This window comes from Dama dama, chromosome 19 (assembly GCF_033118175.1).
Source record: "Dama dama isolate Ldn47 chromosome 19, ASM3311817v1, whole genome shotgun sequence".
NCBI classification, from domain to species: Eukaryota; Metazoa; Chordata; class Mammalia; order Artiodactyla; family Cervidae; genus Dama; species Dama dama.
This window is the reverse complement of record NC_083699.1, coordinates 33,076,450-33,220,628: the sequence shown is the minus strand read 5'-3', so window position 1 is coordinate 33,220,628 and position 144,179 is coordinate 33,076,450. Positions and strand designations below refer to the sequence as shown.

General features: G+C 37.0%; 2 protein-coding genes across 4 annotated transcripts; one reads left to right on the top strand and one right to left on the bottom strand.

Annotated features, from left to right (window-relative positions):
- Positions 1-29,985: 29,985 nt before the first annotated feature.
- Positions 29,986-91,526, top strand: CCDC39 (coiled-coil domain containing 39). Its single transcript, XM_061166638.1, has 20 exons — positions 29,986-30,078; positions 39,408-39,527; positions 43,232-43,378; positions 44,693-44,851; positions 45,654-45,746; positions 45,844-45,972; positions 48,542-48,733; positions 58,745-58,848; positions 59,165-59,297; positions 61,749-61,943; positions 62,781-62,945; positions 65,619-65,756; positions 70,051-70,259; positions 74,323-74,446; positions 84,028-84,187; positions 84,634-84,740; positions 86,066-86,206; positions 86,347-86,526; positions 86,668-86,753; positions 90,633-91,526. Exons 1-20 carry the CDS (start codon positions 29,989-29,991, stop codon positions 90,784-90,786), a joined length of 2,826 nt encoding a protein of 941 aa, XP_061022621.1. The 5' UTR covers positions 29,986-29,988; the 3' UTR covers positions 90,787-91,526.
- A 1,485-nt stretch (positions 91,527-93,011) lies between these two features.
- On the bottom strand, positions 93,012-103,070 carry TTC14 (tetratricopeptide repeat domain 14). Of its 3 annotated transcripts, XM_061166639.1 has the most exons (12): positions 102,768-103,070; positions 102,189-102,313; positions 101,891-102,090; positions 100,885-100,969; positions 100,656-100,785; positions 100,158-100,313; positions 99,671-99,742; positions 99,143-99,262; positions 98,916-99,038; positions 96,607-96,724; positions 95,588-95,697; positions 93,012-94,548 (listed from the first exon to the last, which is right to left on the bottom strand). In XM_061166639.1, the coding sequence occupies exons 1-12, from the start codon at positions 102,926-102,928 to the stop codon at positions 93,633-93,635; spliced, it is 2,316 nt and encodes a 771-aa protein (XP_061022622.1). In that variant the 5' UTR covers positions 102,929-103,070; the 3' UTR covers positions 93,012-93,632. The 3 variants fall into 3 exon arrangements, 2 of the variants coding, with proteins under 2 accessions (XP_061022622.1, XP_061022623.1); XM_061166640.1 differs by lacking the exon at positions 100,158-100,313; XR_009696955.1 differs by lacking the exon at positions 93,012-94,548 and having other exon boundaries at positions 95,635-95,697; positions 96,134-96,724.
- Positions 103,071-144,179: the final 41,109 nt, after the last annotated feature.

Below are 144,179 nucleotides of genomic sequence, written 5' to 3'. Positions count from 1 at the left end.
AAAAAAGTCTAGGAAAAAGATGGTGGTGAACTGAACATAGTGGTGGTGATAGAAAGAAGTAGACTCTTCGAAGACTGTTAAGGGGAAAACATATACCATTCTTAAGGCTAGATGATGTGTGTAGACTGGAAAGAGAGATAACTCTATATGATTCACAAGTTTGGGGCACTAATAGGTTGCTTTACTTAGTTATATCTGATTTTGATTATTTTTTTAAATTTTCCTTTTGTATTGAAGTATAGTTAACAATACAGTGATAGTTTCAGGTGTGTGTGCAGCAACATGATTCAGTTATACATATACATGTACCTTCTTTTTCAAGTTTTTTTCCAATTTAGGTTATTATAGAATATTGGACAGAGTTACCTGTGCTATACAGTAGGTTCTTGCTGGTTATCTATTTTAAGTATATCAGTTTATATATGTTTTAACCACTTGACAGCAAAGAAAAAAAAAGTACCTTAACTTAAATGTGAAATGATATAGAATCACAGGGTTGCAGTGACCCCCTAAAAGCTGAGGTTAAAAGAAAAATGCTTTTCATCTCTTATTGTAACTATAGAAATGTTTGTATCTTAACAACGTTTTAACTATGAAGGAAGTATTTTAATTTAGCCAATGTGCATAATCTGCAAAAGTAGGTGAAGAAAATAATGTCATTTCTAACTCAGAGGTAGTTACTACTTTAAGGTACAAATGTTTCTGTCTGAAAGCTTATTATCTAATTTCAGGAAATAAAATTTGATATTTGCATTTCTTTTCACTCTTTTTATGTGTACATTTCACAAAATTGGCTTCAAATGCATGTTTAATTGTTTTTTTTTCTTTAGCATTTTGTTGCTTACATTTATCCTGTGTCATCATATAATCTTTAAAAATGTGATTGTACTGATAGGACAGTAATCTACTATACTAACATTTTTTGATCCATTTCTCTACTGAAGAACAGTAATTTATTTTTTTCTCCATAATAAACACTGTGACAACGAACATTTTTAAATGTAATATTAGCCTTTGACTGTTTATTTAGGATACATTCCTTGAAGTGGAATTGCTAAATCAGAATTTACATCTTGAAGTCTCTTAATAGATAATGCCAAATTGACCTTATACTTGATAACAATGTTTTGAGTGTTCCCTGTGTTCCTGGAACATCATGTTTGAGTGTTCCCAGAAAGCAGAAACATTTCAGGTAATGTCTTTAAATCAGGAGAACGTAACAGATATTTGAGTTGCGGGAAAATGTGCTTTGTTATTTTCTTGAAAAGCGGCAGTACAGATACCTACCATAAAAAAAGGGGGGGGGGGGCTTAGTGTCTCTTCATATCAACTGAATGCACTGCATTTACCATGGCCTCACAAAAGAGGGGACAATGAAAGTGATCTAGTATGAAGTGAGCTCATCATTTTGTTACATAGTCAGTGGAGAGTAAATTAAACAATGCAGGATCAAGATTTTGACTTATATACTTCCGTCAAGATATGTCAGACAGAGAAAGACAAATACTGCGTGATAACACTTATATGTGGAACATAAAAAAATAAAACAAAGTCATGAATATAACAAAAAATAAGCAGACTTACAGATATAGAGAACAAACTAGTGGTTACCAGTGGGGAGAAGGGAGAAGGGAGAATACAGTGCTGGTGGAGCTGGAGGTACCAACCACTGGGTGTAAGAGAGGCTCAAAGATGTATTATACAACATGGGGAATATAACAATATTTTGTAATAACTGTAAATGGAAAGTAACCTTTAAAAATTGTACATTTTTAAATTAAAAAATTAATTAAAAATAAAATACTTCTTAAATACACAAAAAGAAGAAAAAGAAAGTTCTTTGTCTTTTCTCTTCTTCCTAAAGAGAAGATGCTTCATCCAAAACCAGTCTCTAACTGGATTTGTTTTCCAGGATCTTGTGCAGTCAACTCTCTATTCTCTGTCCTTCAACAGTGCCCTTCCACTGCTGAATCATAATTTTCAGTGTTAATACATGAATTTCATCCACTCATACAAATGACTCTCATACAATATAAAACAAACATTTGGCAAAAAGTTTCCTCAGGTCATTAATCAATGAAAGAATGTTATTAAAATAATTATGCCTGGCAAAGGAGAATTTGAAAAACAGAGTAGTTGGGAATGCTGAAATAAACTTACTAATAGATAGAAAACTGGTTATATCTTTTAGGATATTAACCAAATGGTATGTTTGGGTTTATCTTTTCTATAGGGCAAAAATCAATTATATCTCTTTCAGACAAAATCCATTTGCAGCTATTGCCAAGAATAATTTGCAGTACTACCCAGGTTTCTTTTTTTTTTTTTTTAACAAGTTAACTTCCACCTCCACATAGTTGTAAAACACTTGGAGGGGCCCAGTAGGACATTCAATAATTGTTGTTGCCCACTTCTAAGTATCAGATGGGGCGTCTCTGGTGGCTCAGACAGTAAAGAATCTGCCTGCAATGCGGGAGACCTGGGTTTAATCCCTGGGTTGGGAAGATTCCCTGGAGGCGGGCATGGCAACTCACTCCTGTATTTTTGCCTGGAGAATCCCATGGACAGAGGAGCCTGGCGAGCTACAGTCCATGTGGTCACAAAGAGTTAGACATGACTGAGCTATTAAGCACACACACACACATGTATCAGATACTTTTTCTGACCCAATCATGTCCTCCCTTTTGGTTAAATACATGTAACATTTTTTCCTACTGTACAAGAATTGTCCTTCTTGTTTCACTTTCAAACTACCTCCAGGTTTCTTTCTTTCCCTTTATTAGTTAATTTATGGCAAAGGTTATCTAGACTTTCTGCCTTCTGATCTCCTCACCCCATTTATGCCTCAGCCACTGTAATCTCCTTTGAGACTCAACATTTCACTAGAATCACTAAGTGATGGAGGTCCTGTCTGTGGAATCTCATGCCTTATTTGCAGACCTTGTTCTCTCAGATCCCTCTAGAGCGTTTGGTACTGTTCATCACTCCTATTTCTTGCAATGCTCTTCCTGCTTCTTTCCATGTGACTGCTCTCTCCTGATTGTCCTCTTGTTTCTCTGACTCTGTATCTATTCCTGTGTGAATTAAGCACATATTTCCTGAGTGGCCATCAGGTACCACATGCTTTGTCAGAGAACAGAGAAATAAAGATGAATAAGACATGGGAGAAATTTGAAAAGTAGAAATAGATTCATACACAAAGCATGTCTACTCCTAGTCCTGTGTTTTCTGTGTGCCAGCTTCTGTACCAGAGTTTTATAGCTATCTCCTTTATTCTTAAAAAGAGATATTTTCATCCTCTTTTCATGTAGGAGAAAATCATGACTTAAAAAAAGATAGATAATTTGTTAAAGGCCACATAACTTGTGGATCATAGAGTGGAAATTCAATGCAGGTTTGTCTAAATCTGATCTCTGTGATGTTGTTCTTGATGCTATAGAATAAAAGAATTATAAGAACTGTGATAAGAATATTATTGTGCAAAGTTCCAGGGGCCTAGCACAAAGGTTGAAGCATTCAGTTCTATTGGAGGATGAAGAATGGAAGAGGTATCATGCTTGTGTAATGTCATTACAAATGTCTATCCATACACAGGGTAGACAAGGAGAAGAGCATTTTAGCGGGGCAGGAACAAAGGCCTACTCTTTAAATGCTGATGTTTTCAAATCTAGAAGATTCATTTTCTGCCATCTTTTTTTCCTCATTTTATGGGCTGTCTATGGGGCTTCCCTGGTGGTTCAGTGGTAAATAATCCACCTGCAATGCAAGAGACGCATGAAACTCGAGTTTGATCCCAGGGTCAGGAAGATCCCCTGGAGGAGGGCATGGCAATCCACTCCCGTGTTCTTGTCTGGAGAATCCCCTGATACAGGAGCCTGGCGGGCTATAGTCCATAGGGTTGCAAAGAGTTGGACATGATTAAAGTGACTGAGCTCACTTGCACAGGTTGTCTGTGAACAGTCCCATCCACTCCAGAGGTAAACACTGGTATAGATATATTAGTCTCAAACCTATGGTTTTTCCTTCTATGAAACAGGGAATCATAATATTTATTTTTGAGGTTATTGTAAAAACTTAATATTATAAGGTACATAAAGTACCCAGTACCATGCCTAGTACCTAATAGGTGTTCAGTAAATGACAGGCACTTTTTGAGGTAAATGCAATTAAAAGACAAATGAAAGAAGAATGATATTGACACAAGCAACTGGGAATTTCAACACTCTCACCCAGGGTTAACACAATGTCTGTATAGCTTTTTTTCTCCTTTCACACATTTTTTTCTTTTATGTTAGATTCTATTTTACACAGACTCTGCGTAATGACAGGATGTGTATGTGTGCTTAGTCACTCAGCTGTGTCAGACTCTTTGTGACCCCAGGGACTATAAGCCCACCAGGCTCCTCTGTCCATGGGATGGGAGCTCTTAGCCTGTACCTTTAGACTATTATTCTGAAAGGATCTATGAGTTAACCTCAGGAAAGAGCTCTGATTGGCTTTGCTTGAGTCACATGTTCATCCATGAACTGATTGTGTGTTCCAGGAAATACAGCATTAAAATTGACCCAACCTTTTAGTTCTGTGAGACACGGATTGACAGACAGTCTCACTAAAACCTCACAGAGTGGAGAGGAAGTTCTCACTAGGAAATGAAGGCTTTCAGACAAAACAACATGCCCACCATACCTTTCTACCCAATCTCCTTGTCTCTAGTATTCCTATCTAGCATATCCTCCATGACATAAGAAAAGCATTTTTCTGAAATACAGAGTGTAATATGTAACTCTCAAAACCTTAAAAACCTGTACCCTTAGGAACACCAACTTCTTTATAGGGCTTCAAATATGCACACTATTGACCTCAACCAACCTTCCATTCTTTCCCGTTAAGGTAAGGTAAGGTAAGTAAACTTACCTTCTAGTCAGTTCAGTTGCTCAGTCGTGTCGACTCTTTGTGATCCTGTGGACTGCAGCACTCCAGGCCTCCCTGTCCATCACCAACTCCCGGAGTTTACTCAAACTTGTGTCCATTGAGACTGTGATGTCATCCAATCATCTCATTCTCTGTCAGCCCCTTCTCCTCCTGCCTTCAATCTTTCCCAGCATCAGGGTCTTTTCAAATGAGTCAGTTCTTCCCATCAGGTGGCCAAAGTGTTGGAGTTTCAGCTTCAGCATCAGTCCTTCCAATGAATATTCAGGACTGATTTCCTTTAGGATGGACTGGTTGGATCTCCTTGCAGTCCAAGGGACTCTCAAGAGTCTTCTCCAACACCACAGTTCAAAAGCATCAATTTTTCAGCACTCAGCTTTCTTTATAGTCCAACTCTCACAGCCATACATGACTACTGGAAAAACCATAGCCTTGACTAGACAGACAGACCTTAGTTGGCAAAGTAATGTGTCTGCTTTTTAATATGCTGTCTAGGTTGCTCATAACTTTCCTTCCAAGGAGTAAGCGTCTTTTAATCTCATGGCTGCACTTCACCATCTGCAGTGATTCTAGAGCCCCCCAAAATAAAGTCTGCCACTGTTTCCACTGTTTCCTCATCTATTTGCCATGAAGTGATGGGACCAGATGCCATGATCTTAGTTTCTGAATGTTGAGATTTAAGCCAACTTTTTCACTCTCCTCTTTCACTTTCATCATGAGGCTCTTTAGCCTTACCTTGCTTCAGCCTAACTTTACCTTACTACCACCAATACCATCCAGTGTTATCCATCTTCTAGCCTTTGCTCAAACTCTGTGCTCAGAATGACTCTTCTTTCCATCTTAGCATGGGAGTAGCCAATTTGTTTTTCTGGACTGCAGTGGATTTCTTTTGGCCCACCCAGAACTCCTATTTCTGGGAAAACTTGCTTCTCTCGCTTTGCAATGATGTGTTTCCGAAAGCCTTGTCTGCCAGCTGAGGCCATGTATGATGAAGCCAAACATCATCATGCTTGTGGTCACAATGATTGACCCAAGTGTGAGCAAGTAATCCAAACTGGGCCAGTTGGAGTCCTTCCAAGATTGCTGGTACTCAAGAGATACCCTTGCCTTCTGAATCATTACTTTGGAGTGAGGTTTAGCCCAAAGCTGCTGGTGACCATGTTTCCTAAGACAAGGAGAAAGCTCACATGTAGTAGGAGGTTCTGAGGCCAACATGCAAAGAGAATCAGATAAGAGAGTTGGGGAGACTGAGAGAGTCGGGTGTTCCAGACCTTGATCTAACAGTGACAAATCATAATCTCCTTCTTTTCTTTTAGAATTGAGAGTCTATCACTTAAAATAAATAGTCCTCCAGGTCCAACCACATTAAATATTTCTTCCTCTATGAAGCCTTTCTAGACTGTAACCTTATAGATCTGCTTTATTATGCAATTGCCATCTGCTTTTTCTGAAGGTATAGCTAATTATTTTCCTATTCCATTAGGTTCAATCATTTAGTAATATTTGCCAAGAGTAACCATGTTTCCCACTGGACTAGACTAGGAGCTTGACTCATACCCCACTCAGCACAGAGCCTGGTACACAATAGAATTTTAAAAAATATTTATTACATTGAATTGCTAAGGTTGTTCAAAGAAGGGTTTTCTTCCTATTGTGCCTGATGACATGTATTTCTCTCTCTGTTCCAAGTTCTGTGCTGGTAATAGAATCACTAATGATCTACAATATTTCGCTGAAAATGTAATTTTTGAAAAATATGTGAACAAGTGAAGAACATAAGCTACATTTTAAGCAGAAAAAGGGTAGTTTTTCAAATAATGAACTCAAGCCACTTCTGTGTCTTACCTCTAAATAGCAGGTACAAATTGGTTTATTTGCATTTTCTTGGTTAATTACACATTTTGGAATGATCTTTCCATGTGGAAGTCATTGATAACAGGATCTAATTCCAGAGACCGAAGTGCCATTAGTTTCATTGAATTGAAGCATTTTCAGAGGTTGGAGTCAAAGCCTGGGAATTAGAAATCGTGGGTCTTAATTACATCTTGGTCACAGATTGGTTGTTTTCTTGGAAGCATACAACCTCAAAAAATTCAAGTGCCTGTAAAATGAAAATGAGAATCTTTGCTTCCTTCAACATCAGACTTTTATGTGGTTTAATGAAATATTACCTATACATCCCTTTGAATTCCTAGGATAGTATGCATTACTTTCCTAAGTCCTTGAATAGAGTAGCTATTTAGCATCATGGACAAATGGGTAAATTAAGGTCTTTGGTTCAGTGGAAAACAAAGTCTAGCTGTTTGAAAGGGAGGTACAGAAATATAAAAGGGAAGGAACCCAACTTTCCCTTTGGAACTGGGTGGTCCTATCTACCAACCACATGTTGAGCAAGGGTATTTACTTATCTTTAATCCTTAGAAAATTGTATGAAATAGAGAATACATTTTACCCATAATGAGACCAAACTTCAGATACCTTAAATAATTTTCTTCAAGGTCACCAAGCAACAATTGGATGATGGTCGTGTGCTGATCTTTGTAGAATTAATTATGCCTCAAAAAGGCTATGCTTTTGGTTCTGGCATACTAAGCCATTTACTCATAACACTAAATAAAAACTAGGTATGTGTTTTGGATATTTTTTCAAAAGTAGTGCTGTACATTTTATTATTGATTATCAGCAATAAGAGGAACTTTGAGCTGCAGGGCATTTTGCTCTATCAGAATGGCTCATAAATTTTAAGCCTTAGTCCTTGAGTTTGACTCTAGTTGGGACTATAGGAATGCTGTGGGCAGTCATTCTCACTCAAAGTTCAGATGAGGCATCAGATTCGCTTGTGAAGCTTGAAAAAACCAACTCTGGAGCCATTAGAAGCAGATTCTGGCTCTGAAGGGTGTATAAATGTGTGTGTATGTTTACATGCTCTTCTCTGAGATAGGGAGACAGTGATCCCAGAGCAAAGATTTCCCTGGGAGAAGACTAAAGCCAGTTCTGGGGAAGGGGTGAGAAACTCTAAGAAATCTAGGTTATCTTTAAGGTATCCTGGAGTCCCTAAACTCTCCCTCCAGTTGCAGACATTTCTAATATGACTTCAGAATTGACCTGTTCTTCATAAAACCTGTGTAGCAGTGACATCAGCTGGTCCTGACAGGTCATGATCTCTCATCGTGGAGCAAGTTTAAGTCAAAACAGCTCACAGAGGGGAGGAGACAGTGCTCTGGGTGAACACAGGGAGCAGTTGAAAGGGAGAGAATCCTTTGGCAACAAGACCAAAACCTTACCAATAAGGAGGCTGCAACCCCTTTCAACCACAAGATAAGACAGAATAATACCTTCCTGTTTCACTTGGCCAGTTTATAATGTGACACTTGAAGGGAAGCAAGCCTGTCAAGCTGGTGTGTGCATTATCTGATTTCCCCCACGCTGCCCCTGCCGTCCCCCTTTGTGTCAGGAGTGCATTACTTGTTGGAGCAGTGAGCCTCAACCAACCTGGAGAGTGGGGCTAGGAGGATTACAGGGAAGAGCAGCGAGGCTCAGCTAATGTGGGGAGTGGAGAGGGGTAGGGAGACATATAACAACACAAGCTCTGCTTTGACTCACAGACAGAATCCAGTTGAAAAGACAAATTTAGATTTTGGTGTAATGACTCTATTCACAAAAGACAGCAAGGATTTTCCCCAAGCTGTTTCTTCAGAATTCAGAGGAAACAGTGCTAGAAGGATGCAAATACTACTCTCTTAATTTATTTTATTAAAAAAGGTTTAGGGGTGTGTGTGTGTGTGTGTGTACATGTGTGCACTCATTCATTCTTCCCTGCACTGGCATAGAAACATGGAAGAAGTCTCTCTTGGACAAGGCCGTAGAGTGCTACAGGATGAAGCTATTTCATTCCTATTTTCTATAACACACAGAATCTAATCTGATGTTCCTTTCCCGTGGAAACTGGAAATAGTCAAACAATATAGCATGGGTGTCTGATGAGGATTAGCGTGCATAAGGGTCCACAGCTTAATCTGAGACTATACGCAAAAGCAAATAGTTTGTGGCATAGCCAAAACAAGTATAAATTGACAATAGTTTCTGAAAGTGTGGAAGTGTTCGTCGCTCAGTCGTGTCCAACTCTTTGCGCCCCCATGGACTGTAGCCCGCCAGACTCCTCAGGTCAGGGGATTCTCCAGGCAAGCATACTGGAGTGGGTTGCCATTCTGTTCTCGATCCTGACTAGTTAATACAATCATTACTAATCATTATATATGTAGTAATCAAATTCATTTTAAGAACTGATCTTAGAAAACCATAGGGATCATTTAAAATATTGAAGTGTTTAAGTAGATCAGATCATAAATGATGCCTTGGTTTTTCTCATCTCCTTACTAAAGAAAAATTTAAATCCCTCAGATGAATATACCTGAAGAAAGTGCATGGTAACTTTTACTAGAGAATCTCAAAAGTACTTTAAAAATGAACATTAAGCAATAATAAGCAGTTATAATAAAACAGCTATTCTATACTGAGTTACTACTCTGTACCTGACATAGTGGTATTTTACAAAGATTATCTCAATTAACACTCTCAAAAGCCTTAGGGTTTAATGCTCAATGCTATTGGTATCCTTATTTTATTGATAAGGGAAATGAATCCTATAGAGTTCAAGTTCACACAGCTAAAATATGTGGTGGAATTAGGAATGAAACTAGAGTCCTCCGAACTGGCTTTTAACCATCATTCTATCCCAGAACCACAAATAACTTAACATAACCCAGAGATGTAGCAAGAAGAGTTAAATGGTTTGTCATATTGGTGGATCTAGGATGAGGTTTTCCAAACTCATAAATTTGGGTTGTTCACTAGATCACATAACGTAATTAAAGCAAATAAAATAATCCTCCTTGCTTGCAGACTGATATTAATAAAAGACAGACTACCAAGATAGATTTCCAGTCAAAGTTTGTTCCAAGCATGGCTGTTCACATAAATTTGTGCAATATAAGCATCATACACTGCCAAAAAGACTTCAGAGAAACCTTATTACAATCTCTTTAGCTTCCTTTTAAACTAAGAATTGCTGTGTATATGGGCTTCCCTGATGGCTCAGACAGTAAAGAATCTGCCTGCAATGCAGGAGATCCAGGTCCAGTCCCTGGGTTGGGAAGATACCCTGGAGAAGGGAATGGCAACCCACTCCAATATTCTTGCTTGGAGAATTTCATGGACAGAGGAGCCTGATGGACTACAGTGCATGGGATTGAAAAGAATCAGACGTGACTGAGTGACTAACACGTTCACTTTCAAATATCTATATGAAATACAGATGCATAAAGAAGAAAAACATAGATATATTCAAGAAAAAATCCCCATATATAGCCTCATCACTGTTTAATTTTGTTGTTCTTGTATTCTAGTTTTTCATGTGTTCATATATGAATATAAATGTCTGTTTTCTAAATAAAAATTAGATATACTATAATAGTGTTTCATTTACTGTCTTTTCTTATCAATATATGATTCAGGAGCTAGCCACAACCCAGCTTCACATCTTATAAACTGTGAAAGTTTAGGAAAATTGTTTAGTTTACAAGTGTCTCAATTTGCTTTTTTGTAAAATAGAGATATTATAAAGTTTGTTTTTAATATGTGAAAAAGTGCTTAGGACAGTTAATGGCAGATAGTAAGTATTATATAGATTTTTGTTAAATAAAAAATAAATCCCAGAGAAAAGGATGCACATCTTTTAAAGGATTCTGATATTACCAAGTTACCTTTCAGAAAGATCCTACCAATTAAGGCAGCGTGTGAGTGGAGTACCCATTTTCCTGCTCCCATGGCAGACTAGGTAAAAGTATAGGAAGTGAAGTGAAGTGAAAGTCACTTAGTTGTGTCCAACTCTTTGCGAGTCCATGGATTATACAGTCCATGGACTTCTCCAGGCCACAGTGCTGGAGTTGGCAGCCTTTCCCTCCTCCAGGGGATCTTCCCAACCCAGAGATCGAACCCAGGTCTCCTGCATTGCAGGCAGATTCTTTACCAGCTGAGCCACAATGGAAGCCCAAGAATACTGGAGTTGGTAGCCTTTCCCTTCTTCAGGGGATCTTCCTGACCCAGGAATCAAACCAGGGTCTTCTGCATTGTAGGCGGATTCTTTACCAACTGAGCTATGAGAGGTCAGGCCAAATTCTGGCTCCATCGTCCAATAGTCATGTTATTTTGGAAAAGTGACTTGACCATGCTAAGCTTCACTTTGGTTTTGTATAAAATAGGAATGACAATGAAAATATCTACATTTAGGATTGCTGTGAAACCGAAATGAGATGATTCACAATAGAGCCTCTCATAGAGAAAGGATCAATAAATGTTAACTATTAGTCTATATTTGCAGTCCCTCCATTTTAAAGATAAGAAAAATTAGGGCCAGAAAGTATGTCATCTATGGCTGAAGAATTAATCCCATAAGCAAAAATAATACAGGAAATACAGTGAGGAGGATATTTATGGTTCTAGGTGATAAATTTTTTGTGCGACTTTTAGAATATCTTTTAGATTTTATGGTATCTTTTAGAATATACTTACATGATGCTTTCCTGTGGCTAGTGCTCAGCATATATTAATTAGTAACCTGGACAGTGGCATAGAAAGTATGCTCATTAAGCCTGCCAGTGTGAGGGAGGGAGAGCATGAGCTTCTCCTTGAAAGAAAGAAGCAAGAAAATACACTTCTACCAGGAAAAGTGATAGTAGACTGTTTAAAGAAGGAAAATCAGTTGCCCACGTACCTGGTGAGGAATGAATGATTATGATCAAACCAAGAAACAAAAGTTCTATCAACCAGTCTGTGCAAAACGATGTATGATGAATGCAATTCTACAGATTACCATAACCTAAAAGACTTGAATAGATAGACTGAGAACTGGGTGGTGTCTTACTCTTTTGGGCACCAGTGATCAGGTTTTTAGATAAGTAACAAGATAGGAGTGGGTTCCCTGAATAGGTATGGTCTTACAGAGTGTAGGATGTCATCAGAGGAGACCTATAATACAAATGGCTGAAAAGATGAAAGAACTTAGCGTTATTCACTTTGAGGAATTTGTCAGACTTTTTTTTTTTCCCAGTACAGGCAAGATTCTCTTAAAGAGGAAAGTGTGTACAGTTGTTTATTTCCACTGATATTAGAATAATAGGAAGTGGCTTTCAAACTGCAGCACGGAAGATTTAAGTTAGGATGATTGAAAAAAAACTTCTAAGTAATGTGAACTGTAAAACATTGCAAATGATTACTAATTAATACTATGCAACATTTGTAGAATTATTTAGACTCTTTTTGTATTAGTTTAAAATTATTTTAGTAGGTCTTAACTAAAGCCAGGAGAATAGGCTGGGTATACTCTCAAGGTTCCTTTCTATGATTTGATGATAAAAAAGACTTGATCCTGTAAAGATTGCTCTGGCTTCTTTTCTATTGCAGCTACCCAAGGAACAGCTGTTGCCTTGACAACAAGGGACATTCTTAGGTTCCTCATATGCTAATAGGAAAACGGCCAATTTTCTTGTTCATAAAAGAAAACTGTTGGTTAATGTGTGCATCTTTTTCCCTCTCTCCCCCACCTGTCTCTCTCCCATTCTCTCTCTCCTCCCGTTATTAGCCACACTTACATGAACCTCAGTGAGAGAGTTAAAAGAAGATGAGAAAAGAGGGTAGAATAGTTTGTATTTTCAGCATCCTCACTGAAACTTAAGAAACTCATTCACAAAAGACTTTGGAGTAAGGTAATGCTAGAGGATTTACATGAAATCATCATTCAATGTGTCGAGAGGAAAAACAATGATGGCATAAATTCCTTATAGTGTAGGTAGACACAGTGAATAGATTTCAAGAGGAAGGACTCAATATACCTTCACCGATGTCTCAACATGAGATGATAAAACTAGCACTTCCAACTATCCAGGCACTTGTACACAGACATCCACTTTTGATTAAACTGAGTGGATGGCATATAGACCTAGCTGTACCTGAGGTTTGCGTGAATAATACTACAAAAAACAGCAGGAGAACGGCAATTACTTCACATACAGCTCACTAAAGTAATGGGTAACAGTTATTTCCCCTAGGGCAAAAGCCATAGAACAATTCCTCCTTTCTCCTTTGCTACCTGAACTGTAGCCAAATGCAGGCTGGAAAACAGATTGATAGCTCATAAAAAGTGCTTTGAGTAAACTTACCCATATATTATGTGGAGAGCTATAGCTCACTGAATTAAAGCAGGCCACCACTCTGTGGGATTTCTTAAAACCTCAGCTATAATAAACCCAAGTTTCTTAGCCTAGTGGAGTGGTGCTTTGTCCATGTAGAAGCATGGAAGCCACAGCCCTGTTCCACCAGACTTGTTTTTATATTTTGTTCACATGGATGGCGTGTATGTATCATAGCACACATTTCTTTGTATATTTACCCTACCTTTTTCTATACAATAGTTGTATGGTGGATGTGCATTTTTGTTTGCAGTTTTACCACCCCCTGTTAACTCCCAAGGATTTTTTGGGGGTGGTATTGTTGTTAAACGTATTTTTCTTTTGGTCATGAATATAATTCAGGCTTGTTGTACAGAATATGAAAAAGTTCAGAAAAGAATGAAGAAGGATATGAAAAAATCTCTGTATTGTTTTGAAGAACAGTACTGGAAGCAAATAAAGTTGATACCAATTTTTTTTTTTTTTTATTAACTGCTAGGATAGCATAAAACGCAGGACATTGTTTCCTGCTTGTTTTCTTTCTCTATTTTTCTGCGTCTATCAATCATGGACCAAGAGAATAAGAACACTCTGATGATGTACACAAACATACAGGTACTAGTAGGTGATGCTATATAGATATAGATGATATAGAGATATATATATCAGAATGATGATGTAGAGTGGCATTGTCAAGCAAGTGGGAGAATATAGAGGGTTTGAAAGGCTAAACAAAACCACATTTAGACTTCTATAAGATAATCTTAAGGATATTTTGAAAACACTTCTATTTGTGGCACAATATTGTTGGCAGGTTTTGGAACTAGCTTTTCTTATCCTAAATCCACTCTGCCTCAATATTTCCCACAGTATTCTTATTCTTTGACCATCCTCTTGGTTGGTCCCACTTTTAAACAGTCAAGAAGTCTTATCTTCTGCCTTTTTTCTCTTTCCTTATTTTGCATCCTCATTACTGATCTCTTTTCCATTCATCTACTCCATTTAAAATTACTCAGTGTGTCCCTATTGTCTACATGAAAATTTTTTTGTGATGTTGTTTGTACCTTTCAGTTCTCCCTGCATCATCTCATATTTGGAGAAGGAAATGGCAAGCCACTCCAGTATTCTTGTCTGGAGAATTCCATGGACAGAGGAGCCTGGTGGGCTACAGTCCATGGGGTCGCAAAGAGTTGGAGACGACTGAGCGACTAACTCTCTAACTCATCTAATATTACTCTCCCAGGCAAATGCTACCCGCAAAAGTCACTCCCTTCCCCATTTAGCAGTATTGAACTGCTTGTAATTTCTTACTGCTCTCCACCTCCCAGACTCAAAGTTTTCCACATTATTACATTATTATTATTCTCTCTACCTGGAATACAGTTTCATCTCAGATTTTCATGAGGAACCTTTGTATCTCCATCTTTGAGGTTTCAGATAAGAAACCTTATTCTTTTTTCATAGAGTGTATATATTTTATTGTTTTCTCATTGGCTACATTATTTATTTTAATTTTTATTTTATATTGGAGTATAGTTGATTAGTAATGATTTGTTAGTTACAGGTGTGCTGCAAAGTGATTCAGTTATACCCATACAAGTTTCTTTTCTTTTTCAAATTCTTTTCCTATTTCGGTTAACACAGAATATTGAGCCAAGTTCCCTGTACCATATAGAAGGTCCTTGTTGTGTTTCTGCTTTAAGTATGATAGTGTGTACATGCTAATTCCAAACTCCCAGACTATTCCTCCCCCTCACTTCCCCCAGTAACCATAAATTCATGATCTAAGTCTGTGAACATTTCTGTTTGCAAATAAATTCATTTGCATCGCTTTTTTAGATTTCTCATATAAGCAAAATTATATATCTATCTTTCTCTGTCTGTCTTAGTTCATTTAGTATGATAATCTTTAGGTCCATCCATGCTGCTGCAAATGGACTTATTTCATTCTTTTTACAGACTAAGTAATAATCCATTGTATGTATGTATACCACATCTTCCTTCTTCATTCATTAGGCTGCTTCCATATTTTGGCTATTGTAAACAGTACAGCAATGAACATTGGGCTGCATCTTTTTGAACCATGGTTTTCTCTGGATATACACCCAGGAGTGGGATTGTTGGGTCATATGGTAGCTCTAGTGTTAGTTTTTTAAGGAACCTCTGTAATGTATTCCATTGTGACTGTACCAATTTACAATCCCACCAATGGTAAAGGAGTGTTCCCTTTCTTCCACACACTCTCCAGCTTTTATTGCTTTATAGACTTTTTGATGATGGTCATTCTGACTAGTGTGAAGTGATACCTCATTGTGGTTTTGATCTGCATTTCTCTAATAATTAGTGATGTTGAGCATCTTTTCATGTTCCTTTGATCCATCTGTCTGTCTTCTTTGGAGAAATGTCTATTTAGATCTTCCACACATTTTTTGATTGGGTTGTTTTTCTGATATTGAGCCACATGAGCTGTTTGTAAAATTTGGAGATTAATCCCTTGTTGCATTGTTTGCAAATATTTTCTCCCATTCTGTGGGTTGTTTTTTCATTTTGTTTATGGTTTCTTTTCTGTGCAAAAGCTTTGAATTTAATTAGGTCCCATTTGTTTGCTTTTGTTTTTATTTTCATTACTCTGGGAGACAGATTGAAAAAGATTTTTGTTGCAATTTATGTCAAAAAGTGTTCTGCCTATGTTTTCCTCTAAGAGTTTTATAGTATCTGCCCTTAAACTTAGGAGATAAGACCTCATTTTAAAAAATTATTTATTTTTAATTGAAGGATAATTGCTTTACAATATTGCATTGGTTTCTGTCATATATCAACATGAATCATCCTACCTTCTCTTTTAAGACCTTATTTAATAGTGTGGCAGCTGTGCCCCTGACATGCCCACAGACATGTTTCCTTGATGAGCTCTGACAGTTTTGCCAAACTGTGTGTACTTGGTATGCTTTAGCTTAGATAACAAAAGTTCTGGAAGGCAGCATCCTAGTCTAGTTTTGCTCAATGATACACGTCCCTATCACTTACTACAGACAGCATGTCACATAATAGGTGCTCGGTGACTATACAATGAATGAATGAATAAATGTCTACTTCTGGTGGTCCAGTGGTTAGGATTCCATGCTTGCACTGCAGGGGCCATGGGTTCAATCCCTAGTCAGGGAAGTAAGATCACACATGCCACATGATACTGCTAAAAAATTAAAAAGAAAAAAAGCCATTTCCCTTTTGGCTCATCTGATCTTTGGATTAATGTAACTCCCTCCAGGTAATCTGGTTACACAAAGGAAATTTAGTGGGGAGTAGATGGGGAAACAGTGGAAACAGTGACAGACTTTATATTTTTGGGCTACAAAATCACTGCAGATGGTGACTGCAGCCATGAAATTAAAAGATGCTTAATCCTTGGAAGAAAAGTTATGAGCAATCTAGACAGCATATTAAAAAGCAGACACATTACTTTGCCAACAAAGGTCCATCTAGTCAAAGCTATGGTTTTCCCAGTAGTCATGTATGGATGTGAGAGTTGGACTATAAAGAAAGCTGAGAGCTGAAAATGGATGTTTTTGAACTGTGGTGTTGAAGACTCTTGAGAGTCCCTTGGACAGCAAGGAAGGAGATCGAACCAGTCCATCCTAAAGAAAATCAGTCCTGAATATTCATTGGAAGTACTGATGTTGAAGCTGAAACTCCAATACTTTGGCCACCTGATGTGAAGAGCTGACTCCTTGGAGAAGACCCTGATGCTGGGAAAGATTGAAGGCAGGAGGAGAAGGGGATGACAGAAGATGAGATGGTTGGATGGCATCACCAACTCAGTGGACACGAATTTGAGTAAACTCCGGGAACTGGTGATGGACAAGGAGGCCTGGTGTGTTGCATCCACGGGATCACAAAGAATCAGACACGACTAAGCAACTGAACTGAATTGAACTGCACTCCCTCCAGGTAATCTAGTTACACAAAGGAGATTTAGTGGCAATTCTGTCCTGATCTGGTGGCTCCTAAGTTGATTTATCTCACCTTACCTTGCCTGTATTACAACTGACCAGTTAAATTGTATTTTTTTGCTTTTTCATCAAGATGTCATTGCTGGATTAAGATCATGGCTTTTCCATGTTGCACAACCTACCCAAGAATAATCTATGCAATTCTGCCTCTTTGTGTTTATTCAGAGACTGGTGAGTTAATGAAGATACAAATGAAGGAAAGTATAAATGATGAAATAGACATCTGAAAGGTTTTTACTGACTTCCCTGTATTTGTATTAGAATCTAGTCATTAAAGTGATATAATTTACTGAATAAAATCATTTTATTAAGCCTTTGGTCAGCAGATTATTAATACCTATATTATGTATAGAACTCATCTAAAATTAGTGATTACAGCTCTCATTTTTCTTTCAATAAAATCAAAAAGTGTAAAAGAATTTTCAAAGTATGTGAAAGGACTTTGTGAAATCACATCGCAGTTAACTCAATCAAAATTCTATACAATAAACTAATGCAATAATAAAACTGTTCTAATTTTTATATTAGTGGTTACATCTTCTTCTCCCTATTTTATGATACAGTGACACTTTCAAATCATTATAAGTCTGTGAACTAATAACATATTTCAAATCTACAAAGATAAAAAAGACAAAAAACTTGATGATTTCTGATTCAGATTATATAGTGTTTCATTATTGTGTTTCCAGTAAATGAGTAACATAAATTAACTGTTTGCAGGTTGCTGGGTGACATGGATTATTTTTGCTAATACATAACTAGAGTCCCTACTTTTCTATAGCTTTCAGCCGTCATGACTCGCAATGAAACATTAATTTGTATGACTCACTTAATCAGAGTAGACAAACTTTGTTTATAAAATTTCACATATTTAAATTTTTTAGTATACATTATCTTCTAAGTGATTAATTTATGTGTCCATTTATTCATGATGATCTTACATTTAAACTTTCATTGTTAATTATTATCATTGTTATGGTTGCTTCACAATAATAGTAACTAACAGTGTTTAGAAGAATAAGATGGACTATGATTTTTGCATCTGGATGTTTTTAAATGGAATGACACAGAGTTCTGTGTGACACCAAAGATTTTGTCATTTTAGAGTGAGAATGAGATGAGGGGAAAAATTGTTAAGAGATTGTTAGGTTGGTATTTGGGCCAAAATTATTTCTGGGGGTTTTCTCTTTAAGTACATCCTTAACGCTGCACCCAGAGATTTGGCTCAGATGTCAGGAATAATGAGCTTCATTATAATAGTAGACCTTGATGAGAGTTCTAGCTAAAAAAGAAAGAAAAGATTGAAAAAAAGAGACATTTGCGGTACTTTACTTAGACAGACATGTAGCACCATCTACTGGATTAGAATAAATGAATAACATCTGTAAAACAAGTGTTTTCACTAGGAAAAGTATGAAACTATGAATATTAAAGATTCCTATAGTATTGGTTTAGCCAGTTCTTTTGATTTTGAGGATTGTTTTACTGTTAGATGAGACTACTTTGCTATACAGGGCCTTCTCCTCCCCTTTGTCCTTGCATCTAGGAAATAGTCACAAAAAAATTGGTAGATATTATTTTAGGTTACCCATCTACAGCAATTGATTTTTTATGTACACACACACGCACACAGAGGCACATCAAAAAATGTAATTGTGTAATTTTTTTTACAAAGCATTGGTTGCCATTGGCAAAATAAATTTGTAAATGTAATTTACCAGAAAAGGGTATTAGAAAGTCTATAATCAGGGAGGTCTTTCCTCTACTGTTTCTCTGCAGTAGAAAATGTTTCCTTTAAAAATAGCTATGGCTCCCTGTTATGAGGAGAAATAAATCCTTAAAAATGATTCATTTGTAGATTCAGCAAGTATTAATCAAGGGATTACTATATTCAGTAATAATGATAAAAACATTGAAAAAAATGGAACAATAATTTTAGTAATATTGTATAATATTTGGCTGAGGTAAGTGTTCCTTTGTGAAAACTTACATCCATTTGTTTCATTAACTGAGCAGCCAGTCATCCAATAGAGCCTTGTAAAATGTACAAGTTTACAAAATGTTATAGATACTGGTTAAGATATTCAATACTAGAAACACATATCATATAGGGAGGGAAATTGTGGAAAAGGACAATTAAAAGACCCTTCTGATCTTCTTCCAATGAGACTGTTATCTCAATATTAAAGTCATTCTCTATTTCATAAAAAATTGCATTTCCTCAGGAGGGAGTGAGTACCTAAACAATACAGTAGCAGTGTAAAAGCACTGCATGTTGCTGAGGTGGATGTTGTAGCCAGAGGCAATCTTAGACTTTTCTTCTGATTCTGAGGTTATATAAATGTTCTGAATCTAGTCATGTGTAGCTGTATTAAGAACAAATTGCAAAAATGAAAATCTGAGAAAATGGAGATGTTTACCATGTTTCTGGATATGAAGACAATAAAAGTTTAATTTCTTCTTCAATTGTCATGTATATTAAAGGAATTTCAATGAAAATCCCTGGGGTTCTTCAACTTTTTTTTGAACTTGATAACTTGATTGCAAGGAAGTATTTGAAAATAAGAGTAGTTGTGATGGTGGTGATAGACGATGTGTTTGGCCCTACCATAGTAAGAAGTTATGCTACTCAAAACAGTTTGGTACTTTTGTACATATAGATAAATAAATCAATAAAATACCAGACATCCAGAAATATGTAAATTGTGTATGTGAGAATTTAGTATACAAAAAAGGACACATTTCAAACCACAGAACATAGACTATTTAACAAACAGTGTTGGGAAAACTCCTATTTGTTTTGGAAAAGAACTATGAATCTATTTTGTCTCACACACAAACGTAAATTTTATGTGCATTAAAATTTTAATGTTGAATATATGATTTTAAAAGTAATTACATAATTATAAAACTACTTGGGAACTTGGGGTTAGCAGATACAAACTATTTTATATAGAATGGATAAACAACAAGGTCTTATTGTATAGCACACGGAACTATATTCAATATTATATGGTAAACCATAATGGAAAAGAATATATATATAAAAAGAATGTATATGTACATATAACAGAATCACTTTGCTGTACAACAGAAATTAACACAACGTTGTAAATTAACTATATTTCAGTTAAAAAGTTCTTAGGAAGCTGAAAAAAGTACTAGAAAAATATATAAATAATTTATATATAAATACTTCAATGTATAATCAATGATACATTTTAATGACTAAATACTAACTTTCAATATTAATGTAAATTTAATATTAAATATAGTAAATTTTAATATGAGTTGTACTATAAAGAAAACTGAGTGCCGAAGAATTGATGCTTTTGAACTGCAGTGTTGGAGAAGACTCTTGAGAGTCCCTTTGACTGCAAGGAGATCCAACAAGTCAATCCTACAGAAAATCAGTCCTGATTATTCATTGGAAGGACTGATGCTGAAGCTGAAACTCCAATACTTTGGCCATCTGTTGCGAAGAACTGACTCCTTGGAAAAGACCCTGTTGCTGGGAAAAACTGAAGGCAGGAGGAGAAGGGGATGACAGAGGTACCAAACAGATGGCTGGATGACATCACTGACTCAATGGACATGAGTTTGAGTAAACTCTGGGAGTTGGTGGTGGACAAGGCGGCCTGGTGTGCTGCAGTCCATTGGACGCGAATGAGCGACTGAACTGAACTGACTGAAACATTTAATAAGTAAAATTACATATGATGTATCATATTTATATTTAAATAATGTATAAGAATAGATTATCTCTATAGTCCTCTGGGAAAGGATTTCCTTAGTAAGATGCAAAATAAATGTTATCAGGCAAAGGACTGACAGATTTAACTATGTAAAAACTTAAAACTCCTCTTTTCATTTATATATTTATTCTCTCAGCTGATTTTTATTGAGCATGTGCAGGTATTGTTCTAGTTTCTGAATATAGGGTTAACAAAATGCATACGGTTCCTACTGTCTTATATATTATAGTCTAGTGGCAATAACAGAAAACAAGCTAACAAGGAAATAAAAACATAAGTACTCATTGTAATGAATGTCAGATTGTAATTAGTAAATGTGAAGATTCTACTATAAGAGAGAGTAACTGGTAAGAGCTATATTCAGTTGAATGGACAAGGAAGACTTCTCTAAGAAGGTTATATATAAAGACTGTAGAGCCCTGAAGAATACTCTAAAACTAGACATTATGGAAGGAAAATGTTCCAGGTGGGAGGATCAGCATATATGAAGACTCAAAGGCTATGAGACTCCTTGGTGTTTCTGAAGCTCTGAGGAAATAACTTAAAAAAATTCAAGGTGGCTAAAACATGGTGAATATGGGGAAAGAGGCCAAGAGATGAAGTTGGAAAAAAAAAAAAAAAATCAACTGAGATAAGATCACATAGGCTTCTGCAGACCAGGTTAAGAAGTTTAGGTTTAATTGCAACTAAGCCAGGAATCCACCAAAGAGTTTTAACTTGGGAGAAATCTGATTTAATTTTTTAAAATGTCTTTAAAATGGTACAACTATTTTGGGAAAGGTACAGCATGTTTTATAAAACTAAACACGCACCTATCCTAAGGTTAGCAGTTGTACTCCTTGGTTTTTATCCAAGGGAAATAAAAACATATGTCCTTGAAAAGGCTTGTACTAAGAGAAGTTCGAAGTGTTAGTCGCTCAGTCGTGTCTGACTTTGCAATCTCATGGACAATAGCCTGCCAGGCTCTTCTGTCCAAGGAATTCTCCAGGCAAGAATACTGGAGTGGGTTGCCATTCCCTTCTCCAGGAGATCTTTCCAACCCAGGAATCAAACCTCGATCTCCTGCACTGCAGGGAGTTTCTTTACTCTCTGAGCCACCAAGGAACACATTAATAATTCTGAAAAAAATTTAAATGTACTTTGGAGTTGAACAAATAAGTAAATGTATGATACATAGTGGGAGCAAGGTTTCTCGCTATTAGAAGGGAAGTTTCAAATAAATAAGAAGGGAAGGCAAGAATGAACTTGTGGTACTGGATTGGAGTCAGAGACATCAGTATGTATCAGTGTTTAGCTTTTACAGACACAAAGACAATTACAGATATGCATGAATTCCTGGGTTAGTAAACATCAATATAAAATCTAATCTGGTCTGCTGAGAGGGCCCAGAAGCAATGACAATCCAGCAACAGCAAACAGGCCCAGAGCCTAGATCTCGATTTCTAAATACCATTGTCCAATAAAAAGAATCAGAGCTCTTTGGATAAATGCTAGTTCTTGGGTTGTGGAAGGGAAAATACAAGATAAACCTAGAGCATTTTGCAGGCCAGAAAGGAGATACTCAAAAAACAAAACGATGAAAGGATATCAAAGAGATAGGGGCCAATGGCCCCTGGAACAAATTGAGTAACAAAATAGCATAGTTTGAATTATAATCCAAAGTATAAAATGAGTCCATGGTAATATAAATAAATAATTGAATAAGTAAATGAAGAGATGATCTCACTTACAGAAGGATTTCAAACAATATATGTAGATGTTCTCTCTTTGGGAGATAGAGTGTAATCTCTCTTCTTGAAGGCAGACTGAGCTCAGTGAATTATTCAGAGTATGGGAGGGGAAATAGTAGCTTTAGAGTGGAGAAACCTGGAAAATGCTATTTTAACAAAAGGATGACAGTTAAAATAATCAGTAAGGCCATGATAAATAACATCATGTGCTCTCTGATATGAGGTAATGAGAAGTGTATTTCATCTCTGTGGTTTTCTCCCCCAAGCTCATAACTCCAGGCTAATCAGGAGAAAGCCAAGAGATAAACCATTAGGAGACATTCTGAGACATTCTATATAATATGCGACCAGTACTTCTCAATACTGTCTAGGTTATAAAAAGCAGATGAAAACTAAAAACTTGTTACAGACCAGGGGAAACTAAGGAGATATGACAATAAAATTCAGTGTGGCATGCTATATTATATCCTTGAATCAGAAAAAGAACATTAATGGAAAGACTAGAAAATCTGGAGTTTATTTTATAGTAATAGACTTCTCACTTCTTTTTGGCTTCTTACTTTTGTCAGACATACCATGGTAATGTGTGATGATAATGTTAGAGGAAACTGAGACTATGAGGGATATATAGGTATATTATCTTTGCAAGTTTTCTGTTAATCAAAGTTACTGTGAAGTAAAAAAAACATATTAAATGGAAAATCAGCAAGGACCTACTGTATAACACAGGGAACTCTGCTCAATATTATGGAAAAATCTAAATGGGAAAAGAATTTGAAAAATAATAGATATATGTATATGCATAACTGTATCACTTTGTACACCTGAAACCATCACAACATTGTTAATCAACTATACTCCAATATAAAATAAAATAGTTAAAAAATTAAAAAATAAAAATAAAATAAAAATTGTATTAAAAAAGAAGAATGTTTATAATAGAGCTCTTCATAGTTTCCACAAACTGAAAACAGTCCAGGTGTTCATCATTAGAACAGATAAACAGAGTGTGTTATAGTTATTATGAGGGAACACTATTCAGCCATAAAAAGAAATGAACCATTGATACTGCAATATGGATGAATATAAAAAACATGAAGCTAAGTGAAAAAAAGGCTAACATCAAAAAGTACATATTTTTATCCATCTGGGTGCAATCAGGAGAGCGAAAAATCACACAGTGATTTTATAGAGACGGCTCAATATAAAGAATTGTTAACTGTAACAGAGGATGGAATAACAAGAGGCTGGCTGTTAAGAAGTAAAAAAAACTGTAAAGAATGTAGAAACAGCAGATATAAGAGCAGTTACTATCCTTAAACCTGAGATAGTGAGCCCCCGGAGGAACCTTCTCACCCAGCCCTCCCAGCTAAATGAATGGCGAAGTCATTGTGCTGGTTGAACTTGTTGGAAATCTGTTCTCTTTGGGGCCAGGGAAATCTATTAAAGGGGTGATGTCTCACTGGGGGCACTCTGTTGCCAGTTTCTCCAGTTGGGGAGGGGGTGGATGCTAAGGAGAGCTGGTGCACAGCAAGAGCTGGGACTTGGGGAAGCCATAAGCACTGCAGGAACCTGATGCTGGAAAAACTGCTTGAGATGCAGGCGCTGGATGCTGAGGAAACGGTGTATGCTTGCAGGAACCTGCCAGGGGAGCACACTGACGCCAGGGGGAAGGAAAAGGCTTTTCTCCTCCTGCAGTGTCTCTCCTGTGCCCTTAATTGATAAAGCTTGATGGTGTGCCAACTGTCGAAGGAGAAAACTTTAAGGGCCAATATCTGTTTTCACAGCGCAGCAAAATGGGTGAATTTGAAGCTGAGAGGCAATCAATTGTCAATATAGTAAATATGGCATGATATAGTCTCAATGTTGTTCTAGTTATTTGAAGTTTTAAAAGAGAGGAAACTAATTTATGACAGAGAAAATACTAGAACAGTAAGTTACCTCTGGGAGGTTAGAGGAGGGTAAGAGCAGGGACAGAGTGGAAAAGCAAGAAGACACTTTTTGGAGGAGTGGTAACGTTCCACTTCTTGAGCATAGTCTAGGTTAACCTGGTATATGCATCTGTCAAAACTCAAGATTTGTGTATTTGTATGTAAATTTACCTGTAGAGGGAAGAATGTCAACAAAAGTCAACATATGCATAGTGAAGTATTTAGTAGAGAAGTGTATTGATTACTGCAATTTACTTTGAAATGCACTAATAAATAACATGGATTGATAAATGGATAGATACATATGTGATAACAAGAATAGCCAAACATTCATGGTAGGACCCAGGAAACATCTAGATCCGGGAGATAATGGTGCTTACTGTAAAATTATTTCAGATTTTCTGTATGTGGGAAGTACTTCAGAATTAGATGCTGGAAGTAAAAGATTACCTTAGCTGTTGAGGGAGAATGAATTTCAGAGGAACAAGAGTAGAAATGGGCAGATTGTTGAGGATGCAATTACAGTGGTGCAGTAAGAGATGATGATAGTCTAAATTGGAATGGTGGCAGTGGAGATGGGCAGAAGTCATAAAAGCCAAAAGAAGATGTTTTAATACGGAAGGAATAGCTGACCTGAATGCAGCCCAGAGAGAAAAAAAAAAAAAAAAAATTAATGATGAATATAGCCATTGGAATATGAAGGATACTGATGGCAACATGAGCAGTGTCTGAGGTGTGTACAGCAAAATACACTAAAAACAAATTTTTAAAAAACAAGCAGAAAAGATTAGGTGAAAAAATATTCTTCTTAGACACAGACACAAACATGCACAAAGAAACTACCTATATCATGAAAAATACTGCCATGATTCAATAAGAGAAGACAACCTAATGGGAAAAAATGGGCAAAAGATATGCTAAAGAAATTCTTTGTAGAAGAAATGTGATGTTCAGTCACACTCATAATTATTGAATTGTCAATAAACAACAAAATAATATATTTTTCTCCTTACATTGTAAAATATTTGATGCTTCATAACATCCAGAGTATGCAAGAATACTGGCATACTCTATGGGTATCCAAGACATTTTGAAAGAAATCTAATGTTATCTATAAAAATAAAATTGCTTATACCTGTTTTCCATTAATTTTACTTCTAAGAAAATGTCATGCAGACACACATAAGTGTGTAAGGTTATGTCTTATTCACCAAATAAAACACTAATTGAAATTGCATTCCAATTTTGGAGATACTAAAATATGAAAATAATTATACTCTATAATTGATGAGCTAGAGTATTTTAAAGACATTCATTATAGCATTGTTTCTAAAGTTAAAATTGATTGATAATACTGAATTTTAAGCTGCAATTAAAAGACCAAAGATGTAATGTACTGATGTGAAAGCATGGCCACTGTTGTTAAATGAAAAAATGAATTTGTAAAAGAATGTTTTTTTCTTTTATTTCTATGAGAAAAAATTTATATATATAGCTTTATTATATATATGTATATATATAGCTTCATTTATATATATATATATATATATATAGCTTCATTTTAAAAAATGCCAGTAGGATAAATGCCAAAATGTGGCAACCTTTTAAGAGTGAGATTGGCATACTTCATACTTATATGTATTTTTCTTTTTAAAACAAAGATCATGTTATTTTTGCAAAACCAAATATCTCTTAATAGTTTAGCCTGAACAACCTAATTTGAATGAAGTTATCTACTTGGGAATGAAATAGTAAAAGGGTAACATCTACCTTAGCATTTGGGAATTAAACTGATTATTTCATGGTCAGTGACAAGGCTTGTAAAACTTGGAGTTTTGTTTCTAAATCTAGATCCAAATGAATACAGTTAGAATCTGGAAACTGTAGAATTTATAAAAGTGGGAATTGGATGATAGAAATACTGTGGCAATGAAGGGGAGAAGCAGGGATATTGTTTAAAGGTGAAAAGGTAGAATTTGGAGGATGCATGGATATTTTGTCCAAAATTCAACATGGATACAATCATCATCCTGAAATTCAGGAAATAGAAGCCTTGAGTTATGGGGAATGGGACTATTGGCAGGGACTTGGCTGCCAAAGTCCTTATGTCCTCGGGCCTAGAGGAGAACCCAGCAAAGACAGCTGCAACCGTGCATTTGGCAGCTACAGCTGACCCTGAGGGGTGGATCAACAGACTGGCACAGGCCAGGGCAGCTGCCTCAGTATTCACATTTTAAAATAATTGTTAAAAAAAGACACTGCTATAACAATTTTCAAGTATAAATAACTATGCCATCTTAATATATGCTAGATACTAACATTTTCGTTAGCACGGATGATTAAGCTACTGTGAAGTGAAAGATGATCTCTATAAGGTTATTTAAGCTGTAAAAGTCCATTATTTCATATAGGTCAACATTCCCTCTACAAGCTGTTTTCTTATAAATTTAGCATTGTAGAAATAGAGGTTAAAATACCTTACTAACTCTAGTCTTTGAAGTCACCATTTCTAAGTCTGAGTGATTAAATACATGGAAAAATTGTGAGCACAAAGAGCCAAAGCTACAAAAGAGGATTTCAAAAGTATAGTGACAAACCAAGGGAAAAAAACATTTTTAAGACATTTGAGGAAATATGAATATGAAAAGATATTGATCATGAAGCTATTTTGATACTGTTAATTTTGTTAGATGTGATAATGATACTGTGTTTATGTTATAAAACATTAATAAGTTAAATGTAGGTGATGTATACTCAAGCAGTTAGGGATGAACTGTTAGATTTGTGTCTTACTTTAAAATGCTTCAGCAAAAGATATAGATGAAGCTAATATGGCAAAAAAAAAGTGTTAAGGTGATGAGTCAGTTCAGTTCAGTTCAGTTCAGTCGCTCAGTGGTGTCTGACTCTTTGCGACCCCAGGAACCGCAGCTTGCCAGGCCTCCCTGTCCATCACCAACTCCTGGAGTCCACCCAAACTCATGTCCATTGAGTCAGTGATGCCATCCAACCATCTTATCTTCTGTCATCCCCTTCTCCTCCTGCCCCCAATCTTTCCCAGCATCTGGGTCTTTTCAAATGAGTCAGCTCTTCGCATCAGGTGGCCAAAGTATTGGAGTTTCAGCTTCAGCATCAATCCTTCCAATGAACACCCAGGACTGATCTCCTTTAGAATGGACTGGTTGGATCTCCTTGCAGTCCAAGGGGCTCTCAAGAGTCTTCCCTAACACCAGAGTTCGAAAGCATCAATTCTTCGATACTCAGCTTTCTTTATAGTCCAACTCTCACATCCATACATGACCACTGGAAAAACTATAGCCTTGACTAGATGGACCTTTGTTGACAAAGTAATGTCTCTGCTTTTTAATATGCTATCTAGGTTGATCATAACTTTCCTTCCAAGGAATAGCGTCTTTTAATTTAATGTTTGCAATCACCATCTGCAGTGATTTTGGAGCCCAAAAAAATGAAGTCTGACACTGTTTCCCCATCTATTTGCCATGAAGTGATGGCACCGGATGCTATGATATTATTTTTCTGAATGTTGAGCTTTAAGCCAACTTTTTCACTCTCCTCTTTCACTTTCGTCAAAAGGCTCTTTAGTTCTTCTTCATTCTCTGCCATAAGGGTGGTGTCACCTGCATATCTGAGGTTATTGATATTTCTCCCAGCCATCTTGATTCCAGCTTGTGCTTTCTCCAGCCCAGTATTTCTCATGATGTACTCTGCATATAAGTTAAATAAGCAGGATGACAATATATAGCCTTGATGTACTCCTTTTCCTATTTGGAACCAGTCTGTTGTTCCATATCCAGATTTTAACTCTTGCTTCCCGACCTGCATACAGGTTTCTCAAGACGCAGGTCAGGCAGTCGGGTATTCCCACCTCTTTCAGAATTTTCCACAGTTTATTGTGATCCATACAGTCAAAGGCTTTGGCATAGTCAATAAAGCAGAAATAGATGTTTTTCTGGATCTCTCTTGCTTTTTCGATGATCCAGTGGATGTTGGCAATTTGATCTCTGGTTCCTGAGTATATGAGGACATATATTTAAACTTTGATAAAAGTTAAACTACGAACAGCTAAAATAAAACTCAGAAAAGGGGAAAAAAGCAACAGATAGTGAACTATTGGATAAGCAAAATTAATTGATCCTCAGGATGCCTGGTAGGAGTTTCCCTGGTGGCTCTTGGTAAAGAATCTGCCTGCAAGGCAGGAGACCTGGGTCCGATCCCTGAGTTGGGAAGGTCCCGTGGAGAAGGGACTGGCTACCTATTCCAGTATTCTGGCCTAGAGAATGCCATGGACAGAGGAGCCTGACAGGTTATAGTCCATGGGGTCGTAAAGAGTTGGACACAACTGAGCGACTTTCACTTTCACATGCAGTGGTAGAGTATTCCAGCCAAAAACACCCCTCATTGCAGAAAGCATAGTTTGAGACCTGTATCCTAGTTTAGGTTCTGTCTGGTTCTGTGCACTTTACCCCTTCACTTCAGGGAGCTTCAGTTTATTATCTAGGAACTGAAGGGATTAAATTAGTTCACTGTTTTGTCCTTTCCAGTTCTGAGAAGCTCTACAACACAGGGTATACACTCAAACACCTACCGGTGCCAAGTAGGTAATCCAAATGGGTTAATTGACGTGTCTGCCATTGTAAATCTCCTTTTTTGAGATTAGGAAGAAATACAACTTTTTTTTTTTGCGGAATTAAAGATTTTACACATGTTAACAAATGAAAATATAAAGAAAATAAAGGTGTAGGAACTCTGCGCTGCAAGTCAGCCATCTCTGCACAGTTCACGTCTGCGGTTAGCTAAGATTGTAAACTGGAAGACCAGAAGTTAAAACAGACGAGGATCAAAACATCCAGAAATGTTTCCAGGGAGTTAACTCTGCTTCAAAATCCCTGTCTACTTCAGTCTACCGAGATTTCACCTACTAATGAAACTCAAACGCCACTTGAACATTCTTTTCGTTAGCTTTCACCTGCCGCCTGGCGCGGTGCGGATCCGTGCCTTGCGGCCCCCGGGAGACCGCAGGCGCCGGATTTTACACACCCCCGGGACCGCAGATGAGGTTATCCCGAGCCGCACGTTGAAGGACTGTTATGCCGGCACCTGGCAACCCCAAGGAACTTCTGGAAGAGTAAATGGATTCTCTTCCCTGGGGGTTCAAGAAGAAAAAGTTGTTCTGGATTCAGGGACAGTGTTCTCGACCGGAAGTTTTGCCTCAGGACCGGAGCGCTTCCGGTTTGGTAACTAAGGGCGCGAAACGGTTGCTAGAGCTCGGGTAGCAACTACTGCGGAGCTTTGCGAGTTCCTGGGGTTGCCTCAGGTGCCGCTCACGGGTGAAATGAGAAAGTGGCTCTTTCTTCTGCACCTTTTCTGAGGTCCCCTATCTATTTGTCATCATGAGTAGTGAATTCCTGGCGGAGCTGCGTTGGGAGGATGGGTTCGCTATCCCGGTGGCGAACGAGGAGAACAAGACACTGGAAGAGCAGGTAAGGATCAGGTGAAGAAGGCGAGGTGGGACGGGCGAGGGGAGAGGGGGCCTTTGGGGGGACGTTTTTTGGTTGGCAGAAATACCCAAACCCTTTTATTTCTCTCGTTCCTTCCCGAATGCCATCTTTCTCGGTTTACCTCTTCGGGACCATCTCTTTCTTTGCTCACCTGCTAGTCCTTTTCGGTACTTGCTAAGCGTTGATATCAATCAGTCCAATTGAAACGATAATTGGTATACACGACTATAAAGTTTGAATCTTTACTCCCTCCTCTTCCAATTCTTGCACTCATTTGCGACGTCCTGAGTAGTAGAGGGAAAAAGCGCCAGCTTTTTCCTGCCTCAGAATTAAGCGCGTTTTGCAAAGTGACTTCTGAGGTTTGCGTAGCAACAGTTATTTGCGGATGTTTGTAAACAAAACACGTATGGTTGACTTTTCTTTTTGAGTTTCTTCCTATGATATTTAAAGTGACTCGAGGAAATGTTTTCAAGAGGGATGTTCTAATAAGTATGTACAGTGTGCAGTTTACAGCTTTTCAAAGTGAGGATTAAGTTGTCACAGAACGGTATAAAAATATTTTACGTTGCAAGGAGTATTTGGGGGATTCCCTGGTGGCTCAGCGGTAAAGAATTCGCCTGCCAATGGAGGAGAGGCGGTTCCATCTCTGGGTCCAGAAGATTCCCCTGGAGAAGCAATAGCAACCCACTCCAGTATTCTTGCCTGAGTAATCCTTCCGTGGACAGAGAAGCCTGGTGGGTGTCATCCATTTGTCGTCCGCAAAGAGTCGGACAGGACTTAGTGACTAAACAACAAAGGAGTATTTTAAGCAGCTTGCAACCAAAGCATGGTAGTTGTTAAAAATAAAAACTGTAACCAGCTCAGGAAACTTTTAAAGACCTTGAGCAGTCAGTCTAAAGTTCCATCACATGGCAATGTGTTGTGTGGAAGAGTCCAAGAAGAACCTATGATGCTTTAGAAAATGGAAGACAAAGTCTGCTCTCCTCTGAGAAATGAAAATGAAAATCCTCCACTCTGCTTCTTGAAAATATTTTTTAAAAATATTCTTACTTATATACTTATATCTAATTAGATGGTTTCAGATTTTGCTTTTTAAGTGAAGAACTGCATTAGGAAATATAAGAGATCTAGCACTGAATACTGAGGAATAATAATGTTAATAAGTATCCAGTCCTGAGTTCAGATCCTGTATATCAGCGTTGAGTCAGTTTCTTCTTCTTATGTAAACTGGAGATAAGGAAAATGATTATTTCACAAGGGTGTTATACTGCTCTAAGGACATTAATATAGGTTAAGTTCCATTAAAATGTTCATTTTGTGTATTTTTGCTATAATATGTCTTACAGGATTTTATATACTTATTACCTGGATTAGCTATTTTTAAAAAAATATTAAAGAACAAAGAATAATGAGGACCATAATCATGTCACCTAATAAACTCTGATATTAAAAAAAGCAACTCTTGAAAGTTTAAAATATTCAAACAGAAGAGAAGGGTATAAAATAAAAAATACAAGATATTCTCTCTCCAGAATACTCACTGTTGACCATAGATGTGACTATCATGACTTTAAACAAATATCCTAGACATCATGATCTACAGGTATATAGACAAAAAAGACAGGAGTATTATAAAAATAAAATCCTATTACATGTGCTATTTTTAGCATAGAAATGTAATTTTACTTGTGTTTAAGAGGAGAAAATGAAAGAAATTGTTGACTGTCAGTGAGTGTTACTTGGTTATAAGAGATAGTGGTTGTGAAAAAATTTCTGTAACATTAAGAAAAACTAAATAAGAAAAATGAAATGGTTAAATTAAGTGTTTCTAAAAAAATTATTTGCTTCATTTGTAGACAGTATGAGTTGACTCCCTGATCTTTCATTTTGCATCTTTGAAATGAAGAGATTAGCCCTCCTACCCTTTCTGATACCTTCTTTTCTCCATTAAAAACAGTGGTTTTTATTATTTCTGTATTATCAAGGTTTATTTTATTTGCATTCTATTCAATGCTCTTAATTTACTACAAGTATTAAGTCTTAATTTTATATTTAATAGGATTTAATGGTCCTTAATACAGCACTTTACTAAGTTTATCTTATTTTGAAGTTTTCACTTTTGATTCATCTTTTGACTGGTTGGATACTGTTCATGTGTGGTTGTTTCAAGAAGGGCCCGCAGTACTGTGCTTTTAATTCCTCACATCTTTGGTTGCCACTTACTCTGCCTGCTTTAACTTTATATTCCTTAAATCATACTATTGGATCATCAAGATGCTTTCTCTCTGCCTTACTACTTCCTCCTGGACTCCTGTGTTTCCCAAGTGGACTGTTTTTCCAAAAGCCTATTTCCCAGCTGTTAACTTGTGAATTCACTTTATTCCTTTACTTGGTTGATGGTCTATTTCCTACGTCACATATCTTCTTTTTTTCTTGAGTCATTCCCTTATTTTGATGAACTAGTTTCTCGTGTCTCCCTAAGAAGTGTCTATGTGAGGTAAACACTCTGAATCTGAAAATATTTTTATTTATCTTCACATTTGATGGTAATTTGGCTGGATAAAAAATCCTAGATTAAAAATAAAATTTCCACAGAATTTATCAAGAATTTTGCCCTGTTGTCTTTCAAGCAGTGTTGATGGTGAATCAGTTCAGTTCAGTCTCTCAGTCGTGTCCAACTCTTTGCGACCCCATGAATCGCAGCATGCCAGGCTTCCCTGTCCATCACCAACTCCCAGAGTTTACTCAAATTCATGTCCATCGAGTCGGTGATGCCATCCAACCATCTCATCCTCTGTTGTACCCTTCTCCTCCCACCCACAATCACTCCCAGCATCAGGGTCTTTTCCAATGAGTCAGCTCTTCACATCAGGTGGCCAGAGTATTGGAGTTTCAGCTTCAGCATCAGTCCTTCCAATGAACACCCAGGACTGATCTCCTTTAGGATGGACTGATTGGATCTCCTTGCAGTCCAGGGGCCTCTTATGAGTCTTCTCCAACACCACAGTTCAAAAACATCAATTTTTTGGCACTCAGCTTTCTTCACAGTCCAACTCTCACATCCATACATGACCACTGGAAAAACCATAGCCTTGACTAGATGGACCTTTGTTGACAAAGTAATGTCTCTGCTTTTTAATATGCTATCTAGGTTGCTCATAACTTTCCTTCCAAGGAGCAAGCGTCTTTTAATTTCATGGCTGCAATCACCATCTGCAGTGAATTTGAAGCCCCCAAAAATAAAGTCTGGCACTATTTCCACTGTTTCCCCATCTATTTCCCATGAAGTGATGGGACCAGATGCCATGATCTTAGTTTTCTGATTAAAATGATTTTCAGTTCTTATTTTTTAAAATTGATTTCCATTTCTTTATAGGTTACTTTTTCATTCTCTGGAAGCTTTTAGAGTTTTGTTTCATCTTTCATAGCAATTTTAATTTTGGCAACTATATCAATCATATTTTTAATTTTCAGGTTATGTGCTTGTTGCTTTTTTGTGTCGCATGGTCTTTTAGGAGTATATTATCAATTACACTCTGAGTGTATATGTGTGTGTGCGTCTTTAGTTCTTGTCTTTTTTGTCCTGAATTCTCTGTTTTCTTTGGGATCTTTTTATCTTGATATCCCATACATTATGTAAGTTTTCAATAAGTAGCTGGTGATCCTTGCATATCCTTTTATATTTAAGAAAGAGGCAGTAAAACGTTGTTTGGGAGCTCTATGGGGAAGGAATTATCAAGTTGTGGAGAATTAATCATTATGCTTTAATTTGAAAAGCAGATTCTTTTGCTTTGGGTTTATTATGCAATGATAAAAGTCATAATTGACAAAGAAAATAAAAGTGATAAAGTACCAAACAACACAACAGCCAAATACATAAAAGTAAAAGTTATTATAAATTCTAGTAGACCTTGACAAAAATATTCAGTGAGGTACTTCAGTATCTGGACTTCCCAGGTGGCGCTGAGGTAAAGAATCTGCCTGCCAATGCAGAAGACACAAGAAACCTGGATTTGATCTCTGGGTTGGGAAGATCCCAGGAGTAGAAAATGATAACATGTTCCAGTATTCTTGCCAGAAAAATTCCGTGGACAAAGGAGCATGGTGTGCTACAGTCCATGTGGTCACAAAGAGTGGGATACGACTGAGTGACTGAGCACACACACACACACATACAAAAGATAAAAATAAAGATATACAGTATATGAATAATACGACAAAAATAAAAGCAAAGAGAACATACATCCCTTAAGTATAATATGTTCACAAAACATTTACAAAGGTAGATTGTGTACTAGACCAGTGTAAAACCTAAAAATGAATGATTAACCTTAAATACAGTATGCTAAGTGAAATAAGCTGGACACATAAGGACGAACACTTGATATGGTTTGGTAAGGCATGATTATCAAAGGTATGATTCCACCAATATGAGGTAACCTAGAGTAGTCAGATTTATAGACATAAAGTAGAATGGTGATTTCTAGGGGCTGGAGATAAGGAGGATGTGGGATTAGTATTTAATGGATACAGAGTTTCAGTTTGGGAGGATGAAAAATTTTTGGAAATGGATGATAGTGATGATTGTACAACGTGTGAATATATATAATGCCATTGTACTTAATATACACTGGAAAATGTTTAAAATAGTAAATTTTATGCTATATATATTTACAACAATTAAAAATGCATGATAGAAATTTTATAGGTCACATTTTCTGATCATAAGCCAACAGAATTAATAATAAACAGTTTAAAAGATTACTCTCCATTATTATGGACTGAATGTTTGTGTTCCTCTTGCAGTAATTCATATGATGAAGCCCTAACTCCCAGTGTGATAGTCTTTAGAAATGGGGTCTTTGGGAGGCAATTAGGTTTAGATGCGGTCTAGATGGGGTGGGGACTGGGATTAGTGTTCTTATAAAAAGAGGAAGGAGATCTGGAAAAGGTTGATCCTCATGCCAACCACCAGAAGGATAGTATCAAAGAATCTGCTAACCATTAGACAATTGCACTCATCTCTCATGCTAGTAAGGTCATGCTTAAAATCTTACATGCTGGGCTTCAGCATTGTGCAAACCAAGAACTTCCAGATGTCCAAGTTGGGTTTAGAAAAGGAAGAGGAACTAGAAATCAAATTGCCAGCATTCGCTGGATTATAGAGAAAGCAAGGGAATTTCAGAAAAACATCTATCTCTATTTCATTGACTGTGCTAAAGCCTTGACTGTGTGGATCATGACAAACAGTGGAACGCTCTTAGAGAGATGGGAATACCAGACCATCTTACCTACCTCTTGAGGAACTTGTATGTGGGACAAGAAGCAACAGTTAAAACCCTGCATGGAACAACTGATTGGCTCAAGATTGAGAAAGGAGTACGACAGGGCTGTCTGCTGTCACCTGTTTGTTTAACCTATACGCTGAGCACATCATGAGAAAGGCTGGGCTGGGTGAATTACAAACTGAAATCAAGATAAGCAGGACCTCAGCAACCTCAGATATGTGCTAATGGCAGAGAGCAAAGAGGAGCTAAAGAGCCTCTTGGTGAGGGTGGAGGAGGAGAGTGAAGAAGCCGGCTTAAGACTAAATAGTAAAAAAACTAAGATCATGGCATCCGGCCCCATTACTGCATGGCAAATGGAGGGGGAAAATGTGCAAGTAGTGACAGATTTCCTCTTGTTGGGCTCCAAAATCACTGCAGACAGTGACTGCAGCCATGAAATTAGAAGACGTTTGCTTTTTGACAGGAAAGCAATGACAAACCTAGACAGTGTGTTGAAAAACAGACATTACTCTGCTGACAAAGGTCTGTATAGTCAAGGCTATGGTCTTTCCAGTGGTCACATATGGTTGTGAGAGCTGGACCATAAATAAGGCAGAATGCCAGAGAATTGATACCTTCAAACTGTGGTACTGGAGAAAACTCTTATACGTCCCTTGGACTGCAAGGAGATCAAACCAGTCAATCTTAAGAGAGATCAACCCTGAATATTCACTGGAAGGACTGATGCTAAAGCTGAAGCTCCAGTATTTTGGTCATCTCATGTGAATGGACAACTCGTAGGAAAAGTCCCTGTTGCTGGAAAAGATTGAGGGCAGAAGGAGAAGAGGGTATCAGAGCATGAAATGGCAGGACGGCATCACTGATACAATGAATGTGAGCTTGGGCAAATTCCAGGAGATGGTGAGGGACAGGGAAGCGTGGCGTGCTGCAGTTCATGGGGTTGCAAACAGTTGGACATGACTGGATGACTGAACAACCAGAAGAGTAAGAGAGACAGTGATCTGTAGAGGTGGGGCCTTTGGGAGTTCTAGTTGTTGGGGGCAGGGGGTAGCTCCAATACTTTGGTCACTTGATGCAAAGAGCCAATTCATTGGAAAAGACCCTGATGCCCTGATGCTGGGAAAGATTGAGGGCAGGAGGAGAAGGGGATGACAGAGGATGAGATGGTTGGATGGCATCATCAACTCAATGGACTTGAGTTTGAGCACACTCTGGGAGATAGTGAAGGACAGAGAAGCCTGACATGCTGCAGTCCATGGAGTTGCAAAGAGTTGGACATGACTGAGCCACTGAACGACGACAAGAAGATGTAGGGGAGAGGGGGTTGCACTGGGATTAGTGCTCTTGTAAGAGAGGAAGAGAGACCAGGGCTCGTTCTGTCATGTGAGGGCACAGTGAGAAGGCAGTCATTTGCAAGTCAGGAAGAGAAATTTCACTGAAACCAAATTGACTGGCACCTTGATCTTGGACCTCCTAACCTCTATAATTGTGAGAAATAAACTTCCATTGTTTTAGCCACCCAGTCTATGATTTTTTGTTATGGCAGTCTGAGCTGACTAAGATAGACATCTTAAATGCTTAGGCAAATTTCTCAGAAATACATTCTGAATTGTTGTTGTTGTTCTGTCACCCAGTCATGTCCAACTCTTTGTCACCTCATGGATTGTAGCACGCCAGGCTTCCCTGCCCCTCAGCATCTGGATAGCTTTATATTAAAGAGAAGTTGAAAGGGAAAAAAAAAGTCACCTTTTAGAAAACAGTAAAAGGAGACTACTTCGTACCCACATCCATGTGTTCTCATTCATGCCCAGCTCTTTGGACCTCATGGACTGTAGCCCACCAGGCTTCTCTGTCCATGGAATGAAAAACAGCAAAAATCTTAGAGAAAACTCGTAGCTTTAAATTCCTTTATATTTAAATCAGTGTCTTAGCTTGGGTTGCTATACTGAAATAACATAGACTCAGTAACTTAAAAAACAGACGTTTATTTCTCAAAATTTTGGAGGCTAGAAGTCAAGATCAGGGTGCCATATTGGGTGAATATATTGGGTGAGAGCCCTCTTCCTGCCCTGTAGATGGCTGCCTTCTGGCTCTGTTCTCACATGGCTGAGAGAGAGAAAGCTCTGGTCTCTCTTCCTCTTCTTCAGTTCAGTGCTGTTGCTCAGTCGTGTCCGACTCTTTGCGACCCCATGGACTGCAGCACACCAGGCCTCCCTGTCTATCACCAACTCCTGGAGTTTACTCAAACTCATGTCCATTGAGTTGGTGATGCCATCCAACCATCTCTGTTGTCCCCTTCTCCTCCCACCTTCAGTCTTTTTCAGCATCAGAATCTTTTCAAATGAGTCAGTTCTTCGCATCAGGTGGCCAAAGTATTGGAGTTTCAGCTTCAGCATCAGTCCTTCCAGTGAATATTCAGGACTGATTTCCTTTAGGATTCACTGGTTGGATCTCCTTGCAGTCCAAAGGACTCTCAAGAGTCTTCTCCAACCTTAATCCCATCATGGGGGTCCTACCCTTGTGTCCTAATTTAAACCTACTTACCTCCACCTCCAGGTAACATCATATTGAGTATTAGAGTTTCAGTATATGAATTTGGGGGTGACATAAATATTTAGGTCATAAAAATCAGTAAGACAAAAAATAAAGAAACTAAGAACTCCTCTTAATAGGTTTTTAAAAAGAATAGTACAGTTAAAAAAGAGGGAATTAAAATAAAAACTGAAGTTAATGAAATAAAAAGCAAAAATATATGTTTATCATTAAAGTTGACCTTGAACAGTGTGAGGATTAGGGGTGCTACCTGCCCTGCCAGCTGTGGAAAATTTGAGTACAACTATCTCTGCCTCAAAAACAAGGAATTGATAAATGGTTTACTGAAGGGCAGGAAGCTGAAACAGTATGGATAGAATCAGGACTCAAACTTTAGTTCTTTTGATTCCCCATATTGGGGTCTCTAATCAAACACAAACTTTTCCCCACACTTAAAGATCTGTAAAATGAAAATATAGTTACTTTTTTTAATTGAAAAAAATCTGTGTATAAGTAAACCCACTGTTCAGACCCAGATTGTTCAAGGGTCAACTCTACCCTAAGTTTAATAAAATATAGGACATGAAAAATGAGTAAATTAGTATTTTCTTTCTCATTTAGTTGAAAATTTAAATATTTCTTCTATACTTCAGTGGATGGTGTTGTGCACTTCCTGGATCGTTGCCCCAACATGGGGAGCCATAGCTCAAGACACTAAGGAATATGTTAAGCTTTTGTTAAGCCTTGTTAAGCTTTTATATTGCTTTGAGGGGTGACACATTCTAGTGGTCCTGAGAAACTGCCTTGTAATTTCCTAAAGATTTGTTTGTCTGCTTGCATTTGCAATGGTTTTTTCTTTTTCTACTCAAGGTTCTCATTCAAAGCCATATAAAATTCATTAAGAAACAGATTTTAAGCCTGTGAGAGTTAATACTGTTCTGTGCTGTTGAAAAGTGAAAGTGAAAGTCAGTTGTGTCATACTCTTTGCGACCCCATGGACTATACAGTTCATGGAATTCTCCAGGCGAGAATACTGGAGTGGGCAGCCTTTTCCTTCCCCAGGTGATCTTAGACTAAATTTACTGGTTTTGAATAGAAGTTCAGGGAGAAGGTATTATGCTGGGTGTTCAGCTGCTTTTCAAATTTATGTTTTGTGCTGTATGTTTTTGTTACATCTTGTTGCTATGGTCTGTTTGCCTTAGCTATCTTGTAGTTTAATTATAGAATAGAATATCATTTCTCCCTTTAAATCTTGTGACATGAAAAATACATTTTATCAGTGGACCTGCTAACACTGTAAATCTGATAATCTCTTTTAATATGGTGCTAATTTTCCCACAGTTATCTCTAAATCACAACACTATTTTATAACATTTAAAAGATCAGTAGATTTTAGAAATTCAAATGGATATTGAAAGAAGCAAAGTAAATGAAAATATAATTTTCTTTTGATTTTATATTTTTTAATATGGTAAAAACTTCTATTTACAGTTATCAAAGCTGCAAGATGAAAGGTCAAGCATGCAAGATCAGCTACGTGACTATGAAGATCGAATTAATGCTATGACTTCTCACTTCAAAAATGTTAAGCAAGAGTTCTTGTTTACCCAGGTACAATACTGTTTGAAGTTCACATTGATTGTATCATGTGTAGTCATGGAACATTTCACATTGCATTTACATCTGTGATTTGATTTTAGAGATATAATAAGAAAGTTTCATGTAACTAAATGATTATGAACATAAGCTTAAACCTGAAAGTAGGTAGAAAAAAAGATTTTTAGGAACTCTACTGCCACCAAATTCAAGGAACAATTAATTCGTCAGGAGATATCATCATTCAGACAGTTTGATGTAATATTAGGCAGCTGGTTATATGAGAAGGGTGCGGTGACTGCAGTGCAGAGAAGTGATGGCCTTAAGTGGAAATAGATCTAATAAAACATATAATAGAGTTTCTGTCTACTTTGAAATTTTTCAGCACAACCTCCTGGAGTGATTTTGAGAGGAGGCAAACTGTCAACACACTTCAGTATCCCTAAGGACACCACAATATTTTAGCATAGTTTAAGGACTGATTTTTATAATAACAATCCTGAGATAATAGAAGAGTTAATTTATGTTCAGGAAGCTAAGGTGACTAGGGACAGTACAATGCATTTTAGAAATATTAGTACAAACAATAAAAATTAAAACTTAGGGTAATTAATTAAGTAAGCATCTGTTTTATGGACAGTCTATTCATGTGAAGAATCTCTTTCTCTGATGATGCCCGGAAAATCCAAAGGCTCTATAAATCAGCATTGGAGAATTTATTAGCTTCTCTCTCAAACTTTTTTTTTTTTTTTTTGTAAAAGTACATCTACTTTTCTATGAAGAAATATGTAATTCTTAAAACTGAACAAGTCATGTTTTTAATACCAATTTATAATTAAAATAGATAAGTAACTATTTCATGGGTTTTTACAAGTCTCATTAGAAAGCTATAAATTTAATGAACTGTTAAAAACAATCCCAAGATTTTGGAATCCTGATGTGATTTAGTAATTAATGAGCAGTTTAGGATAACATCTTTTCCTCAAGTTACTAAACCACTGAGTTGGGGATTTGAGAAGCAGAGATCTTCTTTAGGTATATTTCATTATAGTCAAACTTCAAGTAGGCTAATAGAGATGAAAGACAATAAACTTCCTTCAACACTAACAGCCTTAATAATGTAAAAACAATACCACTGGTGATAACTTTGAAGTCCTACAAGATCAGTAGGCAACAAATACGATTTTATTAAGTAAAACTTAGCACAAAGGCATCATTGTATGTTAACATGCTCTAAGGCATATTTACAACCATCACTGTTTACATAATTATTTTTAAAATTATTTCTTAATTGGATATGTGGTCAATTCTTATAAGCATACCATTTCCTAAGTATTTTAATATTAATTTAATTTCTTATTTTTAAATAAATTAATTATGTCTTTTTTTTTTTTTTGCCATTCTTCTTTTTTTTTTATTAGTTGGAGGCTAATTACTTTACAACATTTCAGTGGGTTTTGTCATACATTGATATGAATCAGCCATGGATTTACATGTATTCCCCATCCCGATCCCCGCTCCCACCTCCCTCTCCACCCGATTCCTCTGGGTCTTCCCAGTGCACCAGGCCGGAGCACTTGTCTCATGCATCCCACCTGGGCTGGTGATCTGTTTCACCGTAGATAGTATACATGCTGTTCTTTTGAAATATCCCACCCTCACATTCTCCCACAGAGTTCAAAAGTCTGTTCTGTATTTCTGTGTCTCTTAAAGTCTCAGTATATCAACTTTGATTTTCAACAGTTTCTGTAGACCAAAACTGAAAACTGCTGACAACATTTTTTCCTAGCACATTCCATGAACTGTCTTTCTCACAACTAGTAAGCAGTACTGCCTACACTGAATCACAAAATCTAATGTGCAAGTTTCAGAGAAGTAGAATTAATAGTAGGTCATCTAAGCATTTTGTGGGACCTTTGTTATTTTCTGTCTAGTTTTTTTCCCCTCCTCCCCTCCCTGTGTCCATAGGTCTGTTCTCTCTGTCTGTTTCTCCATTGCTGCCCTGAATATAAATTCATCATTACCGTCTTTTTAGATTCCATATATATGCATCAGTGTATGATATTTGTATTTTTCTTTCTGACCTACTTCACTCTGTTTAATAGGCTCTAGGTTCATCCACTTCATTATAACTGACTCAAATGTGTTCCTTTTTATGGCTGAATAGTATTCCATATGTACTACAGCTTCCTTATCCATTCATCTGTTCATGGACATCTAGGTTGCTTCCATGTTCTAACTGTTGTAAATAGTGCTGAAATGAACATTAGGGTACATGTGTCTTTTTCAATTTTGGTTTCCTCAGGGTATGTGCCTAGGAGTGGGATTGCTGGGTCATATGGTGGTTTTATTCCTAGCTTTTTAAGGAATCTCCATACTGTCTTCCATAGTGACTGTATCAGTTTACATTCCTACCAGCAATGCAAGTGGGTTTCCTTTTCTCCACACCCTCTCCAGCATTTATTGTTTGTAGACTTTTTGATGATGGCCATTCTGACTTGTGTGAGGTAGTATCTCATTATAGTTTTGATTTGCATTTCTCTAGTAATGAATGATGTTGAGCATATCTTTTATTGTTTTTATTAGCCATCTGTATGTCTTCTTTAGAGAAATGTCTTTTTTATATCTTTTCCCCACTTTTCGATTGGGCTGTTTGTTTTTCTGGTGTTGAGTTGTATGAGCTGCTTGTATATTTTGGAAATTAATTATTCGTCACTTGTTTAATTTGCTATTATTTTCTCCCATTCTGAGGGTTGTCTTTTTACCTTGTTTGTAGTTTCCTTTGCTATGCAAAAGCTTTTAAGTTTAATTAGGTCCCACTTGTTTATTTTTGTTTTTGTTTCATTAATCTAGGAGGTGGGTCATAGAGGATCTTGCTTTGATTTATGTCATCGAGTGTTCTACCTATGCTTTCCTCTAAGAGTTTTATAGTTTCTGATCTTACATTTAGGTCTTTAATCCATTTTGAGTTTATCTTTGTATGGCATTAGGAAGTGCTCTAATTTCATTCCTTTGCACGTAACTGTCCAATTTTCCCAGCACCACTTATTGAAAAGGCTATCTTTGCTCCATTGTATATTCTTGCCTCCTTTGTCAAAAATAAGGTACCCATAGGTACATGGATTTATCTCTGGGTTCTCTGTCTTGTTTCATTGGTCTATATTTCTGTTTTTGTGCCAGTACCATACTGTCTTGATGACTGTAGCTTTCTAATATATATAGTCTGAAGTCAGGAAGGTTGGTTCCTCCAGCTCCATTCTTCTTTCTCAAGACTGCTTTGGCTGTTTGGGGTCTTTTGTGTTTCCATATGAATTGTGAAAAATGCCATTGGTAGTTTGATAGGGATTGCATTGAATCTGTAAATTGCATTTGGAAGTATCATCATTTTCACAATATTGATTATTCCTACCCAGGGATATGGAATGTCTCTTTTAAAGTCTCAGTATATAAACTTGGTTTTCAACAGTTTACCTAGACCAAAACTGAACTGCTGAAAACATTTTTTTCCTAGCACATTCAATGAGCTGTCTTTCTTTCTCACAACTAGTAAGTAGCACTGCCTACACTGAATCATAAAATCTAATGTGCGAGTTTCAGAGAAGTGGAATTAATAGTAGGTCATCTAAGCATTTTGGGGGAACTTTGTTATTTTTTGTTTAGTTTTAGTGTTATAATTTTAAAATGTAAAAAGTCTTTCTCTTTTGTATGTTATTCTGTAGTCTCTTTGCAAAGCCAGGGATCATGAGATTGAAAGTGAAGAACATTTTAAGATGATTGCTGAAAGAGAGCTGGGACGAGTGAAGGATGAAATTCAACGACTAGAAAATGAGATAACTTCAATACGGGAAAAAAAAAATGATAAGGAAGTATGTGTTGAACTGTTACCTAAAATTTTGTGCAATTGCTCCTTCTTCCTTCATCAAATAAACGTGTTTTTTTTTTTTTTTTTTCTTCTGTATGGGAAAGACATTTAGTTTCCTGACATTTACTTATGTTGTTTTTTGGACAATGAAAGTCACATGGAGCTGTGATTTAAATCAACAATGATAGAATATTACATTTATTTTCTCAGTGTTCACTTACCAAATAGTCATTGAGCCATACAATATGTGAGGTATCCTGCTGTCTACCTATTACACCATACTATGCATAATTTATTTATAAGTGCTACATTTTTAAAATCTGCATTTAAAAAGTCACTTATAATTTTGAATTTCATTTTTTCAGTCAAAATTTTTACCTTTCATATTATCAACCTGTGACTCTAATATTAAAGTACTATAACCTGTTTTTCTCTTTTCTTTAGCTTTTAGTTACCTGGTTGGGAGCGCTTTCCAAATTCAATTCTTCTCTTTACATATGCATATACTTATGGAAATGTATTTGTATATATGTATTTGTGTATTTGTATATATGGAAATATATATATTCTTATACATATATAATAAATATAATATACATAAATATACACACAGTAAGTATATACACATATATATAAATATATATGGAAATATATATATATATATATAGGTATATATACATCTGGGTCTCCTGCATTGCAGGCATATTCTTTACCATCTGAGCCACCAGGGAATCCTATATATACACATACATACCTATTTTATCATGTTAATTTGTTTTTGTTTGTGTATTGATCTGTTTTCTTTTATGAATCTAAATTTGTTAAATACATTGAAAAATATTTTATCTCCTTAATTACTATATTTGTTTTAATTAAATGTGCTTCCAAATTTTCTATATAAGAGAACTTTTAGGGACAGCAATTTGATTGGAAATGGGGCTGAAGAGAACTTGTTTTGGGCTTGAGTTAACATATGAGGCACATTATTTTTATTATAATTGCATATCTGCTTGGGTAGTTTTGGTAGAGTGACTAATGAGATTGCTCTAGGGGAGATACCCTAATGTCTTTTAAGTAAACTTTGACTCAACTATTGTTCTCAATTTGATAATCACTTCCCTCTATTTCACAACTAAAGAATTGAAATACCAGTATGATAGTTATATAATCAAATATGGTATGTTGTATACATCTGGAGACTGGGGACAGAGACAAGGTTTCTTTCTTCCTTTTAAATATGTAATGTTATGTTTTATTTTAGTTTATATAGTAAATAATGTTTTGTAATTTCTCCCTGTTCCCTCTCTTTGAAAATTAGAATTCCATATTTAAAATTACTCAAAAATTGGATGGTTTGAAATGTCAAATGAACTGGGACCAGCAAGCATTGGAGGCGTGGCTGGAAGAATCAGCTCATAAAGATAGTGATGCTCTCACTCTTCAGAAGTACGCTCAGCAAGATGATAATAAAATTAGGGTGAGATGTTGTACATTGTAGTGTTAGATTTTCTCTGAATCTATAGTAAAGCAACCTGTAATTTAAATTGGACTTACAATTTTAAAGTAGTGCTTAAATATTTTTGGGTCTAATAAAGCCAGTTATCCTCTCTCTAGAAAAATGAATGTACTCCAATACTCACACAATCTTGATGCAAGTTTTACAGCTCTTCTAAAGCCCTTTGACCATTTAAGGATCTTTGGACTCCAGGTTAAGAATCCTGATTGAGAAGATTTCTCAAAAGCATTTCAGAAAATAAAGTTTTGTACTAGAACTATGTATTAGTATTTTAACTTACTTTGTGTAACAGTTTGAATATTACAGATAATTTTTGCTGATTTGAGACTATAGTGCTATTGATTATTTAGTGTATCATAATATATTAAATAATATAATTATTATTATAACCACTACTTAAAAATCTACTTGTAATTAAATCTGGTAATATGTTAGTATCATGAAACATTCTGTTTTCTAACAGGTTAATACTGCATGCATTAGTTAAAATAACCTTAAATGAAAATTTATTGTTTAATCTTTTTTTCTAACTCATTTTAAAAAGTATTAAAAGTCTTTTTAGAAACAATTGGGTTTCCATTGAAGTTAGAAGATAAAGAATATATATATTACTTGGAGTTATTTTAGATGTCAAATGAATATATGTAATATAATATGTCTATAATATGTGTATATGTATAATATATTAATATAAGATATGCTAACAGCTTTTATGTTAGTAAAATGATAATTATGAATATTTTTGTATGTAACTACATTCTAGGCCCTGACCCTGCAATTAGAAAGATTGACTGTGGAATGTAATCAGAGAAGAAAGGTACTTGACAATGAATTTGCAGAGACTCTAAGTGTACAGGTTGGTTTAGTAAGGATTTCTTTTTTCTTAATTGTCAAAATGATGTTCACAAAAGCACTTAAATTCACAGAAATATTATTTGGTCTTCATTTTACAGTTAGAATTGGATAAAGCAGCCCAAGATTTTCGACAGATTCATAATGAAAGGCAAAAACTCATTCTACAGTGGGAGAGCACAATAGAACAGATGCAGAAGAGAGATAAAGACATCGATAACTGTGCCGTGGTAAAGTGGTTGTTTGGTTCTTGCAACTTTCAGCTGTATTTATCTCCTTTTGTATTTAACTCATTCATTTCAAATTAAATCACACTATTATTTGAAAGTCACTTTTGTAGCATAATCCAATAGTTTTGGTAAATGTTTTCTAAAGCTGGTTCTATATCTATTTGGAAATGTGATTTTATGAAGGTTATTTACTTATGATATAATGCCGAAGACTGGCTTCTAACATCTCTGAAATGTGAAACAAGAGAAAATCAACAGACAACTTTATGGCAGCAAAGCCAATGCCTTGACTCATATATACAGTGTTGTCCACGATGCCTTGGATTTAACATGTGTGCTGTTTCTGTGTGAATAAAAAGGTGTAGGGAAATGAGCCTCATGGGTAGCCAAGAAAGAAGGTTGGAGAGTCAGGAAAGAAACCCTGACTGCAATAAATTGTCCCTTTTGAAACTGAGTTACCATCCAGAATGGGGTAAAACCTCTGAAGGGGAGGAACACCATGCTGATTAAACATGGGTCTAGTGTTATCTTTTGCTCTTTTCAGAGGTAATTTAGGAGAACTTTTTGGGGAAGTCATTAAAGAGTGAAATAGTGGTGAGTGAAAATGGGAAGATTAGGGAAGTTGGGGAGGGAGAAGGAATTGAGGAGGAAAGAAGGCATGTGAGAAATGTGTGAACTTCCATTCTGAATATACTCCATGGAAAGGCAATTGGCAAGCTATTCAGGTCACTGAAAGTTTGGAATTCTGATACCTGGATGTGGTTTACTTGTTACATGTAACTTATCTGAAAATGTTATTTCTGTATTTCTGTGAGTAATCATTTTATCAACAAAATGGCTTATGCCTCCTTAGAAGAGAGTTGGAAGAACCAATCTTAACTACGAGTTCCTTTTATTTCTTGCTACTAATGTTGGTTTCTCTTTCTTGCTTTATACTGGTTTCAAACATCAAGACTGCTTCCTCTGTGTAGATCACATCTAAGACTAAGATCTAAGACTGCAAATCCATAATCTGAATGCTCATACAACCCTGTAGCTAAAGTTATTCAGCCTGCTGATTTGGTGGAATCCACAGCCTACAGCTCTCTGTTACATCCTCAGTGATTCCTTATTCATAGGGTGACATCTCCTGCCTATATGTATTGAAAAAGACTAGGGAGGGTGCTTAGAAATGGTTCCATAGGTAGTGGGATGCCTCTAAGTGTTTAACAACTAGCTCTTGATTTGTGGTATTTTTGATCTGTGGCATCACCTACATGAAAACTTAACTGTGAATAGATTGCCCTGTTAATGCCTGTAATGTAGGAATTAAAGCTTCTGATTAAGTGGTAGAAAAATTAATATAAAGCAGGGAATTCTAGAATAATTATTTGACACATACGAATTTAGGAAGTTTTAACCTATCCTTTGGTTGAATGGGCACAGTAGAGCTATAGAATGTTACTAATATAGAATGTTAATTGTTATGTAGATGGGAATACTAGAGTAAACAAATCTATAATGTGTTTTAAAATGCAGTGAATTTCAGATGTATATTGATTTAATATGATAATATGTACAATATTACATGTAGCATTTATAAAACTTACCAACTTCAGAAACAGTCTCCCCTGACCCAGTCTCCTGAGATTAGTTGTTTGGTGAGACTCTATTTCAGAAAACTTGAAAGAGATTTATCTTAGGGTAATTTTTCCTTCTCTCTCCAACTCATCTAACATACTGTCATCAGAATAACCTGAAAACCCACATATGATCTTTTTATTCCCCAACTCTAAGATCTTTATTCCATATTGCTTAAAAGTTTACCTTCCTTAACATGGCAATTGAAAAGTTGAATTCTTCACCGTTTGGCCCTAACCTCTGCCTTCCACCCTTCATCTCTGTCGTCTGTATGCATTCTTTCTTAACATCCCCCCATTCCATCCTTGCCCTCCCACCCTACACCTTAACCATGTTAGAGTATGCATCCCCACTTATCTTTTTAGGCCCGACGCAAATGAAGCCTCTTAGGTAATGCATTTAATGATTTCTCTTGGGTAGATTTCATCATCTCTTTGCTCCCATGGTACTTTGTCTACACCACAGTTACTACTTTGCATATTCTAGTAATTTTGTATCTCCACGACCAGCACAAAACCTGAGTGATGAAGATATTCCTATTGAAACAAATAACAAAAGTAATATTCTCAAAAAAAAAAAAAAAAAACTGGTCTTGTTAAACTGGTTTTGGAAAATTTCATTGAAATGTGAAAACTATTCAGTACTGTTTTATTTTTTAGATGTCACCTTTTGTTGATAAAAGACTGACATTTTTCTTATCTCTTTAGCAAAGTACCAGATGGATGAAATAAAACATAGAGTTCTTTAAAAATATGAGCTTATAGATACTAGTGGCATACTAATACTTTATTTTATTCATTTAAAATAGTCTCTCCTAAAAAAAATAAAATAAAATAAAATAGTCTCTCCTTAAATTTTGGTAAATAAGTACTATAAAAACTGAATTCCTTTTAGTTTTAGTTTTATTTATCATATTATACATGTATTTAACCTATATTTCAAATTCTAGGCATTAGCAAGGATAAAGCAGGAAATAAGAGAGAAAGAAAATCTGGTTAAGGAAAAAATCAAGTTTTTGGAAAGTGAGATTGGGAATAACACAGAGTATGAAAAAAAAATTTCTGCTGCTGATCGTAAAGTTTTAAAATGTAGAATGGAATATCACCGTCATGAAGCTAATAGAATTCAGCTGAAGGATGAGGTATGCCAACTTAAAGGACTGGTTTGTGTGTTTATAACTAATAACTATACAGATAAGCATAAAGGCTTTCCTTTGTTAAGGACCTGCCTTCTAGTTCTTTTTGTTACATCCCTTCATGTTGTGAAACTCAAACTTTTAGGGTACACGATTGAAACCTTGATTGGATAAAGGCAACAGGGGGCTGTCATTCACATCATGGGTGGTATAAAGGGTTCCCCTGGGGTTGTGCAGTGCTCAACTTGCCTGTCACACATGGTGTTTTGTTATTAACTCAAAAGACTTCTGAAAGGTCTAGCTGGAAATCATAAGATAAAGGCAAATGGATAAATGTGAAGATGAATTATTGACATTGGTGATATTTTGAAGTGTCTTTCCAGAGATACATGTATATGGTGGCTTTACCACTCAAATTCTAGCAAGAACTACTCTTGAAGTTCAGTGTTTTACCTTGTTAAGGGAAAACATTTCAGTGTAGTAGTGGGACAATGTCTTTAAACAGAGAGAGAATGAAATCTTCTGCTTTGGTCTTTTCTTCTTTTGAGCATACATGTCAACTAGATTATTCCGTGGGTAGAGTTAGCAATTCCCATAGTTAGCAATAAAGGGATCTTTATGAAATTTGTGCCTTGAGGCCATATTATCTGAAGTTACTGCTATTTGGGTGGGAAATTGGAACATTGCAGAGCATTTCATTTTTTTTTTTTTTTACTTTTATTTATTTATTTTTTCCAGTGGGTTTTGTCATACATTGATATGAATCAGCCATGGATTTACATGTATTCCCAATCCCGATCCCCCCTCCCACCTCCCTCTCCACCCGATTCCTCTGGGTCTTCCCAGTGCACCAGGCCGGAGCACTTGTCTCGTGCATCCCACCTGGGCTGGTGATCTGTTTCACCATAGATAGCATACATGCTGTTCTTTTGAAATATCCCACCCTCACATTCTCCCACAAAGTTCAAAAGTCTGTTCTGTATTTCTGTGTCTCTTTTTCTGTTCTGCATATAGGGTTATCGTTATCACCTTTTTAAATTCCATATACATGTGTCAGTATGCTGTAATGTTCTTTATCTTTCTGGCTTACTTCACTCTGTATAATGGGCTCCAGCTTCATCCATCTCATTAGGACTGGTTCAAATGAATTATTTTTAACGGCTGAGTAATATTCCATGGTGTATATGTACCACAGCTTCCTTATCCATTCATCTGCTGATGGGCATCTAGGTTGCTTCCATGTCCTGGCTATTATAAACAGTGCTGCGATGAACATTGGGGTGCACGTGTCTCTTTCAGATCTGGTTTCCTCAGTGTGTATGCCCAGAAGTGGGATTGCTGGGTCATATGGCAGTTCTATTTCCAGTTTTTTAAGAAATCTCCACACTGTTTTCCATAGCGGCTGTACTAGTTTGCATTCCCACCAACAGTGTAAGAGGGTTCCCTTTTCTCCACACCCTCTCCAGCATTTATTGCTTGTAGACTTTTGGATAGCAGCCATCCTGACTGGCGTGTAATGGTACCTCATTGTGGTTTTGATTTGCATTTCTCTAATAATGAGTGATGTTGAGCATCTTTTCATGTGTTTGTTAGCCATCTGTATGTCTTCTTTGGAGAAATGTCTGTTTAGTTCTTTGGCCCATTTTTTGATTGGGTCATTTATTTTTCTGGAATTGAGCTGCAGGAGTTGCTTGTATATTTTTGAGATTAATCCTTTGTCTGTTGCTTCATTTGCTATTATTTTCTCCCAATCTGAGGGCTGTCTTTTCACCTTACTTATAGTTTCCTTTGTAGTGCAAAAGCTTTTAAGTTTCATTAGGTCCCATTTGTTTAGTTTTGCTTTTATTTCCAATATTCTGGGAGGTGGGTCATAGAGGATCTTGCTTTGATTTATGTCGGAGAGTGTTTTGCCTATGTTCTCCTCTAGGAGTTTTATAGTTTCTGGTCTTACATTTAGATCTTTAATCCATTTTGAGTTTATTTTTGTGTATGGTGTTAGAAAGTGTTCTAGTTTCATTCTTTTACAAGTGGTTGACCAGTTTTCCCAGCACCACTTGTTAAAGAGGTTGTCTTTTTTCCATTGTATATCCTTGCCTCCTTTGTCAAAGATAAGGTGTCCATAGGTTCGTGGATTTATCTCTGGGCTTTCTATTCTGTTCCATTGATCTATATTTCTGTCTTTGTGCCAGTACCATACTGTCTTGATGACTGTGGCTTTGTAGTAGAGTCTGAAGTCAGGCAGGTTGATTCCTCCAGCTCCATTCTTCTTTCTCAAGATTACTTTGGCTATTCGAGGTTTTTTGTATTTCCATACAAATTGTGAAATTCTTTGGTCTAGTTCTGTGAAAAATACTGTTGGTAGCTTGATAGGGATTGCATTGAATCTATAGACTGCTTTGGGTAGAATAGCCATTTTGACAATATTAATTCTTCCAATCCATGAACACGGTATGTTCCTCCATCTGTTTGTGTCCTCTTTGATTTCTTTCATCAGTGTTTTATAGTTTTCTATGTATAGGTCCTTTGTTTCTTTAGGTAGATATACTCCTAAGTATTTTATTCTTTTTGTTGCAATGGTGAATGGTATTGTTTCCTTAATTTCTCTGTCTGTTTTTTCATTGTTAGTATATAGGAATGCAAGGGATTTCTGTGTGTTAATTTTATATCCTGCAACTTTACTATATTCATTGATTAGCTCTAGTAATTTTCTGGTAGAGTCTTTAGGGTTTTCTATGTAGAGGATCATGTCATCTGCAAACAGTGAGAGTTTTACTTCTTCTTTTCCTATCTGGATTCCTTTTACTTCTTTTTCTGCTCTGATTGCTGTGGCCAGAACTTCCAACACTATGTTGAATAGTAGTGGTGAGAGTGGGCACCCTTGTCTTGTTCCTGATTTCAGGGGAAATGCCTTCAATTTTTCACCATTGAGGGTGATGCTTGCTGTGGGTTTGTCATATATAGCTTTTATTATGTTGAGGTATGTTCCTTCTATTCCTGCTTTTTGGAGAGTTTTAATCATAAATGAGTGTTGAATTTTGTCAAAGGCTTTCTCTGCATCTATTGAGATAATCATATGGTTTTTATCTTTCAATTTGTTAATGTGGTGTATTACATTGATTGATTTGCGGATATTAAAGAATCCTTGCATTCCTGGGATAAAGCCCACTTGGTCATGGTGTATGATTTTTTTAATATGTTGTTGGATTCTGTTTGCTAGAATTTTGTTAAGGATTTTTGCATCTATGTTCATCAGTGATATTGGCCTGTAGTTTTCTTTTTTTGTGGCATCTTTGTCTGGTTTTGGAATTAGGGTGATGGTGACCTAATAGAATGAGTTTGGAAGCTTACCTTCTTCTGCAATTTTCTGGAAGAGTTTGAGTAAGATTGGTGTTAGCTCTTCTCTAAATTTTTGGTAGAATTCAGCTGTGAAGTCATCTGGTCCTGGGCTTTTGTTTGCTGGAAGATTTTTGATGACAGTTTCGATTTCCTTGCTTGTGATGGGTCTGTTAAGATCTTCTATTTCTTCCTGGTTCAGTTTTGGAAAGTTATACTTTTCTAAGAATTTGTCCATTTCATCCAAGTTGTCCATTTTATTGGCATAGAGCTGCTGGTAGTAGTCTCTTATGATTCTTTGTATTTCAGTGTTGTCTGTTGTGATCTCTCCATTTTCATTTCTAATTTTGTTAATTTGGTTTTTCTCTCTTTGTTTCTTAATGAGTCTTGCTAATGGTTTGTCAATTTTGTTTATTTTTTCAAAAAACCAGCTTTTAGCTTTGTTGATTTTTGCTATGGTCTCCTTAGTTTCTTTTGCATTTATTTCTGCCCTGATTTTTAAGATTTCTTTCCTTCTGCTAACTCTGGGGTTCTTCATTTCTTCCTTCTCTAATTGCTTTAGGTGTAGAGTTAGGTTATTTAATTGTTTTTTTTCCTGTTTCTTGATGTAAGCCTGTAATGCTATGAACCTTCCCCTTAGCACTGCTTTTACAGTGTCCCATAGGTTTTGGGTTGTTGTGTTTTCATTTTCATTCATTTCTATACATATTTTGATTTCTTTTTTGATTTCTTCTATGATTTGTTGGTTATTCAGAAGCGTGTTATTTAGCCTCCATATGTTTGAAGTTTTAACAATTTTTTCCCTGTAATTGAGATCTAATCTTACTGCACTGTGGTCAGAAAAGATGACTGGAATGATTTCAATTTTTTTGAATTTTCCAAGACCAGATTTATGGCCCAGGATGTGATCTATTCTTGAGAATGTTCCGTGTGCACTTGAGAAAAAGGTGAAGTTGATTGTTTTGGGGTGAAATGTCCTATAGATATCAATTAGGTCTAGCTGGTCCATTGTGTCATTTAAGGTTTGTGTTTCCTTGTTAATTTTCTGTTTAGTTGATCTATCCATAGTTGTGAGTGGGGTATTAAAGTCTCCCACTATTATTGTGTTACTATTAATTTCCTCTTTCATACTCGTTAGCGTTTGCCGTACATATTGCGGTGCTCCTATGTTGGGTGCATATATATTTATAATTGTTATATCTTCTTTTTTGATTGATCCTTTGATCATTATGTAGTGTCCTTCTTTGTCTCTTTTCACTTCCTTTATTTGAAAGTCTATTTTATCTGATATGAGTATTGCGACTCCTGCTTTCTTTTGGTCTCCGTTTGCATGAAATATTTTTTTCCAGCCCTTCACTTTTAGTCTGTATGTGTCTCTTGTTTTGAGGTGGGTCTCTTGTAGACAGCATATATAGGGGTCTTGTTTTTGTATCCATTCAGCCAATCTTTGTCTTTTGGTTGGGGCATTCAACCCATTTACATTTAGGGTAATTATTGATAGGTGTGGTCCCGTTGCCATTTACTTTGTTGTTTTGGGTTCACGTTTATACAACCTTTCTGCATTTCCTGTCTAGAGAAGATCCTTTAGCATTTGTTGAAGAGCTGGTTTGGTGGTGCTGAATTCTCTCAGCTTTTGCTTATCTGTAAAGCTTTTGAATTCTCCTTCATATCTGAATGAGATCCTTGCTGGATACAGTAATCTAGGTTGTAGGTTATTCTCTTTCATTACTTTCAGTACGTCCTGCCATTCCCTTCTGGCCTGGAGGGTTTCTATTGATAGATCAGCTGTTATCCTTATGGGAATCCCTTTGTGTGTTATTTGTTGTTTTTCCCTTGCCACTTTTAATATTTGTTCTTTGTGTTTGATCTTTGTTAATTTGATTAATATGTGTCTTGGGGTGTTTCGCCTTGGGTTTATCCTGTTTGGGACTCTCTGGGTTTCTTGGATTTGGGTGGCTATTTCCTTCCCCATTTTAGGGAAGTTTTCAGCTATTATCTCCTCGAGTATTTTCTCATGGCCTTTCTTTTTGTCTTCTTCTTCTGGAACTCCTATGATTCGAATGTTGGGGTGTTTCACAGTGTCCCAGAGGTCCCTGAGGTTGTCCTCATTTCTTTTGATCCTTTTTTCTTTTTTCCTCTCTGCTTCATTTATTTCCACCATTTTATCTTCTACCTCACTTATCCCATCTTCTGCCTCCGTTATTCTACTCTTGGTTCCCTCCAAAGTGTTTTTGATCTCATTCATTGCATTATTCATTTGTAATTGACTCTTTTTTATTTCTTCTAGGTCTTTATTAAACAGTTCTTGAATCTTTTCAATCTTTGTTTCCAGGCTATTTATCTGTAACTCCATTTTGTTTTCAAGATTTTGGATCATTTTTATTATCATTATTCTAAATTCTTTTTCAGGTAGATTCCCTATCTCCTCCTCTTTTGTTTGACTTGGTGGGCATTTTTCATGTTCCTTTACCTGTTGGGTATTTCTTTGCCTTTTCATCTTGTTTAGATTGCTGTATCTGGAGTGGGCTTTCTGTATTCTGGAGGTCTGTGGTTCCTTTTTGTTGTGGAGGATTAACCCAGTGGGTGGGGTTAGACGATTGGCTTGTCGAGATTTCCTGATTAGGGAAGCTTGCGTCAGTGTTCTGGTGTGTGGAACTTGATTTCTTCTCTTTGGAGAGCAATGGAGTGCCCAGTAATGAGTTTTGAGATGGGTCTATGTGTTAGGTGTGACCTTGGGCAGCCTGTATGTTGATGTTCAGGGCTATGTTCCTGCGTTGCTGGAGAATCTGCGTGGTATGTCTTGCTCTAAAACTTATTGGCTCTTGTGTGGTGGTTGGTTTCAGTGTAGGTATGGAGGCTTTTGGACAGTCACTTATTACTTAAAGTTCCTTGTAATCAGGAGTTTTCTGGTGTTCTCAGGTTTTGGGCTTAAGTCTCCTGCCTCTGGATTTCAGTTTTATTCTTCCTGTAGTCTCAGGACTTCTCCAACTATACAGCCCTGATAAGAAAACTTCTAGGTTAATGGCTAAAAGATTCTCCCCCGTTAGGGACATCCAGAGAGGTTCACAGAGTCACATGAAGAAGAGGAGAGGGAGGAGGGAGATAGAGATGAACAGGAGGAGAAAAAGGGGGACTCAAGAGGAGAGAGACAGATCTACGCAGCTGTCTGTTCCCAGAATGTTCTCCGTAGCCCAGTCACCTACAAAGATTCACAGAATTGGATTGGGAAGAGAAGGGGAAAGGAGGAAATAGAGGTGTTCTGAGGTAGAAAACAGAGAGTCAAGATTGGGAGAGAATAATCTTCGGTTTAAAAATAGGGCTTCTCTTCTTTTTTTTTTTTTGTAAGGTTATAGTGTATTGAAAATGAAAATTAAGGAGTAGTAGAGGAGTACTAGAGGACTTTAAAAGAAATAAGAGAAAAAGAAAAATAGAAAATAGAAGAGAAAAAGGAAAGAAAAAAAAAAGAAAGAAAGAAAAAGAAAGAAAAAGAAAAAAAAAATTTTTTTTCTTTTTTTTTTTTTTCCCCCTAATTAAAAAATCGTAAAAGTCTATGGAAATGAAAGTTAAGGAGTAATGGGGGAGTAATAGGGGATTTTAAAGGAAAATAAAAGAGAAAAAAGAAAAAAGAAAAAAAAGAAAAAAATAAAAAAAGAGAAAAAAGTAAAATTATATCTAGGAGTTTCTCTTGAGCTGTTGCGGTCAGTGTGGGTTCGGCTCAGTTTCAGATAGCTCCTCGTTCCAGCTTACGCTTCTCGTTATCTACTGGCTCCTCCGGTGTAGTCAATGTTTCCTAGAGGGATTTTAATCTGTTGCACCAGTCCCTTCTGAAGCGGTTCCCTTTGTTTATTTGGCTTCTGTTTGCCGGTCTCTTCAGAGCCTCATTTCCGCCCTGACACAGGCGGGCGGAGGTGGACTCTTATTCAGGTAGCTAGTTCCGTCGCTCCGCGGAGACGGGCTGGCGCTGCCGGGAGGGGCTGTCGCTGTGGTGACGGGCTTGCGCCGCGGGGACAGGCTGGCGCTGCCGGGAGGGGCCGACGCTGCCCTCTCCGTCTGCGCCGCTCAGGCTCCCGGCTGTTCTATATGGAGCGCGCCCCGCGCTGCGCGAGGTTCCAGCCCTCGGGTGTTCCACAAAAGCGCGGAAGGAAAAGCTGCGCCTGCTCTCTGTGCCCTCCCCGTCAGAGCGGTCCAGGCAGCCAGGGGCTTGGTGGGCGCACTCTCCCCAGGTGTGGCGCGCCCCGTCCCTTCCGCGGACCCAGTCTCAGTTTCCGCTGGCGCCAATCGGGTGCGCGCGCCCTCTGCCCTCCGCGTCCCCAGCCCCAGTCCCCGCCCGCGCCGGTCGGGTGCCTGCGCCCTGTGTCTCGCCGCGACCTTCCCCTCCCCCCTGCCTCCTGCCTCCGGCGGAGCTGGGCCGGTCCGCAGCCTGCGAGTTCTTCTCTGGACCCTCTCGGTCTCTTTGTTCTGCGAACGGCCGGCAGTATGTTCGGGCCGGTTAATTTACTCTCTCTCTTTTGGTCTCCCACAGTTCATGTTGGCAACTCACAGAAGCTCCCTCCGATTGTCCTCAGGGCACTCAGGCCCGGACCCTACCCCAAGCAATGCCGCCTAAGAGCTCCCGGGACGGATCTCCGTCCTTAGCTCTTTTGTTTCACTTTTTATCTTTTATATTTTGTCCTACCTCCTTTCGAAGACAATGGGCTGCTTTTCTGGGCGCCTGATGACCTCAGCTAGCGATCAGAAGTTGTTTTGCGAAGTTTGCTCTGCGTTCAGTTATTCTTTTGATGAATTTGTAGGAGAGAAAGTGGTCTCCCCGTCCTACTCCTCCGCCATCTTGGCTCCTCCCCAGAGCATTTCATTTTATAAGTTGTTATACTTTATATTTCTGTTAAAGAAGGAGTTTTTTTCTATCTGAAGAGAATAAGTAAGATCTTGCAAAAGCATTTTTGAATTTCTTACATAAATTAAATGTCACTGCTAATAGCTCATTCTCAAAAATTTTAAAGCTTAAACCAGTTGCAGAAAAGAATGCAGGTATTCTTTCATTTATAATTTATTTATTGAAATAGAATTCACATATCAAATACACCTTCTTAAAGTGTACAATTCAATAACTTTTAGTATTTTACAGAATTGTGAAACCATTATCACTATTTAATTTTAGAGTATTTTGGTCTTTCAAAAAGAAACCTCATAACCGTTAGCAATGGCTTTCCTTCTGTCCCTCTCCTCCTCCCACCCAGGCCCTGGCAACTCCTGATCTACTTTGTCTCTGTGGATTTGGCTATTTTGGACATCATACAATATGATGGATTTTGTGTCAGGGTTTTTTTTACTTACATAATGTTTTGAAGGTTCTTATAAGCTGTAACATGAAAAAGTACTTCATTTTTTCTCAACATTTTTTTATTGTGGTGAAATACATACACAGTTTACCATCTTAACTGTCTTCAGATGTACAGTTTAGTGTTAAATACATCACTAATGTTGTATGGCCATCACTGTCAACCATCTTCATAACTCTTTCCTTGTAAAGCAGAAACTCTGTACCTATTGAACAATAATTTCCCATTTCCCTGTCCTCCCAGCCCCTGGAAATCACCATTCTACATTCTGTCTCTATAATTTTAGCTACTCTAAGTACCTCATATAAATGGAGTCATAAAATGCTTGTCTTTTTCTGGCCTATTTCACTTATTTTCCTTAGCATAATATCCTCAAGGGTCATCCATGTTACAGCGTATGTCAAAATTTTGTTCCTTTTTAAGGCTGAATACTATTCCATTGTGTGTATATACTATATTTTGCTTACCAGTTCCCCTGTCAATGACCTTGGGTTGCATTCCCGTTTTGGCTATAATGAATAGTGCTGCTGTGAGCATGGGTGTAGAATTATCTCAGAATTGCTGGATCAAACAATAATTACATTTTTAATTTTTGGAAGAATTACCATACAGGGGTAGTACTATTTGATATTTGCACTAACAGTGCACAAGGGTTCCAATTTCTCCACATCCTCATCCACACTTGTTATTTTGAGGTTTTTTGATTAATGGTTGTGAAATGATATTTCAATGTAGCTTTGATTTTTGTTTACCTAATGATTAATGATGTTGAGCATTTTTTCATGTGCTTATTTACCTTTTGTATCTCTTCCTTGAAGAAATATCTATTCAAGATCTTTGCCCCTTTTTGAGTCAGGCTTGTTTGTTGATGTTGAGTTTTAGAAGTTCCCTATATATCCTGGATATTAGTCCCTTATCAGATATATAATTTGTAGATACTTCCCCCTCATTTTTTGTGTTGCTTTTTTGCTCTGTTGGTATTACTTTTGCTGTACAAAAATTTTTAGTTTAATGAAGTCAAACTTGTCTATTTTTCTTTGATTGTCTGTGCCTTTGGTGTCATGTCCAAGAAATCACTGCCAGATACAATGTTGTGAAGCTTTTGTTCTGTGTGCTTTTAACTCATATATGTAGATCTCTATAATTTGTCAGTATCTTACAAGTCATTTGAAATTTAATATCAGATCAAAAAGAAAAATTGTTAAATATGTTACAGAAATATAGTTATTATGTTTGTCAGTGTTATGTAGGTTAGAAATGAATGTGTTCAGAATAGAAATTCTCAGAAATGGAATTACAAGATATAGAGTAAATATATAATTTCTGTCTGTTAACTAATAAATAGCTGGATTCTTTAAAAGCCACTGTGAATAGAAGTTCCAGTGATTTAGAGGCTCTGAGGAAAAATATTTCCAAAATAAAGATGGACATTAATGAAGAAACAGCAAGGTAAGAAAAAAGATATTTAAGAATGTTTGTAGTTTTTTAATATTTCTAGAAAAATTATTGAATATTGGGTTTTTTGGTTCAATAACTATAAAATGATAGCTACTAAGTTGTTAAACAATTTTTCCTGAGTTTTCAAAACAAAGCCTTAGGAGCAATATTTTTATGACCTACTAAATATATTCCGGTATTAAAAGGTTTATGGCAAAAGAAGCTTCACGTTATATGAAGAAATCTTAGGATAAACTGTTCTTTGTTTGTTTGCATTAAATATCTTTTATAGACATGTTTTCTGCTTTTTCCTCGTAATTCTCTATAGGTTATGCAAAATTAAAAATCATAATCAGATTGTAAGAAAAAAATTAAAGCAGATAACTGAGAAAACTATGTCTGTAGAGGAGAAAGCTACCAACTTGGAAGACATGCTGAGGGAGGAAGAAAGAGGTGTGAAGGTAAAGTTTAGTTTCAGTTTTTAAAAAATTACAGCAAACTTAGTAACAGTGAATAAATTAGACTCTTGAGACCAGACAAGCAGGAGGTCTTTTAATGAAGCTGTGATTTCTGGGGTCATCACCTTTGTAATTAGATTGTTGAGTTGTTGAACCTCTTTTTATTTTAAGCTCTTAATTCTCCATTTGCTTCACTGTCAGCATTTAATTTTGATGTCATTTCTGAAAGGTAGATCCTCTGAGATTCCATGTCCTCCCAACGCCTACTGTGTCCCTGTCCCTGTTTGCTATCCATATGTATTTTAAATTGCAAAAGCATCTTGAAAAATGCCCTTGTTTTACCACTCATTTCTACCTGCCTATCATTTTTTGTTTGTGATCAAATTCCCTCCCAGTGGTCTGCATTCATTACCTATATTTCTTCAGCATCTGCTGTCTCTTTAACCTCTTCCAGTTTGGCACCATTATTGGTAAATGGGCTTATAAATGCTAACACCTTACTAACTTCACTGGCACCCCCTTTCTACCGTAATCTGTTTGGCATTCTGGTAGCATTAAAGCCAGTTTTTGAGGAACCGGAAAAGGCTAGTTTGCCATATCCTCTTTGAAAACTCCAAACGATTTGTGTGACCTGTCACCATAGGCACTGTATAGGCACTACTTCTTGCTTTTACTCTTTTTTTGTCTGATGGGAGAAGAGGAAGGGCAGCTCAAGGTGCTTGTAGAATCTCCCATTTGCAGAGGCTTGTTTCAAGTATGGTTTCATTTATATTTGGATAGAATCCAGCTTCCTCAGTGTGCCGTTGTATGTTTAAAATCCTGAGTAACGACATCATGCAACAGTCTTGATTTGAGTGGTATTTGAGTCCAAATCATACAACATTATTTAAAAAAATGTTGTGATTTTTTCCCCTCAGAAAGCATGATTTTCTGCTAGCACATGAAATGGGACACTTTTGGAGCTTATTAGAAATCTTAAAGACTGTGAATTTTATATGAAATAAACCTTCTGAAGAAAGAATTAAAAAGTGATATTTGAAAAGAAATTAGCTGAATTAATAAACAGTAAGGTTGGCCGCATGTGTGAGCAGGGCTGTGTTCATGGGCTTTTGTTTGCTTGTTTGGGAAAAATCTCAGCCCTGTATGTTTTGCTGACTTATTTACCACCAAGCACTGACTTTAAAATTCAGCCAGGCAGTCGCTGAGAAGGTCCTGAACCCAGTGAAAATTTTCTATTATATGAAAAGCAATGTATTTTATAAGCTTGTATATCAGATTAGGTTTCTTCATTTGTGAAAATTCAGATATACCAATCACAGATTGTTTTGTTTCATATTGAGGTTCATTGGAAGCCAAAGAGAAATATGCTTACCTGGGTATAAGAGCACAGAGGGAAATTATTTCAACATTCTAAAATGAGAGCTTTCACTAGATCTTGGCATGTGAGATCTATTTGAAGCCTAGAATACATTATGACACTTTGAGGTCAAGATAGACCTGCCTCCTGAGAAGGGAGAAGTGAAAATGGGGTACTGGTTTCTGTTTCCTAGTGGGCTGCGTGGGTAGGGAAGTCAGCTGCAGGCAAGATGTGAGTAAGGAATAGTGCCAGTAGTGTTGGTGCCAGTACTTACCAGCTCACAAAAGCTGATAGTTAAATTTTCTGGAATTTTATAAGTCAGCTGCTAAATGTAGCTACTATTAAAAATCAAATTATATACTCACTATTAAATAAATTATATTAAAAACAAAGTAAAAAAGTACTCAGCACATATCACTTCTAGATTAGTTTTCTACACTTTACTGTTGTCTATGCTTTTAAGGTTACTTAAAATTACTAACATCTATCATATCTGTATAGTGTTGTTGTTCAATCACCAAGTTGTGTCCGACTATTATATCTGTATAGTAGATACACTGCATAATGATCGGCAACTGCATATCTCTTCCCAGCTTTGCATTTAGAGGAATCATGTGAGTAGCTTAAAGTTGGCCTTAGTGGGAATAAAAATAATTATGGAAATCAGCCTCTTCCTCCTAACCTCCCATCTACTAGAAACCTGGTGGTTAAGCATTTATCTGCTCACCACTGGATAGTGCTGCAAATAAGGTGGGAGAGTTCTTCCCTTAACATTTTCAAGACTTTAGTAAACTTTGGGAACTTATAAGCTGTGTGTCTTCAGTGTATTTTATGTTCTAAAGAAACCAGTGAAAAATGGTCAAGTTCTAAGGCTAAGGTGACATAGGGTAGATGACATATCAAGGTATATGATACAGGAATAGTGGACAAGAGTAGACTACAAGCAGTGTTGGGAATGTGTTGAAATTGTAAGAAGGGCTTTATACTCTCTAGGGCTAAAATGAGGGTTCATTGATGAGCCCCTAAATTATAATATTCATTCAGTAAAACATTTAAAGATATTATATTACATTAATCATTGTTATTCTTATTATCAGGAAGTAGAAGTTCAGTTGAACATAGTTAAAGATGTGTTATTTAAGAAAGTTCAGGAATTACAGACTGAAACAATGAAAGAAAAAGCTCTTGTATCTGAAATTGAAGGAACCCGTTCTTCTCTAAAGCACCTCAACCATCAGTTACATAAACTGGACTTTGAAACTTTGCAGCAGCAAGAAATTATGTACACTCAGGTAGATGTTACTCTTATGAATGTCTTCATATTGATTTGTCATAATTGTGATGGTCAAGATACTGCAGTGTCCTAAGAAAAAGATTTCTATGAACTCTTGAGGTTGGGGGGCGTAGACAGATGCTACAGACTGCAGGGGGTGTGGGTTTCATCTCTGGCCAAGGAACTAAGATCCCACATGCTGCACAGTGCAGCCAAAAAAACAACAATAAAAATAACTCCTAAAACCCCCGCAAAACTGTATGTTGTGCATACATCAGCCTCCCCACCCCTGTCCCTGGACCAATAGGTTAAAAGTATTTTTTAAGTTTTCCTTTTTGGTTCTCTTTACGTATTCTGTCCCATGTTAATTTCTTAATGTCCTCCCTCTCTACATCTTAATTTCTGCATCTAATATATTCTTAGTTTCTCAGAATTACAGATGCTGAAGTATAATTTTCAAAATATTGTTTAAAAGTTCATCATATTTGAGCCTTTCATGGCTAACAGTCTGTGACTGTTTTTTGTACTCTGTAGAAAAATACCCTCAAAAGTCCATGTCCATGTAAATCTAGTAGATTTACTGATGTTCTATCATGATAGTACAATAAATACCCACCTAACTGCTCTATTATATTTTCAGATTAGTTGTGTGTTATTATCATATACTCTGGTTGTTGAAGAATAGTTTACTGTTTCTCCCCTTGGAGTAAGAAGGACTTCATCACTAAAGAATTAAAGTGACTTTAGTAAAGGATGACATCAGACCAAACTCATGAAAATATTTACAGCGTGTTTGCATCTACAAAAATGGTTTTAACTGTTTCTCCCTACTAACTTTCTTTAAAACCTGTAACAGGATTTTTACATTCAACAAGTAGAACGCCGAATGTCGCGCTTAAAGGGAGAAATTAATTCAGAAGAAAAACAAGCCCTTGAAGCAAAAACTGTTGAACTTCAGAAGACATTGGAAGAGAAGAAATCTGCACTTTGCCTTTTGGAAACACAGATCAAGAAGCTTCATGTAACTTAGCTAAAATACTTTTTATGCTTTAAATATTCTAGTTATTAGTCATTTTACGTCAACATGTTCCTAAGACTTGACTTTGGATAGGATAATTGCCAAGCTACCCACATATGTAATAAATGTATGAACTAATGCCCGTATTTCTGTGCTTACATTCTCATATGGAAATATGAAAATAACGTTACCATTGACTATGCATTTGCTGTATGCTATGTTTATGGCTTTAGTGTTTTATTTCATTTATTTCTTATAAATATGAGGAAGATATTATTACCTGTTTTCCAGATTAAGTAACTTGTTCATGATTTCACAGTGAGGATTTGATCCTTGGTCCATGTGACTTAAAAATAGTCTTAAATGGTACATGATTTAAAACATTGCTAAGTTCTAGTTTCTATTATGTGTCTCCCATAATAACTTGATTGCTTTTTATCACTGAAGTAGCATCTAAAAGAAGCTGCTCTTTTATGGGTCTTCTTTTGTTATTCAAATATTTACTTAGTTACATATTTCATATGACTCTATATTTTGTTAATAAGGTTAAAAATGTTCTTCATCCTTAGGTACTTTAATATGTTTATGGTAATATTAAACCTGTGTTAGGGGAACCTATGTAATGTAGAACCTATGCTAAAGTTTAACTGGCAAGAAAGAAGGCCTGAAAGCATGAATCTGAATTGGGGGGAGAGCTCCAATTTTAAATGTTGAACAGCTGGAAAGGCTAGTGATGAATGTCTTCTAGTGGTTAAATGAAAAATTGTCCTGAATTCCTTGAGGGCTACAAAGGTGAAAGGGAGCTATTACTTTTTTAAATTAGGAAAGAAAAAAAAAATTCAACATGACAAAATACTGGTTTTGAGTGGTTTATAGCCTGATTAAATTTTTAAAAGACTATTTCCTTGGTTTAGTAATAGGAGCACATGTTTTGGAATCAGAACTGGTTTTGAATGTCAAGGTTATACCTAACTACCTGGATTGGGAAGCTCCCCTGGAGGAAGGCATGGCAACCCACTCCAGTATTCTTGCCTGGAGAAGCCCATGGACAGAGGAGCCTGGAAGGCTGCAGTCCTTAGGGTCACACAGAGTTGGACACAACTGAAGTGACAGCACAGCACAGTGCTGCTTTTTAAAGTTTTCTGAGTCTCAGTTTACTCATTTTTAAATGGAAAACAATATTTGATATTATTTTAGGACATTTGGGAGAATTAGAAGCAATGTGTATCTTAACACAGTGCCTTTAGCAGGTTCTCAATAAATGGTATTGTTTTAATTATATAGAATATGAGAATATTAGTGCTATAGAATGATAGGAGGATGACATTCATATCTGGATGTGTTTTTTGATGCTAACTCAATTGTGTCTGTTTTGCTATGTGAGAGTGGTTCTAGTGTTCCCCGTTTTAACTACTGTGGGGCTCTGTCCATGATGCAGTAGGCTAGTACTTATGCCTATCCCAACTCTGGTTTTGACAGAGAGGTAAATAAATTAATAGACATACAAGTGAATTTTTAAAGATATTAAAGCTGGTTAAGTGTCTAATGAAGGTTTTCTCTTCTCGATAGTAGCGTTAGATTGTAAAGTCATTCTACATTCTCTTTCCCATGCCACTCCATCTCTTATTTTGAGTAACAAACAAATTTCCTCTAGTTGAAAATTACCTTAAATTAATATTTTAATTCTAAAAGTTAATTTTTTGAAGTCATATCTTTATGTGAAAAAAAAATCTTACTGTCTTGCTTCAATCTTAGGTTCTGATTTTTCAAAGAAATACAGGCAGTGAAAAAGGTAGGGGAGGGAGGAAGCAAGGGAGAGAGGAAGAGAGGGGGAAAAGGGAGAGAAATCTTGGCACTAGAAACTTTTTGTTTTGGGTCCCCTAACAGGGACTAAGGAGGACAAAGAGAGCAAACCTCATTCTAGTTCTGGGTGGGAGGGAGGGTGCAAACTTGTATAAAGCTGGAAAACTGTATGAATGTATGACCCAGTCATTCATTCAATGGAATTAGATCTTATCTAGCATTTTTCTCTTCAGCAATATGTGATTATATACATAATAATAATCATAACAACATTTCCCTGTGTCAAACATTGTTGCATATATTACAGTAACTTTTTTAACCCTCCACAACAGCCCAGGTAGGTAGGTGTTGTTATCATCTCCATTTTAGAAATGAGGAAACTAAGGAAGAATAGGTTGTCCACTGGTGTTGGATGGCTGATAAGTAATGAAGGCCGTCTAATTCCAGAGCTTGTAGTTAACCAAAACCCTATGCTTTCTCAGACTGTTAACATTTTTACCTTCTGACCTTGGGTTGAATCAAATGATGGAATCCAGAAGGTGGACCCTGTATTTAAACAAAACTCAAACTCTGCCCTCCCTTGTCTTCCCCTAAATGGCAATCACTTAATAATTCAGTTTGAACGGTAATCATACATGATATTTCTTAGAATTACTAAAATCAAACTGAACCCAAACATCAACAAATAATAAAAATGAAAGTGTTTCTATGTGAATATCCATGTATATCCTATTAGAGATGTCAGAGTATGAAGGGATGAGATTTAAAAATCTGATTATTATAAATATTTAATGGAGCATATAATTCAATGTGTCATGCATTTAATATTGTTATTTAAAATATGTATTTATGTACCTTTTTTCCTTTTTACAGAATGATCTTTACTTTACCAAGAAGTCGAATAGTAAATATCGTGATGAAAAACAGTCCCTCATGACCAAAATAAATGAACTAACCCTTTTCAATGACAGATCAGAGAAAGAACTTACTAAAGCCAAAGCTTTCAAACAGGTGCAGTAAAGTCATGTTTATATATAATATTAAAACCCACATATTTTCATGCTAATTGTAGAAAAAATTTTAAATATACCAAATTATAAAGGAAAAAATGTCAATATAATCACTGTACAGATAATAAGCAGTGTTACAGTATATTATCATCTTTCAGTCTTTTAAAGAAAATAGATTTATATATTATATTCAAAAATTTAAAAATATATGATACATGTTTTCTAAACATTAAGTATCTTTAAAGACTTCCTACACTCCATTGCATGAAGTTACTATAATTTATTTGACCATCTATTTTTGGATATGTATTTTTTCCAGTGCTTGGCTATTATAGATAGTACTCTCATGTACTGTGCACATATTTCTTTGTATAGTTGTTCATATAATTCCTTAGGATAAATTTCTAGCTGTATAATTATGGTTCAAAAGAATGTATATTTCTAGTATCTTGAAATTATTTTCAAGCCATTTGCCTTCTAGAAAGTTCAATTAATACTCCCACCAGCAATGTATAAGCATTCTGTTTTATTCACCACCACCAGGGCTGGATAATAATGTATAAAATTACTGTTAGTTTGATGGGCAAACATGGTATTTCATTGTTTTTAGTCTGCATTTTAAAGTTGTGAGTGAAGTGAAATCGCTCAGTCATGTCCGACTCTCTGCAACCCCATGGACTGTAGTCTATCAGGCTCCTCCGTCCATGAAATTTTCCAGGCAAGAGTACTGGAGTGGGTTGCCATTTCCTTCTCCAGGGGATCTTCCCAACCCAGGGATTAAACCCGGGTCTCCCACATTGCAGGCAGATGCTTTACCATCTGAGTCACCAGGGAAGCCTGCATTTTAAAGTTAGTGACATTTTAAAACATTTTAAGCATAAAATTTAAAATATTTATGTTTCATTGAAAATGTTTAAGCATTTTTTTCTGCTATGTTATTTTCCATAATTTTTCTTTTAGATTTCTAGTTCATATTCTTGCATATATTTCCATTAGGTGGTTTATATTTTTAAAATACTTGGCAAAAGATCTTCGTATATTAACTCATAAGTATTTGTCTCATTGTCTTTAAACTTCTATTCAGTTTTTTTCCATAAAACTTTCTTTAAACATCATATGTTTAAGTGTTTTTCCCTGTATAATTTTTATGCTTAGAAACTTTTTAGTCACACTAAAAATATTTACTATTTCTAATGGCTGCATTTGGTTTCATCTCTTACATTAAGTTCTTTCATTCATCTGGAATTTATTTCTGGTACATGTGAGATACAGGGGTTTAATCTTTGCTCTAAATAACAAGCTTTGTCTTGAAATAGTAAAATCTTATATTCTGGAGTATTTTTTCTGGGCTTTCTCTTCTGAAAATTGATCTGCTAAGTGTGATCTTGTGTCCGTACTCTGTTGTTGTTCAGTCACTAAGCCATATCTGACTCTTTGCAACCCCGTGGACTACAGCAAGCCAGGCTTCCTCGTACATCGTCAACTGCTGGAGCTTGCTCAAACTCATGTCCATTGGTTAGTGATGCTACCTGACTGTCTCATCCTCTTCTCCTCCTGCCTTCAATCTTTCCCAGCATCAAAGTCTTTTCCAACAAGTTGGCTCTTTGCATCAGGTGGCGAAAGTATTAGAGCTTCAGCTTTATTGAGTCCTACCAATGAATATTCAGGGTTGATTTCCTTTAGAATTGCCTGGTTTGATCTCCTTGCAGTCCAAGGGACTCTCAAGAGTCTTCTCCAACACCACAGTTCAAAAGCATCAATTCTTCTTCAGCTCTCAACCTTCTTTAATGGTCCAACTCTCATATCCATAATGACTGCTGGAAAAACCACAGCTCTAACTATACGGACTTTTGTTGGCAAAGTGGTGTTTCTGCTTTTATAATACACTGTCTAGGTTTGTCATTGTTGTTGTTTAGTTACTAAGTCATGTCCGACTCTTTGTGACTCCATGGACTCCATGTGACTCCATGGAGCCCACTAGGCTCCTCTGTCCATGGGATTTCCCAGGCATGAACTGGAGCAGGTTGCCACTTTCTTCTCCAGGGGATCTTCTCAACCCAGAGATTGAACTTACATCTCTTGTACTGGCAGGCAGATTCTTTACCACTGAGTCACCAGGTAAGGTTTGTCATAGCTTCCCTTTTAATTTCATGGCTGAAGTGACTGTCTGCAGTGATTTTGGAGTCTAAGAAAATCTGATCCGTCACTGCTTCCATTTTTCCCACCTCTATTTGCCATTAAGTGATGGGACTGGATGCCATGATCTTACTTTTTTGAATGTTGAATTTCAAGCCAGCTTTTTCACTCTCCTCTTTCACATCATCAAGAGGCTCTTTAGTTCCTCTTCACTTTTTGCCATTAGAGTGGTATCATCTGTATATCTCAGGTTGTCGATATTTCTCCCAGCAATCTTGATTGCAGCTTGTGCTTCCTCCAGCCCAGCGTTTCACATGATGTACTCTGCATGTAAGTTAAATAATCAGGGTGACAATATACAGTCTTGTTATACTCCTTTTCCAATTTTGAACCAGTCAGTTGTTCCATGTCTGGTTCTAATTGTTGCTTCTTGACCTGCATACCAGGTTTCTCAGAGGCAGGTAAGGTGGTCTGGTACTCCCATCTCTTTAAGAATTTTCCACAGTTTGTTTTGAACCACGCAGTAAGCTTTAGTGTAGTTAAGCAGATTTTTTTTTTTTTTTGGAACTCCTTTGCTTTCTCCATGATTCAAGACATATTGGCAATTTGATCTCTGGTTCCTCTGCCTCTTTGAAACCCAGCTTGCATATCTAGACATTCTTGGTTCACATACTATTAATGCCTAGCTTGAGGGATTTTGAGCATAATTTTGATAGCATGTGAAATGAGTACAACTGCATGGTAGGTTAAACATTCTTTGGCATTGCCCTTCTTTGGGATTCGAATGAAAACTGACTTTCCCAGTCCTGTGGTCACTTGTAAGTTTTCCAAATTTGCTGGTGTATTGAGTGCAGTACTTTAAGTCTTAATCTTTTAAGATTTGAAATAGCTCAGCTGGAATTCAGTCACATCCACTAGCTTTGTTTGTAGTAATGCTTCCTAAGACCCACTTCACACTTCAGGATGTCCAAGTCTAGGTGAGTGACCACAACATTGTGGTTATTCGGGTCGTTAAGATCTTTTTTGTACAGTTCTTCGTATTCCTGCCACCTCTTCTTAATCTCTTCTGCTTCTGTGCTCTATTCTACTCTTGACTCTCTTTCAGTATTCTACTTATGATTGGACTATTTTAAAATAAAAATGTATTTACACATATCTTTTTTTTTTTTTCATTTTCAAGTCCACTTCTTTTTTCTTTTTGGTGTTTTTTACCATATATTGACATGAATCAGCCATGGATTTACATGTATTCCCCATCCTGAACCCCCCTCCCACCCCCCTCCTCACCCCATCCTTCTGGGTCATCCCAGTGCACCAGCCCTGAGCACTTGTCTCATGCATCCAACCTGGGCTGGTGATCTGTTTCACCCTTGATAGTATACTTGTTTCAATGCTGTTCTCTCAGAACATCCCACCCTCGCCTTCTCCCACAGAATCCAAAAGTCTGTTCTGTACATCTGTGTCTCTTTTTCTGTTTTGCATATAGGGTTATTGTTACCATCTTTTTAAATTCCATATATATGCATTAGTATGCTGTATTGGTCTTTATCTTTCTGGCTTACTTCACTCTGTATAATGGGCTCCAGTTTCATCCATATCATTAGAACTGATTCAACTGAATTCTTTTTAATGGCTGAGTAATATTCCATGGTGTATATGTACCACAGCTTCCTTATCCATTCGTCTGCTGATGGGCATCTAGGTTGCTTCCATGTCCTGGCTATTATAAACAGTGCTTCGATGAACATTGGGGTGCACATGTCTCTTTCAGATCTGGTTTCCTCAGTGTTTTTACACATTATCTTGTAAGAATTAGTTTAAAATATAAAAATTCTTATCCATAGGGCATCATATATTTTCTGGATAAACTTTCAATTTTAGGAATAACTTCTTTTTGTTTTTTTATTAATAGTAAAACTTGAATTTACAATTACATTATAATAAAAGTTGGAATAGTCATAAACCCTTCTCTTAAAAGGGAAAAGCAGAGTTATGACTCAGAGCAATCTAAACTTAACCCTAATTAACATCTTGGAAAATGGTCAAATTGGAAAAAATTCTATTTTCAAGTGACTTTTGTAGCAATAGAAAAGAAACATATTTTGGATTGGTTATACAAATAATTGTTTCAATATTTGATGATTTTGTTATGTTGATAGGATTTGATGATTGAAGACAATCTTTTAAAACTTGAGGTTAAACGTACTCGAGAACTGCTTCACAGTAAGGCAGAAGAAGTTCTTTCTCTGGAAAAAAGAAAACAACAATTACACACAGCTATGGAAGAACGGACCGAAGAAATTAAGGTTCACAAAACAATGCTTGCATCACAAATAAGATATGTTGATCAAGAACGGCAAAATATAAGGTAATAATTAGAATTTTTAAATATTGCTAATGAAGTTTGAAAACATAAGAGTATTGTTAGAAGAACTGACTGCTCCCTCCACCACCTTGGATGTCCATCTTTTTGTTATTTGTTCGAAAAGGCTATTAATATAATGTGTGTGTGTGTACTCAGTCGTGTCTGACTCTTTTGCCACCCCATAGACTGTAGCCAGGCTCCTCTGTCCATGGAATTCTCCAGGCAAGAATACTGGAGTGGGTAGTCATTTCCTTCTCCAAGGGATCTTCTCGACCCAGGGATCGAACCTGGGTCTCCAGCAATGCAGGCAGAATCTTTACTGTTTGAACCACCAGGGAAGATTAATATAATACATAGGCCATATTTTAGCAGCAAACCTATGCTTCTCTCTCTCTCTCTTTCTTTAGGCTAACTCCTTGTTCTGCAGATTTATCACTTTACGTTAAGATCACCAATCCCCTTGGAATTTAGTTTTGTATATAGTTTGTGGTAAGGGTTCAGTAACCTGCTTTCCCTTATGGATCTGCCTGCAATGCAGGAGATGCAGGAGATGCGGGTTCAGGATCCTGCAGGGGGACCCAAGATCCCCCCTGGGTTGGGAAGATCCCCTGGAAAAGAGCATGGCAACTCACTCCAGTATTCTTTCCAGGAAAATCCCATGGACAGAGAAGCCTGTTGGGCTATGACTGTGGGGTTGCACAGAGTCGATCATGACTGAAGCAACTGAGTATGCACGCATACCCAAGGGTCCAATAACATACTTTCCCTTATGGATACCCAATAGCTGCATTTATTGAAGCAATTTTCCCCTAGAGATTTCACCTATCTTGTATAAGATTTATTTCTGGATACATGCTACTTTTTAAATGTTACTGTCAATGTTATCTCTTTATAAAGCATTTCATATTTGATTTGTTGCTAGTATATAGAAATGCAGTTGGTTTCTATATATTAAGTATTCAGCAACCTGCTTTAACTTTTATTAATTCTAACAGTTGATCTGTAGATTCTACCTTCCAGGTATTCAATTGACATTATTTGCAAACAACAGTTTTGTGTCTTCCTTTTCAACCTCTATAACTTTTCTTGTTCTTGCTTTCTTGTCCTTGCTATTTAACCTCTGGTTCAATGCCTAATAGTAATGGTGATTGCAGGCACCCTTGTCTTGCAGATGCTTGATCTCAAAGGGAAGGTGTTCATTGTTTTATCATTAAGTATCAAGTTTACTATAGTGTTTTTTGAGATTCTTTTTACAATATTAAGAGAGACCCCATCTATTTTCATTCTTTGCTAAGAGGTTGTTTTAATTTGTTTAATCAGAAATGAATGTTGACTTTTATTATGTGTTTTTTTTTTCAGTCGTTGATATGATATAGCTTCTTCAATCTGTTAGTATAATTGAAAACTGTATATTGATTGCTTTTTCAAAGTTAAACTAACGCACCTTCCTGTAGTAAATGTAACTGTCACATATTATATTTTGTATGTATCTAGATTTTGTTTGCTAATATTTTTATATAATTTTTACATTTTATGCTTATAGTTCTTCTTTCTCTCCTGTCCTTGTCAAATTATCAGGTTATTAAGGTTACATCTACTTTTATAAAATGATTTTTGTGTTTCTTTTTTTTCTATACTCTAGGTAAGTTTGTAAAAGAGCAGAATTACATCTTTCTTGAACTTTTGAACACCTCACCGGTAAAGCCTTTGGACATCTGGAGCTTTTTGAGGAAGATTTAGTTCAGTTGAACTGTTGGTTCAGTTTATTTATTGGTTATGGGGCAGTGTGAATCTTGTATTTTTTCTTGCATCTGTTTTAGTAAATTTCTTATTTTTCTCTAGAAAAAAATTTCTACAGACTTCTTTCATGAAAAGTGGCTCTTATTTCTGCATAATCTTCTGTATCTCCTTTTTTTCCTCCTCTCAATCATATCACATTTGTTTTCCATTTTTTCATTCATAGAGAAAATTATCTTTCTTGTTTCCAGAGCTGTGGTAAGTTTTTTTTTTTCCTTTTAATATTTTCTGTTTTAGGAAGGGGGAGACATGTTTGTGCTTGGTTCACCATCTTAACCTGAAAGGCCAACAAGGCTTGTCTTTTGCAATCACATAAAGGATGAGTAAATATTTTCTGATAAAACAATATTAATACTTAAAAATAAGCAAAGCTATAACTTCTGATACTTACTATATTTTACCATCAACTTTCTTTAGGAGTAGGAACCTGGTATGTTGAAGATTTCTTTTCACTGTGGTTGGAAGGCTTATTTTCATGAAGCTGTTAGCAGGCAAATGAGTCTCCATGTTGCTGTACATATATTAGCATTATTAGTATTATTACAAAATAAGTTAAAAATGATTTAAGAATATAAATTTACTGGAATAAAAGGAAGAAAGTAACCAGCAATTTTAAGGCTGTAAATCTCAGGAGATAATTCTCCAAAGGTTTCTCATATTTCTACATACCTTGCAAGGAGAGGCAATAGCTAGCCTGTTCTGGACCATGTTTTTGAAAATTTTTGGTGAAAAACACCTAAAATTTATCTTAACTATTTAAAACTGTACAGTTAGTAGTATTAGTCATTTCACATTTTTGAGCAACAGATCTCTAGAACTTTTTCATCTTGTAAAACTGAAACTTTATACCCATTAAATATTAGCTTTGCATTTTCCCCTTCCCCTAGCCCTTGATAGCCACTATTTTTTTCTGCCTGTATGAATTTGACTACACTAGATGCCTCACATAAGTGGATCATGTAGTATTGATATTTGTTTTTTTGTGACTGGCTTATTTTATTTAGCATAATGTCCGCAAGACTCACCCATGTAGCATGTGACAGATTTTCTCTCTAAGGCTGAATAATACCATTGTATGCATGTATCACAGTTTCATCTGCCTATGGACATTTGGCTTGCTTCCACTTCTTGGCTATTGTGAACTATTGTGAATAATATATGAACATCAGTGTGCAGACATGTCTTTGAAAACTGTTTTCTGTTCTTTAGGATATATACCCAGAAGTAGGATGACTGGATCATACAGCTATTTTATTTTTAATTTTTTGAGGAACTGCCATATTTTTCATAGTGGTTGCACCATTTTACTGTCCCATCAAGAGTTCTTAAAGGTTCAGTTTCTCTACACCCTCACCAACACTTTGTTATTTTTTTTGTCTTTTTGATAGTAGCCATTCTCACGGGTGTGAGGTGATATCATATTGTGGTTTTGGTTTGCATTGGACTATCTTTTAAAGGCTATTTGGATAGTGAATAGCCTTGAGAGCTAGAGATAGTATCTCCCTCCAGAGCAAAGGTTAGGTATGTTTGCTTATTTCCCATTATGAAATATTTGGATTAGCTAAGCTTAAGTTCTTCAGTTGTGATATAAACCTACTGTATGTGCAGCATCCATTTGAGTCCCTCCTCACTTGCATGTGACTTCAAGAGCAAGGGGAACCAATGCAAATAGGCAGCTCATGCTACTTGGTATGCCAATGAGTGGTAAAGTCCTTTTTCTGTGACCCAGATATCTTGTGTTTTCTGCCAGCATCCATGAAAGTGGCAGACTAACTTGGTAGCTTTCAGCTTTCAAATAGGGTGAAATCTGAGACCTTTCACAGTTCAGTTCAGTTCAGTTGCTCAGTTGTCCGATTCTTTGTGACCCCATGAATTGCAGCACGCCAGGCTTCCCTGTCCATCATCAACTCCCGGAGCCTACTCAAACTCATATACAAGGAGTCGGTGATGCCATCCAGCCATCTCATCCTCTGTCGTCCCCTTCTCCTCTCACCTTCAATCTTTCCCAGCATCAGGGTCTTCTCCAATGAGTTGGTTCTTCGCATCAGGTGGCCAGAGTATTGTAGTTTCAGTTTTAGCATCAATGCTTCCAATGAATATTCAGGACTGATTTCCTATTTTCAAACAGAAGTGTAAAACTGCAAAGTGAGAACCTATTTAAACTGTTTTAGTAGTAACACAAATACAGATGTCTTCTCTAAGAACAGTATAGTCCTTTAAAAAAGTATATTGTTTGTTTTTCAGTGTTTAATTTTTCTTTTCATGTTAGTGCTGAGTTTCATGAGCGGCTAAGTAAAATTGATAAGCTGAAGAATAGATATGAAATTCTTACTGTTGTAATGCTGCCTCCTGAAGGAGAAGAGGAGAAAACTCAGGCCTACTATGTAATAAAGGTAAGCTTAATGGATTTACGGGCTTCCCTGGTGGCTCAGATGGTAAATTATCCATCTGCAATGCAGGAGACCAGGCTTCGATCCCTGGGTTGGGAAGATCCTCTGGAGAAGAGAATGGCTATCCACTCCAGTATACTTGCCTGGAGAATTCCACAGACAGAGGAGCCTGCTGGGCTACAGTCCCATGGGGTCTCAAAGAGTTGGATATGACTGAGTGACTTACATTTCCACTTCTAATGGATTTACAGTTGTGGTAAAATGAGTATCCGTTCAGTTCAGTCACTCAGTCGTGTCCGACTCTGTGACCCCATGAACTGCAGCGTGCCAGGCCTCCCTGTCCATCACCAACTCCTGGAGTTTACTCAAACTCTTGTCCATCGAGTCGGTGATGCCATCCAACCATCTCATCCTCTGTCGTCACCTTCTCCTCCTGCCCTCAATCTTTCCCAGCATCAGGGTCTTTTCAAATGAGTCAGCTCTTCGCATCAGGTGACCAAAGTATTGGAGTTTCAGCTTCAACATCAGTCCTTCCAATGAACAACCAGGACTGATCTCCTTTAGGATGGACTGGTTGGATCTCCTTGCAGTCCAAGAGACTCTCAAGAGTCTTCTCCAACCCCACAGTTCCAAAGCATCAATTCTTCAGTGCTCAGCTATCTTTATAGTTGAACTCTCACATCCATACATGACTGCTGGAAAAACCATAGCCTTGACTAGACAGACCTTTGTTGACCAAGTATTGTCTCTGCTTTTTAATATGCTGTCTAGGTTGGTCATAACATTCCTTCCAAGGAGTAAGCGTCTTTTAATTTCATGGCTGCAATCACCATCTGCAGTGATTTTGGAGCCCAGAAAAATAAAGTCAGCCACTGTCTCTACTGTTTCCCAATCTATTTTCCATGAAGTGATGGGACCAGAGCCATGATCTTAGTTTTCTGAATGTTGAGCTTTCAGCCAACTTTTTCACTCTCTTCTTTCCCTTTCATCAAGAGGCTCTTTAGTTCTTCTTCCCTTTCTGCCATAAGGGTGGTGTTATCTGCATATCTGAGGTTATTGATATTTCTCCCAGCAATCTTGATTCTAGCTTGTGATTCATCCAGCCCAGCATTTCTCATGATGTACTCTGCACATAAGTTGAATAAGCAGGGTGACAATATACAGCCTTGACGTACTCCTTTTCCTATTTGAAACCAGTGTGTTGTTCCATGTCCGGTTGCTTTCTGTTGCTTCCTGACCTGCATACAGGTTTCTCAAGAGGCAGGTCAGGTGGTCTGGTATTCCCATATCTTTCAGAATTTTCCAGAATATATTGTGATCCACATAGTCAAAGGCTTTGGCATAGTCAATAAAGCAGAAATAGATGTTTTTCTGGAACTCTCTTGCTTTTTTCATGATTCAGTGGATGTTGGCAATTTGATCTCTGGTTCCTCTGCCTTTTCTAAAACCAGCTTGAACATCTGGAAGTTCACAGTTCACATATTGCTAAAGCCTGGCTTGGAGAATCTTGAGCATTACTTTACTGGCGTGTGAGATGAGTGCAATTGTGCGGTAGTTTGAGCATTCTTGGCATTGCCTTTCTTTGGGATTGGAATGAATCCCAAACTCTTTGTTAACAACCAAAATGGCATTTTTTTTTTGCCATGGAATTTCAAATTTCATAGCACTCCAGTAGCTATTGTACATAATTAGGGTCATAGAACTTGAGTTGCTAGATGGAGGTACTGAAGGACTATTAGTTTTATACACATGAGATCAAAGAAAGGGCTAGACCATTGTGACACAGGTTTTTTTTTTTTTTTTTTTGGTTATCATTTGTGTTATGTTCAGTTCAGTTCACTTCAGTTCAGTCGCTCTTTGCCACCCCCATGGACTGCAGCCCACCAGGCTTCCCTGTCCATCAACTCCCGGAGTTTACTCAAACTCATGTCCATTGAGTCAGTGATCCCTCCAACCGTCTCATCCTCTGTCGTCCTCTTCTCCTCCTGCCTTCAATCTTTCCCAGCATCGGGGTCTTTTCTAGTGAGTCAGTTCTTCGCACCTGTGTCATGTTATGTTCCCTCATTTATTCAAAATTCATAAACTCTTTTACTCTAAAACCTGCTGTCACTCTGGGTATCACATGGTTGTGACAATCCATGCAGCACATTAGGCTCAGAGCTTCACTTCACTGTACCCACTCATGTGACCCAGCCTAGACTTTGTCTCCTGGAGCTCCACTGCCTCTGAATCTTACACTCCAGTTTACCACTGCTGTCCTGGTATGGCAGATATCCAGAGAGGAAGGGGCTGTTCCTGTGCCTTCATATTAGGAGACAAACAGACCAGATGAATTTAGTCTGATTTTTTCTGAGGTTTCGAGAGTTGACTGCCATCTTGTGGTTATCTTAGGGTTATGGTGTAACCCTAAGGGAAATTTAGAAGTGATCAGGAATTAGATGCAGTTTCCTTCCTGACTGCTTCTGTGTTCATCTTTCCCTTGCATAAAATACCCTGAACAGGTGTAATTTCCTTTGCAGAGAGGTATGAAAGTTACTCGAAACAGTTCAAAGAAGGAATGGAAATTGTAACATTAGCACATTTTTTTCTGTATTATACATGAATAGGAGTGTGGAGGAGATCTCCAGTTCATACTTTTAGAGGATGGCCCCTGTGGATGCACCCTCTATTTGACTTCTACTTACTCTTCTAAGTTTCCTTCTGTAGCCCTTCTTTTAGGCTGCCCTGAACTTGAGAAACCTGTATGCAGGTCAGGAAGCAATGGTTAAAACTGGACATGGAAAAACAGATTGGTTCCAAATAGGAAAAGGAGCACGTCAAGGCTGTATATTGTCACCCTACTTATTTAACTTACATGCAGAGTACATCATGAGAAACTCTGAGCTGGAAGAAGCACAAGCTGGAATCAAGATTGCTGGGAGAAATATCAATAACCTCAGATATGCAGATGACACCACCCTTACGGCAGAAAGTGAAGAGGAAGTAAAAAGCCTCTTGATTAAAGTGCCGGAGAGTGAAAAAGTTGGCTGAAAGCTCAACATTCAGAAAACTAAGATCATGGCATCTGGTCCCATCACTTCATGGCAAATAGATGGGGAAACAGCGGAAACAGTGTCAGACTTTATTTTTTTGGGCTCCAAAATCACTGCAGATGGTGATTGCAGCCATGAAATTAAAAGACGCTTACTTCTTGTAAGGAAAGTTATGACCAACCTAGATAGCATATTTAAAAGCAGAGACATTAATTACTTTGCCAACAAAGATCCATCTAGTCAAGGCTATGGTTTTTCCAGTAGTCATGTATGGATGTGAGAGTTGGACTATAAAGAAAGCTGAATGCCGAAGAATTGATGCTTTGGAACTGTGGTGTTGGAGAAGACTCTTGAGTCTCTTGGACTGCAAGGAGATCCAACCAGTCCATCCTAAAGGAGACAGTCCTGGGTGTTCATTAGAAGGACTGATGCTGAAGCTGAAACTCCAATACTTTGGCCACCTCATGTGAAGAGTTGACTCATTGGAAAAGACCCTAATTCTGGGAAGGATTGGGGGCAGGAGGAGAAGGGTACGACAGAGGATGAGATGGCTGGGTGGCATCACTGACTCCATGGACATGGGTTTGGGTAAACTCCGGGAGTAGGTGATGGACAGGGAGGCCTGGCGTGCTGTGATTCATTGGGTCGCAAAGAGTCGGACACGACTGAGAGACTGAACTGAACTGAACACATACTACACTGTGTGATATGTCTGCCACTTTGCCTCAGGAAATTCCATTCAACCTATATGAGAAATGAGTCCCAGCTCTCAAATGCTTCTTATATCTCATCAGTCTTTAGTACCTCAGGCTTCTGCCCACTATTAACAGTATTTTCCTCCTCTCAGGTTTTGAAGGTTCCCAAGGGGTGAATTGGAGGCTCTAAAATGTTAATTGTTGGGAAGTAGATAGATGCTGCAATTGCAGTGAAGTTTCTCTCCCAACAAGGGCTCTGATGAGAGTCACATAAAAAGCACTGGTGTTAAGAGTGCTTTCCTCCGAGTCTTAATTCTATCACTGATTAGGTAGGTGACCTTGAATAAGTTACGTAACCACTGGGGCCTCAGTGTCCTCACTTGCAAAATTAGGATATTGTTACTTTTGTTGTAAGAAGTAAATGAGAAAATGCATGTAAAGCCCTTAAAGTGCCTGGAACAAAATGAGCTCTCAATGAATGTTAGCTGAAATTATTGTTATTGCTGTTATGATGATGATGTTGATGGGACGTATCCACTTTTTAGGAAAAAACAGGCAGGTCATATGAGGAAGAGTATTCCTTTGTGCCAATAGTTCTAATATGTGACATTAATCAAGGCTATCAGTTGTTCTCAACTTCCTGATGCCACATTCCACTTTCCATCTTCTCCAGGGTTCATAGCTTGCCACACAGTTATTTACATGTTTTGTTTATAGCACATTTAAATGTTTTACTCATTATACCTCATGTGTGCCAGATGTATAAAACTGAAACTTTCTTTAATAATTAAAGTCAGTCTGGCTTATGTTGAGAAAAATCATTCCTGGTCTGAAAATGGGGAAAAGCAATCAGTGGGTGTGCAATGATGCCACTGCATGGTGACAGAGAAGGCTTGCCATTTTCTAGCAGGCCCTCCAGGGATTATCTGATTCTACAGGAATGCACACCTCTGACTGATTTTCTGTTGACTAATCTATTTTACCATTCTCTAGAGGGATAGACGTTATCTTATGGAAAAAAGATGGTAATGCATATGATTCTCACTCGTAACAATGCAAATGAATTTTTCCCAGTGTAATACAACTCACTTATGCTTGTAGGAAAGATTACCCAAACATTGTATTTTATTCCCTTAAAAGATATTAGCCAGTTTTATAAGAAAATTAATTTCAGCATTTCTGACTCTGTATGTATATAAAATCTGTTCTAATTCTCTTTTTGAACTTGTCTAAATGTCTTACTGGTTCCTTCACTAATGAATTGGATAAAATCTTTGACATGTTCATATAAACATGATATTTAACTTTTTGAAAATACTGTTTCAGCAGTTTTACTGCTGGAAAAAACTTACAAGCTAAACATCATTTCTAGTTTTGAATGTGGTAGATTTACGATGTAAATTCACTCCATTCAGGCTCCTTTCCCTTCCTTATATCCTTTACATTCCTCCTGAAGGTGGTCTTTCCTGATAGGCACATACATGTATGTTTATAGCACTGGGGGAGAGGAGTTTGGTTACAGAGCAAACCACTCTTTTATTTTCTGCATACTTTATTTCATGAGTAAGCAAACCATGGACTCTGGGCTAAATGCTGCCCACTACCATTTTATAAATAAGCGCTGAACCACACAATACATAGACTCATTCATTTATGTATTGTCTCTGGCTGCTTTCATGCTACAATAGCAGTGGTATTAAATACTAGTGGTTTAGAGACTGACTGGCCCATAAAGCCTAAAATATTTACTCTTTCCCACACTGTTTTCTGACCCCTTGTATTATAGAGCTGCTATAACACAGTGTCACAATTAGGTAGCTTATCCTATAGACATCTCACAGTTGTAGTGGCTGGAAGTCCAAGATGAAGGTGTCAGCAGGATTGGTTCTTTCTAAGGGTTGGGAGGGACAATATGTTATATGCCTCACTCTTAGTTTTTGGTGGTTTGCTGGCAGTTTTTGGAATTCCTTAGCTTATGGAAGCATCATCATTAGCTCTGCCTTCATCTTCACATGGCATTTTCCTTGTGTCTCTTCAGCCTTTCTTCTTTGTCTGTGTTTGTGTTTAAATTTCCCATTTTTGTAAGGACACTAGGGATAGTGGACTAGGGCCTACCCTATTGAGTTCATCATAACTTGACTACATCTGCGAAGACCCTATTTCCATATATGGTCTCATTCTGAAGTACTGAGGGGTTGGGACTTCTTGTATTTTTTTTAGGTTAACAATTCAACCCACAGTCCTCATTTTTGGTTCTGCAAGTATCCTCTTGTCTATGTTACACACATCGTCATGTTCCCTTTTACCCACCTTGTATTGTTCAGTCATTCAGTCATGTCTGACTCTTTGCGAGCCCATGGACTAGAGCACACTAGACTTCCCTGGAGCTTGCTCAAACCCATGTCCATTGAGTTGGTGATGCTATCCAACCATCTTGTCCCGCCATCCCCTTCTCCTCCTGCTTTCAATCTTTCCCACCTTAGCAGCTTCTATATCTGACTCTTAAAAAGTCAGAAAAAATATAATCAGCAATCAGTGAAGGTCTGGCATCTTTCAAATCACATTTCCAAGTAATTTAAATTACTTTAAAATGTTGACAGAAAGGTATAAACATTTCTTCCAAATAACTTCTCTTCTAATCCAGGATAAAAGGTAAACATTATATAATTGATGATTTAGAGGCAAATGGGACCATAAAGGTTTAGAAGTTTAAGGTATATATAGAATTAGATCAGGAATTTGTATAAATGAACAAATCCAACACCTTTATTTGACAAACTGAACTTGGAGTAGTGAAATAAATTATTTAATGCTATTCAGCTTACTAGTGGGAAATCTACAACTGAAATCTAGCTGTTTTGACTCATTCTAGCTCTTTTTCCCATTACACTATATTTTAAATGAAATGTTTGCTAATTCTAGACTCAACTTGAAAGAATTAGATGTAATTTATCTCAGAATGTTTTTTTTTTTTTTTGCTAAGCTTTTTATTTGATATAAAATGTATACCTTGAGGCATAATAAAACAATAAACAATGAAAATGTTAAGAATCCAAACGTTGCCAAAACTTTTCCAGTGATCACATTCTGATTTAAAGATAGATACTTGGGATTGAATAACTTTACCAAAGAAATTATTAGTTGATTTTGACTAAAAATAGGTTTTGCTACTTTTTTTTAAAAGAAACTTTATTAAAATGTAGTTGATTTGTTTAGTGTTAAATTTCTGCTGTGCAGCAAGGTGATTCAGTTATACATACATATATTCTTGTTCCAATATTCTTTCCCATTGTGGATTATTCAATAGGATCTTGCTGTTTACCCAGCCTGTATATATTAGTTTGCATCTGCTAATGTCAAACTCCTATCCCTTCCCCACCCCTTCTCCCCTGGTGACCACACCTCTGTTCTCTATGTCAATGTTTATTTTTAGAAATACATTTTATCACAAATTTGCTTCAGTAATTTAGCCAATTGTAATATCTTAACACTTTAGGAAAGATAACTAAAATGTAGTTAATTTCACAATAGTGAACCTGAGAAGGACTTTAAAAACTATAGATCTTAAGTTATGTAAAATTTGATCAGGTTTGAAGGAGGCAGTAATGTTGACTGTGAGAACTTTTTGCTTGCTTAGAATAAATGAGAACTAGAGGTTTGATTCCTGAACCCTGCTTTTACCATATTAGTCATTAAAAAACAACAGTCCTATGGACTCCCCTGGTGGGCCAGCGGCTAAATTTGCATCTGCTAATCCCAAACTCCCACTCTTTTCCTCCTCTACCCCACTCTTTGCAACTTCAAGTCTGTTTAATATGTCTGTGTGACTGTTTGTTTCATAGATAGGCTTGTTTTAGAGTCTGCATGTAAGTGATATCATATGATATTTGGCTCTTTCTTACTTCACTTAGTATGATAACCTCTAGGTCCACCATGTTGCTGCAAATTGCATCATTTCATTCTTTTCTGCTAAGTCACTTCAGTCGTGTCCGACTCTGTGCGACTCCTTAAGACAGCAGCCCACCAGGCTCTGCTGTCCCTGGGATTCTCCAGGCAAGAATACTGGAGTGGGTTGCCATTTCCTTCTCCAATGCATGAAAGTGAAAAGTGAAAGTGAAGTCGCTCAGTCAAGTCCGACTCTTCATGACCCCATGGACTGCAGCTCACCAGGCTCCTCTGCCCATGGGATTTTCCAGGCAAGAGTACTGGAGTGGGTTGCCATTGCCTTCTCCTCATTCTTTTCTACAGCTGAGTTAATATTCCATTGTATATATGTACCACATCTGTCCATTCATCTGTCCGTGGAAATATAAGTTGTTTCCATGTCTTGTGAATAATGTTGTGAACAGAGGGGTCCATGTATCTTTTCTGAGTTATCATTTTATATGAGTATATGACCAGGAGTAGGATTGTTGGATCATATGGCAACTCTATTTTTAGTTTTTTCAGGAACCGTCATACAGGTCTTCCACAGTGGCAGTACCAATTTACATTCCCACCAACAGTGTAGGAAGATTCCCTTTTCTTCACACCTCCTCTAGCATGTGTTATTTTTAGACTTTATAATGATGGCATTTCTGACTGGTTTAAGGTGGTATCTCACTGTAGTTTTGATTTGAATTTCTGTAATGATTAGTGATGAGCATCTTTTCATGGGGGCATTTTTAAATATATATGCATACTGTCTCTCTCAGTCTTTAATTGGAGAAGTGCTTTGGAACTGGGTACAACTCTAGAAGGCCAAGCCCAGAAGTCCACTGACTGCTCACTGAGGAATTTTTGGTTTTCAGCAGTTTATAGACTTCAATTGTTCCTGGCCACATTTATCATAATTATCTTTAATTAAAACTGTTTTAAAATATTATAATATATACATGAAGTGAAGTCTTAGTTGCTCACTTCTGTCTGACTCTTTGCAACCCCATGGACTGTAGCCAACCAGGCTCCTTTATCCATGGGATTTTCCAGGCAAGAATACTGGAGTGGGTTACCATTTCCTTCTCCAGGAATATATACATGAAATTGGGCTTAAAATTTGCTGTTTTAATAGTTTTTAAGTGTACATTTCAGTAGTATTAAGTATATTCATATTGTTGTGCAGTCAACACAACAGCCGTCTCCAGAACTTTACCTTTCAGAACTGAAACTGTACCTGTTAAACAGTAACTCCCCATTTCTCCCTCCCTGAAATCCCTGGCAACCACCAATCTACTTTGCTTTTGTGAATCTGATTACTCTAGGTACCTCACGTAAGTAGTTTTTCCTCTTAAAAATATTCAATCCCTGGGGTGGGAAGATCCCCTAGAGAGTGAAATGGCAAGCCACTTCAATATTCTTCCTGGAGAATTCCATGGACAGAGGAGCCTGGTGGGTTACAGTTCATGGGGTTGCAGAGTTGGACACAACTGAGCAACTAACACTTTCACTTTCATGGGCATAGCTTGCTAACCTTTTTTACTCCTAAGATTTAACATGACAAAGTGTGCCAAGCCTCTTCCAGGAAAGAAACATACATTCCTTTTATTTAATATCTAGTTTGAAACCTTTTTGACTTAACCTTTTCTTTTCTCAGTAAAGTTTATACCTGCTTAATTTTTTGGTCATTTTTGTTCAAGAGTCTTCATGTAAGTTTTAGTTAACTCCCATTATGGTTTTGTATCCTAAGTGCTATATTTGAAAGGCCTTCAGGATTTGGTAAATCAAGTACAAGAAATAAATGCTTGGTGCTGCATGTAGGTCCCAAGGCAAATTGGTATTGGTGTGACTTAAGTACTTCTTGCCCTGATCACAGACATTCTTCTGCCCCCCCACCATGATAAATACTTTTAACCAATCTATTCTATTCTGTTTTAAATAGGCTGCTCAAGAAAAAGAAGAACTCCAAAGGGAAGGTGACAGTTTGGATGCTAAGATCAACAAAGCTGAGAAAGAAATCTATGCTCTAGGAAACACCCTGCAAGTGCTCAACAGCTGCAACAACAATTACAAACAATCTTTTCAGAAAGTGACTCCATCTAGTATGTAGAAATTATTGAAACTTTTAAATGAATGTACATGCAATGAAAGCTGCATAGTTATTTTTAAAAGAGGATCACTATGCGATAAGGAAAACAAGTGCATCATGTTTGATTCAGCTGGAAAACCTAATCACCACAACCCCCCTTCCATCCCCCACTTAAAATAAGTGCTAAGGTATTAATTCCATCTGTCACTAGTTGTAGTGATGTGGCATATTACTCCTCTATGGAGTTCATTTCAAATCTGAAAAAAACAGCAGCTTACTGGGTGCTCTATGTTGACAATATAAGAATAGTTATTTCATATCCTATTTTTCAAAAATTAGACATATGGAAGTTGACCTTTCATAATGAAAAATGTTAGAAGTTTAAATTATGTAATATTTTAAAGTTGCTTTCTACACAGCATGTTAAAAATTTAAAGCAAAAATTCTTTTAAATTCTAGGTGCTGAGTATGAGGTAAAAATTCAACTAGAAGAACAAAAAAGAGCTGTTGATGAAAAATACAGATACAAACAAAGACAAATCAGAGAACTACAGGAAGATATCCAGGTAAATTCTATAGGGCTTTAATAATAAGTCCTTAGTAAAAGTTAACTATCACTATTATAATTATTCTACTCTTGCTAATATACAATTTTTTAGAAAGGCAGTTAGAGATATCTCACTTAAATGAGAAAAAAAGTGATCAAAGTATTAACTAGTTAAAATCCCAGTGCTAAGCCCTGACAATTACTTGGTAATCAGTCAATAAAGTATAGCTAGCTAACTATGATCTGAGAGTTGGACTGTGAAGAAAGCTGAGTGCCAAAGAATTGATGCTTTTGAACTGTAGTGTTGGAGAGGACTCTTGAGAGTCCCTTGGACTGCAAGGAGATCCAACCAGTCCATCCTAAAGGAAATCAGTCCTGAATGTTCATTGGAAGGACTGATAATGAAGCTGAAACTCTTAATACTTTGGCCACCTCATGCGAAGAGTTGACTCATTGGAAAAGACCCTGATGCTGGGAGAGATTGGGGGCAGGAGGAGAAGGGGATGACAGAGGATGAGATGGTTGGATGGCATCACCGGCTCGATGGACAAGAGTTTGAGTAAACTCCAGGAGCTGGTGATGGACAGGGAGGCCTGGTGTGCTGCGATTCATGGGGTTGCAAAGAGTCAGACACGACTGAGCAGCTGAACTGAACTGAGCTGAACTATGATCTATCTACTAATCTTTATTTCAGTTAAATCCTTTAAAATCACCTTAAAAGACTGTTCCTTAAAACAAAAATCTGAAAGATGAGAAAACAATGTGCTTGGTAATAAGCAGGCTCTATATAAACATTTAAGGGCTTCCCTGATTGCTCAGTGGTAAAGAATTCACCTGCCAGTGCAGCAGACACAAGACAGGGGTTTGATTCCTGGGTTGGGAAGATCCACTGGAGGAGGAAATGGCAACCCACTCCAGTATTCTTCCCTAAAAAATCCCATGAACAGAAGAGCCAGGCAGGCTACAGTTGAAAGGGTCACAAAGCTGGACATGACTGAGCTCACTTACAGAGCTTTTTTTTTTTTTTTTTTTATTCAAGGACTAGATTATGAGTTGGGAATCTTTGAAAATTGTGTGCTTTCAATAGTCATTGTTTGTTTTTCTCCCAAATACCATAAAATAACCTTTCAGTGGAATTATATATAAAACTTAATCCATAAAACCATTATACTTATTATCTACTAATAGAATATACATTATATATGCAAAGAATTGGCCACGACTCAGCAACCGAGCACATATATACAAAAACAAAGGAATCAGAATTAAATACTTGACAAGTGGCAATTATAAAAGTCATTTCTGATCCTAACCAGTAAATTTGTTAATATTTATTTTCTGCAGAGCATGAAAAATACTTTAACAGTTATAGAACACTTAACAAATAATGTCAAAGAAAAAGTAACAGAGAAGCAAGCTTATGTACTTCAATTAAATAGAGAAACTGAGGAACAGAAGCCAAAATTAGAAAGAGTAACTAAACAGGTATTGGAAACTTTAAAAAACTGACCTGTCCTATTTATGTTTTGGAGTTCCAAATGGTAACCTCACATCTTCCTTCATCCATTAAAAAATACTTAGTTCTAGAAAATAGGTTTAAATAACTGACTGCTGTTGACCAACAGTGTGCAAAACTCATCAAGGAAGTCCGTCTTTTGAAAGATACAAAAGATGAAACACTAGAAGAACAAGATATCAAACTTCGTGAAGTGAAACAGCTTCACAAGATCATTGATGAAATGTTAATTGATATCACACAAGAAAATGCTGACCTCGGTGTTATCCTTCAAACATACTTTCAACAGGTAATAAGAGTTATCTTCTAGTCAAACACTTCTTAAACATTTCATGAAGAAAAAATTATGGTATTCAACATAAAATGAAATCTACTGAAAAATATTCTGAAATGCAGTGGTACTAATGATTGCTCTTGAATGTTTTTCCAGAGTGGTTTAGAACTACCTACAAGTAGTACTAAAGGTAGTCGTCACAGTTCTAGATCTCCTTCCCAGACTTCACTGTTATCAGTAAGGTAAGTGGAAGGAGAAAACACCATCTCCTGATTCACTCAGTTATAGCTTCCATCCCAAGCAAATTCGGCCACTTCCATATGCCATAGCTGTTGGACCTGCCAGTGCACTGCTAAACTCTCCTCCACTTTCCCTACCTTCTGATGTTTGTGTCAGAGGCAGAAACCAGCCAGCAGCACAAGACTCTTCCCTTCTGTCTGGTGTTATCATTTCCAGTTTGACATATAGTGCTTTATGACTATCAGCTATTTCAGCAGGATCAAGCAGGGTGAAATTTTGGATGATACACATAGCATGGTCATCCCTGAGTGTAGGGAGAGTTGATTAAACCATAAAAGGACCACTTAGTTGTACATACATATTGAGTAAGATTTATAAGATTAAAATCCACTGTAAAATCTAAAGAGTCAGAATTTTATTTATGCTGCTTTGTTTTGCTAAAAAGGAAATTATTCTTTACTTCTGCAGTTTAGTTTTACCTGGAATTCTATCAGGTAGACATTTAGTCAACATTCCTGTGCCTTGCTGACAAAATAATAATTATTAATATTAAAGACGATCCTCATCTTAAAATTCCCAATCTGGCACATTCAGCGCCATATTACTTTTCATTACTCCACAGCAAGATGTCATGAAAGGATTTCCTAAAGGGTATTTTTTAAGTAAAACAAAACAAAAACACTTCCTATGTAAAAATGGTGAGCACCCACTTGAACACCCTCAGTTCAGTTCAGTTCAGTCGCTCAGTCGTGTCCGACTCTTTGCGACCCAATGAACCACAGAACGCCAGGCCTCCCTGTCCATCACCAACTCCTGGAGTCTACCCAAACTCATGTCCATTGAGTTGGTGATGCCATCCAACCATCTCATCCTCTGTCATCCCCTTCTCCTCCTGCCCCCACTCCCTCCCAGCATCAGGGTCTTTTCAAATCAGTCAGCTCTTCACATCAGTAAGCCAAAGTATTAAGAGTTTCAGCTTCAGCATCAGTCCTTCCAATGAACACCCAGGACTGATCTCCTTTAGGATGGACTGATTGGATCTCCTTGCAGTCCAAGAGACTCTCAAGAGTCTTCTCCAACACCATAGTTCAAAAGCATCAATTCTTCAGTGCTCAGCTCTCTTTATAGTCCAACTCTCACATCCATACATGACTACTGGAAAAACCATAGCCTTGACCAGATGGACCTTTGTTGGCAAAGTAATGTCTCTGCTTTTTAATGTTGTCTAGGTTAGTCATAACTTTCCTTCCAAGTAAGCATCTTTTAATTTCATGGCTGCAGTCACCATCTGTAGTGATTTTGGAGCCCCCCAAAATAAAGTCAGCCACTGTTTCTAGTTTCCCATCTATTTCCCATGAAGTGATGGGACCAGATGCCATGATCTTAGTTTTCTGAATGTTGAATTTTAAACCAACTTCTTCACTCTCCTCTTTCATTTTCATCAAGAGGCTCTTTAGTTCTTCTTCACTTTCTTCCATAAGGGTAGTGTCATCTGCATATCTGAGGTTATTCATATTGCTCCCAGCAAACGACTCCAGCTTGTGCTCCTTCCAGCCCAGCATTTCTCATGTACTCTGCATATTAAGTTAAATGAGCAGGGGGACAATATATAGCCTTGGCGTAGTCCTTTTCCTATTTGGAACCAGTCTGTTGTTCTATGTCCAGTTCTAATTATTGCTTCCTAACCTGCATATAGGTTTCTCAAGAGGCAGGGCAGGTGGTCTGGTATTCCAATCTCTTTCAGAAAGTTCCACAGTATTTTGTGATCCACACAGTCAAAGGTTTTGGCATAGTCAATAAAGCAGATGTTTTTCTGGAACTCTCTTGCTTTTTTGATGATCCATCAGATGTTGGCAATTTGATCTCTGGTTCCTCTGCCTTTTCTAAAACCAGATTGAACATCTGAAAGTTCACAGTTCACATATTGCTGAAGCCTGGCTTGGAGAATTTTGAGCATTACTTTACTAGCGTGTGAGATAAGTGCAATTGTACGGTAGTTGAGCATTCTTTGGCATTGCCTTTCTTAGGGATTGGAACGAACAATGACCTTTTCCAGTCTGTGGCCACTGCTGAGTTTTTCAAATTTGTTGCCATATTGAGTGCAGCACTTTCACAGCATCATCTTTTAGGATTTGAAATAGCTCAACTGGAATTCCATCACCTCCACTAGCTTTGTTCCTAGTGATGCTTCCTAAGGCCCACTTGACTTCACATTTCAGGATGTCTGGCTCTAGGTGATAACCATCGTGATTATCTGGGTCATGAAGATCTTTTTTGTTCAGTTCTTGTGTATTCATGCCACCTCTTAATATCTTCTGCTTCTGTCAGGTCCATATAATTTCTGTCCTTTATTGAGCCCATCTTTGCATGAAATGTTCCCTTGGTATCTCTAAGTTTCTTGAAGAGATCTCTAGACTTTCCCATTCTATTGTTTTCCTATTTCTTTGCATTGATCACTGAGGAAGGCTTTCTTGTTTCTCTTTGCTATTCTTTGGAACTCTGCATTCAAACGGGTCTATCTTTCCTTTTTTCCTTTGCTTTTAGCTTCTTTTCACAGCTATTTGTAAGGCCTCCTCAGAGAGTCATTTTGCTTTTTTGCATTTCTTTTTCTTGGGGATGGCCTTGATCCCTGTCTCCTGTACAATGTCATGAACCTCCATCCGTAGTTCATCAGGCACTCTATCAGATCTAGTCCCTTAAATATATTTCTCACTTCCACTGTATAATCATATGGGATTTGATTTAGGTCATACCTGAATGGTTTAGTGATTTTCCCCACTTTCTTCAATTTCAGTCTGAATTTGGCAGGAAGTTCATGATCTGAGCTGCTCCTGGTCTTGTTTTTACCGACTGTATAGAGATTCTCCATCTTTTGCTGCATAATCAGTCTGATTTCAGTGTTGGTCATCTGGTGATGTCCACGTGTAGGGTCTTCTCTTGTGTTATTGGAAGAGGGTGTTTGCTATGACCAGTGTGTCCTCTTGCCAGAACTCTATTAGCCTTTACCCTGCTTCATTCTGTACTCCAAGGCCAAATTTGCCTGTTACTCCAGGTGTTTCTTGACTTCCTACTTTTGCATTCTAGTCCCCTATAATGAAAAGGACATCTTTTTTGGCTTACTTCTAAAAAGTCTTGTAGGTCTTCAGAGAACTGTTCAACTTCAGCTTCTTCAGTGCTACTGGTCGGGGCATAGACTTGGCTTACTGTGATATTGAATGGTTTGCCTTGGAAACAAACAGAGATCATTCTGTTGTTTTTGAGATTGCATCCATGCACTGCATTTCAGACTCTTGTTGACTATGATGGATACTCCATTTCTTCTAAGGGATTCCTGCCCACAGTAGTAGATATAATGGTCATCTGAGTTAAAAACACCCATTCCACCCTAGTACTTTCGTAAAGGCATGCTTTCAAAACTTAGTAGAATTGTATGGATAGTTATGCTTTTCAAATGACCCCACCACTTTATCCTGTCAATAGTTCTCTTTTTTTTGGCTCAAATTATATAACCTATCATTTTAATCACTCTTGCCAGCACTCAAATTTTCTTGCCTCTTACCTTTTTTTGAATGATTTTGGCAAACTTTTAATACCTAATGATTCTAAATTATAGTTGAAACATGTTTTAAATAGAAATATATTTGCAGAACTGTTTTTCTACTGATTTCAAACCTTATGTTTATCATCTTTTTCTTTTTAAACTAATTTCCTGATACTATTAATGGTCATCTTTTAAAACTCATTATTAGCACTCTTAACATTATATCTTTTTTGATCTCTTTAAGTAGTTGTGGGATTATGGCATCTTTGTGATTAATGAGGGGGTCTCTACTAAAATAAAAATTCTGAATTACATTACAGTAATTCTGGTTTTATTCTAGGTCATCTAAGAGTACAAGCACTTCTGCTTCTCAGACTTCGATCAAAGTTTTAGAGCTGAACTTCCCAGCCTCCCCGCTAACTGGCAGCACTTCCAGACCAACCAGTGCCAGCAGTGCCTCCAGTGCTGGTAAAAGCAGGAAGACCAACAAATGAACATTTTAAATCTCTCCTGAGCAAGCTGTAAACACAAAACCAAAGGGATCCTAAGTTTAAAATAGTGTACCACACCCTATGCTTTTGGGTGCCTTATACTGATAGAGAGGCCTACTGAGATAAGTGTTAGAAATACAAATAACCAGAGAAAAGTTTTATCCAGTGAAAAATGTAAGAACTTCATGCTAGCCATGAAACTACTCACTTCTAGTGTAAGAGAATCTTTTAGGAAGAAATCTCTAAAGATCTACTGTACTATATAGTTTATAACACTTTATTAAAATTCTTTTAGCCTAGATGATCCTGAAATTAGGTTTTATTTATTAAAAGAAACATTTCTTAGACTTTGGGAGAAGAAACCTGTTAGTTACTTCTTTTAGCATTACCTCTCCCCCTCCCTCCACCAAGAAAACAGCTGACAGGAAAGAGAACCACTATATGTCAACAACAGTGGAGCTTAAATTTCTAGAAAGCAGGCCATTCTGATCTTGAAATAAGTCAAACATAGTGAAGATTCTGCTCTCAAGATACAACCAAGAATATGTTTTCAAGATTTCCTTGATTTAATAAACAATTTAAAGAAAGTCAGGCATAATTAGATTTGCAGTAAGAATTCTGTATATTTCCAGTAAAGGCAGACTACCAGATTAAGAATTAGTTATTTCTGTCAATTTTTTATCATAACATGTGCCCAACACTTTGAACTCTGGAATAGAGGGTGAAGTATGACTTATGTTATAAAACTGGTTTTCAAATAAATGTATCAGAATATATATAATTAAATGAGTACTGTCTTCTTCAAATCTTGAGAAAAAGTATTTCTTATAAAAACTGTCATTGTTTAGAACTGTCACTTGCAATTCCTTCTGAAAGGCAGTAATGGTAGTAAACCTGTTTCTCTGGATCACTGGAGTATTTACTGTCATTTCTTATAACAGGCAGCAAAAGGCACAGCCAAGTCCAATGAATAAGATGGGTAAAAAGCTGAATATTTTTTTTTTTGTAAAACATTATTCCATTGAGATTTGTGAAATATAAAAACTGACTAATCTTACCATCACTTTGAACGTTCACCAAAATTCTCATTCTTTGCCCTATTTTACTTTGCAAATTACCTGGAAGTTGAAGTATTAAACACTGTATTCCAAGCAGGCAGGGAGCAGTACTGTGACCTTGGGAAAGTTACTTCTCTATGCTTTTTTTCTCATTTATAATATAGAGACAGTAAAAGTTATCTATGTTAAGTTTATTGAAATCAGGTAATTTATATAAAGGCACAGGGCCCAACACACTGGAATTGCATAGTGAAAATGAAGTCGCTCAGTCATGTCTGACTCTTTGTGACCCCATGGACTATACAGTCCATGGAATTCTCCAGGCCAAAAATAGTGTAGTGGGTAGCTTATCCCTTCTCCAGCGATCTTTCCTACCCAGGAATTGAACTGGAGTCTCCTGCATTGCAGGCGGATTCTTTACTAACTGGGCTATCAGGGAAGCCCTCGAATTGCACAGTAGCTTTTACCTATTATTGAGTCACCAACCAAAGCCTAGCACAGTATTTGTGGAATGGTTAAGTTATATTAAGTTTTGGTATTTTATTGCTGGCAAGAACTGAGAGACAGAGCAAGGACTAAGTGTCTTCTTCCGCTAGCATTCTGTCACTTAGACATTTGTAGATGGGGATACTCACTACCCTTCAACCCACCCATCCAGTGTCATCATGAATTGGAAAGATTCTAAAGCCTATGAGATTCTAAACACCTGTGACTCCTATGTATACCTATCTCTACTCTCATCTATACTGTTTTTAATAATTTGGGAAGAATCATTATGATCCAAGTTCCTTCCTTCCTTCAGCTTTAGTTGCTGAAATTAATTCTGAGTTAAGTCCAGGTTCTGTCAGCTGAATCATTTGTTCAGACTCTAGGAAAAAAAGCAGAAATGCAAGCCAGCTCTAGGCTATCAAAGAACACACTAAGTGCCTTCTCAGCTGGACATCTGCAAAACTAAGAGTTTCTTCACTTAAAGGAAGTGAAGTCTTCCCTTAGTGGAAGACCAGATTTAGAGTGTGCTTCCCTTGCCACTGCTGCTTTTGCTAAAAGGACTCTTTCCTACTCTGATCTATTCTTGTTGGGAATGTATGGTCTTGTCAATATTTAAAAACATTTCTTAGGGCTACACTGTTAGCAAGGGAAGAAAAAAAAAGAGAGATGAGCAAGATGGGCCCCTATTCAACTTTCATGGCTTTATTCCTAAAGTACTTTTAAACATCTGGTACATAAGTCATTTTAAATCAGGCTTTAGAGGTCAATTAGACAAGACACATATCTGTCTACCGTTTAAAAATGTTATGCAAGAAAATTCACCTTTAAACAAATAATGATTATAAAATGGTATTTAACATTCAAATAATCTCTTTAGAAAGTCAAGAGCTTTTAACAGAATGAAATAACTTTTGATAAAAATGATCCAAGTGTTCAATGCACAAATTTAATATTTTCTCAAACAGCAGGATAAGGTGAACCCAAGGAATTCTAACATACCGTAGTACAATGAAGAAACAATACTTTGAGAGTTATCTTTAGGTGAAGAAGTTTAAATCATCAGAATAAGAAATAACTGTACATAACATACACACATTAAAAAAAAAAATCAAGCTATGAAAAGGGGACCTATAACTGAAACAAATATACCTTGAGAACCACTATAAAAAGCAATTGACTTCCATAATGTCTACAAATAAAATAACCACGGGAGCAGAGATTTCTGCACTGGACTGTATTACTAAAAGATCCAAATATTTTATTAAAAGTCTTTAGTGTAATGTTGAGGATACCCTTGGCATATTAGTTTTTTGGCTTATTTCCTTTTTCTTTCTCAAATGCAGCTATCTGATTAAATATATTGAGTAAATTTTGAGGTAAATTTTTTTTAACTCCACCTTCTGAATGGTCTTTGCTATTGAGTCCCTCTCCCTGAACCTCTGTTTTAATATCCTCCACGTAATTACCCTCTCTTTCATATTCTCCTTGATTTTTATTTAATTGATATCTTTGCTCATGTCTACTTAGATCACGTGATCCCGAGTAAGTGGATTTCTTATATTTTTCTCCTGACTTCCAAGAGTAGTCTGAGCTTGCTGGTGAGGTAGCATGTCTTGTGGAACCTGGCTCCCACTTTCTATAGTGCTCTTTTCTTCCTTCTGTATCTTTTTCAAATCTTCTATAACCATACATTTTTACCTTATCCTCTGAATTCCTATAAAAAGAATCTGAGGAATCTCTTCTACTGGAAAAATGTCTTTCTGATTTATATGGCTTTTCTGTTCTGCTACTACCTGCCTGAGTTTTATAGCTATCATAAAAATCTCTTGGATCTTCAGACCTACCTCCAAAATCATCCGGAATTTCAACAGAAGATGATGAGAAAGAACATTTATCTTTTTCTTTTACCTGTTTCTTTTGATATGGTAACCTATCCTGCTTTTCCAATAGTTTTTCCACTTCTTGTTTTTGGTTAAGAAAAGATGCTGATGTATTAGCTGGAACTGGGAAGCACTCATCTTTCTTATTCTGATCTGTCTGATTTGAGGATGCCTTAGCTGAATGCCTTTTAGAACTTCGAGAAGACTCTGAGCGGTTCCTCTTATGTTTCTTATGCCTTTTGTGACCAGAAGATGAAGAGGATGATGAAGAAGAAACTGATTCATCAGCAGAAGAGACACTCGAAGAAGAAGTTGATTTTCTTCTCTTTTTCTTTAGCCTAAAAAAATGTAGTTAACTCATCAGATATGTTGAGTATAAAAATGTTTAATTACCCATAAAGATTTTAGTTCTATTTTATTCTCTTTAATGATTTCATAAAAGTTTGTGGCTTATATAAGAATTATTAGCAATAAGTTTAGTTTTTACTACAATATCCAATTTTACCATTAGTTGTGACTTTTGGAAAAATACTTGTGTAGACAATTGTCACTGAAAGCAAATCCATCATTTTTGAAATACATGGTGACATTTCTAAAATTACCTTAAAAATTTAAGACCATCTGAATACATAAATTAGAGAACTAACGTTTTACATTTGGCTACTTTGGCCACCTCATGCGAAGAGTTGACTCATTGGAAAAGACCCTGATGCTGCGAGGGATTGGGGGCAGGAGGAGAAGGGAACGACAGAGGATGAGATGGCAGGATGGCATCACCAACTCGACAGACGTGAGTTTGAGTAAACTCCAGGAGTTGGTGATGAACAGGGAGGCCTGGTGTGCTGCGATTCATGGGGTGGCAAAGAGTCGGACACGACTGAGTGACTGAACTGAACTGAACTGAGTTCACGGTTTTACCACCTCAGGACTACTAACATTTTTGGCCAAATAACTCTTTGCTGGGAGGGCAGGGAGTGGTGAAATTCTACATCATTGTTTAAGTTCAGCAGCATCTCTGACCTCTATCCACTAGATGCCAGTAGCACCTATCAGTTAAGAAAACCAAAAATGTCCCATGGGAAACCACACCCAGTTGAGAACTACTGCTCTAATTCTGAAACATTTCTCCCTAAAATACAGATAATTAAAATAATATTTTAATTCTAATTTTTCTTTTTTTTTTTTTGCAGAATTCTAGCCATCCATTCTATTTTGCTTTATCTCTTTTACAGAAAAATTTATGGTACACATACTTGCTAAGAATCATTGATTATGACTTGAAACACTTTAATTTTTTACTTACTTTATCTCCCAAATGGCACTTTGGTTCAACGAGTACTTGCTTTAAGTTTTAAAATACTGAATATTATAGTTTACCTTTTCTCCGCTTTTAAGAGCTTACGCAACTTTTCTGCACTTGTTTCTATTTTCTTTGTTTTCTGCTTTTCTTCCTTTTCAGCTTGTTTTTCTCTTAATTCCAAAGATTTCTTTTAGAACCCAGATATCGGAAAAAACCACACGTTAAAAATAGCAGAATATATAAAATCCAGTTTTCAAAAGACCAACCCACCCCCCAACCAGAAACCAAATGTGGTATACCCAAATCACCATATATCCAGCATTAAAAAAGTATTTTTAACATATAAAAATTAATCACAGGTGTTTGGCATTAATCATTGAATAGCCAGAACAGTATTGAGGACCATATTGCAGTCGGTATTCCATGAAAAAAAAGGGAAGCCATTGCATTGATATCCATGACCCAGAGTGCAAGAAAGAGAAAAAATAAAATCCATGAAAAATATATATATATATAAAAACCATTAAAAATTGAAACAGGACACAAATTTTATAAATAAAATTCAAAGGAAGAAATCCCAATATGGTGAGTTGAGAGGGGAATCACCATGTTCAAATACAAACCATTTAAAAAATAGCACAGCCCAGTTGGATTCATGGTTACATAAGAAATCATTTTCCAGTTTGAGGATGGGGATGAGCAGCACCAGATGTCAGACACAGCAGCAATGGTCCAATTCAGAAGAAAATGCATGAGAAAACATCATCATCAGTATTACAGGAAAAGACAGTTTAAAATATTTTTCAGAACGGTTTTTATAATTAGTTCAATTACAGTAATAATACTGAATTTTGTAACCATCAGGAAAGCTCACTACAAGGATAATTCTACAAGGGCAACTGCATACCAAATAGGCAATGGGAATTTTCTCAACAAAACTATGAAGTAATGTCAAACCCAATTAAGAAAAGCTATATCTAAAAAACTTTTCATAATGCCATAATTAAGTGATCTAGAATAGTCTCCCTAGAAGAAAGTTAAGTTTTGGCATTAATTTTAAAAATGATTACATTTCTAAGAGGAAATAAAGAATCACCTGCATATATATATGGAGCTTCTGCAAAGCATCCTCTGCATCTTTGAAAGTTTCATCCAAAGCCAAAGCCTTCTTATAATAACTTTCAGCATTTAAAAACTTTTCTTCTTCTTCTAACCTAAATTCAAAAAGAAAATTTAGCTTTTTTGGTAAAAATTAGGAGTTCTGAAATATGCATGTAGGGCAGAAGCTTATGTGAGTTCATTAGGGAAAAACTATGTTTAGCAAAAAATTTTCCAAATTTAACAATACTTAAATACTGTGCTTCTGCTATTTTTTTGTTAGTGTTGTTGTAAAAGACAATATAAAACCACATAAATCAGAGAAACTGAACTCACAGAGAATAGACTCGTGGTTGCTGGAGGTGGGGTTGGAGGTGGGTAAAATGGGTGAAAATGATTCATTTTATAAACTTCCAGGTATAAAATAAAGTCCTGAGGATGTAATATACAGCATGGTGATTATAGGTAGTACCATACTGTATATCTGAAAGTTGCAAAAAGAGTACATCTTAAAAGTTCTCATCACAAGAAAAAAAAATGATAACTGTGTGATGATGAATGTTAACCAGACACAATGGTCAATCCTATGTTGAACATAACCTGAAACTAACATAAAAGTTATGTTAACTATGTGTTAACTATATCTCAAACAAATAAAAAAACAAACAGGAATTCATTACTGATAACTAAAGCCATATTGTAGGTCAAGCAGTGGCATTTTAATATAATTTGTGAAAACACACGATCAAATGACACCCTCTGAAATTTAGTATGATCTTGAGCTTTAGCACAGAATTATGTAGGCTGGCTTCTCCTAGTAGTTTATGAAGAGTTTTCCTTTCTACAGAAAAATTTTCCCAGAAAATTCACTGCTAAAATCACAAATACCAAGGCACACATATCACAACCAGCCTGCAGAAAGAATAATCATCATCATTATTAGATGATGCTCACAAGTCTATGTTGTGAAATATCAGAATTAGAAAGTTTAGACACAGATCAATGAAAGGATTTTGCACAATATTTTCAGTTTTTAGAAAGCAGGAAAAGGTATTCACTGTAAAACAAATGAATAAACCCAGTGGTTTCAATGCAATCACTTCTGTGTCAGATAGGATGAGGGGAAGAAGGAACAAGCCAAAGACGATCAAGATTTCTGGACTGGATGACCGAATAGATGGTGTTGCCATTCACAGAGCTAAAAATCACAAGTATGTGAATAGTAAGACAACCACATCTAAGTAGGAACTAGCTATGTACCTAGGGGCTTCCCTGGTGGCTCAGATGGTAAAGAATCTGCCAGCAATGCGGGAGACCTGGGTCTGATCCCCGGGTTGGGAAGATCCCCTGGAGCAGGGCAGGGCAACCACACCAGTATTCTTGCCTGGAGAATCCCCATGGACAGAGAAACCCGGCAGGCTACAATCCATGGGGTTGCAAAGAGCTGGACAGAAAACTGAATGACTAAGCACAGTTATGTAAGCTATGTAAGAAAGAAAAAAGCTGCTCCAATCACTTGGGTCCAAGTAGAAGTTCTTATCAGTTAAAAACAAACTTTGCAAAATTTCAATTGTATGGAGTTCTGAAATGATTGTACAAACTGTAATGATCTGGCAAATTCATGAAGCAGAAAAGGGATGATTCTATTTAAGAAAAAATGATAGCAAAAAAGATGGTGGCCCTTAATTATTAAAGCAGGCTGTTACCAAATTATTTATATTAAAAGTATTATATTTCTTCAAAATATAAATTAGACTAGTCTGTTAGTCATTATGCCAAGTACTATGCCAGTATCTTAGCACAGTATAATACACGTTACAGGGTTTGTTCTTAATGTTTTGCTCTTCATTTAATCTAAGTTCATGGATTTTATTAGACAAAGCAGAGCAATAAGTTGACTACAACAGTGAAATCTTATACACAATGAACTACAGAGTTCTCAATTTATATTTCTGGCATTATAATTACTCGAATGATGAAATGAGTTAGAAATTTCTCTCTATTAAACAAAAACTTTTGGTGTGTGCCCAAGGATAAGATTTACCTATTATCTTTCTATGTATTAAAATACATACTCACAACAGTGAACTCAAGACACTAAAGTATCTCCAATCATGAAGAAAGTAATAAGGAAGGAAAAAAGGACCAGAAAATGTAAAAAGGACTATATTTAAAAAGCATTTTCAATCAAAACTGAAACTAAGAGTATCTGAGCTAAGTCAAAGATGCTATTTCTTTAAGTTCAAGATTTATAGTAGTTGGCTATTAAATATTAGATCTCTACTATTAAACAAATCTGACACTTACTGCCCTCCTCTTTCTACAAGTGTCTGGCAGAGGTATTTTCTTGCATTTCTGTGAGTTGGACAGTTTTCCAGTGCAAGTTCAAAATCTTCTATTGCTTTGTTCAGACTTCCTTTTGTTGCATATCTATAGACATGAGACAAAATTAGAGGAATTTATCTTGTGAGCTATTCATAAATCTTATATACATTTATCTTCTAAATATTCCTCAAAACCCATGATCCACTTACAATGCTCCACGAGCTACCAAAGCTTCCACATTTTGTTTGTCTATTTCCAGAGCCTTATTGTATTCATTCATAGCATCCACATGGCGTCCAACCTTAAAATAATCAACTCCAATCTTCACACTAAAAATATATTTTAAAGCATACATAACAAATATTTCACAGAATATCCAAACAAAATGTTAGCATAAATAAAATTTTAAAGCAAACCAAATTTATTAGTCTTCAATATTCTCAGTATTTGGATAATTTCATAAGTCTTTGGATAATTTTGTAACAAATATTTATGAAATCCAGGTATCAATATACTAATTCCTTTTTAACAAAATTTAAAAAATATTGGCTAAAATGTAAATCTTTAAAGTTTACAACATAGTAGCATTTATATCTATAAAAAAGCTAATCTCAAAAAAGGTATCATTTAAATTCATTTATAAACAAATTTTGTCTTAAAGATGACATAAGCATGCTTGCCTTAACTTAACCTGTTAGGTTAAATAATGCAATTGTTGAATGACAAAATCTTCATACCATTTTAAAGCCCATGATGCAGACTGCTTCTTCCTTAACGCAGAAGCAAAATCATCCTCAGAGAAATTTTTGCTATTAAAGAAAATAAAAGTAAAACTGTAAATATTTTTTTGGGTAACTACATCTCACTTTACCTGACAGATAAAAACTGAATCTCAAGCAAGAAATGTGTGTTCCCATTTATAATGCAAAAGTTTTGAACTCTCAGGAATGACTATTAAAAAAGTATTTTCCTTTAGCATATACATATTCTTATAAATTTTCTGCATCTTATAGATTTTTTCTGCATCTACCTGGTAACATGGCACACATCAATCACTGATAAGACTCCACTCCAAAAGGAGAAGGGATCATCTAGTTCATTCAAACGCTGGCATACTGCTGGCCACCAAGCTTAGGATAATCAACTATGTTCTTCAGTTATGCAGCTTCTCACATCAGCACCACAGACCTCACCACTTAACAGGACAATACTCATTTACTATACCTTTGAAGGCCTCTCATTAAAGATGGTGGATTAGATTCATCTATTCCTAGTTTTCCTAAAAGGAATTCAACTACTCCTGGATTAACAAATCCCAAAGAACTCTGCATGATATTCTCATAGGATTCCAAAGAATTGCTATTTAGTTCAATGCTTTTCCTTAAAAAAAAAAAAAAAAAAAAAAAAAAATCACAAAATATAAAGATGATTAAGATGATTTACACAATTAAACAGCGTGTCCCATTTTCATTATGGAAATAACATTATTATATGAGATTTAAATACTCAGACCATTTTTGTACATGAAAGCGTGGCAATTATGATTTGGTTTCTTTTACCAAGTTTGAAATGATTTATGGGTTATAAAAATAAAATTAGCATATTTTGAAATAAGAGAAATTAGAATTCTACTTTCTTCTTAGAAGTTGGGCAAAATCTGCAATTTTTTAGCCAAGAAACTGTTTTGCAATTAACTTGTTGAGACAATGTGGATAAAATTACCTGTAGTACAAAGGAAGTTCTTCAGAACTAATTACACCTAATTTAACACCAGATAGGTGTGGTGGAAGAGATGAGCTATATAGAGACACTGCAAGCTTTTCATGGTATCTGTCAATATCCTTGATTCCAGCTTAAAAAATAAGAAAATTAAGTTGATTAGCAAAGCAATGCAAACTAACATAAATATGACCACAGGTACTTTTTTTACTAATATGAGGAAACTGATCACCTCGAATGATGTCACCAGTTTGGTAATATGATAAAGGATCCCCATGGTTACTGATTGAAGGCATGTCTCTTAGTGGACATAGAGCCTGCAATGAGAAGCACTGTAAAACACTAGACATTCTATTCTTCAGTGAGAAGTGTCTTGTTTTATTCTAGCAGTTCAGTAAAACAGCTAAGACTTGACAGGAACATTAAGAAAACAACTAGCACTCTAGAGTCTAAATTTAAACTTCTGTGCCCAAACATAAACAAAAAAGTTTTCTGGTTCAGGTCAAAGCTAAACTCTCATGAAACTTGCAATTAGTTTTAGAAACTGAATATAAGTATGCATGATGAAACAAAAAGATATTTTGTGCTTATTAAATATAAAACTAAAATCTGTCCAGAAAGTAGGAGACTTTCAAAGAAAATGAAATGTGACTTCTTCTAGGTTTAGGTGTGTTATCAAGTTTGTGGCATTTTCTGGTTTTCTTCCCTCTCTATCTGCCTTAATAGATAATATCAAACCTTTCAAATTAAAGTGACATACTGCATTTCAAATTTAGATCTATTCACCTTGGGCAAAGTATGATGTACAAATCACTTAATTACTGGAAATATATACACTTAAGACAGGAAGACAGGAATTTGTTTCTAAATTACCCACATGCAAGTATCTAATGCTGAATACTAAATAATTAAAGACTTTTCAGCTAGAAGAAATAACCCTGGCTACTAACTAATCTCACCAGGTCCACTAATATCTGAGCATTTAAAAAAGGACCCCACTTCTGCCAGCCAAAGGACCAAAACCCCTAAACTAGAAACAGTGGCAGAAACTGTATTTCTATTACTGCTAATAATTTTTTTAAAAAATTAAAAAGTACTTAATTTTTCTATTAACACTTATTTAATTCTAAAAACTAGGTCTGCAGAGTACACTTAATTACAGCTGGATGAAAAGATATAATTTTTGCACTGAGATGACATTTTTATCAAAAACAATAACTAAAAAGTGAATAACTTACTGTGATTTCTAAGTGGGATATATCTCTCATAATGCCACTGCCTAGACAAATCAACACCATGAAAAACCCAAATTCCCGAATGGAACTAATTCTTCCAATCACTATATCACCACGCTCAATATCTCGAAAAAACAGCTCTCTCTGGTCCATACTAGGTATCTCCATGAATTGCTCTAACGGTGGCATGACTGCATAATAATCTGAAAAAAAAGTAACAAAATTACTAACAACAGCTCTGTGTTCTGCTTCATCAAAGTGCTGTTAAACCAAAACGCAACAATTTTAAGACTAAACACACCATCATTGTCTTCACTAACTTCAGCAGTTGTAGGTGCATCTGATTTCCAGGAAAGTGCAAAAAGCAGATCCGCTTTTTTGGAAATGAATTTTTGTATTTCAATGTTGTCAACTCTCCTCTCTTTTCTTAAAAAGAAAACAAAGTTTATGAAAACTGGTTTTTCTGCAAAAGTTTTTAGTACGTACAAGCTTCTGCTTTAATCGCCCAATCGTGACCATCCTAAGCTCTTGGCCACATATCCTCCGAAAAAAAGTTTTAACCAGGGATCCCCTCATACGCCAGTCTGTAGATGGAGGGCGCGGAAACGTAAAAAAACAACCGCGCTGTTCCAGATCTACACAAGCCCAAAGGATTTTAGCTAAAGAATCCGCGCCTCTGGTGGCAGTACTAGATTTAAAAGTTCAACCCACATCCCGCATTGCCCACATCAGGGAGAAGGTATCCTCCTCCATCCTGCCCTGGAAGCCGGCGCCGCAATCCTCACGTGCTCACAGCCTCGGCTCAGCAGCCGGACTGCGGTAATGAAGCCCGGAGCTGCGTCCCCTCTCCCGTCTTGCAGCGGCGCCGCCGTCCCATTACCTGCCCGGTAACTGCTGCTGGCCCGGCGGGCCCCGGGCAGGGTCGGCCACCGACCCCAGGAGGCTCCGGAAGTGCGGGTTGTCCTGCTGCTCGCTCCGGAGCAGGGAGAGCAAAGACGGGCCGTGGAAATTTAGTGACTGCCGCAAGAGGTCTCGGTCCATGGCTAGCAACTGTCGTGACCAGAGGCCAGTGGGCTGCCAGCCCCCGGTTCGGTGCCCACTACTTCAGGCCGTGGTCGTGGAGGCTGAGGAAGCGGCCTGGAAGCCGCCGGAAGCACACATCGCAGACACCTCCAGAGTGGCCTCCCGGAAGTGTTCTGGAACCGCCCCCCAGCGGCGGTGCTGCGGAGCGCAGTTTTGGTATCGCGAAATTGAGCGAGATTACGGAAGCCGGGAGGATTGGGGCAAGCTTTTCCGGGGCTAAGGGCCGGTTTCGCTCTGAGGTAGTGAAGTGTGTAACAAGTTTTCGTTTTAAAATTTCTGAGGTGTTATTACACTGAAATGGCCCAAGCTCTAATCTGTGGTAAATAATAATTCATCCTTGTGTTTAGCGAGGCGCCTCTAAGTGCCAGTGTCAGGAAGAGAACCCTGAGCGGGTTACAAACTTTCTTACCTTTGAGTTTCGCTGGATAAATATCTACGTCTCAGGCATAACTGCATTAAAACGACCGCTCTGGGAGACTTCCTGTTAGGCTGTAGAGCAGAAGAAAGGAAGAACATTAATATTTATTAAACACTGGAGTTGTGTTTTCTAGCCGTACTAAAAATCACTGTTAGTGATTTTAGTTAAAACCAGAATGACTTTAATGCCTAGACATATGCATATTTTGTTTTGTTGTTTAGTCGCTTAGTCGTGTCGGACTTTTTTTGCTACCCAAGGGACTGTAGCCCTCTGCGGTCCTCTGGCCATGGAATTTTCCAGGCAAGAATACTGGAGTGGGTTGCAATTTCCTTCTTCAGGGATCTTCCCCACCCAGGGATCAAACCTCCCGCTCCTGTGTTGGCAGGCGGATTTTTTACCCACTAGCTACCTGGGAAGCCCCAAATGTATATATACATTCCTTTTTATTTGTTTTAGTTTAAGTGTTTTCTCAAAATTTAGTGCCCATAGGTTTTCTGTGTAATTCAAGTGATTTTTCGAAGATAATTATGACAGGCTCTCACCCCCTCCCCCACACTTACTGATCCTAACCGCTGTACTGAGGAAAGTCCAGAGACTCTCAGTATATTGCTCAATATCACCAGCTGGCAAAAGGCTAGAGTTAGAATTCCAACCTTCCACTGAATAGATCTTCACTGGCAGAGTTGCTGGAGAAAGTATTTTTTCATATAGAAGGCCTGTCTTTAAATTGAAGTAATGTGACTTTGTTGTATTAAAATATATCAACGTCTGTACTACTTAAATCGTGTAGTTTAGTATCGTCCTCTTGAACAGAAATAAATAGTAGTGGTTATTCTGCCACATCTTCAGCTTTTGTATATTTGGGAATTTAGTTTGCCCTCTCACTACCTGGATAGAAGATCCAGTCAGTGAATGCCTCCACACTATTTTGGGAAAAACCCAGGCAAATAGGTTAACAGTTTACTGAGACTCCAGAAAATGAAACAAAGAATGTAAAGATAAACTAAAGATAAGTTAAAAGATAATAACTTTCAAGCCACGAGGTGCACATCAGGAAGGTTTAATCATTGGTACAGACTGACTTGTGTTAAGCTACAACTTCAGACAATGGCTATTTTTAGGAAAGAGGGTGCTGTCACTGAAAAGGATAACTGATTTCTAAAAAGAAACTATGGACATTCTGATAAATAAGGTATGTGATTTTAGTTATAGCTGATCTGTTATCAAGGATCTAATTATCTCTGGAGGGACTGAGAAGCTAGTGGCTGAGAAGCAGATGCTGGACAGTGCGTGTACTCTGAGAATGTCCCCTTATAAGGCCATTCTTGAGTAACATCACTATTGGATCTGGCTACTCTTCTTGGGCTTCCATGGTGGCTCAGTGGTAAAAAGTCTGCCTGCCAGTGCAGGACACGTGGGTTCACTCCCTGGTTGGGGAAAATCTCCTGGAGAAGGATGAAAGAACCCACTCCAGTATTCTTGCCTGGGAAATTCCATGGACAGAGGCACCTGGGGGGTTACAGTTCTGGGGGTTGCAGAAGAGTTGGATACGACTTAGCAACTAAACAGCAACACTCCTTTTCCTAATTCCAACGTCAGAGTTACTACCCCATAATTTGAACGTCTAAAACTGCTGTGATATGGCCATGAAAATAGGAAAAAGTAGCTACTTTTAGAGGATAAGCAGTGTTGTCAAGAGTGACATTTATCAAATGCTAATAAATTTCAAGTAGGGTTAATCAAAGATCAGGCTGGGGTTTTCCATCTTTGGTTAGTGCCTTGAATGGAGTAGTGATGGTAATGGTTAAGTGCAGAGGCAACATTGTTCTTCACTTTGCAAATAACATTCCCACAGCAGGGGTTTGAGCCTTTTATAGTTACAAGTGTATTTCATTTCATTTTCTCCTGGGATGGATACTTTTGGCTTTGAAGGGGACCAAGTACTGGATCTTTGAAGTAAGACTGGAGGAAGTGAGGAGAGAAAATGGGGAAACTGGTTTCGATTCTAGGAGAAACTAGTCCTACATATGGGACATTTCAAGTTGGGCATAGAAAGTTGACCCTTTTTTTCATTTCTTAATTTAATTTGTTTGGTTGTTGGTTTGACCATTAAAAATATTTTCAAAATAATTTTTCCACACTAAGCATTATGAGTGATTACATGAATATATGGGAGATAAGAGAGGGCAGAGCATTACAGACAACTAGATATTTGGTATCTTCATCCTGGGCATATTTTTATGTCAAATTCCATTTCTAAATAAATACATATTTACAGATTTTAATAAATGCTGTCTAGGCTCTGGATATTTAAATATGAAAAAAACCCATCTGGCTCTTTTCTGGCATACCATTCAACAGAGGAATAAACACAAAAAGAAACAAATATGGCATAATGGTAAGTACTATTGTTGTGAACACCTGCTACACATCTGCTTAGTTTCCCCTTTTGTTTCTGGGGGATGAGGTAGTGGGAATTGATGAAGGTAAGAGAGGAGAGGAGGAGGCAAGTATGTGTATTTTAGGATGAGGAACAATATAATTAAAGGAATAGAGATGTATAAAAGCAAAATACTTTCTGGTGATTGCAAGATTGAAGTTAGGGATATTTTTATTTTAATAATGGACATTTTGATTATTTAAGTGTCTTTTCAGGCAAGTTATAGATTGGTGGAAAGAGATCCTCTGTCTCTGTGTGAATGCGTGCACACACACAAACTCACAGATTAAATGCTTGATTTAGTTAGCAAAAAACACAAAAACTTAGCTGAAAAAAGGTAGCCACATGAAGTAGGGGAAGAAACAGCATATTACAAAGTAGCTTTTCTTAGATCCCCCAATTTTCCCAAAATAACATGTGTGGCTGCTGGTAAAACTGTATGCCACAGATAAGGTCTGTCTAGATCTCAGAAAGTTGTATATTACCATTTGGAAAAAATTTACACAGACTAATCTATGACTTTTATAATAAATATTTGTAGACAGGTTCTTTCTGGTTCTTGAACTGATGTAAACAATTTCAGCAAAGCCCATTCCTCATCTGGGGTCAAGGTTGGGATGTATATATCAGAAAAGCATGAATAGAACTGAATAAGATCCTAGTGATGTGTTACTACTCCTCCCTTTAATTTTTCAGCATCTCTCTCTCTCTCTTTTTTTTGTTTGTTAAAAAAGTTCTTTTTTATTGCCTAAGCCAACTTGAGTAAATTTAGGGTTTGGAACCAGAAGAACTTTGACTAATATACAAAGAAGCCATCAACTACTCTCTGCTCTGGTTTCTACTCTAATTTTCTTTCTTTCTTTCTTTCTTTTTTTTGGTGAAGAAACAGATATGGAGAGATTAATACTTTGTTCAAAAAATAATTTTAGAATACACATTATTTTCCTGTATATCTGGTACTCTTTCTACCGTGCCATACAATTTATACGGTTGACTGAAATTATGCTCCTTAAGGATGTAATTTATAAGTATATATGTATCGAACTTATTTTATTTAAAGCAGGTCTAGTATCTTAACATCTAAAGATAATCTTGAACATTTTTTTCCTATAACGAGGACACTTGGTTTCATTCAAAAGCATGTGGTACAAGAGGTTTAGATTATGACTTGTTACCATATCGGCTTCCCTGGTGGCTCAGACAGTAAAGAATCCGTCTGCAATGCAGGAGACCTGGCTTCAATCCCTGGGTCAGGAAGATCCCCAGGAGAAGGAATGGCAACCCACTCCAGTATTTTTGCCTGGAAGATTCCATGAACAGAGGAGCCTGGTGGGCTACAGTCCATGGGGGTCACAAAGAGTCGGACATGATTGAGTGACTAACACTTTACCATATAGGGTAGATTTGTTCTATTCAGAGTTCTATTCAAAGTCCTCCTAAATTGACTCAAGAAAAAGTGAAGAATATTAAATGAAAAGTATAGTTAGCCAAAATCCATCCTCATTATTAAAGAAATAATTCAAACTACAAGCTTTTTTTTTTAATTTATTTTTAGTTGGAGGATAATTGCTTCACAATATTGTGTTGGTTTCTGCCATATGTCAACATGAATAAGCCATAGGTATACATATGTCCACTCCCTCTTGAACCTCCCTTCCACCCTCACCCCATCTCCTCCTTTAGGTTGTCACAAAGCCTGGTTTGAGTTCCCCGAATTATACAGCAAATTCCCGTTGGCTATCTATTTTACATATGGTAGTGTATGTATTTCCATGCTACTCCATTCATTTGTGCCACCCTCTCCTTCCTCCCCCCTCCCATGTCCATTAGTCTTTTCTCATGTCTGCATCTCCATTGCATGCTAAGTCACTGCAGTTGTGTCTGACTGCCCTAGCAATAGGTTCATCAGTATCATCTTTCTAGATTTCATATATATATATGCATTAATATACAATATTTGTTTTTCTCTTTCTGACTTACTTCACTCTGTATAATAATTGGCTCTAGGATCATCCACCTCATAGAACTGACTCAGATTCATTCTTTTTTATGGCTGAGTAATATTCCATTGTATATATGTACCATAACCATTCATCTGTCGATGGATATCTAGGTTGCTTCCATATCTTAGCTACTGTAAATAGTGCTACAGTGAACATTGGGGTACATGTGTCTTTTTCAATTTTGGTTTGTTCAGGGTATATGCCTAGTAGTTGGATTCCTGGGTCATTTGGTAGTTTTATTCCTAGTTTTTAAAGGAATCTCCATACTGTCTTACATAGTGGTTGTATCAATTTAAATTCCTAATGTTAGGTAGTTAGAATAGGAAAAAGGAGTCTAGAATGGTGGGGGCTAAAAGACAAGGAAGGGAAAAGCCCATGAAAATAGAACAAAGGAAGGTCTCAGGACTGGAGTGAGGACCTCAGGTAAAACAAACAGCACTCTTGGCTGGCCCAGTTTACATAGGACAGGTCCAGGGGGAGGAGAAAAAACATACAAAAAGAGGAGCCAAAATTGGGCCGGGGGTGGGGTGCCTCTCTTCTCTTCACGTTTTTTGGGTTGGCATGCCCTCATGCCTTGAGGATGTATTTTCCTTTACTTTCTAAATAAAACTAAGAAGGCTGTGGTACATATACACAATGGAATGTTACTCAGCTATTAAAAAGAATGCATTTGAATCAGTTCTAAGGTGGATGAAACTGGAGCCTGTTATACAGAATGAAGTAAGTCAGAAAGAAAAACAGCAATACAGTATACTAACACATATATATGGAATTTAGAAAGATGGTAATGATGACCCTATATGCGAGAGAGCAAAAGAGACACAGATGTAAAGAACAGACTTTTGGACTCTGTGGGAGAAGGTGAGGGTGGGATGATTTGAGAGACTAGCATTGAAACCTGTATATTACCATATGTGAAATAGATCGCCAGTCCAGGTTGGATGCATGAGACAGGGTGCTCAGGGCTGGTGCACTGGGATGACCCTGAGGGATGGGATGGGGAAGGAGGTGGGAGGTGGGGTTCAGGATGGGGAACACATGTACACCCATGGCTGATTCATGTCAATGTATGGCAAAAACCACTACAAATTGTAAAATAATTAGCCTCCAATTAAAATAATTAATTAAAAAACAAAAACAAAAACTGAGCTATAACATGGAGCTATAACACTGGTCCATTCGAGGGTTGTAACACTGGTCCATCTGAGGGCTGTTAACATTGCTTTGTCTGAGGGCTGTAATGCTGGTCCGTCCATTGCTTCAAATTTTTGTTGTGATGAGACAGAACCAAGGAAATTGCAAACTCCCTTGACACTACCAACGGTGCAGGAGGACTCCCTTTTCTCCACACGCTCTCCAGTATTTGTTTTTTGTGGATTTTTTGACGATGGCTGTTCTAACTAGTGTGAGGTAACACCTCATCATGTTTTCATTTGCATTTCTCTAATAATGAGTGATGTTCAGCATCTTTTCATGTATTTATTAGCCATCTGTATGTCTTCTTTGGAGAAGTGCCTATTTCAGTCTTCTGGTCACTTTTTGATTGGGTTGTTTGTTTTTCTGGTATTGAGTTGCATAAGCTGCTGAGACTACAAGCCCTTGTGATAAGGGTTCAATATGTCTTCATTCATTCAGAATTCTTTGTTTCTACCACTTTCTTTTTTCATTTTTTTTTCTGTCAAACCTAACACATCTAAGAAAAACATTGCCACTTGAGGGTGCTATAAGATCATCATGAGTATCAAATTCTCTATCTTTACCAGAAAACCAACTGCCAATTAAATTAAAATTCAGGAATGGGAAACTGTGTCCTGTCATATAAAGTCATTTTAAGAAAGTTGTGTCTCTAACACCTTCTCTTTTTTTAAGTTACTGGTAAATGTTTTGAGGATATTATTTTAATGTAAATCAGTTCATATCTCATTGTCTAGGACTGATTAACTCAGTAATTTTGAATTACTTTTTCTGTCTCAATGGACATGAGTTTGAGCAAGCTCTGGGAGATGGTGAAGGACAGGGAAGCCTGGCGTACTGCTGTCCATGGGGTGGCAAAGAGTTGGACATGACTGAGTGACTGAACAGCAGTGAGAGAAAAGGTCATTGAGTTTAGTTCCACTCTGGGCTGGTTAGACTGAACAGACACATGGGTAAAGGACTTCAGAAGGGTGGTGGTAATGCATTAGCATCATAGTCCATGTATGATACACGTGGCACTCCCAGAGATGTATAATGCTTGACCACACACAGTGGCCACCTGCAGGGCTGTTCTCACCTAGCCATTTATCCATGTTTGTTTGCAAAAAGTACTTGGAAATAGAATGAGGATATTTAAGAACAAATCCATTATGACTGTTGAAAAAACAAACCACTTGAAAGATGTATACAATACTTAAACATGCAATGGACATATCAGTATGCTTAGCTTTGTGTAATGTGTCATGACTGCTTATAAAGATACCAAAGACACACACATACATACACTTCTTGGAATCTCATTTTGTGGCAGTTTCTCAGAATACTATGCAAGAGAACATGTCAAGGTTATAACCAAGAAAAATTGACAGTTTAATTGAAGCTAAATAAATAGTATTTCTTGTCAATACATTCTGGGTTGGTTTGATACTAATTTTTAATGCAATTTGGGCATCCCTTTGAATAAAAAGTAACTGACCATCTTTCTGAAAAACATTATTAACTGTATTTCATTTACAATATTGTGTTAGTTTCAGGTGTATAGCGCCATATTCGTTTCTATTACATTGAATAGATTTTTACAAAATATTGAATATAATTGTGCTATACAGTAAATCCTCGTGATAATCATCTTGTAATTTTGATATAATAGTTCTTTTTTATTTTATTATTGGTAACACTACAGATTAATTTCAGAGACTAGAAATGTATTATTACTTTAGGATATCCCCTACTTAATGGAATCTGTTGGAAGAGCCAGCATATCTTCGTAAAGCTTCAACTTTGATCCTACTCACTTTAAATGTGACATTTGATTATTGGTAGACATAAAGTGGTCAAATTTCTAAATACAGTTAATTGAATGGGTGAATTAATTCATCCAGCAGATATTTGTTGAGAATTAGGCAGTGTTTCAGATATTAGGGATATAATACTGGAAAGATTGGAGAAGGCAATGGCAACCCACTCCAGTATTCTTGCCTGGAGAATCCCAGGGACGGCAGAGCCTGGTGGGCTGCCATTTAAGGGGTCACACAGAGTTGGACACGACTGAAGCAATTTAGCAGCAGCAGCAGCAGCAGCAGTGGAAAGATACACCAAGATTCCTGCTTTTATGGAACTCATATTCTGATGAAGGGAGACAGAGCAATAAACATAATAAGTAAATAATGTAATATGGTAGAGGGTGGTAGGTCAGTTCAGTTCAGTCACTCAGTCTTGTCCAACTCTTTGCCACCCCATGAACCGCAGCACGCCAGGCCTCCCTGTCCATCACCAACTCCTGGAGATTACCCATTCATGTCCATTGAGTTGGTGATGCCATCTAACCATCTCATCCTCTGTCATCCCCTTACCTCCCACCTTCAATCTTTCCCAACATCAGGATCTTTTCAAATGAGTCAGCTCTTCGCATCAGGTGGCCAAAATATTGGAGTCTCAGCTTCAACATCTACCCTTCCAATGAACACCCAAGACTGACTTTAAAGGACTGGTTGGATCTCCTTGCAGTCCAGGGGACTCTCAAAAGTCTTCTCCAACACCACAGTTCAAAAGTACAAATAGCTATGAAAAGAAGGGAAGAGAAAAGCAAAGGAAGAAAGGAAAGATATACCCATTTGAACGCAGAGTTCCAAAGAATAGCAAGAAGAGATAAGAAAGCCTTCCTCAGTGATCAATGCAAAGAAATAGAGGAAAACAATAGAATGGGAAAGTCTAGAGATCACTTCAAGAAAATTAGAGATACCAAGAGAACGTTTCATGCAAAGATGGGCTCAATAAAGGACAGAAATGGTATAGACCTAACAGAAGCAGAAGATATTAAGAAAAGGTGGAAAGAATACACAGGAGAACTGTACAAAAAAGATCTTCATGACCCAGATAATCACGATGGTGTGGTCACTCACCTAGAGCCAGACATCCTGGAGTGTGAAGTCAAGTGGGCCTTAGGAAGCATCACTGCAAACAAAGCTAGTGGAGGTGATGGAATTTCAGTTGAGCTATTTCAAATCCTGAAAGATGATGCTGTGAAAGTGCTGCACTCAATATGCCAGCAAATTTGGAAGATTCAGCAGTGGCCACAGGACTGGAAAAGGTCAGTTTTCATCCCAATCCCTAAGAAAGGCAAAGTCAAAGAATGCTCAGACTACCGCACAATTGTATTCATCTCACACACTAGTAAAGTGATGCTTAAAATTCTCCAAGCCAGACTTCAGCAATAGGTGAACCGTGAACTTCCAAATGTTCAAGCTGGTTTTAGAAAAAGCAGAGGAAGCAGAGATCAAATTGCCAACATCTGCTGGATCATTGAAAAAGCAAGAGAGTTCCAGAAAAATATCTATTTCTGCTTTATTGACTATGCCAAAGCCTTTGACTGTGTGGATCACAATAAACTGTGGAAAATTCTGAAAGAGATGGGAATACCAGACCACCTGACCTGCCTCTTGAGAAACCTGTATGCAGGTCAGGAAGCAACAGTTATAACTGGACATGGAACAACAGACTGGTTCCAAATAGGAAAAAGAGTATGTCAAGGCTGTATATTGTCACCCTGCTTATTTAACTTATATGCAGAGTACATCATGAGAAACACTGGGCTGGATGAAGCACAGGCTGGAATCAAGATTGCCAGGAGAAATATGAATAACCTCAGATATGCAGATGACACCACCCATATCGCAGAAAATGAAGAACTAAAGAGCCTCTTGATGAAGGTGAAAGAGGAGAGTGAAAAAGTTGGCTTAGAGCTCAACATTCATAAAATGAAGATCATGGCATCTGGTCCCATCACTTCATGGCAAATAGATTGGGAAACAGTGGAGACAGTGGCTGACTTTATTTTTCTGGGCTCCAAAATCACTGCAGATGGTGATTGCAGCCATGGAATTAAAAGACGCTTACTCCTTGGAAGGAAAGTTATGACCAATCTAAACAGCATATTGAAAAGCAGAGACATTACTTTGTCAACAAAGGTCCATCTAGTCAAGGCTATGGTTTTTCCAGTGGTCATGTATGGATGTGAGAGTTGGACTATAAAGAAAGCTGAATGCTGAAGAATTGATGCTTTTGAACTGTGGTGTTGGAGAAGACTCTTGAGAGCCCCTTGGACTGCAAGGAGATCCAACAAGTCCATCCTAAAGGAGATCAGTCCTGGGTGTTCATTGGAAGGACTGTTGCTGAAGCTGAACCTCTAATACTTTGGCTTACTGATGCGAAGAGCTGACTCATTTGAAAAGACCCTGATGCTGGGAAAGACTGAAGGCAGGAAGAGAAGGTAACGACAGAGGATAGGATGGTTCAATGGCATCACTGATTCAATGGACATGGCTTTGGGTGAACTCCAGGAGTTGGTGTTGGACAGAGAGGCATGGCGTGCTGTGATTCATGGGGTTGCTGAGTTGGACACGACTTAGCGACTGAACTGAACTGAACTGAACTGGAAAAACAATATCCTTGACTAGATGTAGACTTGAAGGATATGAAGGAATTAGTCATTCAGCTTATTTGGGAGAAAAGAATTCCAGGCAGAAGGAACACCCAGTACAAATATCCTAGGACAGGTAGGTACTTGATGTATTGGGAATAGCAAGGAAGACAGTGTGGTAGGAACAGGATGAGCACAGAGGTGCAGGCTTTGTAGGCTATTGGAGCAACTGGCTTTTACTCTTCATGGAATAGGAGTTGCTTCAGGGTTTTAAGCAGAAAGGCACATTATGACTTTCATTATGAAAGGATCACTTTGGCTGCCATATAGGCTGGAGTTAACTAAAAACCTGTTGCTCATAATGGAAAGGAAAAAGTTTTGTAGAAGACTATCTTTTGTTTCTTAACGAATATAATTTTATTTTAAAATTTACCCATCATTGCATAGAATGAGAATATGAAGTTTTAATGGTTACAGGAAGGTTAAATATATGAGCAACTATTACCATGAGGTAGGGAGTTATAGTGGAAAACAGTTTAGCCCAGCAGCCCTGGTTGTGTTTTGGGAGCAGACCATCTAATCTCTCAAGCTTCTTGTCACCTTTAAAACTAAGAGGTTGGATACAAGAGCTTTTATAGCTAACCTTTAAAATTATCTGTTCTATGATTTAAAAAAAAAAAACCAGTCCAAATGCTAAAACTGCATGTCTCTGTTTAACCCGTTGTGCTTCTTTTTCTGTGAAGTAGGTAGGAAGTTTTTTTTCTATCGTATTGCATTGCTGGCAAGTGTAGGTTCCTACTGTGGATAGTCTCTTTAAATGGATTCTCTAGTTCCAGTTGGTTATGGATAGAAAAAAGACCAGCCACAGAAATCACAGAGGGACCTCGACTGGTCATTCTTAGGAAATCTGAGTGTGACAGTTCCATGAGGTAGTTGTTGCACTGTGGAATCCTGTTTTTCAGTGCAGAAATTCAAGTCAGACTTGGTAGAATGATACACACTAACCAAACTATTTAGACATTGATTTAGAAACAACACTGAGGATGCTTAATGGTGAAATATAAATGTCATGTGCACCAGAAACTCATGGAGTATCAATATATTCTTCCATGAGAGGCCAACTTTAGTCCTAAGAGGTTTGTTTGTGAGCCTGAAATCAGAGCAAAAGCAGTCTGTTGTGTGATGTTAATGACTAATTCCATCAAACTACATAATCTTATGCATTTTCTCTATATGAATGTTTCTGCTAAGGCTATCAGATACTTTGGTCACCTAGGTACCTCCTCTGTCTCTCCCTCTTTTCTCTCTTTCTCGCCTCCACTCTCTTTCTCTCACCTCTCACTTTTTGTCTCTCCTCTCCTTCTTCTTGCCACACACACATATATATATGTATATATAGTTGTAGTCTCCATATATATAAAATATATATTAGTTATAGTCTGCATACATATATTATTATATACATATATACTAATAAAATTATATATATATATATATATACATATAAAATAATAGCTTATGTTTGTGAAGAAGTTTTCAAAGATTTTTTTTTTTACCTTTTTTGAAATGGAAGCCCAGCGTATAAAGCAGATAACAACAGAACTTTGTTGGAACATTGACAGGAAGATATTGAGCAACATATTAACACCTCTGGCATCTCTCCCTGCCCTGCCATGGCTGGAGAGGCACCTTTAAGTAATATCTCAGACTTGTTAATAGATTGCTCCTTCAGCAGTGTTCAATATCATTGATTTTGTTTCAGCTTAAGTTATAATCGTATTCTAATCTTTATTCTCTGTATCTATATTGTAGTCACTCTGGGATTATATGTTCCTCAAACTCTCCAGTCACACACACACACGTCTCTTCTGCTTGTAGACACTTCCACAGATGGTGATTCTTGTGCATTGTGCTTTAATTTTTCCTGGTTTCATTTTCTGAGAGAATAACCTGGTTTCCAAGTTCAGAAGGGCTCCATTCTTTGCCCTAATAAATTCACCATAAAGCTGTTTATAATTTGGTCTCTATGTATCCTATCTCATTTTCAGTCTTGTCCACTATCATCAAGATTCAGCCACATGGATTTTCGGATATTTTCCAAGTACTCTAAGTTTTTCCCAATTCAGAGCTTTTGTACTTGCTATTTTATGAAATATTCCTCCCTTATTTTTAAAATATTATTTCTTTAAATATTCGGGTCTTAGTTTAAAGGTGACCTCTTCTGTCTCCATTTATTTCCATCTTAACAGTTATCCTAATTTATTTTCTTATTGATTATCTGTCTTCCCCACTAAAACATAAGATCCATGAAGACAGTTCAGTTCAGTTCAGCCACTCAGTCGTGTCTGACTCTTTGTGACCCCGTGAACTGCAGCACGCCAGGCCTCCCTGTCCATCACCAACTGCTGGAGTCTACCCAAACCCATGTGCATTGAGTTGGTGATGCCGTTCAACCATCTCATCCTCTGTCGGCCCCTTTTCCTCCTGCCCTCAATCTTTCCCAGCATCAGGGTCTTTTCAGATGAGTCAGCTCTTCTCATTAGGTAGCTAAAGTATTGCTACAACTTCAACATCAGTCCTTCCAATGAACACCCAGGACTGATCTCCTATAGGATGGACTGATTGGATCTCCTTGCAGTCCAAGGGACTCTCAAAGAGTCTTCTCCAACACTACAGTTCAAAAGCATCAATTCTTTGGCACTCAGCTTTCTTTATAGTCCAAATCTCACATCCATACATGACTACTGGAAAAATCATAGCCTTGACTAGACAGACCTTTGTTGACAAAGTAATGTCTCTGCTTTTTAATATGCTGTCTAGGTTGGTTATAACTTTCCTTCCAAGGAGTAAGCGTCTTTTAGTTTCATAGCTGCAATCACCATCTGCAGTGATTTTGGAGCCCAGAAAAATAAAGTCACCCACTGTCTCCACTGTTTCCCCATCTATTTGCCAGGAAGTGATGGGACCGGATGCTATGATCTTAGTTTTCTGAATGATGAGCTTAAGCCAACTTTTTCACTCTCCTCTTTCACTTTTACCAAGAGGCTCTTTAGTTCTTTTCACTTTCTGCCATGAGGGTGGTGTCATCTGCATATCTGAGGTTATCGATGTTTCTCTCAGCAATCTTGATTCCAGCTTGTGCTTCCTCCAGCCCAGCATTTCTCATTATGTACTCTGCAAATAAATTAAATAAGCAGGGTGACAATATATAGCCTGATGTGCTCCTTTTCTTATTTGGAACCAGTCTATTGTTCCATGTCCAGTTATAACTATTGCTTCCTGACCTGCATACAGGTTTCTCAAGAGGCAGGTCAGGAGATCTGGTATGCCCATCTCTTTCAGAATTTTCCACAGTTTATTGTGATCTATACAGTCAAAGGCTTTGGCATAGTCAATAAAGCAGAAATAGATGTTTTTCTGGAACTCTCTTGCTTTTTCGATGACCCAGCAGATGTTGGCAATTTGATCTCTGGTTCCTCTGCCTTTTCTTAAAACCAGCTTGAACATCTGGAAGTTCACGGTTCACATATTTCTGAAGCCTGGCTTGGAGAAGTTTGAGCATTACTTTACTAACGTGTGATACAAGTGCAATTGTGCGATAGTTTGAACATTCTCTTGTTCAGGACTTTGTACTCAATAGCTAGCTCAGTGCCTGATACATATAAGGTACTAAAGAAATATGTTTGAGTGAATGAATGACAATGAACAACTATTTACATGTAGATATCACCCCCACTAGAGTAAGGGATAGGACATAGCATGTCATATATGTCACATATATGGTTGAGCTAGGCTTAATTAACCATGAAGAGGACCTGGAAATAATTTCAAATTCTGGGCTGTGATACCACCTCTGCCTTGCAAGGTAGTCATGGCAAACAAAACATGTCATCTGAAAGTTATAGCAACAGAGAAAAGGTGGTATTTCAAAAAAGTGGTTCACATTATTGATTCAATGTGGAATAAAAGTCCTTTCTGGACAGGTGAGAGGAGCATGGTAACTGGATACTCCAGAAGCAGATGGGCTGATTTATTTTAAGAAAACTTTAAAGGAGCTTTTTTTCCCCTTTAGCTCAATTATGAGTTAAATGGTATGATAACTAAAAAAGCAAATGTAATTTTATCTCTTCCTCCTGGTTTACATTTGGTTGTTGTTTAAATTGTATTAATCTTTGTTGATTTCATTTTATATGTGATTAAGGGTTGTCCTCACTGAGGTGTGACTAGGAATAATCTCTTTGCAGTATTCTGTGTGTAATCTCTCTCTCTCTATATATATATATATGTAGATTTATATATATATATATATATATATATATATATATATATATAAATTTATAAATAAATATATATTTATATATATATAAAGAGATTTTTTTTAAAGGAATTGCTTCATGTGATTATGGAGTCTGACAAGTCCAAAATCTGCAGGGTGGGCAGGCAGAAAGAGCTGATGCTATAGTTCAGGTCTGAAGGCCATCAAGTCTGAGGCTGGAGAAGGAAGTGCTGATGTTGCAGTTTAAGTATAAATGCAGAATTCTCTGCTGGCAGAATTCTCTCTTGCTTGAGGGAAGTCAGTCTATTGTGCTATTCTGCCTTTCAATTGATTGGATGAGACCTATCCACTTAGTGGAGTGCATTTTGCTTTATTTAGAATCCACCAACTTAAATGTTAATTTTATCTCAAAGCATCTTCACAGAAACATCCAGAATGTTTGACTACATAGCCAGGCACCATGGCCCAGCCAAAGTGACACATAAAATTAACTATCACATTTGTGTTGTACTTCAGTGCCACATTTGAAGACAATGATGCTTATTTGGAGCTGTGCAACCCCATGACGGCAAAGCAGCTAGAGACAATGTTATGTGAAGAACAACTGAAGGGACGGGGTTGTTTAGAAAATCTGCATCGTTTGGCCTACTGGGTTCCACACTTGTTTATACCCAGTATCTTTCTGAGTTGAATCATCACATCTTACATCAGAGTTATGAGTTGTAGACATTTCACTGTTCTTTGGCTTGAAATTGCCTTAATTTCAGTTAAGTGCCTTTATCAACAAAATTTCCATGCTTGTAGTTTTTTGTTTTGTTATTTCCAAGATCTAGAACTTAAGATTTCTTATTCAGTCTTCTGATTTATGCAAAATAACTTCCATGTTGAGCCTTGAGTAAAACATTTTCTGTCTTTTGCATAAAAACATTTCTGCCTTTTGATTCCCTGCCTGGGAATCATTGACTCCAGGTGATTCCCTTTGCAACTATAAAACATCTCTCTTCATTGTAACGGCCTTAACTGTTAACTCTCTCATGCTCATTTCTGTGGGCACATTTCAATCCCATCCCCAGAAATAACAAACAAAACCAAGAACCATCATGTTAGGAAAGGTCTTTGATTTTGTTTTTTTTGTTGTTGTTTTTCTGTGACTCTTAGACCTTTCATTAGCTGTTGGTCCAGAATTTATTGTATTCATTCTTTGTATTGAATAAATTTATTATATTCATTATTGGCATCATGGTGAGTAGTATGGGTATAAAAGTTGTAATTTATTCATTCCTTCACCTGGTGTTTACTGAATATCTACTTGTGCCAAGCACCTCGAGGTGCTGGGAATTCAATGATGAACAAGTCATAGAAACATCGTATTTGAAAAAGATAGCATGAATGGTTATTGCCAATATTTTATTTTCATCCTGATGAATCTTTATTAATTCCAAACCTATGGATCTGGATACAAAAGTGAATTATTTCCATAGGTTTTGTTAGTTATACAGAATAAAAGGACTAGCACTCTTGTTAAAATTTAAAGATTTAGAGATGAATAAAACTCACAATAGTATAGTATCATTTCACAGTAACATGTCGTTACATTGATTACCTCTGTATAACTAAAATATTTCCAAGTCTTTGGCTCTTATTAAATTAAGGATAATTCATTTCATGAACTATATAGCAAAAGAGTATCTGTAGGAACCTTGGAATTAGTGGAATAAGAACTGAATTATTGGAAATGAAATTTTTATACCATTTACTAGGAAATTTGTTTTATGGAATATTCTGAATTGACATAGTCCCCTTTCCCAGCATTCATGGAGAGAGAGAATGGTGAATTGTGAGCAAGTGTTCTTATGACAGATCCTATTTAAAATGATTAAAAACAAATGCATTTTGTATAAGAAATACTAAGTGAATTAATAGCATATAAATGCTGAAATTTTCTGGACAATCTCATTATTTACAAGTTAACTTTTTTTTTTTTCAAATGTTGATGCCTTACCTTTTCTTAGAGCTCTTATGTGAGACGTTTTGGCATGCTTGTCCTATTTAGATCATACACTCTTCCAATTTTCCAAAAATGTCTTTTCTAAGGCTAGTCTGAACTTATCACATTTTCAGTTTTTGAGGGAACCATGAAAATCCTCTTAGATATTCCTTACTTAAGTCCCTATTTGCCCTCTTCTAATGGGTTATGTTTTATTATCCCAAGGCCATGCAGTGAACAAACACCAGTTCCCTATCCTGTCTTTTACTGCAAACTCATATTATTAAATTCTGAAACTTTTCAATTTTATTAGAAAAGAGGAGAACTTAATCCCTCCTTTGTTCTCAAGGAAATTGCTTTTCTTTTGTTCTCCAGGAAGTCATTTTTAATTCCCATATTCTTCTCTTCCAATAACTTCTCTTTTGTTCTGTTTTATGAATAAATCTACTAGCTGATCTCTCTACATGGCATATCTGAATTATAGTTATTACAGTAGTAATAAAATTTGACTATACAATCTATTTTATATACCTATAGAAATTTATGGTGGGTTTCGATAGTATGATTTATGAATTATTAATTTATTTTTTTCCTGGCATAAATGATTAAATGGTGATCCTCTTCTCAGTTGGCACCTACATAGAAGGATATCCATTATTTTAGGGGTTGTCAGTAATATTTGTATAAATGAGATGATCAAAAGCCTTGACTCACCCTTCCACAATAAATAAATAAAAGAAAACTGGGCAATGTATATGAAACAGCTGTTTTCAGAGATTGTTCAACAGGCAGTGCAAAACTATAGTGTCTGAGAGAAGGAAATCAAGCTAGATTAGTCCTACAATTCCCAGTTTTCTGGCTGGAGTCACTTCATAGACAGACAGTGGTGAAGAGAGGTGGGACCCAGATAAAACATGGCAGCGTTTCTAAACTGAGGAGACAAATAAGAGGTAGAGAGGCTTAGGAAACTGTAATTTATGGGGCAGAGGGCCAAAAACAAGGGAGGGAGATAGGGAAAGATCTCCAGAAATTTGTATGGATGTCCCTTTGAGCATTTTGATTGAATACTAAGCTGTATATATATGAGGTGAGACTCCACAAGACAAATGACTACCAGCAAAGGAGCAACTGCAAGAAAGCTATAAATTGAAAAACCATCAGAGTTTCACAGGGTTGGTGGATGTTTGAGTTCTGACCAGTTGGGTGGAAAGGCCTGTTCATGCTCAGGGAATTCAACAGAGATCCCCAAATGGATATGCCATTCATTTTACTTCTAAGAAGAAGGGCTAAAACTATCTCTAGAGTCAAATCTGTTCTAGACTAACTTTAATAAAGTTAAAATAGAACCTTCAAAATGATCATGTTATACTTCAGGTATAGGCATATCTCAGAGATATTGTGGGTTCCATTCTAGACCCCTGCACTAAAATGAATATCACAATAAATTGAGTCACATGCATTTTGGGGTTTTCCAATGCATGTGAAAGTTATGTTTATACTATCCTGAAGTCTGTTATAAAGTTTGCAATCTAAAAAACCCTTAAAAATTACATACTTTAATTAAAAATATTCCTGAAAAAATGTTTACCATCATCTGACAATGCAAATGGTAACAAATCACAGTATTTATGAAGCACAATAAAGTGAGATGGAGTAAAACAAGGTATGCCTGTAAATTACTTACCAGAATAAAACTCAGTTCCCTTTAATGAAACACAAAAGTCATTCAACAATAAAATTCTTCATATTAAACATTAATCACAAAATTGCTAGACACGTGGAGAATCATGAAACTATGACCCATAGCCAGGTGAAAAAAAAATCCATCAATAGAAATAGACCAAGAAAGGAAGAGATGATGGAATTAATAGGGAAGGACTTTTAAAGCAGTTATTATAAATATATATAAAGATTTAGAATGGTAATGGAGATAGAGAAAAGATAACTTTGTTATTTTCTATGTAAATGAAATGAATCTCCTTGAAATAAATTCTGGGGCACATATAGGGAAAGGAGAGAATGATTGTGAATCCTCCCCCTCTTACTCTGATGGGTTTGCTCCCTATGAACCACTCTTTCTCTCTGGGACTTTGGTAGACCTGCTGAGGTTTACCACACTATGACAACAAGAGAAAATTACGGAACAGAGCGTTCTCTAGAGATGGTATGTCACAGCAAGTGCCTGCTGCAACCATGGAACCTTTGTGTTCCAAGAGTTGTATGAACAAACAGTGAACATTTCTCTGTGTTCACAAGAAAGGGCCCAGAACATAAGTGAGAAAGAAAGACTCAGTAGACTTGGCAGGAGGTTTACCATTCTCTCAACCTGGGTAAGAAGAACCCTAGGGAGATGGGAGAAGAGAAGAGGATGCTGCCACATCTCAATGGATTATCAACAACACAGTGGTGAAACATGATCTCCAAGGATACCATTTTCCAAAAATGAGACCAATTAAAATGCAAAATGGATAGCCCTTGTACCCAGATATCATTGTGGCATATTTAAGTCCCCCAGCTCAACAGGGAGGAGGAAGAGGAGAAAGGGAAAGCAATCTTAAATAGGAATGAGTCTTCATTTTGATGCATCTTAGTTTGTTTATTGTTAAACAGGCTAAAAGAAAATGATTTCCTGCTCTCCAGTTGCTTTTCCAATCATCTAGCTTTAGATTTGTTACTGGATAATTTTAGAGATGTGATCTTTCTGTAGAGGAATAAACATGAAGCCAGCCTATAGACAGCAGCAGCCTATAAACCTGTGAGAAGCTATGTGCTTTGTGTAGGTAAGCAATTTCAAAACAATATGTAGGTACATTATTAAGAGGAAAGGTTAAAAAAGCACAGTATACAGCTAAAAATAGATGATTTTCTGTAACATTTTCGAGATGTGACGATTAAGTACTTGCTTTGTCTTATCAGCAAATACACAGCTGCAGTAAAAAAAACTCCATTTACACTATAAATGTGATCTGAGAGAACTAAATTCTGTATCTACCTGGTTTGAGCTTTTCTTCATTAAACAGGTTGATTTAAGGGGAGTATACATCCAGGCTCAGCCTTAATAGTCACTTGCCACTCACATGGTTTAATTTACTGTGGACTGCAGGTTCATACAGTGTCCCTGGCTAATTCATATGGGACACAGAATTTCCTTTCTTCAAGATTTGATTTTAAAATGTTACCTAGTTTTTAGGTCACTTGAACTTGTTTGGTTCTCAGTTTCTAAAATAATCTAGGCCTTTCTGGCTTTAAATTTCTGTGACAGTGTGCTTTATGTTTGAAAGTAAAGATGTTTCATTTTCAGAGAAAAATATCCCAAAGTGTAATTTTATCATTATTAGCCCCAAATTGACTCATTAATTCATCTTTCTATGCCAGTAGTTTGGAAAGAAGTGACACTAACTAAAAAAGAAATGGCTCCTTTTTTTCCCCAAGAATTGGTGTCCTAAAGAGAATGCTTATGTGTGCACACTGCTTGTAGATCTAGAAAGCTAATATAAATGTTTAATACCACAACAAATCAAATTATTGCCAAGATGAAAAGTTTTATATACAAATTTATATATAGCAATATATACATATATGTATATATAAATGTATATACATATTAATAAGTGTGCCATGGCTTTATTGGCATAAAATGTAAAAAGAAAAGTGAAAGGTTTTACCATATTTTTCTATTGCTCCCTGGTGGATTTTCTGTTGCTAAACTGGTGGATTCATATATTCCTGAATGTCATGATAATTAGAGCTGAGACGCGAATTAGATTACCAAAAAGGCCTCTGTGGTCATTCGTTGTCTTTCAGGTGCCTATCTTTTCACTAATTTTGGTAACACTACCCACCTTTTCCCCACTCTCTGTCCTTGGGCTTTGTGTGGCTTATGCTATTGAGTCTAAGAATAGGCATGTGATTCAGTATAGGCCATCATGTTGTTCCTGTTTAAATTGATTGGTTTAGGAATGGGCAGGTGACTTGATTTAAGCCACTGAGAGTTAAGCCCAGGAACTCTCTTTAAACTTGTTGAAAGGAGCTTCTGGTTTTTTTTAACTTTATTATTTTTATTTTATTATTCTTTTACTTTTTTTTTCTCTGAATTTCAACCTGAAACTGCTATCAAATATCTTGCCACTTTGAATAAAGTCTACACAGAAGGGATCACAGCTAAGAGATGGAAAGATACTGAATCCCATGACATCCTTTGAAATGCTGAGTGAAGATGGGCCTGAAGACAGAGCTACCTCTATAGTTTTCAGATACTTAGGTAAATATATACCCTTGTTTGCTTAGATAAGCTTGAGTTAGATTTTATGTTATCTGCAAAAGAATACTAGAGTAGATATTTTCCATTTGCACTCCAACTTCACTCCCTACTCTTCTCCCTTCTGTCTATGCCCCAGAGGGCTAACCTATCTGGACTGCATCAGAGAGTTATATTACCCTTTGGCTTCTGGTTATGTTCAGCCAATGGAAATCTCTCTGGTGGCTTAAGTCAGGGCAGTTATTCCCTATTTATTCTTAGAGGTTCTCACTCAGAATAATATGTGGACTGGTCTTTCTTGCAGAGGATGTAGATCCTATCATGTCCTTCTCTCTCCAGGTTTGAATAGCCATTTTCTCCCTTCATGCCCTCAGAGGTAGGGGAATAGTACCACCCTACAACTGCTAGCCCTGGATTAAAGCATTGTGCTTAATTGATATCCTGTAACCCTTCCCATACTTTTGTAGTCTATTAAATTATCCTCAGTTATCCCATTTCAGGCTAATCCAGAGTTATCTCTGTGTCAGAATCTGAGTGGTTCCTACTCTGTTTATTTGGGCTTCCCAGGTGGTTCAGATGGTAAAGAATCCGCCTGCAATGCGGGAGACCTGGCTTTGATCTCTGGGTCAGGAAGGTACCCTGGAAAAGGAAATTGCAACCCACTTCATTATTCTTGCCTAGAGAATTCCATGGACAGAGGATCACAAAGAGTCAGACATGACTGAGTAACACTTTCACTTTAAACATAAAGGAAAATGTGGTAGTTTAAAGACAATTAGTCTTTCCATTTGAATAATTTATTGCTTGGTATTGAATGCTCAATTGAGTATCAAGACAAGGCTTCAGACTTTTTGCAATGCATAGAATTTTAGGAAGTCTTTGGTGAGGGGAACTGAGACCTGTTGGCATCTATATGAGCTGGGACTTATTTAAGATTTTTTGGATTCTTTTCTAGTCTGTCACTTCTAGAAACTGCCTTTTATTGCAGCCATGATGGGAGCCTTCTTTGTTATCCATAGTAGCTCTAAGTAAGCATCACAATGCTCTCACAAACTTACATTTTCACTTCTTCGGGTCATAAAAAGAAGCCTACTTGAATTTTTTTGAGTAAAAATGAATAAAGAAATAATCTAGAAATGCACACCAAATTAAATGGCAACAATCTATATGCACATAAATATTCATTTACATCTAGTGAATTTACACTCTGATAGTTTGCTTAAAATTTTCTTGTACCATCTATGTAAAAAGGGTTTCCTAAGAAAATTAACAATGTTAATAAAATTTGCATGTTTATGTTAAAAACTACTTAAGAGAGCAAACTTTCCATGGGTCTTTATATACTTCAGAAAGACACAGTCGTAAATATGCTAATTTCCAATTATTCACTGAAGCAGTTTGTTAACTAGGTATCATGTATTTATTGTGTATATTTTAAGTAGTAAGTTTAATACATCTTTCAAACTTTTATCACATTAGCCTTTTCTTCAGTTAGTCTGAATGATGAGCACTGATGAGCATTTTTCCTGATATAATATTAAAAAATTAAACTTACTGAATGTATATAATGGATTAACAGCTGGTGGCTAAGTCTGCAATGTGGGAGATTTGAATTCAATCCCTTGGTTGGGAAGATCCCCTGGAAAAGGAAATAGCAACCCCCCCCCCCCGGCCCCCCCAGTATTCTTGCCTGGAAAATGTCATGCAAAGAGGAGCCTTGTGGGCTATAGTTCATGGGGTTGCAAAGAGTTGGACATTACTGAGTGACTAATACTTTCACACTTCTTTCAGATATTCAGTATTAGCCCAAGGGTGTGCAGTATATATTCAGTAGTCAAGATTAAGCAAAATATTATTTACACGTTGAGAATACTTTATTAAATCAATCAAGATATTTTCCCACATCATCAAGATTTTCCTGACTTCATTTACAGCACAATTTTTACACTCAACAGTTCAAACTAATAATATATGGCTGCTATATTTTTTGGAACTATTTATTGTCATAATGGACCAAAATATTTGAAATTGTCCCTAGTTTAAGGAAAAAAAATCTAAGCCTTAAGATTGCTATGTGTACAGTGTTTTTTGCATGACACATTTCCTCTTAATCTCTTTTGTGAAAGGAAAATCAAAATAGAGTCAGTATTGCTAAGAGAGCTTTCTAAAATGGAGACTGAGAAGCCGCTGAGGAAATGTGACCTATGTACCTCTCAGTCCAGATGGAATCTGACCTTTTGAACACTTATTGTCCTACTCAAGATACTTATCCATCATGTACCCTAATATAAACTTTTGACAGCCTATCTACTTACTGAATCCTTACCCTAACGACTTGTGATTCCTTAAGGACAAATATCCCCTGACTTGCATCAGTTCAGTTCAGTTCAGTCGCTTAGTCGTGTCCACTCTTTGTGACCCCCCTGGACTGCAGCACGCCAGGCTTCCCTGTCCATCACCATCTCCCGGAGTTTACTCAGACTCATGTGTAAGGAGCTGGTGATGCCATCCATCCATCTCATCCTCTGTTGTCCCCTTCTCCTCCCACCTTCAATCTTTCCCAGCATCAGGGTCTTTTTCAATGAGTCAGTTCTTCGCATCAGGTGGCTGAAGTATTGGAGTTTCAGCTTCAGCATCAGTCCTTCCAATGAATAATCAGGACTGATTTCCTTTAGGATTGACTGGTTGGATCTCCTTGCAATTGGATCTCCTTGCAGAAGACGTCTTCTCCGACACCACAGTTCAAGAACATCAATTCTTTGGTGCCCAGCTTTCTTTATAGTCTAACTCTCACATTCATACATGACTACTGGAAAAACCAAAGCTTTGACTAGATGGACCTTAGTTGGCAAAGTAATGTCTCTGCTTTTTAATATGCTGTCTAGTTTGGTCATAGCTTTTCTTTCAGGAGCAAGTGTCTTTTAATTTCATGGCTGCAGTCACCATCTGCAGTGATTTTGGAGCCCGAGAAAATAAAGTCTCTCACTGTTATTGTTTCCCCATCTATTTGCATCAGAGTCAATCACAATTTTCTCACAATTTAACATCCTTGTGGTTTTTGTCTTTTTAAACTCCTAACTCTTTCTCTTCTTCGGAACAGTCTTTTGGTTTCACCTGAATCTGTGTCTCCCAAATTACAATTCTTTAAAAATTTTTTTTTTTTAATTAATTTATTTTTGGCTGTGCTGGGTCTTTGTTGCTGTTGCTTTGCATGGGCTTTCTCTACTTGTGACGAGCAGAGGCTGTTTTTCATAGCGGTGTACAGGTGTATTGTGGTGGCTTCTCATTGCAGAGCACAGGCTGTATGGTGCTTGGGCTTTAGTAGTTGTGGCACACAGGTTCAGTAGTTGCAGCTCATGGGCTCTAGAGCTCAGACTCAGTAGTTATGGCGCATGGGCTTTAGTTGCTCCATAGCATGTGGAATCTTCCCGAACCAGGGATTGAGCCATGTCCTCTGCATTGGCAGGAGAATTCTTTTCCACTGCACAACAAGGAAAGTCCCCAAATTGCAATTCTTAAGACGCCCAAATAAAGCTCTTTGTTTTTTGCAGCATCAATACTGATTATTGTTTGACATTTTCAAAACTGTATTGAGAGTATGTACCAATTTTCACAGAGGTCTAATAGATTTAAGAAAATATGTTTTATAATAATAGTTAATGATATATAAGAGTTAAGCAGCATGAATTAGTGCTTCACTATGCTAGGCACCCTTGTTGATTAAAGGGCACCATAAAATATGTTTCTTGCTTTTAAGCAGAGTAAAATTTAAGAGAAGTAAGTTATCAAAAGTTTAAAAAGTATACTTTTTATATAGGTAGTATAAAAAGTCTTGACAGTTCAAAGAATAGATATGTGGAGGACTATTAGATGAAGAAAGACAGTATTTACAGAATGCTGGCTATGGCTGTAATCTGGGCTTTATTTCTGGCTATAGCATATGCTAGTTATGTGACCCTGACTAATTATCCTGAGACAAGGTTCTTAAGATTGAAATGGTTACTTACCTGACTATGCCATAAAATCACTTGAAAGATGTGTCTTATGCCCTCATCTTTTCCCTACTAAATTCTCTCTTTTTTTCCCCTTTAGTTTCCTTTGATATATTATCTAGAATTCCATCTTTACCTGTGTTTTCAATTCTGTGTGTGTGTGCTCAGTCACTCAGTTGTGTACGACTCTTTGCGACCCCATGGACTGTAGCCACCAGGCTCCTCTGTCCATGGGATTCTCCAGGCAAGAAAACTGGAGTGGGTTGCCTTTTTTTCCTCCAGGGGATCATCTCAGGCCAGGGGTTGAACCCATGTTTCCTGCATCTCCTGCATTGCAGGTGGATTCTTTACTATTAATGTCTTCCAAAGAAATAGTCTGAATGTACCAAAGGTACCTTAAGCCCACATACTCAGAAAGTATATTGATAATAAGATTTATTAGAGTGTGTTTAAGATGATGGCAGAATTTGCCCCACTGTAATTTTCACACCTATGACTTTAATTACCAGTACATTAAAGTTGAAAAAATAAATACAATTGTGATCATATTTTCATTTTCAAAATAGCACTCCATCATCAGATTATAGGAAAAAAATAGAGGAAAAAGAATGGACCATCCTGGCAAAAGATTATGAAGCTCTGAGCTCAGGCAATGAATGGTACTGGGCATGGATCATAATTAAAGAGGTATTTAGGAGGAGGATAGGCAGATTTTTGGACATTTGCTAGAATTCCCTCGTGAAACCATTTTGGCCTTGCACTTTGTGTGGGCTACTGTTGTGAAAAGTATATTTATTTCTTTTATGAAAATTAGTTTGTTGGACATTTTATATACACTAGGGTTAATATTCTGAATGTATATATTTCATCTAGGTTTTACAATTTATTAGCAGAGTTGTACCATGCAGTGTCTTATGATTTTTTTAAAAAAGTTCCTGTTTAATGGTTACTTACTTATCATTTCTTATTTTCTATATTTGTGTTCCTTTTTTTCTTGTTTAATTAGCTAGCTGATTCTTATTTTGCTAATATTTTCCAAAACTGAACATTTTAATTTATTAATTCTTTTTATATTTATAACTCATTATTTTGCCATTATTTTTAATATTGCCTTTTTTCATTTTCTGTTTATTTTTAATTACTCTCAAGTGAAATTTTATATACTGGTGAAGAATTGACATCTCTGTATTAAATAAGTCCTATTTAAGAACAAGAAATGTCTATCAGTTCAAGTGGATATTTATTTATTGCCATCCTTTCATTTTTTTCTGTATAACCATTTAAGGCTATGATTTTTTTCTCTGATCTTCAATTTGATTGTATCTCATTGATACTAATAAATAATACTTCATTTCCATTATTTTTATTTATAAATAATTCTGAAATTTCAGTTCCCCTTTGCCTTGAGTTGTTTAATAGTTACTTAACTTTATATGGAAAGGTCTATTTATGTTTTAATTTTGTTATTGATTTGTGTTTTTAATATGAAAGAATTATTTTTGTATCTTTTCTACTTTGTTATGCTCATTGAGATTTTCTTTGAACCATAATATATTGACTGTCTTCATGAATGTTTATGGGATCTTGAAGATATATTTGCATGTAAAGTTTGATATATAATTTACTTTATTGCTTATGTTGTTTAGGGTTTCTATATCTTTATTTTTTGTCAAGTGCTTTGGACTGAGAGTAGAATATTAAAATTGTGCATTACCAAGTGTTTCTGGCTATTTTTCCTTACATTTCTTGTGTCTCTCAATTGTGTCTGACTCTTTGCGACCACATGGAGTGTAGCCTGCCAGGCTCCTCTGTCTGTGGACTTCTCCAGGCAAGAATACTGGAGTGGGTAGCCATTCCCTTCTCCAGGGGATCTTCCCGACCCAGGGATTGAACCCTGGTCTCCTGCATTGCAAGCAGATTCTTTACTGTCTGAGCCACCAGGGAAGCCCCTATATTTCTTGTATTTTCTGCTTTATGAGGTGATAGCATATAAGTATTCAAAACTATTATATATTCATATTCTTTTGCATAATGACATGTCATTTATTGTCATTTATTTTAATGCTTAAGGTACTGAATTCTAGTTTGTCAGGTATTAAGATCACTACTCCTTCCTTCTTTTTGTTTGCTTTTATTTTGGAATACCTTTGTCCATCTCTTTATATTTAAACTTTCTGAATAATTTTGTTTTAGGGACTCTTATACATGGTATAGAGAGGGGTTGTACTCTGTAAGCCAAAGTGGCTTTTTCTTGTAATATATGAGTTTGAACTAGTTAATATTATTGGTAATTTTTGGTCTTTGTCATTCACATTTATTTTGTTTCCTTTGTCCTTTTTTATATTGCCTTAGAAAGGTTTATATTTTTATTCCAGTGGTTACTTTTATACTAATTCTAATAATTTTCTTTATATAATACCTTTTAGTACCACTTTTTCTTACTTAGGCCTTTGTTTAGTTTATGACTTTCAGATGACATTGTTTGATTCTCACCTATTGCCTGCGTTGGTACATAGACATTTTGTAATTTAGTCTTAATTGTTGACATACATTTTTTTCTAATTTCTCCCATTGTTTGATTAACTATGACTTTGCATTTCTCTGTTCCTTGTTCACTTCTAGATTGAGTTTTAATATTTTTATATCTCTAATTTATCGTCTAATTACATTTTATTTATATGGAAACATTGTTAGTTTTCTCTGTTCAGTGGTTGCCATCTTCCTTCATTTTTTCTTCCTGTCTTCTCTTTGTGTTTTTTGCAGCTGAAAACTTTTGATTTCTCTCCAATTGTGGATGAGAAAATTTGAGGTACAGAAAAGTTTAATGATGCGTTTAGGGTCACACTACTAATTGTGAAAGAATGGAGATAATGACTCAGGTCTTTTGACATCTAACATGTGACATTCCTGAGCTACACCAAATTCAAAAGTACAGTTTTACAATGAATAACAGAAGCAAGGCTAGTGAGAGACAAAATATACAAATGGATAATGGCCAGACCATATATATGAATAGAACTCTGGCCCACAATTTGCAGCAACTTGCCCAGGAAACTGACTCATTGCCTATAGTAAGCAGCTGAGGAATCCAGCTTGCTATAAATCTGACTGGTAGGAAGTCAGGGGTCTACCTCTAGTAACAATAAAAAAAACCCCAGCCAAATAATAACCCTGTTACAATTTGCTCCAAATGCCTAGAACTTAATTAATAATTAACAGCTTCCCTAATTTTTGTCCCTGATTCCTATTTAGAACCAACCAGAAAAAGCCAAATATGTACCTCTAACTAATTGCAAAGATGTCCCACTTCTAGTTAGCCAGTTTGCAACTTCTCCACACTAACAGTCTCCATTCAAGGAATACCTGAAACTTTCCTTCCCTTTTTTCCACTGCAAAGCTTTCCCCACTCCTTTGCCTGCTTTGAGTTTCTGCCAAAATGCAAGTGATAGTGGCTAACTCCTCTTTTATAGCAAGTTCTGCATAAATAGCCTTTGCTTGTTTTAATTTGGTTGATCTTTATTTCCACACTATTGTTCCTCATTGGAGAAGGAAATGGCAACCCATGCCAGTATTCTTGCTTGGAGAATCCTGTGGACAGAGGAGGCTGGTTGGCTGCTGTCCATAGAGTCACATAGAATCAGACATGACTGAAGTGACTTGGCATGCATGCATGCATTGGAGAAGGAAATGACAGCCCACTCCAGTATTCTTGCCTGGAGAATCCCAGGGACGGAGGAGCCTGCTGGGCTGCCATCTATGGGGTCGCACAGAGTCAGATACAAGTGAAGCAACTTAGCAGCAGAAGCAGCAGCACTGTTCCTCATAATCAAATATTTCCTTCAACATGACTCAAATATAACTCTCCCAATAGGACTACCTTCCTCTTAACCCTCTCACAGTGGCCTCATCCTCACTTCTCATTTTCCTCCTAGTGTATTAGACATGACAGAGGTGTGCTCCTTACTCCCCAATGTCATTTCTAGGACCTTTAACTGCCACTCTCATCCCACTTTTTATCTGAGTTTCAGATAATCCTTCAGATAAGGTTATCTTATCTCCACTTGCATTTTTGGTTACTGGCTTCCATAACCCATTCCTGTCTTCACTGTGTTGCCTAGGGCATATTTACATTCTCTGACCCTGAGTTGTCCAGTATGGAAGCCTGTATTTATGTATGGCTATTAAGCACTTGAAATATAGCAACCAAATTGAGATGTGTTGCAAGTGTAAAATACACAATAAATTCAAAAGATGGCAAAAGATAAGAAGAGTGTTAAATTCTCAATAATTTTTATATCATGTATTGACATTTTCCAGTTTGCTTTTGAAATTGGGCTAAACAATATATTCTTAAAATTAATTTCATTTATTTCTTTTTACTTTTTAAAAATGTGGCTACTAGAAAATTTTAAATTATATATGTGTATATTATCTTTCTATGGTCATTGGTCTTTTTCTTGTGTATCACAAAACTGAGATCCCCACTTTCTTGCTTTTCTTCCTTCCTTGACCTCTATAACTCTGAGTCACTAAAATTCTTATCCAGTTTCCTTGTTTACTATTCTTTTGTCCTTTTCACTGGCTTCTCTTCTTCTTCATACCTTAAAGTTCCATCCATGTGCTCTGCTTGTCTTTCTTTATTCATTCCTTCTCTTGAGATGTTTCATCCATTTTAATGCCATAACCACTGCATAAATGAAAATGATAAATCACCCTCTCTGGGCCTGCCCCCTCTTTAACTGTAATATTGTATCAGCAGTTTTCTGCTAGACATTTCTCTTTGAATATCCAGTCATCAGTTTTAAGATTCTGTCTCAAGTGAAATGCAATATTTTTCTCTCAAAACCAATTCTTATTTTTTCTATTTCTGCTGGTGGTGTCATGATTTTCTTTATCACCCAGCTTGAAATCTGATTCAAGTTGTACTCTTCCACCTCTCCCTAGCCTCTCCTATCCATTCAGCCAGGAAGACCAGAAAGCTCTTTTTCCCTCTTGAATTTTCTTGTATCCATTCCTTCCGTCTGGTACTACAGATGAATGTACTCCCATAATTCTCAGGCAGCTGCTTCTTTCTGAACCCAGAGTACCTGGGAATATGGCATGGGTATGAAACACCCAGGGCTGGGGTGGGTAGTGATAATGACCATTTCCTAGATAATTGCTCCAAAGAGATTTATTCACAGTACTTAAAAAAGTGCTAATAGTTATCATTTTATCTCATTAATGAAACTAGAATTTTTTTTGAAAAAGGACCCGTTCTTATTAGTTCCAGTCAGAGTCAGCGTTCTTTATTTGGACGTAAAGAGTTAAATGTAGACATGCAGGCAGAAAAGACAGGATGAAAGCATAGTATAGACATTAGAGAAGTGGAAGAGGAGAGAAACAAACCTTATCATTCAAGCCACATTGACTATGAAACATATTGGAATCATAGTGTTATGAAATCCTTTTTATAGGATACATGTTGGGACTGTGGAAAGACTTTGTAAATACTAAGCCTTTTGTGTTACTGACAATATTTTAAACTATTTAATATTTTGTTGCTTTCAATTTTAAGCCTTCTTTCCTCCTCTCCTTTTTATTTTTTGACAGAAGTGTAGTTCCTAGGGAGACAAAAATCATTTCATGCATTCTTTTAACTCTTTTGACACTTTCTACACATATAGCTTTTTTTTTTTTTTTTGTCCATAGGAAGACACTCTACATTCTCAAAGACGTAAGACAAAAATCTTCAGAGAAGAAAAGCATAAATATCTTGGGTGGCCCTGGTTAGAAGGTACTTAGATATTCAATTTAAATATTAAGCACGGTATAATAACGCAAAGTTATATCTGAGTTTGGGCTGACTGATCAAAGATGGAAATGCCAAGGGACTATGCCCAAATAGACTGCCAGATATTTTTTTCAGCATGGGTTTATTTGGGATCAGCAAAGAATTGCAATTTTAGATCTACAACCATGGGGAACCACAGTGCAGATCCCTGCACAACAAAGAGATAACCCTCTCAAAGAGGGGATAAAGAAAGTTGTGAGGCTGTAGTAAACAGTGAGTCCATCAGAGGGATTGAAAGTTCAAAGTATAGTGGCTTTTAATTGAGCTGTGACAGTAACTCATTTGCTGACCTCTTGCCAGGCAAGATGAGAGTCATCTTTCTCTTGGCTCTATTGTCGTAGCATGTGAGAGCTCCGCCTTCTGGCTTCCTGACTTTTAGTTGCGGTTTCTGTTTTATTTATTTTTACACACATGACACACTAGGCTTTTCTTTTAAGTTCTATAAAACACTTCACAAAAACAAACTGTTCCCTTTCTTGTAACTCCCTATGAAAGTCTTTGCTTCTTTGTTGTTTTGTTATTTAAATCTGTGACATCATTCTAATGTTGTCTATCATAGTTGAAGAATCAGTGAGTACAGATAAAGATATTGTAATTTTGATTTCAGTATACAGAGTCTCATGTTTCTACCTCCTGATCAGATTCATACCTGGTTGTCCAAGGAGATATACTCCTGATATTGATATTATTTACTTTTGTTTTAGTTTACTGGTTCTCAGACTTCAGTGTACATTAATTTAACTTAGAGGAGCTAATTTAAAATGCAGGTTAGAAGTCACCAGTCTCAAAGATGCTGATTCAGTACATCTAGAATAAGAATTTTAATAGGTTCTCTAGTTGTAATGAAAGGAGCTGGAAGATCATACTGTCAGCAATACTGGCTTAATTAGTTTAAGAAAATGTGTTTCCTTTCCTAAGTTACCTGTGCATATTAATTCCTATTTTCTATCGTGGAATACAATTTTTATGTCCCTATACATTGAATTGTCATGGAGGTTCGTGGCATTGTACAGGAGACAGGGATCAAGATCATCCCCATGGAAAAGGAATGCAAAAAGGCAAAATGGTTGTCTGAGGAGGCCTTACAAATAGCTGTGAAAAGAAGAGACATGAAAAGCAAAGGAGAAAAGAAAAGATATTCCCATTTGAATGCAGAGTTCCAAAGAATAGCAAGTAGAGATAAGAAAGCCTTCCTCAGTGATCAGTGCAAAGAAATAGAGGAAAACAATAAAATGGGAAAGACTAGAGATCTCTTCAAGAAAATCAGAGATACCAAGGGAACATTTCATGCAAAACTGGGTTCAATAAAGGACAGAAATGGTATAGACCTAACAGAAGCAGAAGATATTAAGAAGAGGTGGCAAGAATACATAGAAAAACTGTACAAAAAAAATCTTCATGACCCAGATAATCACGATGGTGTGGTCACTCACCTAGAGCCAGACATCCTGGAGTGTGAAGTCAAGTGGGCCTTAGAAAGCATCACTATGAACAAAGCTAGTGGAGGTGATGGAATTCAGTTGAGCTATTTCAAATCCTGAAAGATGATGCTGTGAAAGTGCTGCACTCAATATGCCAGCAAATTTGGAAAACTCAGCAGTGACCACAGGACTGGAAAAGGTCAGCTTTCATTCCAATCCCAAAGAAAGGCAATGCCAAAGAATGCTCAGACTACCGCACAATTGCACTCATCTCACACACTAGTAAAATAATGCTCAAAATTCTCCAAGCCAGGCTTCAGCAATACGTGAACCGTGAACGTCCAGATGTTCAAGCTGGTTTTAGAAAAAGCAGAGGAAGCAGAGATCAAATTGCCAACATCCGCTGGATCATCGAAACAGCAAGAGTTCCAGAAAAACATCTATTTCTACTTTATTGACTATGCCAAAGCCTTTGACTATGTGTATCACAATAAACTGTGGAAAATTATGAAAGAGATGGGAATACCAGACCACCTGACCTGCCTCCTGAGAAATCTGTATGCAGGTCAGGAAGCAACAGTTGGAGCTGGACACGGAACAACAGACTGGTTCCGAATAGGAAAAGGAGTATATCAGGCTGTATATTGTCACCTTGCTTATTTAACTTATATGCAGAGTACATCATGAGAATGCTGGGCTGGAAGAAGCACAAGCTGGAATCAAGATTGGCAGGAGAAATCTCAATAACCTCAGATATGCAGATGACACCACCCTTATTGCAGAAAGTGAAGAGGAACTAAAGAGCCTCTTGATGAAAGTGAAAGACCAGAGTGAAAAAGTTGGCTTAAAGCTCAATATTCAGAAAACTAAGATCATGGCATCTGGTCCCATCATTTCTTGGCAAATAGATGGGGAAACAGTGGGAACAGTGTCAGACTTTATTTTTCTGGGCTCCAAAATCACTGCAGATGGTGATTGCAGCCATGAAATTAAAAGACACTTACTCCTTGGAAGGAAAGTTATGACTAACCTAGATAGCATATTAAAAAGCAGAGACATTACTTTGTCAACAAAGGTCTGTCTAGTCAAGGCTATGGTTTTTCCAGTGGTCATGTATGGATGTGAGAGTTGGACTGTGAAGAAAGCTGAGTGCCAAAGAATTGATGCTTTTGAACTGTGGTGTTGGAGAAGACTCTTTGAGAGTCCCTTGGACTGCAAGGAGATCCAATCAGTTCATCCTAAAGGAGATCAGTCCTGGGTGTTCATTGGGAGGACTGATGTTGAAGCTGAAACGCCAGTACTTTGGCCACCTCACGTGAAGAGTTGACTCATTGGAAAAGACCCTGATCCTGGGACGGATTGGGGGCAGGAGGAGAAGGGGATGACAGAAGATGAGATGGCTGGATGGCATCACCGACTTGACGGACATGAGTTTGAGTGGATTCTGGGAGTTGGTGATGGACAGGGAGGCCTGGCGTGCTGCGATTCATGGGGTCGCAAGGAGTTGGACATGACTGAGCGACTGAACTGAACTAAACTGATACACTGAATTTCAGGTATGGGAAATATCTAGGGGCTTAATAAATAAAATCGACCTGGTATGTGAAGGATAAGTGATTTAAAGAAAAGTTTTTAAATGGTTTTAAAATACGTATTTCTCCTAGATATCTTTTTTTTTTTTTTTTTTTATACACCTTAAAGTAAAACAGTCAGGTTAGTCTAATTTGTGTAACTAATTGATGAAATCACTAGACTGGGGTTAACCCAGTGAAGAAATGGGTAGAACCCCATTTTTAGTTTCTTTCATTGTTTTGTTACTTTCAAGGAAGAGAGAAATAGTATTCCAAAGGCTTCTCTGGTGGCTCAGATGGCAAAGAATCTTCCTGCAATGCGGGAGACTTGAGCTGGGAAGATCACCTGGAGGAGGGCAGGGTAACCCACTCCAGTATTCTTGCCTGGAGAATCCCCATGGACAGAGGAGCCTAGTGGGCTACAGTCCATGGGGTCGCAAAGGGTCAGACACAACTGAGCAATTAAGCACAAGCACAAAATATACATGATATAAAATGTACCATTTTAACCATTTTTAAGTGTACAGTTCTGTGGCATTAGGTACAATCACACTGTTGTGCAGTTACCATTACCTTCCATATTGGAAACTTTTTCATGTTTCCCAACCAAAATATTTATACTAATACAAAATATTAGTACCCGTTAATATTAATACTAACACCCCATTTGTGCTCCCCCTACCCGTTGGCAACCACCATTCTACTTTCTTTCTCTATGAATTTGACTACTCTAGGTACCTCATATAAGTGGAATCATACAATATTTGTCCTTTAGTGAATGGCTTATTTTTCTTGGTGTAATATCTTGAAGATTCATCTATGTTGTAGCTTGTGCCTGAATGTCTTTTCTTTTTAAGGCTGAATAATATTTCTCTGGGCTTTCCTTATGGCTCAGCTGGTAAAGAGTCTACCTGCAATGTGGGAGACCTGAGTTTGATTCCTGGGTTGGGAAAATACCCTGGAGAAGGGAAAGGTTACCTACTCCAGTGTCCTGGCCTGGAGAATTCCATGGACTGTATAGTCCAGGGGGTTGCAAATAGTCGGAAACGACTGAGTGACTTTCATTTCTTCCAATATTTCACTATGTGTATATGCCACATTTTGTTTATCCATTCATTTGTTGATGGATATTTGGATTGCATCCACATTTTGGCTCTTTTAAATAATGCTGCTATGAACATTGTTATGCAAATATGTTTTTGAAGGAAAAGCCCCCTTTATAACTTAGAAAAAGAACTTCTGAGTTTATTCCTATGCTTTTTAAATGCATAAACTTTCTCTGTCCTCAGATACCTACTCATAGAGTAGATATAATACTACCACATGCTTGCAGAACACAAAAATTCAGGGGTGGAAAATCTGCTGCAATGTTATTTATCTTCTGTTCTGACACAAATAACATACTTGCTCAACAGACAGTGAAGTCTGCAAGTGAATTACCACTCTGGAACTGGAGTACAGGTTTGCCAACCAGTGACCTGGAACCTATCCACAGGCAGTAGCACCACAGCATGCATAATACAGAGGTATAAGAGAAAAATAAAAATAAATCGGAGTACCCAATTAAACCTGAAGCAAGCTTGTTTCTAGCTCAGTCTTTTCAGCCTCTATGAAAAAGAAACGAAGAAAGACTTAAAGTTGAAGCAGAACCAAAAAGATTGAGTATATAGGGGATGTGCTTTCTAAAAGAGAGGTAAATATAGTCAGAAGGAAGAGAAAACCAGAGTCTGGCTGGATCATTGGGTTAAGCAAAGGCCTAGGAATGAGGGAATATTGCATTGGGGTATCTCCTCTGGACAGTCTTTCCAAAGCCCCCAGTCTGTTAGTGCTGTCACAACACCCTACCAGTAGCTCCTCATAACATCTTCTCCTAGTTTGAAAGGAGATAAAGCACTCTTCAAGCTCTCCTGGAGTTTATACTCTGATAATGGAGAAGAGGAACAGTTCAATAGCAGTAAAGCAGCCAAGAAACAAGAAATATAATGAGCAGCAGAGACAATGATGCTTTAGTGAAAAAGGAAATCAATACAGGCTGACGCTTTTGTAAGCTGACTCAGGCAGTATTTGGAAGGGGAAGGACTTCCGCTGCAATTGGAAGAACAGGAGGATCTGAAGAGATGGAGAGGGGGCCCTCTGAGAGATGTTAACTTGTGTAAGTTATACTAAAGGGCAAAGCATTTTTTTTTTTTTTTTTGCCAGTACCAGAGTGTTTTTTTTTCTCAAAAAAAGAGAGAAGAAAGAAAGAAAGAAAAAAAGGACAGTTTAAATCTAAGCAGCAGTTCTCTCCTTTAGGAGCACTTCCACATTTATTTTAAAAAGTTTTCTTTCCTTAAGTTTTATTTTTTTCTGACATAACTAACATCACAGCTTGACAAGATTATCTCTTTTCAAGGACTTGTTATAGTGTTAGAAACAATTTAGCCACCATTTTCAACTTTGCAAGCTGGGTCAATCTGTGTAAAACTTGCAAATTAAGTTCTGAGTACATATCAGAGTTTCAGGTTGGGATTGGCAGAACTGGGTCTTTAGATTTCTTGATAACTTTGTGCTGCCAAAAGAGTTAAGGACTTAAAGGATTTCAGGATCCAGTGAACTTACTGGTAGTTTTGCAGTTTTCCTCTTATCTCTGAATCAGCAATTCTAATGAGCAGCTTGCCAGTGTGCACAATAAATACTCACTAAAGAGCAATTAGAACAAATAACCATTGAGCATTCAATGAATAGGAAATTTACACATTTCCCTAAAGTAATTAGCATTCTTTTTCCTTGCTTTGTTTAAATTTTGTTTTTACCTAAATTACCTTTAATGCTGCCCTTAGTAAAACAGTTTAAAATAAGAGTCGTAAGAATTGGATCTTTCTTAAATAGACCAAAACTGTATCTGAAGCTATTGAATACAGATCAGTGGTCCTATTTATTTTCCAAGGAAGTCTTTCTTATATCTCACATTGTGCCTGGATTTTAACACCTTGATGTTGGTACTATCATGGAAATCCCCCGGAGTTCCGTTTTTACCTGTGTATTTATAGAAACAAAGTACACAGAGGGCTAATGACTTGGAAGCATTATTGTGAGTTGGGAGAACTTCCTTCTCACATCTTGTCTTGGAAACAAGCTAGTAAAAGTTGTATTACCGCAAGTGGAACTGAGGTGAGGCTTAGCAGAACTGTTCTGAAAGTCTAGCCTTGAGCTAAAGAAGAAGCAAGAATATCAAGAAATTAAATATCCCTGAACCAAAGGGTGTCAAGTAAAAGAGATATGGCCTTATTATCCACAGAGTACATTTCTTGCAAATACAAAGGTTTTCAAAACTTTTGACCCTTTTCCTTTGGTGTAAGACTTGTAGCTTATAATAATATTGTTCTTGTTAACCTTCCCTCCTCTATTCTTCACTCTGTGCCCTCAGGAGTGAATTTCATATAACTATTTTAACAATAGAAGTGTGAATGACTCATGTTAGAGCTGACAACTACATATTGGCACTTACCAAGACCATTGCCAACGACTGAACAACAAAGGCATTTGCCATCTGCCTCTATGAGATTGAACCCCATGCTGCTATAGCTATTGACCTTCAACAATCCCTGAGGGAGTTCAGGATGGAGTGAGGCACTCTGTGCTCCAGGGAATCTGGTGGGATAAGTCTTTAGATAGTTGGACGCTTTTAGGAACAGATTTTATGATCTCAATCCTTGCATCTCTTCTATCTAGAGAAGCACTAAATCCCTTCATGGTGACATCCGATCCTCATGACTAACAAAAACCTTTTGTAAAATGAGTGCTTCATGGCATTGAACTCCCCCTTCACCAAAACCATATATATGGACTTTCTTCCACTGTAGATTTGGAGCAGTCTCTCAGAGCTATCTGAGATGCTGTCCCCCTGGGCTGCAGTCCTTATTTTGCTGTAATCTTTGTAAAAGAGGTGGGAAAAAATTCCAGTATTGGATCGGTTTTAGTATTTTTTTTAATAACTAAATATAAATAATATTTAGTAAGCTATTTAGGTTACTAGTAAGTAGCCTCACATGTACATAACAGTAAGTCTGTGACATTTCATGTGATTTATTCAACCCATATCAGCTAAAGAAGGAACTCACAATTTTGAATCACATACCATCTGATGGAAAATTGTAGCACCCAAGGTACCAAAGGCCACTGTTTAAGAATGATCTATCTCGATGAAGTATTAGCAAATTGTAACCTGGTTTTGTATGGCTCATGAGCTAAGGATGGATTTTACATTTTTACATGGTTGAAAAATAAAAAGTGAAATAATCTTTTGTGATATATGAAAATTATTTAATATTTAAATTTCAGTATCTGTAAATAAAGGTTAATTGGGACTCAGCCATGCTCTTTCATTATGTATTATCTGAGTAGCTGTGTCAAAGACCTTATGATCTGCAAAGCCTAAAATATTTCTGTCTGATCCTTTATGTAAGAAGTTTGGTGGCCTAGACTATGACAATTTAAATGACCCCCTATTAGCAGCATCACCAGTAATCAAATTTACAGCTTTTCTTAAAAAGTCTTAGTAATCTGTAGGGGTGGCAAGCTGGAGACCCAGGAAATCTGGTGGTACAGATGAAGACTGAAGGCAGTCAGCCAGATAATTCCCCTCTCTTTTGCCTGAGGAGGCCAGTCTTTTTTTTTTCTATCCTGGCCTTCAACTACTTGGGTGAGACTCACCCACATTAAGTAATCTGATTACTCAAAACTGACTGATTTAAAAATTAATCTTGGGAGTTCCCTAGTGGTTCAGTGGTTAGACTTCACTCTCACTGCAGGGGGGCTGATTTGATCCCTGGTTATGACCGACCTAGATAGCATATTAAAAAGCAGAAAAGTTACTTTGTTAACAAAGATCCGTCTAGTCAAAACATAGTTTTTCCAGTAGTCATGTATGGATGTGAGAGTTGGACTATAACAAAAGCTGAGTGTTGAAGAATTGAAGCTTTTTTTTCTTTTTTAAAAAAGTTAATTTATTTTAATTGGAGCTTAATTACTTTACAATATTGTAGTGGTTTTTGCCATACATTGACATGATTCAGCCATGGGTGTACATGTGTTCCCTATCCTGGACCCCCTCCCACCTCCCTCCCCACCCCATCCCTCAGGGTCATCCCAGTGCACCAGCCCTGAGCACCCTGTCTCATGCATCAAACCTGGACTGGTGGTCTGTTTCACATATGATAATATACAGGTTTCAATACTATTCTCTCAAATCATCCCACCCTCGCCTTCTCCCACAGAGTCCAAAAGACTGTTCTATACATCTGTGTCTCTTTTGCTGTCTCACATATAGGGTCATTGTTACCATCTTTCTAAATTCCATATATATGTGTTAGTATACTATATTGGTGTTTTTCTTTCTGACTTACTTCATTCTGTATAATAGGCTCCAGTTTCATCCACCTCATTAGAACTGATTCAAATGCGTTCTTTTTAATAGCTGAGTAATATTCCATTGTGTATATGTACCACAACTTCCTTATCTATTTGTCTGCCGATGGACATCTAGGTTGCTTCCATGTCCTGGCTATTGTAAACAGTGCTGCAGTGAACACTGGGGTACACGTGTCTCTTTCAATTCTGGTTTCCTCAGTGTGTATACACAGCAGTGAGATTACTGGGTATATGGCAGTTCTAATTCCAGTTTTTAAAGCAATCTCCACACTGTTCTCCATAGTGGTTGTATTAGTTTGCACTCCCATGAACAGTGTAAGAGGATTCCCTTTTGTCCACACCCTCTCCAGCATTTATTGTTTGTAGACTTTTTGATAGCAGCCATTCTGACTGGCATGAGATGATACCTCATTGTGGTTTTGATTTGCATTTCTCTGAAAATGAGTGATGTTGAGCATCTTTTCATGTGTTTGTTAGCCATCTGTATGTCTTTGGAGAAATGTCTATTTAGTTCTTTGGCCCATTTTTTGATTGGGTTGTTTTACTTTTCTGGAATTGAGCTGCAGGAGCTGCTTGTGTATTTTTGAGATTAATTCTTTGTCAGTTGCTTCATTTGCTATTATTTTCTCCCATTCTGAAGGCTGTCTTTTCACCTTGCTTATATTTTCCTTTGTTGTGCAAAAGCTTTTAAGTTTAATTAGGTCCCATTTGTTTTTTTTTTTGTTTTTTTTTGCTTTTATTTCCATTACTCTAAGAAGTGGGTCCTAGAGGATCCTGCTGCGATTTATGTCAGAGTGTTTTGCCTATGTTTTCCTCTAGGAGGTTTATAGTTTCTGGTCCTATGTTTAGATTTTTAATCCATTTTGAGTTTATTTTTGTGTATGATGTTAGAAAATGTTCTAGTTTCATTCTTTTACAAGTGGTTGACCAGTTTCCCTAGCACCACTTGTTAAAGAGATAGTCTTTTCTCCATTGTATATTCTTGCCTCCTTTGTCAAAGATAAGGTGTCCATAGGTGTGTGGATTTATCTCTGAGGTTTCTATTTTGTTCCATTGATCTATATTTTTGTCTTTGTGCCAGTACCATACTGTCTTGATGACTGTAGCTTTGTAGTATAGTCTGAAGTCAGGCAGGTTGATTTCCCCAGTTCCATTCTTCTTTCTCAAGATTGCTTTGGCTATTCAAGTTTTTTTTTGTATTTCCATACACATTGTGAAATTATTGTTCTCGTTCTCTGAAAAATACCGTTGGTAGCTTGATAGGGATTGCATTGACTCTATAAATTGCTTTGGGTAGTACATTCGTTTTCACTATATTGATTCTTCTGATCCACAAACATGGTATATTTCTCCATCTATTTGTGTCATTTTTGATTCATTTCATCTGTGTTTTATAGTTTTCTATATATAGGTCTTTTATTTCTTTAGGTTAAGTTAAGTTGCTCAATTGTGTCCTACTCTTTGTGACCCCGTGGACTGTAGCCCACCAGGCTCCTCCGTCCGTGGGGTTCTCCAGGCAAGAATACTGGAGTGGGTTGCCATTCCCTTCTCCAGGGGATCTTCCCCACCTAGGGATAGAATCCAGGTCTCCTGCATTGCAGGCAGATGCTTTAACCTCTGACCCACCAGGGAAGCTCCGTTTTTTTCTTTAGGTAGATTTATTCCTAAGTATTTTATTCTTTTCGCTGCAATGGTGAATGGAATTGTTTCCTTAATTTTTCTTTCTGTTTTCTCATTGTTAGTGTATAGGAATGCAAAGGATTTTTGTGTGTTAATTTTATATCCTGCAACTTTATTATAGTCATTGATTAGCTCTAGTAATTTTCTGGTGGAGTCTTTAGTGTTTTCTATGTAGAGGATCAGGTCATCTGGAAACAGTGAGAGTTTTACTTCTTTTCCAATCTGGATTCTTTTTATTTCTTTTCTGCTCTGATTGCTGTGGCCAAAACTTCCAAAACTATGTTGAGTCCTACTGGTGAGAGTGGGC

Excerpts from the sequence above, each read along its gene's own strand:
- TTC14 (XM_061166639.1), bottom strand. The coding sequence starts at position 102,928 with ATGGACCGAGACCTCTTGCGGCAGTCACTAAATTTCCACGGCCCGTCT. Across the intron at positions 100,970-101,890 it reads TATCCCACTTAGAAATCACA|GCTCTATGTCCACTAAGAGA; the intron begins GTAAGTTATTCA and ends TTCTCATTGCAG. Across the intron at positions 100,786-100,884 it reads AACTGGTGACATCATTCGAG|CTGGAATCAAGGATATTGAC; the intron begins GTGATCAGTTTC and ends TTATTTTTTAAG.
- CCDC39 (XM_061166638.1), top strand. The coding sequence starts at position 29,989 with ATGAGTAGTGAATTCCTGGCGGAGCTGCGTTGGGAGGATGGGTTCGCT. Across the intron at positions 43,379-44,692 it reads AAAAAAAAAATGATAAGGAA|AATTCCATATTTAAAATTAC; the intron begins GTATGTGTTGAA and ends TTTGAAAATTAG. Across the intron at positions 86,754-90,632 it reads ACTTCACTGTTATCAGTAAG|GTCATCTAAGAGTACAAGCA; the intron begins GTAAGTGGAAGG and ends GTTTTATTCTAG.